The sequence below is a fragment of the Abramis brama genome (assembly GCF_963993115.1).
Source record: "Abramis brama genome assembly, chromosome: 8".
NCBI lineage: Eukaryota > Metazoa > Chordata > Actinopteri > Cypriniformes > Leuciscidae > Abramis > Abramis brama.
The window spans coordinates 39,139,850-39,246,245 of record NC_139970.1 but is presented as its reverse complement, the minus strand read 5'-3'; the positions used below and the strand labels follow the sequence as shown (position 1 = coordinate 39,246,245).

The 106,396-nt window shown below is 37.0% G+C and overlaps 1 protein-coding gene across 1 annotated transcript; it reads right to left on the bottom strand.

The window, feature by feature from the left end:
* Nucleotides 1-6,860: 6,860 nt before the first annotated feature.
* Nucleotides 6,861-77,893, bottom strand: slc4a3 (solute carrier family 4 member 3). Its single transcript, XM_084123422.1, has 23 exons — nucleotides 77,754-77,893; nucleotides 64,753-64,906; nucleotides 46,187-46,343; nucleotides 40,947-41,206; nucleotides 37,980-38,155; nucleotides 35,644-35,864; nucleotides 24,885-25,027; nucleotides 23,008-23,188; nucleotides 22,039-22,174; nucleotides 17,372-17,537; nucleotides 15,153-15,255; nucleotides 14,773-14,957; nucleotides 13,434-13,656; nucleotides 13,133-13,351; nucleotides 12,309-12,457; nucleotides 11,964-12,158; nucleotides 11,204-11,407; nucleotides 10,614-10,703; nucleotides 10,235-10,401; nucleotides 9,851-10,104; nucleotides 8,427-8,596; nucleotides 7,727-7,900; nucleotides 6,861-7,613 (listed from the first exon to the last, which is right to left on the bottom strand). Exons 2-23 carry the CDS (start codon nucleotides 64,804-64,806, stop codon nucleotides 7,536-7,538), a joined length of 3,705 nt encoding a protein of 1,234 aa, XP_083979548.1. The 5' UTR covers nucleotides 64,807-64,906; nucleotides 77,754-77,893; the 3' UTR covers nucleotides 6,861-7,535.
* Nucleotides 77,894-106,396: the final 28,503 nt, after the last annotated feature.

The window sequence follows — 106,396 nt, the reverse complement described above, 5'->3', positions numbered from 1 at the left end:
CTCCAAGTCCTCCAGAGTCGCGGCCAAAGCCGATTCGAAAGACCGTTGTTCTCCATCAGCAGCCGTCATTCTTTGTTTTCAAGTGGCAGCCGGCGCAACTCTGTCGTCATATGTTAAGCCCGCCCCCGCCTACTCTATACACGACGTGATTGGCCTGACCCAATTTAGGTTTTTGCAGCTATAAGGTCTATTGAGAGTTGCTAGACCCACCTGGCTGCGAAATACATTTTGCTGCCGCTAGGGTGCGTCTAGATTTCTAGACTAGGTTCGATCAGTCCGTTTAGTTCAAGTCAGTTGAATTAATATCGTGTCAACTAGTGAATTAGGATAACTATATCTAAAGAGCAGTATATAAGGGTCCGGTGTGAGACTGTACAAGGCTGAACGTGGGAGTTTAAGAGTTCAGAAGTCTGATCACTTGGGGGAAGAAGCTGTCACATAGTCTTCTGGTAAGGGACCTGACGCTGTGATACCCCATGAACAGCCCATGGCTCGGGTGGCTGGAGTCTCTGATGATTCCACAAGCTTTCCTCACACACCGTCTGGTGTAGATGTCCGGGAGGGAGGGAAGCTCACCTCCAACGATGTGTCCAGCTGTTCACAACACCCTTTGCAGGGCTTTCCTGTTAATGGCAGTGCTGTTGCCGGACCAGGTAGTGACATAGCCAGTTAAGATGCTCTCCACGGTGCTGGTGTAGAACGCCTTGGGGATGCGGATGTTCAAGACAAACTTCCTCAGTCGTCTCAGGAAGAAGAGGAGCTACTACTGCCTCTGTGTGGACAGACCATGTGACGTGGACACTGAGGAACTTGAAGCTGCTGACCCTGTCCACTGGTGTCCCGTTGATGCTGATGGGGCTCTGTTCTCTATCTTGTCTCTTGAAGTTCATCACAATCTCCTTGGTCTTGCTGATGTTGAGGGAGAGGTTATGCTCTTGGCACCAGAGCACACACTGTTTCATCGTTCTTCAGTTATCAGTCGTACCACTGTTGTGTCATCAGCAAACGTTATGATGGCGTTGGAGTTGTGTGTTGCCACTCCGTAGAGGGAGTACAGGAGTGGACTAAGAACAGAAACAGAACTTATTATACATAATAAATGTCTTTACTGTCACATTTGATCAATTTAATGCATCCTTGCTGAATAAAAGTATTAAGTTTAAAAAAAAAACAACCTTTACCAACCTGAGACTTTCAAATTCAAACAATAATATATATATATATATATATATATATATATATATATATATATATATACAGATAGATACAGTCATATAAACAGTCAATGCAAAGACATTTGAAACACATAATAAATATTTATTTTGAGACAAAAAAATAACAATTTGTTTTACAGTGCTCTGAAAACAGTGTTTTCTTTTTACAGAATAGCAATTGGAACTGCTATTAAATATACACATAACATCATAGTATTTTCAGTATTGCTAATGCTAAAGTAATACATAATTTTCACCATATGAACTCAAAATGTTTGTCTTATTTTCTGACAGACAAACTACACGTCTTAATTATGACCAGGCAACACTTTTAGAGATCTAATAGAGGTCTTTCTGACATGGTCTAAAATGCTGCAAACTCAAAAACCACTACATAAAATAAAGGATTTGCCATGACTCTTTTTTGTGAGTGTGTGTGTGTGTGTGTGTGTTATCTAGAGGTTGTTTCATCTGGATTTAAAATTAGCACTGTTTGAATAAGCATGTAACAGAGGTAATGAGTCTCAGTATCTTCAGCTTGTAGTCTTTAGTAAATATGTAGTAAAATGCTTTGTTAGAACCAAAACACTGGCTTTTGTGTGGTCTGTGTGAACTGTTAAATGTGTTGGGTGTGAATGAGATTAATATAATCTGACTGCAAATATTTCTGATTGTCATCCATTTCATCACAACGGGAAGAAGAATGGTGTACATTTAAAATTCACAACATGAAACAAAATGCAAGCAAGTGTAAAAGGCATCAGACATGAAGTTAAACACATCTTTCATAGCATCGGGTGGGTGGTCTGCACATACAGGGTGGCACCATCCACCAAAACCGTAGTCATTCAGACACACATTTTGCGGTTGCACAATTCATACTGTTTCCTTTTCATCCTAAAAACCACAAACAGGAAATGGCAGTGCTTTTTATTATTTCACATAATAACCAAATCCACACAAAGTGTTTTTCCTTTTTCAACTTCTCATATGACCCTAAAATAAGTGAGGTACCGACATCGTTGAGCTCCCCGCAAACCCGCACAAGTGTGCACTTCAACTACGGAGAGCTTCTGGACTTCCACATCAGGTGAAAGTCTCCCAGATACTTGGTTAGTTGGGTGAGTGACCTGTCTATTACCACTGTAACAGTTCTGTGGGTGCAAGAAATCTACGCCACTCCATGTACATTCACTGCATAACATCTGTGACTCAAAGAATTCAATATTTAAACACCTTTTTGTGCTTAAAGGGTTAGTTCACCCAAAAATGAAAATTCTGTCAGTAATTACTCACCCTCATGTTGTTCCAACCCCATAGGACTTTCGTTCATCTTCAGAACACAAATTAAGATATTTTTGATGAAATCTGAGAGCTGTCTCACTCCTTCATTGGCTGCTAGGTAATCGATATCTGCCATCCCAGAAAAGTTAGTAAAGACAACCCAGAAATGCTGCGCTGTTACATATGTGAACTCACTCAGAGGCCCACACAGAAGAAAATGAATAGTTGAATAAAGTCGTTATTTTGGGGGGTTTTCACACAAAAAGTATTCTTGTCCCTTGATAAACTTAAGGTTGAGCCACTGTAGTCACTTGGACTATTTTAACAATGTCTTTACTAACTTTTCTGGGCTGGCAGATATCGATTACCTAGCAGCCTATGAAGGAGTGAGACAGCTCTCAGATTTCATAAAAAATATCTTAATTTGTGTTCCGAAGATGAACAAAAGTCTTACAGGGTTGGAACAACATATCAACATATGAGGGTGAGTAATTACTGACAGAATTTTCATTTTTGGGTGAATTAACCCTTTATAGGAATGATCTGCTATTTCCTAACCTGAAGGGGAATTCCATGTCAAACACATTGGTTGCAGCAACTATGAGGCAAAACACTGAAGGAATATGATTCACATTTGCAAAACTAGGTTAGTCATTGAAAACAGTTTGAAACAACACCCTTCTGATCTCGAATAAATCTTTTGCTGCTGAACCAGACAGCCACGACTGATAGTAGAAAGCAGAAAATGCTGTTGCTGCTACAGGAAAGAGGTTTTGAAAACAGAATATTCATTTAATAGCTTTTATCCAACATGTTCTGAAAATAATCAGAGCCAATTTAAGAGAGAACTGAATTCGATGTAAATGAATAGCAGCAAACTTGGTGATCACTGTAGGTTTTGGCCCAAAAATGCTCAGGGTATCAAGTGATGTTTACCATAGTTTAGTTTTCCATTCTTTCATTTTCAAGCTTAAGGTAAGTTTTGTTTTGGTACCATAATGGTAGATAGGCTAACTCCAGGAATCAGGAGGCCAAATGGTTTAACTTTAGGTCAAATTGTTCAAAGGTTATAAGCAAATACATTTTTGACAAGTCACCCATGACCAAACCATTCAGTCTGTTTTCCTTAAAGACATAGTTCACCCAAAATTGAAAAATCATTTAAGCCTAATCAGCCTCATGTGACTTTTTTCTTCTGCAGATCACAAAAGATGATATTTTGAAGAACTTTGTGAACCAAACAACACTGGAGTCCACTGACTTCCACTGTATCTCATTTATGTTTATGGTCAACAGTCATACATGTTTGGAACCACGTGAGGGTGATGAATGATGACAGAATATTATTTTTTGGGTGAACTGTCCCTTTAACTTAATCTGAAGATCATTGGAGAAAAGATTGGAGAAAATTTGTTAGATGAGCAGCACAATTTATTATCAAATATCGAAGATGGAGGCCGATCTGCTAGGTGCTAAATACTCTTAAAAGGCTGCCATAGACAGACAAATAATAGTATGAAAACCAATAAGATGCATCCAAATCTTCACTGCTTACCTTAACTACTCTTAGAGGTGAAAGCACACAAAATTGGGCCTATATGCTCACAATCCATGGATTAAGCCAATCATGTAAATAGTGCAATGGGCAGATCTGTGTAACTTAGCGTTCCTGCTTACAGTGCTAATTCATAGTGGGAGATGAAGATCGAAAAGCCCCTGGAAAACATGTCTCTGTTTCTTTCACTTTCCTTTGTTGCTTGGATCGCACTAACTCAAAAAACCAAAAGCAAGCCTGCAGAGACTGTGACGGCAGTGTGAGCATCAGTGGCAGTGCAATACATTTCAGACTCTCCATAAAGCTTTAAACTTCTTCGAGATTTACAAGAAACTAATAACCCCAAGCAAACATCAGCTCTGAGAGCAACCAAGGAGCTTTGTTTCAACCCAACTGGAAAGAAAAATTACACAGAATATCTCTTGAATATCTCCATGTGGTTTAAGCATAATTGAAAACGAGATTAAATTGCAATTTGTTTTCAAGACCAGAGTATCTGAGCTGCTTTCCACATGAATTTTATAGCAACAACATGCACAATCATCTCATTTTTATTTAACTTCTAAGTAATTTTTGGAAAAATATCCGAGACCAAGTCAACATGGAGACAAAATGTATCCAACTAACTTCATGAATGCATGTTCCTGGCCTCGGTGCACATTATTCCAAAGGAAACAATGTTTGTCCTCATTAAAAGTGTGACAACTCACTCTACCTCTGAAACGACTTTCCTGTTTGCTGACTTCACCAAGCACTCTAATATTTGAGTGTCTCCATGTCTCCATTTTGCCATTTAATGCTCACTTTTCACAATCCAATCAATTCTTAATTTATAAAATTAAGTCCCACCTTATATTTTGGCTAAAAATCCTGTTTCATCAGAGATGTCACATTACAGAACTAAAAAAATAATGTGAATGCCATTTCCCATTTACCTTACATAAAACCTCACTCAGAACTTCAATAAATCTCCTGAGCTACAAAAAGAGCCATTTTTGAGCAATAACATTTGCCTTTGGTCAGCTAACATATGTAGCTAAAACTAAGATCTGTAGCTTACCAACCGATGAGCCTGCCAAAGGCTTCACACACTGGGAATCCGATTCTCAAGCAATTACAGCTGGCTTGTCCTCATCAAATTTCATTACTCAGCTACATCCCTAATAAATGCTAAGGGCAAAAAAATGAAAACCAACATTTTACCATCAGTTTACCCTTTTGGCTTCCGGACAGAGCTATCCGATGGCTCAACTAAGAATACACGGCAAAACACCTCAGATGTGTGGCTTCGTATTAAGTGCTTCAAAGACCTGCCATTCGCAACCACAAATCTCCCCTTACCGCTCTCAGGCTCGAAAGCAGCACTTAGCTTTGTGCTATCCAAGAAACTAAACATCTATTCAGAGAAGCATAGCACTGCATGACAGATATTCCTATATTGCACAATTTCCCCTTGTTTTCACACTAAAAAACTGGGGAAACGACGAGCAAAAAGAAGCACATGTGGAATATGTGTTTGTGATGAAATGAGCTAGTGTACCGTGACTAGACCAAGAAGTCTGTATTACGCACAAACAAATTCAATACACGCATGGACGGCACGCTATTTACAGTCCAAAAGGGCGGCTTTCTCTAAAGGCAATTGTCCGAACTCAAAACATGACTGTAATGGAACGATTCTTCCTGTTTTCAGGTCCGTCTGAGCCTTATGTATGAGACTGTTTTGATCAGAGGAAATTTCTTTATCAAAACACAAAGAAAGAGATGAAGATGTAAAGGTTTAAAAAAAATAAAAAATCCAAATGGAACTGCAAACAGGTGACTCGAACGTCAAACTGCTAGTCCCGCACTGAACTAAACTCGTTGGCTGATTGTGTCGGGCTGGTTGGGATGCTCAAACAAACAGAGCAATGTTTTCAATATGTTTCTGCATATCAAGTTAGGTTGGGAGAAAGTATTTTAACACAGAAAATACACACATCACCTTTAAAGGCTTTATATCAAGGCAAGGGAAACATGGATTTGTTGGCTTAACAAGGATTTTAAAAGGTCATGCACATTGTAGCTATCCTCTGACCTTATCCTATGACCCTGACTAACAATTTGGCAGTACGTTTCATCAAAGCCTCCAGTCTAAACTGTAGCAATAAGTGCATCCATACACACTGGCAGTTGACAGCCTTTGGAATCGTATTGATTCAAAAAGTTAGCATTTATGCAATCAACGAAATCCAGGTTTCTATGGCTTTAACCTATTTCAGCTGAACTGTTCCCGAATACACTGCAGTATAACAGCATAAGGAATGGAATTAGTTCTCTGAAAAGATCTATATTGAAAATACACGGACTTGAATGAACTAATATTTATAATAATAACAGATTTGGGCAATAAAGCCTATAAATTCTAAATGCTAAATTTATATATAGCAAAATAAAGCTGAGTTGCTCAAAGAAAAATAAACTTATCAGTCACTCTGGGAAACTTCAAGACAAATAAATAAATAAAAATAGCATAAATAAATAATACAATATAAAATAAAATACACTTTTAGCAGTGAATCTGTTTGGAAGGGAAATCATGTTCTGAGAGATAATTAATCCCTTGTAAATAAAATAAAATTAATAAAATAAAATAAAATAAAATAAAATAAAATAAAATAAAATAAAATAAAATAAAATAAAATAAAATAAAATAAAATAAAATAAAATAAAAATAAAAATAAAATAAAATAAAATAAAATAAAATAAAATAAAATAAAATAAAATAAAATAAAATAAAATAAAATAAAATAAAATTTTAACAGTGAATCTCTTTGGAAGGGAAATCATGTTCGAAGGTTCATTTCGCTAACTCCAAAAAGCGACTTAATTCAAAATGACTGACAGGCTGAGCGTGATATCTGTCAGGAAGCAGGGACATTTTCTGCATGCTATTCCATATAGCACCTTTACACGTATTGTAACTACTGCATACATCAATCAAAGTAATCTCACTACTGCATAAAGTACGTCTAAAGGGACTGCACTACTGTTTTCAAGCAACGGGACTGCACAGCAAAGGGATTGACCACTCTAAAGGGCACTGAGAGGTCATGCTACTGTAATATTCAGACCCTGTGGTCAATGCCTACAGTACAGTACAAGGCAACAAAGATCTACAGGCGCAACTTATTGGATTTGTCTCACCATCATTGCACTTTTGGAGGTCTAAGGTGCACGGGCCATATCTATATATTATATTATATTCAAAGGTCACTGGGCAGCAGCAGTCAAACATGTAGGCCACGTTTTTGGGAGGAAAAAAAAACAAAGAGAAAAAAGATAAATAATAGTAAGTATGCAAAATATGATTTCAAAGTACACATGAAATAATTCTGAAAGACGGCAGTACATCAGAGTTCTTCAGATTCCGTACACCTTTCCCGTTATGCATAGACCTGCGATCGATCGGTCAGTGACGAGGTGAGCCATGTGACCTGTATCTAGACAAGCATGTGGATCTCGTTGTACTCATCGCATCCATCTTCATCAAAATTGGGCGAATCCTCATCAGCATCCAACTGCAAGAACAAAAAATGTGTTAAAATGAAATCAAAACCAGGTTTTGATTGGATCATCAGGTGTAAAGGAGAGCATGGACAAACATGAATGCAACATGAATTAACGGACTCACCGCTGCAAGCTCTCTCTCCTCAAAGATCCTGGTCAGGATGAGTCTACGCAGAGGTACGGTCATGATTAGGATGAAGGGAAAGGCCAGAGAGGCTATGGTCGACTTCACCACCCACAGCAGGACGATACACAACAACTGAATGATGGTGAACATGTTCATACGCCAAGTCTTCACCTGAATGTCAAACAAGTTATGCCTAGAATTACAACAAGGTCTGAAAACTTGTGAAAATGCTTCTATTTTGCATTTTTCTATTATAATATAATAGATCATATTTTTGCATAAATTATATTTGTCAGACACAAATTTGCTTATTTCATAAGCAACAGAAATAGAGCAGAATATGAAATATTTCTTATTTATTTGTTTGTTTGTTTTTTAAAAATGATTTTCAAGCCTAGATTTCCAATGTGGTCTCAGACTTATGGACCCTTACTGTGCATGTAAACTACATACAGTGTTCATTTTTATTAAAAGTGGTTTGTCATTTTAATTTTGGGGGTTCTGTGAAAAAGTGCAAAATGCAATGGGGATTTGTGCGCCACCTTGTGGGTGCTTAAAAAACTTTCAAACAGAATCCAGATGTCAATTTAGTACAAACTTGTAGCATATTCCAAAATCAAACACAAACACAGATGATCATCATTGCATTTGTAAATAACATCACCACCAGCTCAAGCTCTTGGGAAGAATTGATTACCTTGGTGACATAGATGTGGTCAGGGTGATGTTTAGCAGGCGTGACCATGAGTGTGATTCGCTCATAAAGCTGGATACCAGTAAGAGAAGTGATGCCCATGTACAGAAATATCCCAAACAGCACAGCTAGAGGAATATGACGCAGCACATCTGTCATCACTATAGACAACCCTGCACAGAAGAGATGGGATTGATAACAATATGATAAAGGACACCAGAGTTCAATACATATTTCAATTTAATATACTGATAATCAGATTAAACTATTCTTCTACAGAGTAGGCTCAACAGTTCATTATTCTAAATACAGGATGTTCATGGTTGCCAATCAACACAGCATCTTGGCACATTTCTGGTCTTCATTTTCATTCGTTTTGAAGAAGTAAAAACTTATAATTGCAACTGCAAGCTCTGACTTCTTCCTTTTGGCTGTTGGGATGTCATGTAAGTAAGCAATAAGGAACGAGAGGCTGTGCTGTATCGTGAATAAGTCACGGCTGAAGGGTGTTGTTAGGCACGACGCGAAGCGGAGCTTATTCACGATACAGCACTAGCCTCGAGCAGGTAGTTAATTACTTAAACTTACCATTTGGTGTTATTTTATTATTTTATTGTATTTATCACTTCTTCAACCTAATATATAGGGGAATTAATGTACAGATGAAATATTTCACTGTCATCAATAACATGGCTATGGTCAATAACATGGCTATAGTCATGGCTGAACATGTATGCACCAACACTACTGTTCAAAGGTTTGGGCTCAGAAATTAATATTTTTATTTAGCAAGGATGCATTGAATTGATCAAAAGTTACAGTAAGGCATAATGTTACATAATGTTATAAAATATTTCTATTTAAAATAAATGCTGTTCTTTTGAACTTTCTATTCATCAACGAATACTGAAAATAAATATATAATGGTTTCCACAAAAATATAAAGCAGAACAACTATTTTCAACATTGATAATAATGATGATTTCTGAAGGATCATGTGATACTGAAGACTGGTGTAATGATGCTGAAAATTCAGCTTTGCATCATAAGAATAAATTATTATTTTTTAATGTTTTAAACAAGAAAACAGTTATTTTAAATTGTAATGATGTTTCACAACATTACTGATCAAATAACTGCAGCCTTGGGGAGCAAAAGAGACTTATTTTCACAAACACAATCTTTTGAACAGCAGTTTATATAGAATGTGTGGTCACATGTGTGATAATGAGATGCTCATCCAATCAGAATTTTACGGAGCCCCTAAAGGGACCTTTGCAAAAATAAAAAATATACAGACTTTCTCGTGAGCACGTGAAAGTCTGTATTTTTTTCATTTTTGCAAAGGTCCCTTTAGGGGCTCCGTAGAATTTAGAGTCAGTAATCTATCAATATCTGTTATGCATTTTATTTTTAGTGTTTCTTACCCACTAGGATAGCCACACACATCCCTGTCACCCTCTGCTCTTTAACTTCTTGGATCATGGGCTTCTCTCCAGGGGCAGTGGCTTTGCTCATGACTGTCAGAGCATTCACGTGAGTCACCGAGCGCACAGTGGCGGCAGTCAGCCAGGGCAGGCCGAAGAGTGGGCAGATAGCTCCCAAAGTCACTATCAGAAGCAGGTCCAGATGAAAGCCAGAACCCTTGATCAAACGCCTCTCCTTCTTGCTCACTATCAAGCTGCAGACAGGATGAAATTGTTGGAATGAATACAATGAGCCACAAATATGATTGCATTTCCATCTGAGGTTAAATTTTACATCTCAAGATGTGTTGCAATGGACTGTACATGTAATGTTAGCTTACTCACGTGGTGATTTGAGTCTCCATGAATATGAGGATAAAAACAAGCAGGGCCGGGATCACTGAGGCCCCCATCATCCAAACTGGAAAAGGCTGTTTATCTCCAAATGGACTGATAAACCAGCTCCGTTTGTCCGGAGATGTGACCGAGAAACCAGAGGGGACGTTCAGCTTCTGCAACCACAAAAACACAAGCGCTCGTATCCCAGAGATCCCAGGCTTCATTGGTTACAGCGCTCTGCCAAACCAACCACACTGTAATACAGACTCGGAAGAAACCTGGCTCCAATTACAGGCCAGTACTTAATAAGAAGAGTACGTTGCATGGGAGAAGAGTTTCTTTGCGGTAATGTATAGTGCACGTGAGAGTTTAAGAGTGTGGTTACCTGTGTGTATGTTTCAGGGATGGTGCAGTCCACCAGCACGGAGATTAGTATAGAGATAGGAATCCCGAAATCACCAATGATTCGTCTGGCCTTTGATGATGACAGATGATACACAAACACACACACACAAACAGAGGATGGCAAACTTTTTAGTCAGCGCAAAATGTTTGCTCACAAGGAATCATAACTGGAAAAAATCATGTTTGCAATCAGCATTTTTGTTGCTTTCCAGAAAAAACATCATTAAAATGAAATTCATTTATTTGAAAAGCAAAGTTGTAGAATATATGAAGAATTGCGACAGACAGACAGACAGACAGACAGACAGACAGACAGACAGACAGACAGACAGACAGACAGACAGACAGACAGACAGACAGACAGACAGACAGACAGACAGACAGACAGACAGATAGATAGATAGATAGATAGATAGATAGATAGATAGATAGATAGATAGATAGATAGATAGATAGATAGATAGACACAAGACATATAATGATGAAAAATTAGCTTGCTTCTCTTGATTGATTTGCTTCAGATAAATACTGTATATTCCTTTTAACAATTATATTTTGCTTTATATTTACCTTTCCACCAAGGAATCTGCTGTTACGAAATTTTCGCAGAAAGAAGGCCACAAAAAAGGTTCCTATCATGAGTACTAAGGATAGCAGGGCTGTGTTTGGCTGGTTGAGGATGGGTTCCGCAATCACACCTTTGTCTATGGGTTTGAAGACAGATATTACAGGAGCTGTAGGGTAGCTCTTCATCAGAGGGTGCTCTTGAAACACCTGAGGGAAAATAACACATTTTTTTTTATTTAACCCTCATTTGGATTCTAGCATCTGATAAATGAATAAATGTAAATAAATAAACAGGTTTCTTCACACCTTACAGTGACAGCAAACTACCAATAGCATTCAATAACTTTGTTTCTTGCTGTCTACCACCTTACATAGGTAGCATCCTAAGTTAATTTCAGTCCCGGCGGCAAATTCTGTGCATCATACTACAAAATGTGAACCCTATAAGAGCAGCATGGGAGACTTGATTCGTGATTAAAAAAAAATTGCCATTAACATGTTGCTAAGCTATAAGACACAACACTAACTATTTTTATTGACACTATCTGATCATCAGTTTGTATTCATAATCAACATTTCTCTTATTCACCTTGGAAGAAGTTTTGTTGCAGAGTATTATGGGATTGCCTTCTAAGCACATGCAAAGATGCCCTTGAATTTGGCAAAAAGAAGACACCTTCCTTTTAAAACAGTCTAAACATCTGAAGCTCCTACACCTACGATGGCTTTGCACATGCTGGTATTGGTGGCGTTAAATCTGTACCTTAATTAGCTTAGAGAAGGTTTCAAAGATGAAAATGAGAGAGATGAGAAACGCAAAGATCTCTTGGGTGAAAGGGGAGATGTAGCGCACGAGGAAGCTCCCCTCAGCTGCCACAATCACCAGGACAATGAAGATGAGCCAGAACCCGATCCACACTCGGCCTGTGAGATATTCGAAGCCCTGCGCCTGGCAGAACTGATAATGAGGAAGAACAAAGAAGGAGCAATAGGAAAGATAGCAGAAGAAAAAGAGAGAAACAGGAAGATAGAAAGGCAGACCAATGTTAATGAAATTAAACTTTCTCCTTTTTCTCATAATGTTTGAACCATAAAGACAAAAAAGTACCTTATAAAAAGCCTCCTCAAAGACCAAAAGTGGTCCAGAGAAACCAATTATGAGCAAGGGCTGTCCAGCTAGCAGTGAGAACAGCACACCCACTGTCGCCGTGGAGATGATGAGCTCAGAGACTCCCATCATGCCTTGTGTCTTCTCACCTAAATAAATGAGAATATAAAGTATCAAATCATACTATGGAAACTCATTACCGCCACACTAGAAAAAGAAATCATGCTCTGATAAATCGTAATTATGACATAAATAGTTGATTTTTTTTTAAACTTATTTTACTTATTACGTCATAATTCTGAGATTAAAAATTTAAATTATGACATAAAAAGTCATAGTTATGAGATAAAAAATGGAAATTGACAAATCAAAATGAAGAGAGTCATTATAACATAAAAAGTAAATTATAATGAAATTATAATATAAAAAGGTCAAAATTATGAGATGCTAATCATAACTGAGATGAAGTCAGAATTATGAGAAAAAAAGTAATTGTTGATTTACAAGCTCATAATGATTTTTATCTCAGAATTATGACAAAATGTCAGAATTACGACACACTATGTCATATTTATAAAACAAAGTTACAAAAAGTCAGTCATGAGATAAAAAGTCATATATATGACACAAGTCATATTTATGATATAAAAGTCAAAATTATGACACTCATATCTCATATTCATGACTTTTTCATGTCATCATTATGATTTATCAAAGCGTGATTATTTTGTCTTATGTGGTGGAATGGGCTTCTATATTATACAGACTTCACTATCAAAGATAGAAGGTGAGTTGAGGGACGAGAGCGTCACTGTCTCACTTGCCTAATAAACCTCCAAAGGTGATAGTGGGCGAAAGAGCAGCAAAATAAATGAAAATGACAGCAGCAAAACATTGTGTGTCCATGGCGTCCTTCAGGTCGCTTAGGTAGCGTGGATAACGGCGGCGAATATCATGGATCACACCTCCAAAGGGAATACCAGAGCGCTTGAGAGGGTCAGCATCAAACTGATCTTCCTCCTCCTGTTCATCCGTACTCGCGTCTATAACACAAAGAGTACAGGTCAACATTAACAAAACAGACAAACTGGAAAATGTGAATCTCAAATGTAATAAGTATTTCACCTTTGGTCTCCAGATCAGCTCCTGTAACAGTACTGCCGCATTTTTTGTACTCCCTCTCTTTGCGCTTGCGTAGCATCTGTTTCTGGAAGGAGGCCACAGTCTTCAGCAGGTCTTTTCCCTCGACGTCCGATGGTGGAATTACAATACTGCAGTCTAAGAACTCATTGATTCCATTAAGCAGGTCCTGGCGGTCATCAGCAAAGTATGCTACCTCGTGGAAGTTCTGTGGAAGGTCATGAAAAACAGTGAAACTGAGTGGTTTAAAAGTTACGAGTATCGTTTAGCAACTTTTGACATGTCGGTTGCAGTCCTGAAACTTCTCATCAGGCCAGCAAAGTTTTATGTTAAAAAGAAATGTATTGGCGTGGTTGCTACATTTATTTGCGATTTACTGTAGAAAGGGTTGAAAATTAAACATCTTTATGGTTATTTTGGTGAGGCTTTGTCTAAAAATCATCTGAACCAATGTTTGTCCAATCTTCTCAAAAATATACAGTTTTCAATAAAATTCAATATGGCGGATGGGTCATAATTTAAAACTTGACAAATGGGGTGTCATATAACAGAATGGAGGAATATGAGTTAACCAGAATCAGAATTTTGGCTCAAGGCATTCTGAAGTTACGATTTGATTTATATGCCATAGTTTAACTGATTAAGCACTCTTAGGACATGATGCCAATGATACCCATAAAGTTTTGTTTCAGTTTGCCAAAGTGATGGTGAAATATAAGCACATCTTCTGTTTGAAGGCTTTGTCATAAAACTTGATAGAGATTTATTGGAGAATAGGAAATAATATCGAAAGTCCATTCAGTGATTTTTGTGTGGTTTGATCTGAATATTATCTTACCCAATTTTGGAGAAGATTGGACAAAATTTGCAGAAGAAGAACCACAAAACATAAAATTTAAAATGGCGGCCAAGTAATAAGGTGAAACTTGACAAATGGGGTATATTTTGACTTACTTAAGGAGTATGAGTAAACCAGAAGCGTAATTTTAGGCCAAGGCATTTGTATGCCATTTTAGGCCATTCATTTGTATGCCATGAAACTGTTTAAGCCCTCTTAAGACATGAAGGCATTGATACCGTAGTTTCCCTAGGCAAAAATCTAGCCAGAAATGTATCAGAACTGAACTGACCCAAGAATCATAAAAAAACAAAAATGCTATTTTTATGGCACTATGCAGTCGTTCTCAAACAGGGGGCCGTGGTCTAGTAGGATTTAAAATATTTAAAATGAGACAAAGCAAGCATTAAAATAAGGTAAAACAACTAAAAATCCAGATGTTTCTTATCAAACCATAATTCATATTATATGATTCGGAAGATGAACCTTATCAGACATTAGGGTTGAGAAGGAGCGCCCAATCTCATGATAGTCCATGTTGGTCTGCGTTGGGCCCAGCAGCACAAAGATGAACCGAACAGGGACGGGGACTTCCAGAACGGACTCCAGAAGGACAGCCTCGTTCAGCCGGACAAAGGCCATCGCGGGCTTCTCTAGGAACTCCACACACCCTATAAACACATATATTGCGGTTAAAATCAAAAACCACACAAACAGAGATCCAGAGACAGAAATCAAACACAACAGAAAGCATTAATCTTCGCTTAGCTGACTGAGGCATTATTGGAAAACTCTGGTGCGATGACTCAACATCATCTCTGGACCTGAAAACAACAAACGCTGGAACGAAACGCTCCTTAGCTTACCCACTAAGACCACTGTGGCCTCGGCATCCTTGGGAATCTTTGCCAAAAGTTTCATAGATCTGGCGGCAGCATGTCCCTCAGCTGAGACAGGGTGGAGGTTTTTCTTTTGTTGACAGAAGAAAATAGTTAGTGCCATTTGAACGCCACACATCAGCCTCAAGCTGTGGCAGAAAGGCTTTGGCAGATAGCGCATGCATAGCTGCTCTCACTCTGATTGTTTATTGTTCCATTTCGTTCATGTGTTCGGGTGACAGGGTGAATTTTAATGAACCATTGTGCCTGTTTTGCATCACCGAGCACAAATCTAAACCTACAGATCCAGGTGACAAAGTGGAAAAGCAAATGGTTTACTTTTTATATGGGCTGTTTCGAATGTGCCAACATTTTTAGCCATGGGCAACATTCATAGTTTCACAGCTAATGTATCAAGAGTTTAACTTGAAGCACCTGTAAACTCACTATTACACTTAATCCTGCACATGTGGCAGAGCAACTTACATGATCCAAGCATTAGCAGTGCTGCTAACCAGACCCAGACCGAATGTGCAGATGCATTTTCACTGCAAATATATATATATATATATATATTCTTGCTTAGTATTTTGTCTTGTTTTCCAGTACAAATAACTAAACAATAGCTATGTTTCCATCCAAACTTGCAAATTTAACTTATGTGCAAAATTGGAACATCGCATAAAATATTTGCAAATAAAGCACAGTTTCCATCCATTGAGTCGAAGAGAACAAAATTGTCACTTCATGATAAACTGTCGCTAAATATCACTAAGAAAAATGCAAGTTCCTGCAGTAGGAGAAGCCACTGTATATAATAATTTTGCATACAGTATAATAAATTACTTTAATTTATCTTTAAGTTATCTTTCCTTCAGAGGTGGATGCCTGCTGTTTGGTAACGCAGTCGTATAAGACAGTTCTGGCAGGTAAATATACCGAACCACTTTGATGACAGACATTGCTCAGACATTTCAGAACGACCAAGACAGCATTTCAGATGCTGTGCAATGAGATCGGTCCACTGGTTGGTCCAATTATGCAGTCCCATCGGAAAGTCACATGACTTTTTTGATGTGCATAGAGAAATTTATTCTGTAAATGTGTTTCCATCATTTCACAAGTTTTTTTATGCGCATTTTTAGAATGTATGAGCATTTTGGCATTTCCATCCAGCGTTTTTTCTATGCGAATTATGAAAATGCACATTAAAACAGGTGGGTGGAAACATAGCTATTGTACTTGAGAAGCAGAATTACTTCATATATTATTTCTTGTTTTCTGAAAAATGTATCAAGATTAAGTGAGTTTTTGTCTAAAACAATAAAATATCTGACAATGAAAAGTCTTGTTTTATGACAATGGGGTAAAAAAGATAAAAAGATTTCACCCCAGTGTCATAAAACGAGACTTTTCATTTAAGAATGTTTAAGTATTTGTACTGGAAAACAAGTAAGAAAATATTTTTTTGCAGTGTTCTGCACTGATTTTGGTTAAAAATCTGTGTGATTCTCTGGAGTGTATTTACACTGAGTGATGCAGTGCTACACTTTTATTGGTAGCTGAAAGCATAATTGAATAAGCCAAGATATTAAATAAAGAAACGATGCAATGAGTAGAGTAGAATAGAATAGAATAGAATAGAATCGGGCATTTATATAGCGCTTTCATATGTACTACTGTACACCCAAAGCGCTTTACAATCATATCAGGGGATCTCTCCTCAACCACCACCAGTAGAGTTTTGGAAATTATGGATGTTCCCATTATTTCTGCAGAGTTGGTTGAAGCTAGTTTAGCCGGTTTCTCAAGCTGATGTTTAGATTGATTGCGTTTTGTTGGTCGACCCAGCCTAACCAGCTGACAAGTATCCAAACACGTCTAAAACGAATAAAACAAATCAGCCTGGTCAGATTTGTGGTCAACTAAGACCGGCAAACCACCATAGGCTAGTTTAAGGAATTTTTTCTCAGTAGATCTGGTTCTAACCAACAAAACATGTACATTACATCGCTTGGGTGTAGGCCTTCAGTGCAATGCATACTGAATAGACCAAGCACTACCTCATGGAGGTCAAAGATGGTGTCCTCTGGGTAAACAAATCACTGGCTAAATAAATTTGGTAGCAATTTTCTGGAAGCCTGGATGCTCACTACGTCTATGCACACAAATGGAAGCAAGCAACTCACAAACAATGCCACAAACACCTCTTTGTCATGTTCTGCCGCTTTGCTGTCATGCATCTCCTCGTGGTCCTGGGACACCAGAGGTAAGCTGGTGTCGTGAACGTGATTGTGGTTGTGACGGAAGCTGCCCAGGCTGTTGACAGAGTGGTTCCGATGGAAAAGGCCCTCTTTCTCATCATTGGGGTGACTGGACAAGGGAAAGTAATTTGTGAAGTCTAGAGAGCAATTTTTCATGTGAGAATGTTAAAAGCATCCTGACGTTATAAATAATTTTCTTGATTGTTTTTTTTTATCTGTAAACATTCTTAAAACAAGATAAATGTGAAACAGCATAATATAATATAATATAATATAATATAATATAATATAATATAATATAATATAATATAATATAATATAATATAATATAATACATTTCTTTCTTCTCAAGTACACTTGTCTCAAGTAAACTCTATTCTATAAACATCAGGCATTAAAGGGATAGCTCACACAAAAATGAAAATTCTCACTATTTATTCATCCTCGTGTTTTTTTTTTTTTTTTTTTCCATTTATCTTTATGAAACAAAAAACAGCATCCATGAAAGTATAAGCCATATGGGTCATATGACAAGAGGGTGAATAAATGACAGTATTTTCACTTTCTTTTTGGGTGAAATATGTCTTTAATAGTGGAAATGTTATGACTTCTTTAATCTGTCAAGCTACTCGAGTCCATTTGTTCTCCTCCGTGAGACAAATATCCCTGCTCTTGTGTTTATTTAGCTCACGGGTACAGCAATTTCCTTGCTTATCAATGTCCAAAAAGGCAATTTTCCATCTTCGCTTGCAATATTTGCAAAGCAAACATAAAACCCAACATGTCAGGATATCAGAATCCAAACTGCAAAACCAAACCACATTCCCTGTTCGCTCGAAAAAACACGTGCCAAAGCAATCAGTAAGAAATGCTAAAGACAACAGAAAAGCAACATGCGGCTAGATGATATCAGGGAATATTTAAACAGAATTCGAACTCTAAAAAATTGACTGCAGAGGTAGTCCAATGAATTAATAAATGCCTTTATTATTTTTCACAAAAAGACTAATCTTGTTTTGCTCTTGGTGCTCTATGTGTACTGAAAAAAGTAAAGAGTTAGACTAAAGAGTGGCTGCCAGGCTTTGTTACACACGTCACCGTGACCGCGTCCAGCGGTTGACATCGGTACACTCATTAAGCTTAATTTGAGATCTTGTTACGCTCCAGACAAACTGGCCACCGAAAGGTTCCCAAACACAAGGTGTGACATTGAATTGTGTTTGAAAACATTCCCAAAACTTAAGTAACTAATGACCTAACTTATAGAGTACCTTGATGTATATTTTCCACATTACAAAGACATTTTTTGGAGACTAATTTGACACGTATTCTCATGGAAAGCTGCATCTGAGATGATTGGAAATGCTGTAGAGAGGTTTAATCTAGTTTTTGACTTCATCATGTGTTTGTGTGTTTGTTTTATAGCCTGGCAGAGTGAAATATGCATCTCTGAGTAGTTCCAACATCCCTTAACTGATATAAAAAGACAACAAGAAGAAGCAAGCACAACTGGTATTTAACTTTTCTGGCACTCACTTCAAGTTGCCAAAAGAGATTCCAATTAAAGGAGATGCCAATATTTGTTATCCTTAACATGTATTGGTAACAAATTAAAGTGATGTTTAGTTTTAGCCTAAGAACAAAAATAAATGATTAATCACAAAAACATTATTTTTAAACATATGCAGTCGCCCCAAAAATTATTTGGTCATTCAAGCCACACCTAAAAGATATATAAATGTCTTTGCATTATACACTAACGTTCAAAAGTTTGAGTTAAGGTTTTTTAATGTTTTTGAAAGAAGACATTTAAATGTGGCTTGAGTGCCCAAAACTTTTTGGAGCCACTTTATGAATATCTTTTGTCATATTAATGCAAAGGGGTTTAAAAAGGTACATCTTCAAACCATTAATGCAACCCACATTTCTGGCCATGCAATATTAATTCTGTTAGCAGTAGCACTCAGGTAGAGTACCATTCTGACCTCAGAGTGTGGTCCTGTGGCTGAACAGAGCTTAACAGAGAAAACACACGGCACTTCACAATCCTTCAAGAAATGAGGCCTGTCTGAGCCATACTAAATACTGCATTTAAACAGCACTAACTTAAAGCTGCAGTCCGTAGTTTTTCCTCTTTGTCGCCATCTCTGTTCGAAATCTGCAATTGCAGTTATTCGCAGAATTATCAACTTTACGTGGGTTGTGCTCGGCACGGCACAGCGCGGATGAATCCAATGTTTTGAGGAAAATGTGTGGCTGTCAGTCGCCGTGCCGGTGTGGATACTGTCATTCGGAATCACAGATTCTACTTTTTGGAAGTATGACCAACATAAGAATTTTCACCGGAAAATGTCGTCTGAACAAGTAAGTAACATCCACTTTTGTTCTGACCAACTAAGGGGAAAAAAGCATTGCAGTAAATCGCGCTGATTAAATCTAACGATCGCTTATCATATCACATCAAACCGTGCAAATTATACTTTGTTCTCAAATTGTTAATGTTAACAACATCGGCATTGCATGACTACATTTAATGTGTATTAGGGCTACCTGTAGTTCAGTTTCCATTTCTGTGCAGTCTAATTTCTAATTGTCATACCAACAAATTAATGTTCCTTAGATCTGGTTCTCTTTGAAAAACAAACACTATCTGTAATCAGATGCATGTTTAAAACTGGAATATAATCAAATTTTTACCTTTCAAAAGCCCTTCCGATATTTATCCTTCTTTTCGCATGGGCCCGGTTGCAGTCTCTTTTTTTCTGTAGCAGCTCCGAAGTCCGAAGTCTTTTGCATTTTACAACGGGTAAATCTCCAGTTGTCACTGGTGATTGTCGTTTGAACCTTTCTGGATCCGCCATCAAATTGATAAGTTTAATGATATCAAGTGCTGTGAGAAAAGGCTATAAATCTCCACCTCCAACATCCTCACACACAATATAGCCTACTAGCCGAAACACCTTCTTTATGTGTACAGATGTGACATAATGACGCAAAGACATGCTCGAATTTCCCGCGGAAATCCACCAGTACCACTGGAATTAAAAACATTTTTACAAGCTTACCGTTTTGAATCAAGCTAAGGCAAGCAGATAGTTTTGAACACTGGCTGGTTATATACTTGCTAAAAAAATTATTTGGGATCATTTTTAACCCAAAAAAGTTACGGACAGCAGCTTTAAAATAGTCCAGAAGTAACGTAAGTAAGGTGACAAAAACACAGGGAATGGGTTACATGAATAATTCACCCAAAATCGAAAACTGTCATTCTGACCCTGTATTGGTTTTGAAAATGATGAATGTGTTCACTTCATAATTAAAATTTCCTGATAATTTACTCACCCCCATGTCATCCAAGATGTTTATGTCTTTCTTTCTTCAGTCGAAAAGAAATTAAGGTTTTTGAGGAAAAAACATTCCATGATTTTTCTCCATATAGTGGACTTCAATTGCAACCAATGGGTTGAAGGTCCAAACTGCATTTTCAATGTAGCTTCAAAGGGTTCTACACGATCCCAGCCAAGGAATAAGGGATCTAGAGAAACGATCGGCCATTTTCTAAAAAATATAAAAATGTATATACTTTTTAACCACAAATGCTCGTCTTTGAGTAGCTCTGCGATGCGCCTCACATTACGTAATCACGTTGGAAAGGTCACCCATACCGCGGTACTTCTGCCTACGTCATGCGTGACCATTCCAACATGATTACGCAAAGTGTGACGCATTATTTTTTTTAAATGCCCGATCGTTTTGCTAGATTAAGACCATTATTCGTCGGATGGGATCGTGTAGAGCCCTTTGAAGCTGCACTGAAACTGCAATTTGGACCTTCAACCCATTGATAACCGTTGAAGTCCAATAAATGTTTTCCTCAAAGAAAGACATAAAGATCGTGGATGACACGGGGGTGAGTAAATTATCAGGAAATTTTAATTCTGAAGTGAACTAATCCTTTAAGACTGAAGTTTTTAATCTCTTTCGCACTAGGGTTGAAACTGAAACCATAAAATAGACATTTCTGTTCCTTAAAATAAAATAAATGTCGATTGACATAAATAAAATATAAAGAGCATTTTTTTAAAAATATTTCTCAATTATACTAAAATAACACTGTTTCACGCTCATTTTTAATAAAATAAATTAGATGCAATTGCGGCGTGGCAAGTGCCAGAAAACTTAGAGAGCATATTAGACTTGAGAGATATGGGATATACTGTAGCTATGGACATTTAAATAAGTCATTTGGAGTGGTTTTATGGATTTTTTTTAGAGCTTAAATCACTTTTGCTGCAACAAAGGAAAGACAACAAATAATTCAATGTTGAAATGAGATGAGGATGAGTAAACAATCTATTCCTTTAAACACTCTTTGATGTAATCAATGTCTGATGTCTCTGCAGCTGCAATAGCAAAACGGCATCAAAAACTCGATTGGCCATCGGCCTGGCGCACTGTCATACGAAGTATATTTGTTGTGTAATCACGCCTCTTCATTTAGCAGGAAACCAATAGAGGCAGCTCTGACAAAGGACATTGGCGTCAAGGCCCACCGCAGAGAAGATCAATATGAGCTTTGTTTGGAGTAATGATGTCTGACCTCCACTCACCTGTGTTTGAGCAGAAGCGCTCGCAGCACGTTGGCTCGGTCTTCGGCTCTGATCTGGTCCGAGATGATCATGGTCTCCACCAGCAAGTGGGCGATGCCAGGCAGTGTGGTTTGATCCAGATCTAGCATTATGGCACCTGGGTAACAAAACACAGTGTTTGTAACATCGCTCCATTTATCATACACCTCTGTCAGCTTATATAATGAAATAATGTAAAATTGTGGGATCATTCTAAAGACTAAAGACATATTCTCACTTCTAATGCCACGATTCAAATGATCTCTAATGTGGAAAAATCTCATTCTGTATTACTGTTTTTTAAAATACAATGGGATATTATAAAATAACACCAATACACACACACACACACACATACAAATATATATATGCACATTTTCAAAATAGCTTGTATTTGTAAAGTATTTAATACACTGGATTATCCAAAAATAGCACTGCACCACATTTCAATCAAATGGTCAGCATAAACAAATATATCACGACATATACTGTTACTGTGATATTAAATTTCTCATATTCTGATCACACTGCCTAACTCTACATAACCACAGTATTTTTAGTTGTTTTTGCAAACCCTCATGTCCGTTCATCATTGCCGTCCATTAAAAATGTTTTTTGTCAGGGTTGTCATGTTGGTTCCAAAACCACAAGAACTGAAACTTACCAAAACCTTCTCATTGATAGACATGTGTTTGGATTTGTAGTTTGGAGTCATGCTTTTTCAAAAGCATTTTTCAAAACTAAAGAACTGTTTACCCTTGAATGGAAAATTATCAGTTTTTCATGGTCAAAAAGTGGATATGCCCAAGAGGGTTTAATCCATTTATATCATTTAAGTGTCCATTTGAATTCTGTCAGTCACACGGTTTGTCAACTAGAAACAGCGCATGGATGTTAGGATTGGACCAGGATCGCAGGGTTGAGTGGGCTGGCAGAGCGTTCGACTCTTACCATGTGTGATGGTCCTGCGGAGCTCCAGCAGGCTACGGAAGGACAGCGAGGCCACATGCGGTTTGCCCCAGCGATCCGTCTCCTCCTCCACATCTTCCTCAAACTTGATCCAACGTGCCGTCTCTTTCCAGCGCATCTCCTGGTTCTTATCCACTATCAGCTCGTTGAGCTCCACAAACACCTACGGTGATCACAATGTCAAAGACACGTCATAAAGCATTTTTAAAGAATCATAACCAAAGTTGCTTCAAGGCAATTCCCAGGGCAGCTCATAGGAAACAGGCAAACAAGTACACCTCTCGCTGGAAGGGGAGCAAAACTGAAATATACGACAGCAATATCATAAATCTTCTTTTATTTTAGTATTTTTTATTCAAAAGTAAAAGCACAGGCAATGGATCTATCAAAGATAAATGAAAACCTTTGAACACAGACCTACTATGAGCTTAATCACAGTTTCATAACCAAATTCTCAGTGCTAAGAGCAATGCTACCAACGATCCTAAAAAGATCTCAAACAATTAGAGAAGTTGTTGTTACATGATCTTTCACACTGAATGAAGCATTGCAAATGATGTAATCGAATCATTCTACCTACACAGTCAAACTGATTACATATCTGTATATACTGAACCTTATTAATGCATTCAGAAACATTTGGTATTTTATGCTTATGACTTTAGATAAATCAGTGTTAGTATTGTTATCATGTTTGTTCACTGAAATAAAGTTGAAATAAAATATAAATATTAGAAAACATAGATCAAAAACATAACTTAAAAATAACTTAATAAACATGATGAAAATTAGAAATGTCACCGTGGCAAATAACAGAATTAAAATTTGAAATTGAAATTGAAGTATTACTACATTTTTAAAACTAAAACTGAAATAAACATGAACTAAAGCTAAAAAAAAAAAATAATTAAATCCAAAAACTAATAAAAAAAAAACAAAAGTACATAACTACTAAAATGAATTAACTACTAAAACGAAACCTGAAAAAAAAGAAAGCTAATTCAAAATTTAGTACTATAATAGAATATATATAATAGTAAAATAAGACTATCAGAAGTAAAAATAAGAAGTAAATGACTATAAGTAAATTATTTTAGATTGTACTGTAAATTCAGATTCGATTGGTATTTGCAAAGAGATTAATAGTTTATTTCCTTTAAAAAACACTAAGCACTGTCTTTTTTTTTTCCTTCAGATTTCCAAATTGCTTTTTCTTTGAATCAATGCAATGTAATTTTGATTCATCTCTGATGATTCCTTTGGCTGAAGAACAATTTACTGAATAAACTTTACTGAAAAAGCAAAAATGCTTCTGGAACTGAGGTGCTTAAAAAATGTGAATTCACTGTTGCGTTCTATGGAGGACTTATGCATGTGTTGATGAATCCTGTACTCCAGTGAGACAAATGATACTCCAGTGTTGATTGACTAAGTGCCTTATGTAATTAATCCAACTGATTTAGAGACACAGATCTCGCTCGTTTAGTGAATCCCACAGGATGAAATGGATCAATAGGTATCAGCAGACTAGAGGAAATATCTCTGAATCAAGGGATTGATTATCTCTATTAACACCTCCTCTTTATCAGTATCAATGTCAGACTAGGGAAAATGGAGGCTTTACAGATCTCAAAATCAATATGCATTTTTGGCTAGTTTTTCTAAGTTTACTATATTGTGAGAGCCTGCCATGCTATTATTTTATTTTTTGTCCACGCTGTTCTATTATTGATCAATCTGCTCCTAAACTGTGTTTGGTCACTTTGCATTTTAGTTATAATGTGGAGCAAACTGTCTGGATGAACGAAACTAGGTTTCATTTTTCTTTTCTCCATGCGGTCAGGAAGCTCAGCTCTCACCTCATGAGTTTTCTTGTCCATCCTCTTTCTCCTCTTCAGACTGGACAGAGGAGGTGAGCTATTGCTGGATCGTGGTATTTGACAGCGTGATGATTTCTTGACGAGGTGACGTCTAACCCCAGGATTGTCCTCGAAACGGTGACCTTAAAGTGAAAGAAAAGGGAAGTGGTTAGGCAAATAAAATAAATTAAACTGTCAGTTTTGTAAAGGCAGTTGCAGAAAAAAAAAAGTGAACCAACAATAAACTAACAGTCTGCTTTAACAAATAACACACACACACACACAAAAATATATACATTTTCATGTCTTTATTGAACACACTGTATAAACATTCATAGCAGGTTAATTACAATTAACTAAAATTAGTAATCCTTAGATGAATGATCTGAGTTAATCGGAGTCAGCTAATCTGGAGTCCAAACAACGGGCCTGTCCCAATACCCACCCTTGAGAGCCACTGGAAATAAGAGCACAAGACTGTCCCAGGTCCGATAAGTGTCAAAGTTTTGACTTTGGAACGGTATTTGAGTTTAAGTGTATCCCAGTAACTCATATGTCCCGGAATCGCAAGACTTTGAGGAAAACTTTCTATTGCGAGTTAAATTAATTAGATATTACATGTAATTTGGTAGTAAATGTAAAGTGCTGCATGTTGTATTGGTGCAGAGCATGTTTATTGTTATCACTTAATTGGAAGCATCACACTATAACTAAATTGTTTCGTCTCTTAAATAGGGAATACTGTACAGACATGTAGGAGTTTATTTTAAAGTGCATAGTTTTAAAAATCAAAATATGTAAAAACTTATGACCTGTATAAACTTTACTTGCATTTTTACAACACTATACCCTGGTTTCACAGACAAGGCTTAAGCTAGTCCCAGATTAAAATGCATTATTGAGCTGGTTTAACTGAAAGCAACTTGCATTGATATATCTTAAAATATGTCAGTGCCATTTTTTTGTCTCAAGATGCACACCAGTAATGTTTGTTTCTAAGGCACGTTTATAAAAGCCACTTAAATGCCCCAATTGAACTAAGGCTTAATCCTGGCTTTATCTAAACCCTGTCTGTGAAACCGGGCCTATATGTTGTAAGTGTGTTCCATCAGGTAATTAAATGTTCTACCCACTTGAACACTTAGGCCAAATACAGAAAGAATGTCATGTTTTTAAGGTCAAGACTGCAAATCTTGGTATTGGGACAAGCCAGACTGGAGGTGTTGGTCAGAGTTGTACTGCCCTATAACAAACACTCACAGATTTAGATTTTTTTTCTATTTGCATCAAGCATTGCCTGATCCATGCCTTGAAAAGGAGATCTCAGAAAACATAACATTGAGAATCGTTGACTTGCATAAAGCTGAAAAGGGTTAAAAACACCCACAAGCCTTGATAGTCATGTCCACGGCAAAACAAATTGTCTATATGACCAATTTATACAAAAGTACATGGTAAATCCAAGGGTTCACGTAGCTTTTACTCAACTGTAGCAATGAAATTACATACATTTGTGTGATTGAGAGTAAAAACGGGCCTAGAAAAACAAGAGAATCCCAGGCCTTCTCAGCTGAGTGCAACTAAGAGGCGTACTTTGGATGCTAGGCCTTTCCAAAAAAATTGCTGTGATTTAATATTGTATCATTTTAGCCCACAAACCGAGGTTTTTATTGAATTTGGGATAATTGAAGGGGTGTATTATGAGAAACCCTCTCTCTCCAGCTGTTCCGAGTGCCAAGTAAAAGGCCAGGGCTCTCCAAGGGTTGAGGCCTGCCAGGACGCCCAAGGCCTCAGCTGGTTTGTGTTGTCCTAGTAGCCCGGGGATGTTCATTAAACAAAGTTCATTTTTTACCCTTTCTCTCCTAGCCTCGCACATGACTCTAATCCCCACATCCCCCTTTAAAAACATAAACAAAAAAGTCCACACACTGGTGATGGGCCTTTACCCAGGGGTAGAGTAACAATAAGGTGGCCATGCCTTTTGGCTGTACTCTGGTTGTGCTTTTCATGGCAGCAGAGCAAAAATCCTAGAGGAGACCAAAACAGCCAAGTTTTCATCAAAACACCACAGGACGAAACCAACTCAGGCCGCAAATGTGTGTCTGACGCACAAAAGTGCTGATTTGAATCTCAATTCAAACATTTGAACTGTCCTCTCTTATTTTGTTAGCATTACCTATTTACCACCTTCAGACACAATCTCGAAATGGTTCAATGGCACAGGCACAAGATCTATTAAAAAATGCATTTAAAAAGCATTTCATGCAGACAATAAATTGAATACACCTCTGAAAATCTAGAAGAAAACTATAAAATATTATACATAATTAATGTATGTTATAATACATAATTATAATGTAATACAATTTCATTAATATTTCACAAACTATCCACCGAATAAAACACACACACACACACACACACACACACACACACACACACACACACACACACACACACACAGACACACATACACACATACACACATACACACACACACACACACACACACGTTGGGTTTCTTTCCATAGACATAATTATATTTATACTGTAAAAACTGTATATTCTATCCCCTAAACCCATCACAGAAAACTATTAGCATTTTTATATTTTCAAAAAACATCACTTAGTATGATTTTTTAGCTGTTTTCCTCATGAGGACCAACAAAATGACTCACAAGGACAAGGATACTATAGTACTTAATGGTTATACCAGTTGAGATTTTGTGACTTTTTTTGTGTGTTTTTGTTGCTGAAAAAAATAAAATAAAATAAAAACACATTAAACTAGCATAATTACAATTTCTAAGAACTTGCCTCATTTAAACTAGGTGATTTTTAAAATATTTTTCATTTGCCATTGACCCAAATGCAGGCAAATTGCAGTTATAAAAGTTTTATGACACAGAGTTTGTGTGTATTATTGAAAAGAAACAGCGAGACAGAGAGATAAGATGGATATTTTCACACAGACATTTTCCCGAGGGACTGCAGAGAATCACAGACAGGGAAAGGCCTTGAGGGCAACGCACTAGTAAACAGTCTACACAAAGACAAAAGCAAAAGCCTGAGGGTTTTACTGTTTATCAAAATACAAGTAGGCTGTTAGTGAAAAGCAGTGTTTGAACTCTGATTGATAACTGGAATGTTTCAGACCCATCACTTTTTATATAAGGAACAGTAACATTTGTTATTATTTACTCAGGTTGTTACAAACCAGTATGATGACTGACTTTCTTCCAAAAAAAGAGAATGGAAAATGCACTGGTGGCTTTTTCCATGCAATTATTGTGAATGGGGGGGGCGCATTCAAGCTTGAAAAACAAACGCAAGCCATACACTTAATTTGGATTTTTTTTAACTATGTTGTGTCTAAAATATGAAAGTTAGTCAGTATTAGCTTCTTGATTATTGATTTGGCTTATGGCTGATATAAGAAAGATGACAGATTCATATGCAAATTTAACAAAGACATCTTCTGTTCATTCATCGAACAATCACTGTTCAGTGGCTATACATGCAGGAAAGACAAGAGCATTCACAATTCAGTATCCAAATAGATGTAAGAACGAAGACCAATCATAATTCAGTATGAATATACAGCAATGATGCCACTTTTGTCAATCAGTGTACACTTTGGTAAGACCTTTTAAATGTTTTTGCAAATAAGTTTCATCTGCTCTCCAAGGCTGCATTTATTTGGTCAAAAATACAGTAAAGTATTATTGTGAAATATTAAGATAACTTAAACTAAGTACCACGACTCCAGTCTTCAGTGTCACATGATCCTTCAGAAATCATTCTATGATGCTGATTTGGTGCTCAAGAAACATAACAGTTGGACTGCTTAATATTTTTGTGGAAGTCGTGAAACATTTTTCAGGATTCTTTTATTAATAGAAAGCTGAAAAGAACAGCATTTAGTTGAAACAGAATCTTTTTGGAACAATGTTAAAAACTTGAATGTCACTTCTGATCTATGTAATGCACCCTTGCTGAATAAACCTAATAATTGACTAACTGCCCCAAACTTTTGAGCGGTACTGTAGGTCAAAAAAGGTTCAGTCTGAATAAATTACAGACGAACAAACCTCTAACCATAATGCATGAGGAATATCAATAGAAATCACTATACTTTATGTCTGAATCAAGTTACTGCGTAATATGACTCTGCTCTGAGATGATTTGTGCATGTGGAGACTTGGCTGCACATGTACTATATGTGTCAACAGGAGTGGATATGGAACTTCATAAGCCATTCACTCAAACATGCCACATCACACCGGAGGCCATAAAGTTTCATGTCAGCAAATTGTTTGCATGGACTCAGCTTGACATTCATTATCTTGTATTTCCCTACACGATCAATAAAACAACTCAGTTCGAAATCCCCAGCAATCAATTTCCAATGTGAGCAAGATCTATAGAGAGTGGAGTGCATTTTTACAATGTCACAACCGCAGTCATGTGAACGGAAAATCCTATCGGATTTAATCAAGGGCTCTCTGTTACACATTCAAGTGCAAATGCGTACTTCAAGGCTTTTTGCCATTCATTAACCTAAACTACAATTGTCAAAGACAATGGCAAAATTCTGTCAAAAAATGATGTAAGTGTGAAGCAAAGTGGAGGTCGCTGTGACATTTGCAAAAACTAAGGTGGCTGGAAAATATTACCCTTCATCACGCTTCCAACTTTTTTACAGTAAGCACACTTACGGATCGGTTCGACTGGGGAGCCAAGGTGTGAGTGGATGGATTCCAGAAGGTCATAATCATCAAAATCCAGCACAAACTCCTCAAAGTCCTCAAAGCCAACCAATGCAAAGTTTCCCAGAGGGTTTTCCTGATCCACACAATTTCCAGCATCTGCATCAGGGCATTCCTCCCCTGAGCCGCCACTGCCATCCTTCTCCTTCTCCACGTCTGTCATCTCCAAACCTGGTGCCTCCGGATCATCCAGGATGCCACCCTCTTCCGCGATGCTATTTTGTACCTTCTACAAAGTAGAACTCAAAAAACTCTGTCTAATCCCGAGTATATCCTGGAAGCACAAATTTCTAAAACTATGGATTGACCAGAAATGTGGTTTGCGATCAAATTTTGTCCAAGAATGGCAAGTTAAAGAAGAAAAGAAGATAAAAGGATAATCTCTCAGCTAGGCCCTCATTCCAAAGAGAGTTTGTAAGATCCACCTGGCTGCCTGATAAGAAAATGGTGTCTGGCCTCAGGGTTTCCAAGCAGTAGTTCTGCGAGACGTGTCCGCATGTACGCAAGCGAACAGCAGGGATCACTGGAATTGGCTGATGATCCAGAGGAAATGTTGATACAACTGAACTACTTTTGAGGACTCGCACTAATCTATTGGCTGCCTCTGTGCTTTCCATGACGTTGTCGATTGATCCCGCGGCTGCATGAGGGACAGAGATGCGGTCCTCCGTGCGGATAGCTGGTTACAGCACCCTATCAGAAAGCAGAGGTGAAAACCTCCATCCGAAACAACATCGGTGCAGATGAAGTGCACAACATGGTGCCACACATTACACAGCACTGTCTCCACATGACCGATCTCCATGGAAACCATGGCTGCTTCTAGAGCTCAACCCTGTCTCGTTTTCAAGCGGTTACCTGCACAAGGATTAGCCAATCACAGTTCAGATGCGTTCAATAACCCATATAGCTGGACATTTTCTAAATTTGTCTGCATATCAGAGGGACATTTTATTGCTCAGAGGTTGCTCTTTCATAGCTCATCAAGAGATATAAGGGAGATCTCAGTTATGTTTAATTTAGATGTGAACTTTCTAATTTTAATTCTTTAGAAGAAACAAATACTCAAATGTGTCTATTATGTAGATAAGATAAAAGAGAGCTCAGATCATTTGATTTTTGGGAGAATTTAATGAGCAATATTAGGAAGAAATTGGGTATTTTTTTCTCAGGAGAATGCAAGAAACTTAAGAAAAAGTTTCCATTTGCTCTCCATTTAAATCCTTTTTACAAAATAGATGATATTGTATTTCATGTTCACTGTAATTGCACTGTAATTGCTGACTAGGAAAAAACAATGGGATATTGAGACTTTTTTTGAGGTTATGAACTCGTGTAAAAATAAGATGAATCTTTTTTTTAAATAAATTAAATTAAATAAATTAAATAATAATAAAAAAAAAAAAAAAAAAATATAGATATATATATATATATATATATATAAATAATCACACTATAATCACATTGTTGTGAGATACAATTGGAATAGTGAGACAATATTTGTGGTTATTCAATAAACTTAAATGTATAGAATATATATTCCAAAAAAATGTAAATAAAATAAAATAAAATAAAATCTCCCTGTAATTGTACTGTAATCACATTGCTGTAGGAGAAACAACTGAGATATGAAAAATATGCCATTTGAGATTATTCAACAAGCAATTACAAACTATTCTAAAAATAAAAATCAAACAATGGGGTCATTCAAAAAATAAGTAAAAAAATCAATTATGGGGTTTACACAAGTGAGCATTCGGACATTTATGGTATCTAAATGCCCTATAAAGGTGTCACACATATGAAATCAGTGGCATGGAGTTGGACAGATTTAGACATGGGCAGTTTATAGCAAACTAGTGTGATGCAAGGCTTAAATTCAATGGCCTGTTCCAGTGTGGCGGCCTCATTTGTAATTTGCTGCGGTAGAGCAGTCAATGCTTCCTTTTTTCTAAAAGCAGGAAAGGCTGCGGGCGGGTCTCTGGGAAGGATAATCAATTGGAACAGTGAAGTTAATTATAGCTGGAGGGGACTCATCCACAGAGCCGTTGCAGCCCTCACCTAAAAGCACTCTGCTGGACTCTGGCCTTCATTCACAGGGACTAATTTAGCCATATTAGCTGCACTGTACGTCACGTAGAGTAAACAGCAGTATCATTCATGAAATTAGCATGTATCGGCACGCCAGATGGAAACATCTATGCATCCTTCAAAACCCAACCAGCTGCAGGCATTTTAGCATTTAGTATTTATAAATAAAATGCCAAAAATATTTATAATAAGCAGTACTGAACAATTTAACTAATAATATCAACTTATCAATATAAAAAAAAATATTCACAATGATATAATATATGATATATTAAAATAATATACAATGATGTAAACAATACTGAACAATTGAACTAATAATGATAGCAACTTGTTAAAATTATTCCTGTTTATCCACTATATTGTACACACACACACACATAATGTATATATATATATATATATATATATTATTATTATTATTATTTTGAATATGTATGTATATATATATATATATATATATATATTTTTTTTTTTTTTTTTTAAGGGATAAATTCAGTACATTTCATCTAGTAAGATAGCTGAAAATCACAAGAAACACATTTCATTCATCATGTAACATGTCACAAGGTAAGCACCATTCATGAGCAAACATTATGGATTCAAATATTCTGGATGGGACTTTATATCTCAAATGAACAAGGTACTAAACTTAGGCTCTGTGAAAATCATCTGGCTCAATAAAAGAGAGTGTGTCTAGCCATTCCCATGGCTTGAAAAATCACCACATGACACAGAGGAACAGCTGGGAGGCCAACTGGAGCATGGGAGCCCATTTAAAACAAACCCCTCGCGTCAGGAAGAACTTTACAATGCTGCATCTAAGAAAACATAGTCATGCGCAACACATCTTTAGGGATCCTCCCAGACACTGTACGGGAATGACTTCGGTGATGTTCCCCAGGATAAAAACACTAAAGAAATAAAATACTAATTTGCACTTTCCACAAATAGGGTGCCAAAGAGATCCTTAAACGTATTTTTAAAAGACTAATTAAAAAATGATTTTAGAGAAATGTAAATGTGTAAATGTCTTTCATCAAAGGTTAGTGACATGAGGTGCCTAACCTTCATAAACTGATCCACAGCCCACAGGTCAAACTAAATGTTATCAGTGGTGGACGAAGCACACAAATCAAGTACTAGAGTAAAAGTACAGATACCCCATTAAAATATTACTCCAGTAAAAGTATTAAGTTCTCCTTTTCAGTTTTATGTATTAGAATTAAGATGTATTGACTGACGGATGTATTTTACCGTTTTATATACTGGGGGGTGTAATAGCTTAAATAGGTTGCAGCTCGGTCTGACATTGTTATGAATTATTGGAAATGAAACAGGGTTTTTTTGTTTTTTTTTTACTTTTTTCTCTTTTAATATCTTTGGTAAACAGGTTGAAAAGTTAAGCTTAGCAATTGCGGTCAACACTTCGAAAGACATTTGATATTTTATACCTATTCTTTATATTATATTAATTTTATCTTAAAGTTCCTGAGTGGTGAAAATCAAGTTTTTAATGTTGTTTATATGTCTATGTGGGGTTTTTTTTTAAGACAAACCATGTGCAAATTCACATGTCATCACCATTGATGAGTATTTTCTTAAAATGCAGTGATCTAAAGACAGTCTTAAAAACACGATTTGAAATATCTGGTGTTTCTGACGTCACAACCTACCTGTAACCAACAGGTTAGCATATCATTAACAGCAATCTAGCAGGGGAGTCTCGAGAGAAGCAAGGTTATTCTGGTGTATTTTTCAGTTATGATATGAAAAATTGGGTAGATATAGCAAAATAGCGGGTGTATGATGTATATTACTCCACTGGCGTTCTAAGTTGTTCATAGTGTTTCTGATGATTGTTAGAAGGCAGCTGTCTGACTCTGGAACGGCGAATGGGAACATGGTTTGTGTAACATTAGCAACACATTATTAGCTGTTTGATAACATAGTCAAGCAAAAGGCTAATCATATTAATTGCCATTATGTGTCCATCGTTGCAAAGAGCGATATCATCGTGCAGCCTCAGTAAGCTGAGCGAGTGAATCTCTGATCGTATACTAATCTCTGAATCTCCACGTATACTAAATGAAGCAAGTGTGTAGAGTTACATTCAAGCTATTTTAAGGCATGAAGACATTTTTTTTCACAGGGAAAAACTTTTAAATATATCATTTTGGTGACTAAAGATAAAATTATTGACTACAGGGGGACTTTAAATAACAGTTTATTTAACATTTCGCCCAACCAAAAATAAATAAATAAAAACATGGGATTTGTCTTTATAATACTTTTTTTTTTTTTAAGTAATGGGACATTCTATTTGTGGAAAGTGCCAATTACACTCTTGCAAGGGTTTTTAAAGGAGTAGTAGTATTCTTGGACTGTCATACCCTGTAATCAGTTGAGCTTATTTTATTAAGAATAATCATTAATGTAAAAACAGCGGGAAGCACTCTGGTGAATGGCGTAGATCCAGTGACCCTGACCACATCTGAACATCTCAAAGTCTTGTTTACAACCACGGGAAAGGAAGCAGAGGGCAGGCCAAGTGCTGACCATGGCCAGCCAATGATCCTGCTGCTCTGCTTTCCACCAAAACACATTTATGAGTATGGACACGAATACCCCAGCGCCCCGAAACTTACCAGAAACCTTGCCAATGTGAACGTCTAAGTCCACTATACAAACACTCCCTGTCATCACTCCCCTCCTCTAGAGTGAGATTTTAATGAGCATTTGGAGGGACTACAGGCTTTGGCTTGTCAAGATCAAGTTAAACCATCGGCCCGAGACTCGGTCGTTGGTGTGGTTCCAATGACACATGCAATCAAACACGCCAATCTAATTTTGTTTGAGTTACTGCACTGATTTCAATTAAGATCGAACGACCGCAACAACATGCAAGTTGTCTGCTTTAATCCTTGTTTTAATCATCATGGCTATACACACGCTGAAAACTCAAATCAGTAAGGGCAATGATTCTCGAGACAAAAGGCTACAGTTGCATGTTGTGCTCATAAATTTACACACCCCTTGCAGAATCCAGGAACAAAATTTATAGATGAAACCTTAAATAAGATCATAAAAATGATGTCCTTTCTTAATTAAGCACTGAAGAAGACATTTTTAAGGAATAGTCATATAGTCAGCCTGTCGTTATCAGACCCTGAAATAAAGCTTCCTTGTTTTAACTGGTCATCTATGAAAGATTTATGCCTGAAATAATGCTTTCTTGATTAAACTAGTCATCTACGAAAGATTTATGCTTACTACACTGCAAAAAACTATACGTGAGTTGTTTTCCAGATAAAAAATCCTGAAAGAAATTCAGTTTACTTGAGAAGCAGCACTGCATAATATATTAAGACTTGTTTTTAGAGAGTGTATAATTTATCTGTATTAGGTTTTAGATTTTTATAACTTGAAAAAGTCTCCCAGTGCAGTCAGAAAAATACAGTAATATTAAAGCTATATTCATTCAAAAATCTTCTTAATTTCTTATAAAAAGTCTTAATATCTCATGCAGTGTTGCTTCTCAAGTATCTCAAATATATATTATTTTTACATGAAGACAAAAAAAGACTAAATAATTAATATAAAATGCAAAAAAAAATATGATGAATGATAAATGATTTGCATCCTCCAAATTCTGAAAGGGCAAATGCAAAATAAAGATAATGTATGTACAAATAATTATTTATTGTTAATATTTTGTTGTACTGAGAAAAAAATGAAATTGTGCATTAGAATATTCTATAAGAATTCTATATAGAATAATCTGTAGAAATGTCAAAACTAATAGCAGGTTGATTAGATGATTTGTTCCATGTCTCTAAAATCAATACGTATTAGCGTCCCGCTATTTTCACTACTCCTTCAGAACTGATTTTGCTTACTTTTCATGTCATCCAGGTCAGCGCTGGCAAGCATCTGCGCCTCTGCTTCGTCTGTAGGAACTTTCTGGTAGACCGCAGTCTCCATGGCTGTCATGCTGCCTATGCAGATGCGTTCTCGCAGGTCGTAGCTGTTCCGCTGGGCTCCAGCCAGCCGGTGGACGGGCTTCCTGCGAAACCAGCCTCGTGTTGTCATACTGGCAAGTTCTGGAGAAGGGCTAAACCTGTTAAAAAGAAACCTACAATTGAACACTGCCTTTAAAACTGTTTTTTTGACCTATGGTTATTAGCAGGACTGCACTGGGACTGAAATATGTGCATGATTATAGGTGGCTGGGTTAACCACGTAACACCTATGCTGAAAAGGATTAAAACAAATTAAAAGTAATATTAGCTTTTGATTTAAAGTGCCCATATTATGCTTTTTCGGATATTACCTTTCACGCAGTGTGTAATATAGCTGTTTGTGAATGTAAAAGGTCTGCAAAGTTTTAAGGATTAAAGTGCACGATAAATAAATAAAGTCTCCCAAAAGAAAGAATCGATTCTGAACCGCCGAAACGAGTCGTCAGTATAATTCCAGTGTTACTTCTGTAACTTACATTAGCATAATGCCCACCTGTGGTATTCATGGCTGCCCGCTAACATCTTCTGCTTTGACCCGCGCCCTCAAACACTGTAGCTGGTTGGTGTTGTGTACATGTCGTGAATTCTCTTTGTATGCACTTCCAAAGGATGAGGATGTGAAGAGCCAGTAACTGGCTAACTCATGTTATTACAGTCTTACTGAAATTGTTCTGCTAATCAGCTGTGGGCCACTATTACCTAAAACTGTGTCCATTAATGCAGATTGTCTGTCAGTCATTCACGTTAGTGCTAGGCTAACGGATGCGCTGTTAGTGATGCAGTTAATGATACAGTTCCCACGTATGAACCGCAATAAGTTAGAAATATACACATGTAATGTGTTAATGCTGATGGTGAGGAATTACAGTTGCAACATCTCATAATGTACGTCAAACTGAGTAGCGTATCACTGAGAAACGTCCTGCTTGAGTCGTCCTTGCGATGGAGGTTCGGGTTGAACAACTAGTTCTTCCAATGTTTTATCATCTGACTCGTGCTCGGATTGATATGGTAAAATTTACGCCATCGTTACTGTCTTTACAGTGTGCACAATCGCTGAGGACTGAGGAAGCGTTAGACCAATCACAACAGACTGAGCTGTCTGGCCAATCAGAGCAGAGTAGCTCTCGGATAGGAGGGGTTTAGAGAGAATGAATCTTCGGACGAGTCGTTTGAGAATCTTTAAAAAATGTGATGATTTGCAATGTATATTATGATAAAATGAAAGTGCTGTTTGACCTTTGATGCATGTAAACCTGTTGTACGAGACCTCCATAAAAAAAATTAGGAACATTTAAAATAGCATAATAGGGGCACTTTAAAGGGCAAATACACTCATTAAACAGTTTAAAAAAAAATAAGCTGCATCAGCGACTACAATTTTATCAAACTGAGAATGAAATGCAGCATGATTAATATTTCATTAAATAAAATGCCACTATATCATCAATTTGATTTAATGCTGGCCATATATCCCAATCAGTGTGTTGTTTAGAAATTATACACCGAATTAAATGAGCCAAAAAATGAAAAATATGCATCTAAAAATGACCCTAGTTCAATTAAACTCGCTAAAGTACCATTGCGCATCACTTGGAGCATTTCCATTCATTTAATTAAAGTCAGAGGCCCAGACAAAATATACAATCAAAAGTCTCATTATTCAAAGCAATGGCGCTGCAAATAAAAAAAAAATTAAATAAGGCAGGCAGTGCTATAAATACATGCCTAATGATGTTTTATTTGTACATTTTCCTTAATCAAATATGCATATATAAGCTGCAAGAAGCAGGATAGCCAGCAGAGGGCAATAAAATACAACTTTTCCAGCTCACTCTCAAGCACTCATCTCCTTTTCACAGCAGCACATTGTATAAAAAAGTTGCATGATGCCTTTTCCATTGAAAGCACATCCAAAAGTAACTGCTGTGAATACACCATTCAAATGAATCACTTAAGAAATTACACTAATGTCTTGAATGTATTGTGTATTGTTCATTAGCCTACTCTAATAAAACCTGGAAGCTCTGCATATGATCTAAATAAAATGCACGCAATTGATTGCTTACAATGATTATTTCTGACATAGCGTTGAATAAGTTTGATGGCTACACATCTTGGAATGACATGAGGGTGAGTAAATGAAGATTGTATTTCAACTCATAAGTTGTAGACTCATTCAGGTGTAGATCTATCATTTATTAGTGAAATACCTGTTTGAAATCTCTTCTTCCTCTTCTCCATCCGGTCGTTCTTGTGTTTCCTGCTGCTCCTCCATTCCGGCGGGGATGGGTGGGGTCTCCTCACTGCTCGGGGGTCTCTCGCTCTCCAGATGAAAACTGGTGAGAGAGAGGTCGGCCGCCAAGTCCTCTTCACTTCCCAAACTGAGCTGTAAGATCACAGCATCTGTCAGCATCTCCCTATTATCCTGCAATCTCTCACACATATATCCATACATATCCAGCAGTGCAGAAGGAAACTGTGCTAAAAGTATATTCTGTATACAGCATTTTTTTTTTTTTTTAATAGTATGTGCAACTGAATGCAATGACAAACTCTTCAAGCAATAGTACTCTACATTGTTGTCACATGACCTCATTATAATATATTGCATGCTTAATTTAGCAAGTGCTGTCCAGGTGGTTATTTTCTGTCTTCAAATCAAGATGCATTTACTCAGGGTTCGAAATGACTTAGGACTCTTGGGGGGTCCCCTAAAATTTAATTATTAAATTATTAAAAATTCTGAAGACTACCTTGCTACACTATATACTGTAGGCAAAATTATATGGACCAATGATGAAGGTGGGATAATTGTCTTGGGATGTTTTTCATGGTTTGGGCTAGGCCCAGTATTGTAGTGGTGTCTGGAGAAGTGGCTATAATCTAACAGGTAAACCTCTAACTCTGGAGCAACAAAGTTACAAGTTCTTTTTCTCTCCATGATGCAGGATTCTAAATTAAGAAAAATAATATTAGCTTCCTAGATAGCTTACCAAGCTCTCATGTATACTCATTCATGCTCAAATCACATTAACTTTAATCAACTCACAGACCTGGTTATCTTTCGTAATCACTGACTGGAAAAGTAGGTGGTTATGCTAGCTTTGAATAACTAGTCTAGCTGCTAGGTCTGCTATGGAAGCTTGTTTCCGCCACAGAATAAAACATTTTAAAAGAAAATTGCGACTTTTTATCTCACAATTGCGAGTTTACATCTCGCAATTCTGACTTTATTTCTCAGAATTGCGAGATATATTCAGAATTGCGTGAAATAAAGTCGCAATTGCGTGTTATAAAGTCAGAATTGTGAGATATAAAGTCAGAATTGCGTGAAATAAAGTCGTAATTGCGTCTTATAAAGTAAGAATTCTGACTTTTTTTCTCGCAATTGCGACTTTAGGCTATATCACGCAATTCTGACTTTATTACACATAATTGAGAGTTTAATTCTGACATCTTTTCTCAGAATTGTGAGATATAAACTAACAATTGTGATATATAAAGTCCAATTCTAAGGAAAAAAAGACACTTTTTTTTATTTATTTTTTTTACCACAGAATAGTTTATATCTCACAATTCTGACTTTATAACACGCAATTGCGACTTTATATCATGCAATTCTGACTTTATATCTCCCAATTGCGTATTATAAAGTCAGAATTGTGAGATATAAACTGAAAAAAAGTCAGAATTTCAAGTATATTTCTCGCAATTGCGGGTTTATATCTCATAATTCTGACTTTATATCACGCAATTTTGACTTAACACACAATTGCAACTTTATATCACGCAATTCTGACTTTATAACCTGCAATTGCGACTTTATATCACGTAATTCTGAGATAAAAAGTCAGAATTGTGAGATTAAAAAGTCGCAATTACCTTTTTTATTTTTCACTCTGTGGCGGAAACAAGCTTCCATAGTCTGCTGTTAGCTGGCAGATCATTTGGCTTCATACACATAACGTTACAGATAGCAAGAAACGTTGACAAACGTAGCCTTAGCCTAGCCTACTCTTCTAATCATTACACTGGGTATCTAGTTAATGCAACTTTTGATATAGGAACTCGAACTCCTAATATTTTACTATAAGCAATTATGGAGATATAAATATAATCGAAGCACTTACAGGATTTTCATTCAGGATTTCACTCTTTGTTTCGTTTTGCCGCGTTCAGCTACAGCACGTATCTGCGGGAGCACCACAACAACAATCTGTGACGCTGTATAGGAACTCACTCGGCTAATAGCTGCCCTGATTGCTGCCTCGCGCTAGGAAATAAATTAATTACTGTTATAAATATAAAACGTCACTAAAGACCTAGAATTTTCACAATAATTTTTAATGTTAAAATACATTTGTCGGGGACCCCCCAAAATCCAAAAATAAATTCTTATGGGGGGTCCCTAATGACTTATGGAGGGTCCGGGACCCCCCCAGACCCCCCTCATTTCGAACCCTGCATTTACTAGACAAGTAAAATGGCAAGCTATTATCTAAAAAAAAACACGCAAAATTATCTATTTTTCTTAGACCATTCGTGGATAATTTTGCTTGGTTTAAGCAAAAAATCACTTAATTTTTATTTATTTAATTTTTTCAGAAAACAAGACATAACATCTTATGGCATTTTACTCATCTAGTAAATCTTGAATTAAGAGTTTTTAGATATTTGGACTGGAAACAAGATAAAAATACTACGTAATAAAAAGCATTTTTTGCCATGTTTAATTTTAACCACCTTTTTCACATAATTTTTAATTGCACATAGCCTTCATAGATACATTAACTTTTTCTTTTAATTTCCTTAAAATTAGTTTGGAGGACAACATCAGGCAGAATGTGTAATAAGAATTCTGTAAAAAAAATAAAAAAATAAAAAATTATGAATTATTTTTGGATTATTCAAAGAAATAATCAAAAGATTAATCGATATCAAAATAATCATCAGTTGCCCCCATCAAAAAATGTCTTAACTCCTGATGGTCCAATCACAAGAGTCAAGAAAGAGACATTATTTCCATTTAATTTTTCATATTAAAGGGAAGGTCTAGTCAAGTGCATTGCATTGTTTGATACAGTATACCAGCAGAAGTAGGTCATCCAGGTACATCAGTACTAAAAATGTATGTATACTACATACTTCAATCTACAAATACTGTAAATTGAAGTAACCTGTGGCAGCTCTTCAGATGGCTCAGTGGGCGTGGCTGCTTGGCACTGGCCCTCCATCTCAGACTCCGCCTCCGCCTCTGCCTCCTCCTCATCCACCTCATGAATAGTGGGCGTGACATCTGACGGGGGCATGGACGTCTTCTTTTTCTTCCTCTTTTTCTTTCGCCGGCGGTCCATACTGAGAACCCTCTTGCGGAAACGCTGCGGGGGGAGGTGGGTGGACAGGGGGTGGTGCGTGTGGTGGAAGGTGTGCCGGTGATCTGTCCATAAAGAGAAAGAGAGAGAGAGATTAAGTAAAGGATGATGTTCAGACTGCAAACGGCTGACAGATGCAAAAGAAAGAGACTGCGGAGTGATACGAGAGACTAGCACAGGTCAATGATTCAGTTTATTGACACTATACAAACACATTTGACCAAAGAATGCCACCATTGATCAAACCATGTAATAAGCAATTACAAGGTATTTTAAAAGGTCACAGATAATTAAGCTGCCATTGCAACATCTCCATTAGATGGTTCCTCTTACTCAAATTTCAAATTTAAAAAAAATCATGGTAATCCTTTGAATATGTTAACTGAGTTTTCCCTTGACATTTATTGATTTATAACATGGGACAATAAAATCATTTGAATGGAAAAATCAGTTTTTTATTTTTATTTGGTTGAATGTGCTATTGCAAGTTGAGAATATATGCCAAATTGAGTTTAATGCACATAAATTTTAGTACAGATAACTTGAAAATGTAAGTTATCGTATTTCAACTAAACTTTACAAGTCCAGGTTACTTGAAATAAGTTGTTGGGTCAACTATTTTAACTACTGTATGTCAACTAAACTTTTTAAGTTGAAAATACTTAGAAGATTAAGTAAATAAAACTTAACTGAGTCAAAGCAAAAAGATAACAAAAAAATTTAAGTTGAGTGAACAATTTTTTTTTTTACAGTGTACCAGGTATCTCTTATTTCACAGGCTTAAATCTTGCATGTTACATTTAAAATGTACATAAAATTAACAAGATACCGCAATTAATAAATATTATGTGCAGACTTATTTCAGCATTATACACTACAGTTTAAAAAGATTGGGGCAAGTAATTTTTTTTTAAATAAAGTAATTCGTGTATGTTTAAAAGTGACAGTAACAACATTTACATTGTTACAAAAGATTTCTATTTCAAATAAATGCTGTTAATTTGCTGTTCACAAGAATCCTGAAAAAAAATATATACATTGCGGTTTCCACAAAAATATAAAACAGCACAACTCTTTTCAACATTGATAATAATAATAATAAGAAAAAGTTTCTTGAGCAGCAAATTAGCATATTAGAATGATTTCTGAAGGATCATGTGACACTGAAGACTTGAGTAATGATGCTGAAAAATCAGCTTTGATCACAGGAATAAATTACATTTTAAAATATATTATAATAGAAAAGAGTTATTTTAAATTGTAATAATATTTCATAATATCACAGTTTTTACTCTTTTTTTTGTTAAATAAATGCAGCCTTGGAGAGCATAAGTGACATCAAAAACATGGAAGTGTGAAGCCTCTGTTATACTCCAGTTTGGACGCGTACACGACAGCTGCGCACAGCTCGGACGCGGACTACTTGTATTTATACTTTCTGCTGAGGTCCGCTCGGTGAACGCGTTCAACGTATGCGCAGTATATCGGTCGGGACAGTATAATCGATAATATTTTTCATATTTATAGTTTATATTTGCATTTATGTCAAAACCTAGACACTTTCAAACATCAAAATGCCATTTATTAATATGTATTCGTGTCAAAATTACATATAGGCCTAAACATCTTTTCCTATTCTATTTTGCCTGGAAACGCTTCCAACAGGCTTGCGTGAAAAATAGGCATTGGTTCTATTTCTAGCATGCACGCGTTTTCTGTTTTTTTCAAATTCGGCGTCCATGTTATTTCCATCTCTTTCGCGGTTTTAACCTAATGAATGGGAGGCACGCGGCTGTCCGCAAGGAGCCTCCGCGCGCACTCCCGATGACGATTTTTACGTCACGCGGACCCTCGCGCCCTCGCGGTCGCAGAAAGTATAACAGAGGCTTGAGTGTTCTAGATACCTTTTTTTTTTTTAACTGACCTGTAATTTGAAAATGGGGAATTACATATCAGAATGTGTGGTTGGAGGAGAGGGAGGGGTTGAAAATAATGATGGATTTGTGACATTATTTGTGCTGAAAAGGAAAGTCGCTTCAAAAGCAGAGCATGTTTTTGATGAATGATCACAAAGACACTTTTTTTTTCTTTGGAACAACTGATGAATCGTGCACAATACGATCAGGAACGTGTACTAGTGCAAAAGGAATACAATTTGTATTTTTGTATTTTTTGTCTGCTAAATGAATAAATGTAAATGTAAATTTGTGTTTGTGAATTTCACGTTGACTGTATGAGTAGTTTAAATAACAATGGGCACACTGAGCCCTGAGATAACATGTCTTGTCTGTGCAAAAGAAAATAACGTTTATAAATCAAATATACACTGAACAAAATTATAAATGCAACACTTTTGTTTTTGTCCCCATTTTTCATGAGCTGAACTCATCTAAGACTTTTTCTATGTACACAAAAGGCCTATTTCTCTCAAATATTGTTCACCAAATCTGTGTTGGTGAGCACTTCTCCTTTGCCGAGATAATCCATCCACCTCACAAGTGTGACATATCAAGATGTTGATTAGACAGCGTGATTATTGCACAGGTGTGCCTTAGGCTGGCCACAATAAAAGGCCACTCTAAAATGTGCAGTTTTACTGTATTGGGGGCAAAACAAAAGTGTTGCGTTTATAATTTTGTTCAGTAGCCTATAATTTCATAAATTGCATAAAGAATTATGAACAAAACAGCATCATGTATTTATGCAAAGTTTAATACACAGAGCCGATCACAAAGAGTACTTTTTTGCATTTAAAAACACGAGATGCAGTGGAATGGTGAAAAAAAACCTAAATGTCTCTTGAGAAATGTTTTTTAAAAGTTAAACTCCTTCTAACTTTACATGGCTTCCTAAACGGCTCTCTAAACATGCATCAAAGATGTCCGTCTAGTGCATGTTTACATAGAATACAATAGAAAAGCAGCGCAGAAAATGCGTTTTGTGTGAAAGGCTTGGTGACGGTTTTGACATAACCAAGATCTACGCAATGAGCTTCTTTATTTCTGCAATGTTTTGAATGAACAACGTAGTAGCGATGCATCAAGTGGGTATGGAAGCTTGTTTCCGCCAAAGAATAACAAATAAAAAAGGTAATTGTGACTTTTTTTCTCGAAATTGCAAGTTTATATCACGCAATTCTGAGAAAAGAATTCTGAATTCTTCAGAACTGCGAGTTTATATCTCATAATTCTGACTCTGTAACTCGCAATTCCGAGTTTATATCTTGCAATTCTTATTTTTATTTTATATTCTACAAATGTTCGAAATTCTAATTGTAATTTGACATCCCTTACAAAGCGGTTAACGTGTGATTTGTCCTGTGTTCAGGGTGCCTCTGGGCTCTGTTGTGAATGCATCACAGGCTAGTTTACACCTCCCACTACTGCCGCCACATGTAGAAGGAAATGTAGGCCCTGATTTATCAGGGTCTGGAAAGCGACTGGCACAGACGCAGCTCCACAGGAGTCCAGGGAGTGTGAGAGAGCCATTAAAAAGTCTTCTCTGTACTTCTGAGCTGCCATGTTCTGTATACCTTCTGCAGAATTATGTATCTAAACTTGGAATCTTCTAGCAGTCTGACACTTTCAGCAACAGCAGCAACAATAATGCACTAAAAACGGAAAGGTTTTTCCTTCGCGTTTTTCGCATACAGATGACAACGTTGTCAAATCGATCCCCGTTCACACAGATCCGCGAAAACGACTAAAAACGCTGTATTCTGCTGCCAGGCCAGTAGTTAGCGATGTCACTTTGCGAATAAACACTTCGCGCCTATATACTGAACACATAACACGCATGCGCATGACGTTACCATTTTCACAAATTCACGTTCTTGTAGTTTACAAGGAGATGAAAAATATCGTTTTCAAAAACTTCCACTTTGAATCTGGTTTATGTTCTCAGGCCCCCAAAATTCCGTTGTCATGTAAATGAACAGCCAAAAGGCACACAAAGTTGTTCTTTTTAGTTGAAAATGGTGTTGTGTAAACAGCCCCTAAAGTTTGAAAAAATATATCTTTGACCTTATTCGAACCTTGTATTAACATCCGTCTCTGAGAATCCGGTCACAAGTGGTCAGCACTAAACGCAGCTCTTAACACTGCCATGCAAAAAGGCAAAATGCATCTCGTTGCATGATTGCATGATTGGGACTCTTAGAGAGTGATCTCTCATGTGACAGATGGGTTTTGTAGTGTGTGGTGCTTGTAAAAAATGTAGTGTGAAAATGTATATCAGATCAATAAGAATTCAATCAAAACACTTTGAAGCCAATTTCCCTCAGAGTTTGAAAAATGCATGCATGAAACATAACCATCATTTGAAAAAGGGACTTGAATAACAGTAAGCATTATACTTTAAATGTTTGTAGAGTGTTCTTTTATATTATAGTATTACTATTATAGTATTTATTAATATTTTGAAATAGCTTCTATTTTATATTTTCAGTTTTTTTGGATTTTAGTTATGATACTTTTTTGTAAATTTTGTTGTTCATTTCTTTTTTAAATGTTTTTATTTATTTTTTTTATTTATTTTTTAAATACTTCTATTTAGCTTTTAAAATATTATTCCGGTTTTAGTTTTAGTAATTTCAGTACTTTAACCTAAACTTCTCTGTTTTTAGTTAGTTTGACAAGGCAATTGTTTAATTTTTAAGCATTTTACATTCAAGTTTTTCAACTATTATTTATATATATATATATATATATATATATGTATATATTATATTATATTTAAGTTTATTTCAGGATTATTTCAATTAACAAAATAATTTTTAATAGTTTAAGTTCTAATTGTACAAACAAAATAGATTTTTAATCGTTTTAAATGTTCTTAACAACATTATGGTAACGTTATGGTAATATTAAAATATGTTTGTACACAACAGTGTAAATCTTTCATACTTAAAAAAAAAACAAAAAAAACACCTGATGTAGTCTATTAAATCAAAATCTTTCTCGGCAGACCACTACACTTGTGATCGGATCATCCAAGTCAGATTTCAAACCTTTTCTAAACATGGTTATACGTCATACAATACTTACACTCAAAGTCTTTCTCATTGTAGCTGCGGCCCATTTTGTCTGCGCCATTGATGGCAGACTCAGTAATGATGTCCCCGAACCTCTCCACAGACAAGGCCTTCTCCCATTCCTCATCTTCTTGTCCTGCTGTGGAGTCCTTCTCTTCTTCCAACAAAACCTGCAGATGAGATTATTTGAAACCACACAGTAAGTGCCAGACAGATGTTCCAGATGCTAAAATACATTTGAGGAAGTATGGGAAATAAACTTGAGGCCAAATGATTCCTTCTGGCATGCTCAGAAGAGTTTGAGCAGTTACGGCCAGATGTTTTATGTTCTCCGAGATTGAACCACAACCACACGTCCATTAGCGCTCACCCAGTGCACCGCAATTCTGGATGGGTTATCAGCTATGAAGAACAGGGCATCATGGTGACTGAGAGGCATCATTGGCAACATTTTTCTAGGTGGTTTGTTGTTGTCTCACTAGTTGTGTCATCAGGTTCTGCACTACTATTGGAAAAGTCACAATGCAGGACTGTGCCTCAAATCTTCACTGTCAGAATTTCGTCTGAGGTAAAATTTGATCATAGGGTCATTAATCAGCTGTCACCGAACATGTCAAACTAGCAATACTTCAGATTTTGGCTTAGGATCAGAAGCATTTTTTAGGATTCTCAAAACTTGTCTCAGACGGCAAAATTGTGGCCAAAATCGCACAGTGTGAACCCAGCTTGAACAGAAAAATCTGACCAGAATAGAAACTATGTTCATCTTCATTAATCCAGCGGAGCAAACCAACCCCGTGACGCCACAGGATGTGATGGAAGTAAAATAATGGCAAATGTATTTGAAACAAAAAAAGCTTGTTGAATTGCACTAATTGAAAAAATATGCATTGACCATGCTTGTATTTTAATGCATTGTAGGCTATTTTTAGGGCTTGCATTTTCATGGGCTGAAATTCAACATAGTGGTATATTTAAGCTGTGAATATTTCAATTCAAAACATTTCACACACAATTTCATTATTAAAAATTCAATAATCCATATTCACCTTTTAGATTTCACTTCCAAAATATTTGGTCTGTTTAAAAATACAACCTATTATATTCGACAGGCAATTTTTTGTCAATTTCTTTCGCTTTACAAATTCGCTTATACACAAATTCAGTGGTTCAGATTCGACAGAAAATTCAACACTGCACATCAGGAACTGCAGGAAATGCAGAGTAGAGTGTTGATGCATAATCTTCATCTGCTGTAAGTCTATCTCACCAGCAGGTGGTGCAAGCGTGTGTTGACGAAAACCAGAGCAACAGTTAGAGAGAGTCATTCATTCATAAAAACGGATTTGCTGTTTCACAGCATCGATCATTCGATGTGTCTGTTTCTCCACTGCACTTCAACAGATTCCCCATCTGCACTCACGATAATGAGTTAGGCCCAGTTTACAACTGGTATTAAGATGCATTTTGGTCGATCGGATCACAAGTGGACGGTGTAATCGGAGTCTAAAATGTTTAGCGCTTGTCCACTTTCGACCACTTCCAGAGGTAGTCGAAAACGCATTCGACTGGATTGCTTTCGTAGTGTAAACGCACATGTGGTGGAATGAGTCCGAACAGCCACAAAAGACCGTCTACTTTCCGCCTACTGGCCTAATGCGTGTACTTTATGGGAAGCGCGCTAGCTAGATGGGATTTAAAGACCCACCTTTGGTTTGAAGACGAAAAACGTACCAATCATGATGTTCTCTCACCATACCTGATTTCTAACATTCAGCATGGTCTTGCGGCTGTCAGAACAGAAACGAAAGCTGATGCTCTCTGTATGTTTTTCCATCATCTCCAGGCATGTTCATATATAAATTGTGTGAGCTTATTTCATCCATTAGATCGAAAGATCCTTAAAAAGCCCATACATTTACCCACACATTGACCCTCCCCTCGAAGAAATCAGGACAGAAGTGGTTGAAAGTGGACAAAAGAGACGAATTAAAACACCAGATGTAAATGGGAATGTGTCTCCCTCATTTTGATCCGATCGACGAAAACGCATCTTAATACCAGATGTAAACAGGGCCTTAGAATAGTTCGCAAAAGTGTGATTATAAACACAATCTTCTAAAAACAAAGATAGAGCATTGTTAATATCTTACAGTATCAAGAGTATATCTTCATTAAAATTATCTCATTACCATCATGATCAAAATAAAACAAAAGTCTTCATCAACCCAGCTAGCAAAAGGTCGTCTATTAGACGTTGAATAGACGTAAATCTTCAACGTCTAATTACGATCAACGTCTTGATGGAATATGTAAAACTCTTTAAATTTATTTGAGATAATAGCCGCTTTCCGACCGGAGGAACCTTTTCACAGTTCCTAGAACTATTGGCTAAAGTACCCGGATGTCGGCGTGTTCGCACCGCAGGAACTAGGAACGATTTTAGTTCTAGGAACTCCATTTGGAGGAACTAATTTAGGTCCTACTTCAGAGTAGGGTCTAAACCAGCACTATAGGAACTACCCGTGACGTTAGTGTACACTGATTGACCGAACGCACACGGAACACCAGCACCCGCCATTTTTAAAACAGCTAGAATGTAAACACACAGATTATAGCCTATATATTTACTCCAGAAACTAACTATACACACATGGAAAACAGTGATAGATGGGTCTCTAAACCTTTATACTGAAGAGAAAATCCAACGCAACTTTGAGGGGACCAAGCCAAACATGATTATGTTTATCTGCCCAGCTAGCAACACTGGACATCAACCACACGGCATAGGCTAATAACCTTTTTTTCATATACTGTCTACTTTCTATAACAGTTCTATCTAATAACATATTAAACAGTACTGTTCGCTAACTAATAAACAGATCGCTAACTAATAAACACAGAGAATGCAAGCATTGTTTGCTCTGGCGTTCTCAGCGCCGCCAAAATAAAGGTCCGTCGCGCTGTCAAAATAAAAGTCACCGTGCTTGCGTCACTCCCTTACCCCTCCTACCAGTTCCTATGGCCACTTGGCCAGTGCGAACGCAAACAGCAAAACCGAGTTTGGGGGAGAGTAGTTCTTAGAACTGTTTAGAAGTGGACAGTTCCTAGAACTAAGTTCCTGTAACTACTTGGTCGGAAAGCGGCTAATAATAAACATGGTTTGGTAGTTTGTTTTTCTCCGTTATTTTAGCATGTATAACAGACTTATCCTGTCTTAGATGATCAGTTGAAAACACGTAGTCAAACAGTCCGGCCGAAACAACATTGTTGAAACCACGTCGTAATCCAGGCCAAGGCGGACTGACTTATTTTCAACCATATTTCAACGTTGAAAGACGGTAATTGTTTACTGGGAAGGAATGTTGAATGGGACACTGGAAGGGCCAATCATATTTTAGCTGCCCATATGGCCCCGCCCACAGTTCCATCTATGGGAGGTATCTAACGTTTGGCTCGTGAGAAGAAGGCTTTGAAGAGCGCGGGTGGGATAAAGCATGCTGACAGGCTACAAGGCTCGCAGATCAGTCAGACTAAATGTCACGGTGTCAGCATGAAGTTGACAGCAGCCCTGCAGCGTCCCCATTAACAAATACAACTGCATTCAACAGCACCTCTGTCATGTCCAACAAGCTCCAAGATTCAGAACGGCCAACTCACTCGGCAAGCACAAAAGCCAACAAATCATTTACCCCGAAGCATTAAAACAAACATGAATCTTTTAAAATACATTTTCTTTAAGTCTTCAGGAAAATAAGCATGGGCAAATGGCAGGCCTCTGCATAATTGATCAGAGCAGATGGGGCAAATTCGGCAAAACTGAAATGAGATGAACGAATGAGGCACTAATTAAGGAAACAAAGTCTTCTTTGTTGTCTGTGGCCCTCAGCTTTGCGTAAATTAATGAGGACAACATTTCATTAAGCTCTCAGTTGTCTGCACGCTGTGTGCCACTCTTTTATCATTGCTGAAGTGGTGACTTTAATGAAGACCTGTGAAGTCAAATGATAAATGGCTGGCTTTGATAGTACAGGAGACTTGGAAATGAGCCAGTTTGGGACACTGGAGAAGTCCATTCTGCTGTATCACACTATTTCTGCTCTTTCATGATGCTTTTCCAACCTCTTAAAGGGGTACTTTACTGCTGGCACAATAGGCTTTCAACAAAACTTGGCTGCCTATACAGTAGAAATGTTAAAAAAAAAAAAAAAAAAAAAAAAATTGGTGTTACCTGACTAGAGAAAACAGAAAAAAAAAGGCTGCTGTCTTCCAATTTGCCAAATAGGTAGGAAAACGTCAGCACCCATAATGCACTGGGCATGTTGCTGTCCAAGGGCACTCCCACCAGTCTGCTATTAGGCTTGTTTGTATGGAAGCTTATTTCCGCCACAGAATAAAACATTTTACAAGATAATTGTGACTTTTTATCTCACAATTGCGAGTTTACATCAAGTCGCAATTGCATGTTATAAAGTTAGAATTGCGAGATGTGAACTCACAATTCTGACATCTTTTCTCAGAATTTTGAGATATAAACTTGCAATTGCGAGTTATAAAGTCCAATTGCAAGGGAAAAAAACCTGGCAATTCTTTTTTCACAGAATTGCGAGTTTATGTCACAAATCGGAACTGTTTGAAATTTGTCTTCCTATCCCTATTTGTTTTGACTCCCTTTTTGAGATTTCATCCCAAACCTCACGTCATTCACATCCTTATTATATTACAGTAATGTTTTACTATAAAGTATATACTTTATATATACTACTGTATATTGTTTTATTATTTTAATGTAATACCTTTTTACTACAATAAATATACTGTATTATTTATATAAGCTCAGAAGACACGAGGATGCATTACGAGAATTTGGAGCATTACAAGAAATATGTCCCAATGCAAATGCTCTTAATAACAGGCAAATAGGCTAGGGTGAAATTGGGGTGAAACCTGGTCATGTTTTCATGAGCAGCAATGTAATATTATCCCTTTTCTCTACCTCTCTGTTCAGTCACCTCTCCCTCACTCATTTGGTTTCTCTTCTGTAATTGCCCCTTCTTAATTACCATAATGTATCAAAAGAACAAAACAAACAAACAACAGCAGGGTTTTTAGAATAGTACTTTTTGAACAGCATTTCCCACTGTTTCTCTACTCAATGTAAAACAAAGGACCCAAACAGCATTTGCTCTTGCAGTTTTCTGATTGTGCAAATGTTAATGGCTTGAGCGAGACTGAGTGCATGCGCTCCCAATAAAGGTTATGGGTTATTTCAACTGCAAGGTGAACAGAATGACAATGAGAATTCAGCGAGGACTGGCAGATGTGTTTGCTTGCTGTTAGCAAGTGCTCTGGGTAAACGGTAGATAGAGTTACATACGTCATAGGTGGCTGCCCGCTCTGCCGAGATAGTAAGGGCTTCTCATGATACCAACATTTCAGTAGTCGATTCCAATGCAGTGAAATTTCAGGATTATAAAAGTAAATGAATGGTGTGTATTTTCCTGTCCCACTTTTCAGAGGCACAGCATCCTGTTGCATCTTGTGAATTTGAGTTAAGCACTTAAAAACCTGTGTGAGCTGCAAAAATGAGAAGAAACGTCTTTCTATTAAGTTGTCTCAATAGAATTGCTGCAGGCTGTGAACAAAAATAAACATATGACGTTAGCACTGAAGTATGATTCACAAACAAATGACTTTAGTCAGTTCTTTTTAGTGATTCAAACTATGGTAACTGATTCGATTCATAAGCAAATGACTCTTAAGGGACAGGTTATTTTTTCGTGAATCAAACAGACAGTGCATCCGGTGCAGTCTGATTCCCAAACAAATGACTCTAATGAACTCGTTCTCTGTAGCGAATCAAAATCATATCGTGTGACTAGTAGTTCAATGCACAAAAAAATTACTTTTAGGAACGGGTTCTTTTAAGTGAATTCGAAAACATACAAGCCACAACAATCCAATGGTCCAATCAATACTCCATGGAAAAAATCAAGTCCCGCCCAACATTTGTTTCTTGTTTGAGAAGCCGTTTCACTTTTTAAAAAATAATTGTAATAGTAATTTGGTCAGTTTGTTAAAAAAAAATGTACGTTTTTTTTTTTTTTTTTTTTTTAAACATTAAGTTTAAACATTAAGTAAATGATAATTTACATCCAGACGGTTGTTTTCACAGAATAAACCCTGACAGGGTGATCAAGACACCGACGCGAAACTTATTACATGGCTATATAAGTAAATAATTAGACACAGAATATTGAAACATTCAGTTGAAACATTATATTAGGTCTTTAAACGCTAAGCTTCCGTGAAGAAAGCAGTTGCGAGCAAGCAATAAATGCAAACTAGACAGACATTTAAGGGACACAGACATACGGTACAGTCATACCACTTATTAGGCTATAGGCTACGGCATTTCACCACATAAATAATTATGAGGATAGGAGATACTGATTTGAGATTAAACTGTTTTAAAATATTGCCTGTTTGTTATCTTATAATCCAGTACAGTGTACAAAACAATCGTCGCAATGATCCCTGTGTTTTTTACCGTTTGTTTATCTGGGAATAACATACCACTGGATGGCTCGATTGACCAATCAGAATCAAGTATTCCACATGAGCCGTGTAATAAGTATTAAAGAACACATTGCGTGGTTTTCTCTTTTTCCTCGAGGCCCAAAAGCTCTTCAAAGAGCAAGCACACAAATATGCAGTCAGCCCTCAGGTGTCAAATTGAGTCTGTATTAAGTATTTCTGACACTGCAGAAAATATCAACTTGAAAGATACCCATGCTATTGATATATCATGCATGAAATTTGTGCCTCAGCTGAGAGAGAGTGAACTGCATCTTCTCTAGGCCAGCTAGTGAGAGCTGTGGGAGTAAACCTCACTCCCCTGTCCTCAAGAGGCGCACTAGCGACTGACGCTAGATGCTACGGTCTCCAGGGTCCTTGTTAGTGTGCCCGCCTCCCATGCTGGATATCCCGCTCGGAGCGGTGCGAGTAGAACCGATGGGGTTACACTTATTCTTTGTCTGGAGGCTGCTCAAGGAGCTTCTGGTGCTCGAAGTGCCGTCTAAAGCTGCAGGTGCCTGCTAAGTCTGGCCTGGGTATCAGGTGACTATGGAGGCCCACCTGAGCTCTTTGTGAAAGCACAGGATACTCATTTATTCTCACAGTCCCACTATTTCCCAAAAGTACTGACCTTTTCAGGCAGCCAAGAACAGAGAGACAATCCCTGACTAACACTTACACCAGGGTTATCCGCCATTCAGAACTGAACTGGAATTAAAGTAGCACACACACACACACACACACACACACACACACACACACACACAAAAAAAATGTAATGTAAGGAAGTTGAATTATGAAATTCAGAGAAATTCATTTTTGTTTTTAATATATTAATACATTTAATATTTTAGTATTTTTTATATAATTTTTATTTTGAAATAAATAATCTTTCATTTGTATTATATGAAATAAATAATTCATATATATGGTATTTTCTTTGTGTGTAATAATATATTATATTGATACATATTATTTAGTATTTGATTAAATTATATATATATATGATTATATATATATATACACAGTATATATCTGATGTTTTCATATATACAGTGCTATGCATAAGTTTAGACACCCATGCTAAAGTTGACTAAAAAGATGAATAAAAAATCATCTTTTGGAAATTGATCTTAATGCCATGATTAAAAAAATTAGGAAAAATCCAACCTTTAAGGACACCAATTTTCTTTGTGAATGAATAATGTATCGTAAATAAATAAATGTTCTTCCTTAAAATACAGGGTGCATAAGTTTGGACACCCCTATGTTAAATTCCCATATAGGCAGGCAGATTTTTATTTTTAAAGGCCAGTTACTTCATGGATCCAGGATACTATGCATCCTGATAAAGTTCCCTTGGCCTTTGGAATTAAAATAGCCCCACATCATCACATAGCCTTCACCATACCTAGAGATTGGCATGGTTTTATTTCAGTTAGCCTAATAGCTGGTTTGATTTGCATTGAGAGATGATCTTATGGAAAGTACTCCATGCCATGAAGTAACTGGCCTTTAAAAATAAAAATCTGCCTGCCTCTATGGGAATTTAACATAGGGGTGTACTCACTTATGCACCATGTATTTTAAGGAAGAACATTTATTTATTTACGATACATTATTCATCCACAAAGAAAATTGGTGTCCTTAAAGGTTGGATTTTTCCTAATTTTTTTAATTAAGGCATTAAGTTCAATTTCCAAAAGATGATTTTTTATTCCTCTTTTTAGTCAACTTTAGCATGGGTGTCTAAACTTATGCAAAGCACTGTATACTGTATATAATTCCTATCCAATCGATTAATCGCGATTGATTGCATCTAGCAATCTCGTTTATGTACACACAATCATTTATGTATGCATATGTGTGTGTGTGTGTGTGTGTGTGTGTGTGCGTGTGTGTGTGTGTGTGTGTGTGTGTGTGTGTGTGTGTGTGTGTGTGTGTGTGTGTGTGTGTGTGTGTGTGTGTGTTAACCACAACCTGCATTTTTCAACAGCAAAAAATGCTACCTATCAGATTGTGCTACCAGCATCATATTCATGCGGTTTGAGGCTTTATTAACATCCATTTTTACCCCTACCCTAAACCTACCCTTAAAACAATGCAAATACAGTGTTGGTAGCACAATCTGATAGGTAGCATTATTCAGCAGAACACTGGCTCATACGCACAACATCATTCATCTTGAAATCATATGATTCGATTCGTGTCTTCTGATTGGTTCTCTGAACTTAGAGGCTTTTGCTGGCCAAGGGAAGTGGTGTTTAGAGGTTTCTGGTAACAAACCGGTATTTCTGAATGGGCAGATGCTGGGATTTAGCGGGTTTGAAGTGAAAGTATTTGATGAGCTGATGTATTATATGCTGTAGTTCAGTTTTTTGAGTTTAACGAAGACTACTGAAATTCTAGTGTTGTGACAGCTCTGCAGCCTCAGCCACAATGTCAAATCACCATTCTCCATCAGCTTTGGTGAACAAAACACAACATGTCCCTTGAGCCCCACTGATGCTCTCAGTGATGTGTGTCAGGTCTCACTACAACAACAGTGACATTCACAAATGTTGCCAGAACAAACAACAACTTAATGTACATGTGGCCTGTAGTGATAGAAAGACTATAAGGCCTAGACAACTAAAAAAATGTGAATAAAGAACAATCCCCATAATAAAATATAATCAAATCAAAATTAATAATACAAAGAACTTGTGTATGAAACATGCTATATAAATAACTTGCCTTGCAGCAGAGAGAAGAAGCGAGGGGCTCTACAAATGTGGCTCTTGCACGAGAGCTGGATAAGAGACTGTTGTCAGAAATGAAGCTCACAGATGCTGCCAAGGAGTGATGGGAGACGAGAATGATGTAAATGAGTTGTTTTGTTTAAGCTTGTAATCGTGAGTCATTGGCTTATAAACAACTCAATTTGTGTCATTAAAGAGCTGCAGGCAGAGACACCTTCCTCTGCTTAAAAACACCAGATCAACCAGCTCACAGCTGGCATTTCACTAGCACACTACGACAGGATTCACAGCATCTGCCCTTTCCCACAGTACCAGCGATGACTCACTGTCACTATGGAAAAAAATTCATGGCATGTTTTTGAAAAGAGAGGTAAATACAGGCAAATAAAAAAATGTCTGCTTCGTTCTCTCCAGGATTTCATATATGTGTCAATAGCTAACAAAAATACTATAATAAAAATACTAACATGTTCTGACTGAATATACAATGACAAAGCAAAATAAAGGATGGAAACATAAAAAGTATTTAGTTGTGAACTTCATTTACTGAGACTAAATGGGCTGATAGATAAAGATGAGGTGCTCCAAAATGATATAAATTCAATAAATAGACAACACATTTTTCTTACTACAATGTCCTTACTGGTTGCATGCGGCAACATTGACCAGTATGGTATGATTCACAAACAAATGAGCCAGTACTTTTTAATGAAAAAGTCAAAAAGACTCACTAATTGCAGTGTTGCTGTTGTTAAAAATATTCAAATATTAAAAATAATTTTCTGAATTTGAGATTAAGCTAAAATAAAATTAACTAATGAAATAAAGCAATGAAAAACTTGCTTAAAAAACCTTGCCTTGGCAAGGATGGACAGAGGCAACAATGCTCTTCTCGTCTCAGATTTTAAACAGTGCTTCCCGAATGCACAAGAAATGCAAAGACAAATAAAGCTGTCTAAAACCCGCGTCTGCATTTCAGTCCAAAAGGGTGAGTCAGAAATGCTCCTTCACCCCTATACAGACAAATGTGCGAAGCTTTCCTGTGAATGGAGGAGTGTGAGCCAGTGCGTTTCTTGCTCCAAATTGAACTCTCTTGAAAAACGACAGAACATTTTATAGTGTATTATAGCTGCACAGACACACAACAACACACACGCAATACTGTTTTTGTATAATTTTTCTTTTTTTAATTAGCATTAATAACAACAAGGTAGTTTGCGTATTGATGCCTTAAAAACATCCAGTCAAAAAGTGAGTCAGATTAATTCAGTCATTCATTATGACTCAGACTTTGTGATTTTATCCGACTAATACAATGTGTTGTCTGTTTATTGTCTTCTTATTATTAGCCTGTTTTTCTGCTGTTTTTTGCAATATGGGTAAAATGTAATTTCTTTTGCCATAGCAATGTAGGTTCAGTAGCAGCACAGGGAACATTATAGCAAAATAATGAATCATGCAGCTGTCAGAGTTATGTTCTGTTTTGTCATGTCTCTTTTGTGTATTTACTCTGCCTTCATTGTATGCTAGTTTGACCCAGTTCTCCGTTGTGTTTGATTAGTCATTTAGTTCACCTGGTGTACATCTATTAACTCATTAGTTCCCTCGTTTAGTTCTAGCATAAGTACTCTCTGTTTTGTTTTGTTCATTGTCTTGTCTTGTCAGTGTATACGCGTGGTGTGCATTCTTCTTCTTCTTGCTTTTTTTTTTTACGGTGGATCGCCGTGGTGTGCATTCTCCTGCTTTCTTTGTTATATATCTTGTGGATTATCAAGTAAAGACTGAGTTTGAAGTCTTTTGAAGTTCATTTGCTTTCATTGCATTTATCGCCACCAGACCGTGACAGCAGCACAATGAAAAAAAATAAAATAAATTTGGTGTAGACACAGAAATTGCTTTAAATAGTTTTTGACATATAAACTCATAGTTGTGAGTTATCCGCATTGCAATATATAAACTCACAATTCTGAGGAAAAAAAAAAGCAAAGATAAAGATGTCACAATTACCTTTTTTGTTTGTTTTTAGCTTCCATAAGTAGCATGTTAAATTAAAAATGAAATTAAGTATAAAAGATTGATTTTCCAGTAAAACGTACTCCAATAAGCTTTGTTTTATTGTCAGCTTTGATCTTTTTTTTTCTTTTCTTTTTTTTTTTTACAGTACAGTAGAAGAAACTAGTGTCTGTAAAAGTCTGTCAGTCTATATAGTTATATAAATTATTTTTGTTATAGCAGGTCAATGATGAGATGTTGTTCGTTTATGTTTGCTGAACATACATGCACATTTTTCCAAGCCTTAGTGTGTTTAAGAGTGAAATAAGAGATAGGGTAGACTATCCCTGGAATAGATGTCTGGCCCTAATCGGTCCCTTGAGGACCCCGCTAGACGCTGCTTTATCAGTGTTTGCACTGTACGGGGTCGAGGATAGACGGATCTCTATTCTCAGTGGTCTGAGCTCATGGTTGTCATGGCGACGATGATATCATAGTGCTGTATACAGCTGGGGTAACCGCCCCCCTCTATCCTGATGCCACCTGTTCAGATTGGGTGGGGCAACATTGATCTGCTGCTTAAAAATGTACAGCATGTGGTTTACTGTACAGAAAAAGATGGGTGGTAGTTTGTTGCTCAGTTAGATGACTTGTAAACAGACTCACATGCTCAAACAGACTGATGCATAACAGGATTAGATTCGTACATAATTCCTAATTCTTGATCACTCTCTGTCCATCCTCTCTGTTACGTGTAGTTTATCATTTTGTTTTCTTTCCTTAAAGTCAACATGAAATGATACTTACAACTCATTTTATATCCATATTTGCATTAAACATTGTGTAAAGCAATTATATAATAATGCATGATATAATAATTCAATCCCTCGCTTTACTAAATCATGGCCACATTGTAATATTTCTTTCCTTTGTTTTAGTTAAATCTGCGGTGGCCGAGAGATCTCAATGTGCTGCAACTGAAGAAAATTGAAAAAACACCAGCAAATTAAGAAAACGTCTTCATCAGTTGCACCAGATGCACAATGCACAACCAAATCCAGAAACACGCTGCAAATACTCACAACGCAACTAAATACAGAGATGCGCTGAAAATACTCACAACGCAACTAAATACAGACACGTGCTGTAAATACTCACAACGCAACCAAATATAGGAACGAGCCGCAAATACTCTGCAAATACTCACAACGCAACCAAATACAGAAAAACACTGCAAAAACTCACTACGCAATTAAATACAGAAATGTGCTGCAAATACTCACAAAGCAACCAAATACAGAAACACACTGCAAATACTCACAACGCAACTAAACACAGAAACGTGCTGCAAATACTCACAATGCAACCAAATACAGAGATGCACTGCAAATACTCACAACGCAACTAAATACAGAAACACACTGCAAATACTGACAATGCAACTAAATACAGAAACACACTGCAAATACTCACAATGCAACTAAATACAGAAACACGCTGCAAATACTCACTACGCAACTAAACACAGAAACACACTGCAAATACTCACAATGCAACCAAATACAGAGATGCACTGCAAATACTCACAACGCAACCAAATACAGAAACACACTGCAAATACTCACAACGCAACTAAATAAAGAAACGCGCTGCAAATACTCTGCAAATACTCACAACGCAACCAAATACAGAAACACGCTGCAAATACTCACAACGCAACCAAATACAGAGATGCACTGCAAATTCTCACAACGCAACCAAATACAGAAACACACTGCAAATACTCACAACGCAACTAAATACAGAAACGCGCTGCAAATAGCACAAAGCTCAAAGTGCTGCAACTGAAGAAAACACATGCAAATTAAGAAAACATCCTCATCAGTTTGACAACACATGTGCTACAAAGACTCACAATGCAACCAAATACAGAAAATCGCTGCAAATAGCACAAAGCTCAACGCGCTGAAAATGAAGAAAAAACATGCAAATAGAAAAACCCCTGGCAAATAAAAAAAAAACATCTACAATACAGATACAATACAATAACAAAAAAAATATTAATTGCAATTAATTATTTGTTGTCAATTGATAGCCCTAATATAATAAGAACCATTATTAATAATTGAGCAGCAAATCAGCATATTAGAATGATTTCTGAAGGATCATATGACACTAAAAACTGGAGTAATGATGCTGAAAATGAGCTGCCTTGGTGAGCATAAGATACTTCCTTCAGAAACATTTAAAAAATCGTATTATTGCATATGTTTGTTATCAAGCACGTACTTTGACAAATGTTGAGTTTGATGTAAAAATTACATTAATTCTGTCTGTCCTGTCTGTTCACACTGAAGTCACACAGCAAAAATTGGTTTTACTTTATTTTGATGGTCCCTTTTACACTTTTATATTCTGTTGACTATAAGTAATGCTGCACCTACATGTCTACTATCTCTCATTAGATTTAGATCTCCCAACTATTAGATATATAATATTTCTACTTTTAAAAATGTTCATCACCATCATCAAAAGAACAGCTCTGTTAAATGTTCAAAAACCACATTGCGCTGCAGTATGCAGACGTGTGTGTCCTGCTGCCACTGGATTTTATCGGATGTATAAATATCACTCGGTCAAATATTTGCGTGTGGGAAATCAGTTTGCAATTCTGGGCTAAACTGAAACAGCGCATCAATCTCTGAACACTTTCTGTTTACTCAGACTGGCCAAATCATCTCGCTTACCACTATTGATTTCTTTATTCTGTGTTGATTTTTGTCAATTCAAAGAGGAGGTGTTGCTTGTGGGAAGTCTGCATCAACATACGGAATGCTGATTATTGCTTTAGAAAACAAGAAAGTAACAATGTGCAGCATTAACATGTTTCTTTTGTCTGGGTGGTACTATAATGTCTCCTGCACACTATTTTATTACTAAACATTCAATTCTCTTTGCTGAAACATGATATGGCGATCTTTACAGCCAGGCACAACATACCAAATGGCCATCCGCATGCAGGTCGACACCAGGCAATTAATATGGTATCTGATGCCATGGTGAGCAGATTGCTGCCTAAAACGATCCAACCACACTTACTCACAATATGTCAGCAGAGTTCATGGAAACAGGCCCTAAATTCTGGTGAGGCTCCATGTATTGGTACTAATAGATGTTTCTGAATCCTTTCTAACAACTAATGATGATGTATTTAAAGGGCTCATGTCATTAGTTCATTGTGCTAAGAAAACATGTAACTCTAAACTGTAACTCAAAACCTCAACCCAGTCCAAAAAGAGCATTTATTGAAACTGAGCTGCTAAAATGACTCATTATGAACTTTTGTACAATTCTACAATAAGAAAGATTAATATATTCCAACACAGCAACATCTATAGAGTTTTCAGAAACTTGGCCAATCCAGCCACCATGCGGTAATATGAAGTATATACACATTAGAGTAAAATGATCATTTCATGTGTGAATTATGTGTTTACATCAATGCTTTAAAGGAACATCACATAATGACCAATTTAAAGGTGCAGTAAGTGATTTCTGAGAAACACTGTTCAACCCAAACAAACACCTCTCCCTTAATTGCTTCACCCCCAAATGCATGAACATGCAATGAAAGAGTTGATCTCTCTTTATCATATCATAAAGCGAAGATGACAAATGAACGCCAAAAAATTCAAGCAATAGTTGGCTGTTAGTTGCCAGAAGCACACCAGTTCCAGCCAAACAATGACACTCAAAACTATCCTGTAACTATAGCTACAACAATAGCATATTGGTTCTGTGAAACATAGCAAAACCAATGTTACTCACATATGGAGCACAAACAACGCAACCTTGGCGTCCATTTTCAGACCTTCCCGCTTACGTCTCTCCAGCGCTGGAAAGCTTTTCAGATATTAACACGGGTTCTAAATCTCTTGCCTGAATCCCTTCTTTTTCCAGAGATATTCCTCTGACCTTTTCTCTTTTGTAATGTTTCTCATCCATCTCTGTTTCTACAGTCTTTCTTCAAATCTCCCTCTTGCTCACTCTCTCTCCTCCCCCATCATGAGTGGCCCCTACTGCTGATTGGCTACAAGTTTGTTGTGGTGCTCAGTCCGATCCACTTTCAACAATGCTTCTCAGAAATCACTTACTGCACCTTTAATTCTAAGGGTTAAGTCCCCGTAAATCCTGTTATCCCTAAAAATTCGGTGAAAAAAAATGTATCCATGCCTTAAAATAGCTTGAACGTATAACTCTACACCATTGCCTCATTTAATATACGTGGTTCTATGAATATGCAAATTAGCCCCGCCTCCACTCACTCACACCAGCTCAGAGATCCACTAGTTGATGATCACACGTTGACGCAATTTCAAACCACGATTTTGGGACTGTCTTTGGTTCACTGCAGTTTTAAGGAGAAAATACTCAACAAGGGTGTTGACTTATGAATTTACACAGGGTTTGTCTCAAAGCATATTAAAAACACCACATAGACATATAAACAATATTAAAACCTTGATTTTCACCACAGGAGGACTTTAAATAAGATGGTGGAAAATGGTAATAATTACTAATTTAATATATTTTATTACCAAACTAATTTAAATAAAATAATCATTTTGAAAAAGCATTACTGTGTTTTTTCTCTAATATCGGAGGGCTTTATGCCAGATGTTGTCGTGTGCCTCCCCCTCAGAAAGCCCATTGAAAGACTGACATCAATAAGAGAGGATCCACTGCTCTCTGAGCTGACAGCACCACAGGACGACGGTGAACATCAACCAATTAGCACATCTCAAAACGCCTCTGACGAGACAGTTCTTTTAAAACACCGGCCCTGACTGCATTTGCTAACATCTAAGAACATGTAAACTATCCGTAATGGCTCTAGTTTTACTGCAGGTGGTCTCAAGGTCCAAAAAGGTCTCATTTGCTCTGCTGTTTACGTGGATAGGAATGCCATCACTTAGATTAAATGGAATACTAAATAAATGATGGTACAGTATCAGAATAAATGAATGTGACTGTATAAACCACATGTGTCTGTTTCTTTTACTAATAACAGCAAGAAAGCTTTCAAAAAACTTGTTTTAAAAAACAGTAAAAAATGTCAATATTTTTGAATAATAGTATATTGAAAAATAAACAACATATTACAATGTTGTTGACTAATGTGTTGTTAAAAATAAAATGTGTATTTTCTCTATAATGGGTCAAAATATTGGTGAAATAGTTAAAATTTTGGCGGGGCAAGTACAAATTGAACAAGAATTTCTTTTACACTTCTCTCAACATGACAGATTTTCTCAGTTACAGTCGGCCTTCATTTTTATTTGAATATACTGGGTTGCAAAATTGTAAGCAACAGGTTGACCGTTGTGGTTTGCCTTTTTTTTTTCTGTGCTGCTCCTCTACGTCTGAATATTATATGAAAATTGTGTCACATATGAGAGCAAACAGGCCAAACTGTTTATTTGGCTTAAAAAAACCCTAGTGAAAAAACCCTATTCCAACATATATAAACTGATATAAATATTATAATTATACTTATTTGGAGTGCTTCTTTACTGCACAATGCACATTTCATAATATTAGGCCTAAAATGTGTTTTAATAACACTATTAATAAAGATAGTATAATCTCTGTATAATGTCAGTCTTTAAATGCAAGATATTTCAAGTGTACCTAAAGTATACTTGCAGTAGTTCCACTTCAGCACAATCAAATATACTTAAGTATATCTTTAGTTGGACCTCAGCACTACTTCTGGATAACTAAACTGCATTAAGAACAAAATGAGTTGTCCCAATTTAGCAGACTTAGTGTATACCAATTTAGTATACCAAAAGTACAATTGCAGGGTATTTATATTAAGTACATAAATATGTAATTTGCAGAATACTTAGCATAAAATAAATGCATTTCAAATACATTTATTTTTCACTAAGGTTTGGCTGATTAACTTTTGTTAGTAAAATTAGTTCGCACACAACACAGACACACATTAGATGCAGGCAACCACAAAAAGGGCCATTCAAATATACACACACTGCCTGAGATCCGTGCATCCCAAGTGTCAAACGAGACGGAGGTCAGACTGATGCTATTGTCCTGTGTACGGCCCGTGTGTTTCATCACATGTAACCCAGCACCTGCGTCTCCCTGCTTGGCACTGCGCCACCAGCCCCGAACCTGCCGTTGCTCAGGAAACCAAATAGCAACCATTTGCAAATCCAACCATATACAATTCTTTCTAACATATATTTTCCACACAAAAAATATGAAGCAGCACAACTGTTTTCAACATTGAGAATAATAAGAAATGTTTCTTGAATGATTTCAGTCATGCAAATGCAGCTCCTATCTCTTTGAATGGGAAAACATAAACTTCTCCAAAGCTGTTCACCAAGCTTATGATTCAATTTCATATTTGAAATCGCCAATGAAATCTGACAACAATGGTCTCATAAATGTAGTTTCTAAACACTCACATCATGACAAAAAAATGCATTTTTCAGGCTTCCAATGTGCATGTCTCAGAACACTGACTGTTTCTTTAGCAACCGAGCTTCTAACGTCAGCGCAGTGACGCAATGACATTATCAATTGGCGATTGGCTCTTTTACTTAGAAGGCGGGACTTATTCCGCCATATTGCACGTTGCACTTTCTCCCATTCATAGTAATATGAGTGCACCGTCATTTTATACCTAAAGTCTTTCCTAATGCACTCTATAGTCTAAATAAAAAGAAGTTATCAGGAATGAGAAATTGATAACTATTACAGACTTGTGCATCATGAAATATAGTTTACATGAGGATGGGGGTTACATTTACATCCAAAATGGTAATAAATCTAAACAAAACTCAAATTATAGGTATTTGTTGCTTGAATCATATGGATTCAGTCATATTTACTGAATAGAAAGTGCTTGAGTGTGTCTGCAATTACATGTGGAACATATATGAAAGCCAGCAGAGAGGGTTTTTTTAAACAGTATGTGAGTAGTTTATTCTATATTGCTTCATTAAAGCTTGTACTGCAAAACACTGTAAATAATGATGTTTAGTGTATTTTTCTGCTGAGCATGCAATGCAAAAATAGGCTCAATGCTGAAACTCCACTTGCAGCTGTGCTTCTGCTTCAACATGCACTTCAACAAACCTTTGGGAACTTTTATTTTTAAGAGTGTAACAGGCCTAAAGCAGTATAACTAAAACTCACAAACCCTGAAAACAGCAGGCAGGGTCTTCACATCTCTCACCTGATGCAGGTTGATCAACACATCTGTCTCGGGGGCATGACCTCCTGTCGCCATGGGGACAGGGAGGGGCGCAGCTGCGGGAACACGAGGGGGTCTGGGATCAGCCCTTCTCTTTCACGGCTGGATTTCCAGTCAGCCTGTGGGGTGGCATAACCTGTAAGAGCGAGATCCCTCTTTTAGATTAGATCAGGCCACCAGATCCCAAAACAAACAGAGGAGCAAGGGTACGTGGGAAAGAAATACTCAGTTGCAGGATTTCCAGAATAAATCAAGAAGAAACACACAGATCATTTTCTAGTCCTTAAGTTACAACGCAGGTGTTCATCAATAGCCAATGAACTCAACTGACATAATATTGATTGTGTTAAACTGTTAATCAATGAAACAACCATGTTAATCATGAGAAAGTGTCTGTACCCGGTTGGTAAGATCGATTCATACATGAAACAGTTCAAAATGTTTCAAATGTATAAAAATAAAAAATCAATTAAACTCAATCAATTAATCATCTGCATCATGTTCACAGAAGTCTCTGTGTGGATGTATATATACATACAGTATATATTAGGGTGACCATACGTCCTGTTTAACCAGGACATGTCTGGCCAGGATTTCGAGATCGCCCAAAATGCCCGGGATTCGGCTTTTGCTTTCTACAGTCACCATTCATTATGTTTACATTATTACATTATTTGACACTGACACGTACGTGCCAGCTTTGCAGGTCATGCATTCTGCTTCACACGGATCCCGATCGAGACGAAAACACAGGAATTTTCTTAGCAATGCTAAAACGCACATCAACCGATCACTTGTTTAGCTTTCATGTAAACACTACATTCAGATTCACCAATCGGAATTAATCCAGTCCTACTGAATCAAAAGGTGTGCATGTAAACAAAATGAATGGCGACGAGAAAGCAAAAGCCGTATCCCGGATATTTTGGGCGATCTCGAAATCCCGGCCGGACATGTCCTGGAATATGGTCACCCTAGTATATATGTTACCGGCAAAGTGTGTAATCCGGCATTCTATAGAATGCCTAGGTAATGTATAGAATTAGGTAGCCTAATGTATTTTTTGCAAAAAACATCAGGAATTCTATACATTGCCTAGGCATTCTATACAATACCGGGATTTCACACTTTGCCGGTAACATATATATATATATACACACATCATGCTAATTCACAGTTCATAACAGATACAACTTTTGATCTTAAAAGTGTATTCAGAAATGTTGAGATTAACATTAATTAATGCTGTATAAGTATTGTTCACTGTTAGTTCATGTTAACTGATGTTAACAAATGAAACCTTATTGTAAAGTGTTACCTTTATTTGTTTACCTACATGTCATGTGATCATTAATCGATATCAGAGAACCGTGAACATGAAAATGTGTTGTTAAATAATTGAAATATGAATGTAAAAATTTCAAGGGGTACTTCAAGTAATTATTTTAACTCATAATAGTTCGGCAGATAAAAAAAAAAGTTTAGACATGTCGCACTGTACTATAACAAGTTAGCAAACTAGTCCAGAGAAAACTTAACATGGATGAATGAGCACATTAAATGAGCACTTAAAATGAGCACATTAAAAATATTTATTTTGTATTATTATTATAATAATAAACAGTCTGCTGTGTGGTTGTGCGATCGTGACAGTGTTCGCTCTGCAACTGTAAGTCTAGAGTCTGCTGTATTATATGATAAACAGCTCTTATGGGAATCCAGCGCTGATGATGACTCATGTCTTGAGTTTGCGTCACTGCAGACAGCCCTAACATACGTCTCATTTATGCCGTATTAACCGCACCCAGCTGGATATCATTCTTCAGGAACGCAGCTGCAAAACGACAGAGGCATCTCCATGTACCAGCATCAGAGATTAAAACACCCTCTCTGGCCTGAAACGTCACAGTTCTGCTGTCTTGAATCCACACAAATCTAAGAACATTGATCCCAATCAGACCGAAATGAAAAGAACTAGTTTTTCATCACTGAGCTGGAATCATCTCCCATGGGAACAGTTGCTCCTTCATAGCTCAGGCTGAAACAAATAAATACATTTCATGTGCTTTTATATTAAGCATAAACATTTACATGTAATCATGTAGCAGATTTGACCTTTAAAATTGTGTTAAAACAAGACAAATCTACAGTATGTGCCAATTGGAGTATAAAAAAATAATTATATATACATTTTATGATATATAATAAAGCTAATAAGTCTTAGCCTATTCTGTTACACAGTTTCTCAATTAAATTTACCTTGTTTTAAGGGGGGAAAAAACTCCTTGGTAAAGATGAAAAATGAGACAATATCTGCGTTTATATGGAGCCTAATAATCCATTTGTAATCGGACTAGTTGCACAGTCGGAATAACAAAAGTCACATGTAAGCATGCAATCGGAACGAACTAGCTAAAAGTAGTTGTTGATGTACAGTAATAAATGTGGATAGCATACTTAAGATATCTTGGCAAATCGGAGCACTGTTTGTTGAGATCACTTCTGAAACTCTAGTGCTTCTCAAGCTTTTGGACTCCATAACCAGACAGTCCTTTTTTTCCAACCCCAAAGTAATTCATCATATTTAATGGCAGGATTGAAAAGTTGTCTAAATTAAAAACAACAGTTTATATGAGAAAACATAAAAACGTATCTACAATAAAGATATGACGCTGGTCTTTTGAGTAAAAGCATAAACAGCTGTGTATACTTAGAGTGATGAATAAGTCAAATGTAGGACTCCAGTTATGGATCCTAAATTAAGCAGGACCGTGTGAGAACAGATTCACTGCAAACATGGATCAAGTGTACCTACTCAAAAGTAGAATTCGGCGGTAGTGGGCGGGTGTGGAATGAAACTCGCAGTGGTGGGATGAAAAAATCAATCCACGCAGACCTCTGCGCTGCAGTGAAAAAGTGTCCGAGTGAGAGCTCAGCGCTGCAGAAACATGATGTTTTAGGCTTAGATCTTGAGCGGTTTTAACATTATTCTAATTATTATTTTAAATAGCTTTTCTTTTCTTTTTTTAAGTCATTTTATTGCACTGTTTGAGAAAAACTGCTCTAGAAGAGATGTGAGATTTCTGTGAATTTTTTCTCAAGATACTTAAAGGTTCACTTCACCCATTGGCTTCCATTGTAGGACAACAACAACAAAAAAATACTATGGAAGTCAATGGGTGCCGTCAACTGTCTGGTTACCAACATTCTTTAAAATATATTCTTCTGTTATCGACAACAGAAGAAAGAAATTCATACATGTTTGGAACAACTTGAGGGTGAGTAAATGATGACAAAATTTTCATTTTTGGGTGAACTAACCCTTTAAACTTATTGCTGTCTAGGGAAAAACTGAGATACTAAAGAACTTTTATTTGTGCTTTATTTTATTAAAATCGTTAAAATAAATCTTTAAAAACAACTTTTAAACTCGTACTGTATTACTATCTTAAATGATGCCTTATATAATCTTGTTTGCTTGCAACTCTTCAGGAGCATAACAATGTTTTGGGGTCCTCACCCGCCTCTCTCTCTCTCTCTCTCTCTCTCTCTCTCTCTCTCTCTCTCTCTCTCTCTCTCTCTCTCTCTCTCTCTCTCTCTCCCTCTCCCTCTCTCTCTCTCACACACACACACAAACACACACACACATCAGCAGGAAATGGCCTATCTGACATATTCATGGAGCAGCAGCAGAATATTTCATCAAATCATTCACTTGCCTTCTGCAAATAACCCAAGTGGGAAACTGCTATTAATGTATGAGAGAACACTCAGTCCCCAACGTCGCTCACCTGGGAAAGCAGTTGCTTGTAAACACTTCTAGAATGTCTGATCCATGAAAACCCTGGGCATCCTCCTGACTTGAGGGTCACTTCTCTCTCAGCTGTTTAGTCACTGTTGTCCTGCTGTTGGTCTGAGTCCAGCAAACTCAAGTCAGGTGAACACTCAACCTCATGTGAAGATGAAACTAACAGACGTATGAATCATTTTGATAAGTATCCCTGTCTGCTTCCTGTGTGTCTAACCAGCATTCATCATGCACTTCCTCTTCCCTTCACCGAGCCTCCAAAGCGCCACAAATGATTTATGAGCTGCACTGGCACACAGAGTCGTCCTTTGTAAACAGAGATCAGCAAAAGAAATGGTCACTTGATGTTCACTGCAGTTATGCCTATATTAATATAGCACATAATATTGTAGTGTAACATTCAGGCTGGGTAAAAAAATAAAAAAAATAAAAAAATAAAACTGAGAAACTGTGTCATACTTTAAATAGTTTAAATGTTATATTAAGTATTTTAATAACTGTGTGAAACTGTGTCAGACTTTAAATAGTTTAAATGTTATATTAAGTATTTTAATATTCATGTCATGCATAACTTCGTTATTTTGGTTAATTAAGTGCATCATCTGAGTATTTAAAATGTGCATTTTCAGTGTGAACGCACTAATCACACTATTTATACTACAAAACGGCATAGAATACTGCATATGTACGTAAATTGGACCTTGTGAATTAATAACTTTTCTATAAGATATTTATCTTGTAAAAAGTCATTTATTCAAGGGATTGTTCACCCAAAAATTTGAATTCTGTCATTATTTACTCAACAGTATGTTGTTCCAAACTTGTATGAGTTTCTTTCTTCTGTTGAAATAAACAGAAGATATTTTAAAGACTGTCTGTAACCAGACATTTTACAGTAGCCGTTGACTTGCATAGTAGGGAAAAACAAATACTATGGAAGTCAATGGCTACCGTAAACTGTCTGGTTACCAATAGTCTTTAAAATAACTTATTTTGTGTTCAACAGAAGAAAGAAACTCATACATTTAAGCTTACATTGTAATTGACAAAATAAACATGTTAAAGATAGCCTATATAAATTATTGCAACATTATTAAATCTAAAAATATATATATATATATATATACGAAGGACTAGAAACAAAAACAGTCTTTATTAGAATCCACACAGAAAACTCAACCACATTCAACATAGACGATAATGGACAAATGACCTAAGGAAACTCAGGGCTTATATACAAAGAGAATGTAGGGAATGAGTGGAATTAGGAACGATGGAAACTAATTATTTAAAAAACAGGGATCAGGATCAAATCAGGCAAACAGGAACAGAGCAAACAGAGTGAAAATGAAACTAAAAATGTAACATACACGTTACAACAACATGTCTTGTGGCATCCAGCCTGATTTAAATCAGTGTGCACAAGTGTTCAAATCTGGAGTCTCGTCTTTAAGGGTCCATCACCGTTGATGCATGCACACATTAATGGATTAACAAATGACCACATGCAGCTTTTACACCAGAGAACGTGTGGGTCACATTAAGGTCTGCACAAATGAGCGTACGTCAGGACCAGATGTTTGTTTCTGAGGGAGCTCTAGGTAAATTATTAACGCTAATAGCCTCTTATCGCAAACAATTAGGCACGCAGAGCCCAAGCAGATTTAGCTAATGGCCCCTGGGGCCATGGACTCTATAGAAACAAACTGCTTCTAGCTTCGTAACCACGAATGCCTCCACCTTTAGGCGCCCTTTAAGCACCAGTCTGACTTTGGATGTGAACAGTTAGCTTACGTCCTGAGCAGAGGCTTAGTTGCAGCTTCCAACATTCAGCTCAATGTAGATAAGAGTGGTGAGTTCAGAAGCACTGTATTCAAGGGCGATTCTGGTTGTTAGCTTGTCTTCCAGCTGTCTCCGGGTTCTGGATTTTACTACAGCGTCGTTCCACAGAGAGCTTTGGCTGTCTAAATAGAGCTCATCCAAAGGCTAATCACAGGCATGCTTGATCCCCCAAACCCAACATGCTCTAAATAAAGAAATCCCCAATGCACACAGCTCATAGACTCTGCGGAGCCCTACCTCCACTACTCTAAAACCAGCAGACACAGTAACTATCCACTATCCTCATTCCTTTTCTGTCTGCTTTTAAGATGCATGGGGGAATGATTTTGATTCACCTAAAATGTTTTTTCTCTACACTTGATATATATTCCTGGTTATAATGCTCTTCTCCATCATTTTATCATCATTTGATTAATAACTGCTGCCACGATCAATAGAAAGTGCACACAATGAAATTAAACAAAACAATTAAAATTGCATTACATTTATGCCTAAATTCCTATATTATAAATGTATAATCCATAAAAATGCATTTGGAAGACATTTTTATCCAAAGCAACTTGCATAACGTTACTTGCATAACGAGTCTAATTTACATTTACATACAGAAATTATGTATGTAGATCTGTACATCCATCCATCCATCCATCCATCCATCCATCCATCCATCCATCCATCCATCCATCCATCCATCCATCCATCCATCCATCCATCCATCCATCCATCCATCCATCCATCCATCCATCTATCTATCTATCTATCTATCATCTATCTATCTATCTATCTATCTATCTATCTATCTATCATCTACCTATCATCTATCTATCTATCATCTATCTGTCTGACTGTCTGTCTGTCTGTCTGTCTGTCTGTGTTTTACTCAGGAAAAAAAAATTGTAACGCTGATAAGAATGAGTATTAAAGTATTGTAATAGAAGTCACTGATGCGTTAGTCTCAACCCTAGACTAGTAATGTTTAATTCATGAACGAATCAGTGGTTTTGAACAAATCATTAAAGTCAGGAGTTCAATACATTATGGTTTTGTTGTCATTCATTAAGAAAATATTTAGGATGCTTTAACAGTTTAGACATGCATATTTTAATATTGTATAGAGATCTGCAGTGATGATGTATTTTTGTATTCCAACCCAAAAGTTAGCATCACCCTGGTTCCCTCAAAAAACCAACACAAGTTTATGATTCTTACATGTTTTGTTCATCAAGATAATCGTATTAATCTTGAAGCCTTTATACAATTGTCAGAAGTAAAAAGCTAAAATTAGGCTATAAACGGCATGCATAATCACACGATTCCACGTCACCATCACTGAGCTTCCAACAATTCTTTTAGTCTTAATTTAAAATTTACAGGTTGAAAGTTTGATGAGGTTCAGCCTGATGACTTTAAATGTCCGATAATGTAAATATGCAATCTTTAAAAATAGTTTTTTGGTGAATAGACTAAACTGTCACAATTCCCACCACTAAATAATAAGTCACCAATGCATCAATCTCAGCACTATAGACTGTAATTTAAAATAAAAATGTGTGAATGGAAAGTGGACCAAAAATACATAAATATTATATTAAGTATTTTAATATTTATTATATTATATTAGCGTCATTCCACCCTTTGCAAAAAATGTATTAATAATTCTATTTATTGATTTTATTTATTGATTTATTTTTGTTTCAGTAATGGACAACATTAACATTGAAAAAATCTATATTCATTACAATTACAAAACTAAGCATATATATATATACAGTATATATTAGCTAGCATATATATATATATATTGGTATTTAATTTAGTATTTTCTAAATATTTAACACTTATTTTACAAAATATTTCTATAGTGGTAAAATGAAACCAGAAAAAAACTTATGATTATATCCATACTATATAGTACTAGTGCATCCCAAATCATAAAAAATATATGCTAAATCTACGCAGGTGAATTTTCAGAGTGTGTATTATGAATATTAATTACTATAATCGTTAATTAAATCATTATATTTATGAAATCATTATAGTAATATTACAATTGGATATAATAACTGCCATGCATCTGCCATCTTTTCAAATGTAATGGTCTTCAAACCACAGATGTAGTCGGGTAACTCAATCAAACATTATTTGATATCAGAAATTTAATTTAATGCCACCAATCATAATGCAATAATATATAAAGAGCTATTTACCTCATGGTTCAGCACACCAACTCCACAGTCATAATTAACCGGGTCTGCAAGAGGAGAGTCAATTCACATGCTTAAGCCTATGCGTGCAGACAGTAAGCCAACCTCAGGAATTAAATGAACTTCTCATAAAATGAAATTACATCACGGGGACAGACTTCTATATGTGTGAAGCAACACATAGCCGATGCTAAACCCAAAGCATCCCTCGTGAGAGGCTCAATCAGTTAAAGAGGCCGTTTTATTGAAGTGTCTTGTTCTCAGCCTGTCTGAGCCTCTGCTATTGTGCTAACAGGTGTGATCGCAGCACAGCACCCTCACATCACAGATTACTGCGGCCCGTCTACACTTAATAACACACCTTCCACTGATTCCAGCTAAGACGGAAAGTTCTTGTGACAGAGACGGAAACCATGTGACAAAGACACTTGAAGGCAAGCCTGCAAACTTAGCCGAAAAAATCGTAATGCTAGCTAACGCTGCGGTAAACAGGGAAGGAGACAAGAGGCCGTTTTTTAATGGATGTCAATGGAGGAGAGGCTTCACTACACTGAATAAACAGGAGGAAATAGCTTATCATTTAATGAATGGACCGGCAGGACCGCCCATTGGCTAATCTTCAACACGTTTTTGCTCTTAGACGTTCATTTTAGATTGATATATTTTTTGCGTTTACACCGAAAATAATGGTAAAAAGAGAAGAGATTCAGTTTACAGCCATTCTCATTCGTTTCTATGGTTTCCGCAAACAGTGATTAACTGTCACACAACTCTGAATGAAATTCAATGACGTCACGCTGTAATGTGATTGGTTATCAAGGCACATGTGATCCAAATTAGCTGTAATGCTTTCTCCAATGGTAGAGCCACAGATCCTCGTATCTCCCACTAATAAGACCATGACTGCATCTGAAATCGCATACTTCCCTACTATATAGTGACAAAATACTATATGAGACAAAAGAAGTATGTCCGAAGAGTAGTCCCCGGATGACCTACTATTTCCGGCAAGATTCTGAAGTGTGCATACAATGGACACTTTACTATCCCATGAGGCCATGGGAGAGATTTATGAATGGCAGTGAAGCGATGTAACTGACGCTGGTTGGTCACATGATAATGACAACATGGTGAATGTAGTACGTCCAGATTACACTCATACAACACACAATCATACTATATAGAACATACTTTTTTTAGTGGTCGTGAAGTAATTATTCAAAATAAGTACCTACTCAAGAGAGTATGTGATTTCGGACGTAGCCCAACTCTGCATGTAAGTGTGCATAGTACATAGTACACCTCCCCAAAAAATTGTTTTACTCATTTACTCACCCTTATGTTGCTCCAAACCTGTATGACTTTCTATATTTTGGTGAACATAAAAAAATATTTTTTGAAGAATTATTTTGTCCATACAATGGGAGTAAATGGGGTACAAAACATTAGACAGTTTTTACTTTTATTAATATTATTATTATTATTATTATTATTATTTATCTTTTTGTGTGTTGCAACAACATTAAGGTGAGTAAATAATGGAATTTTAATTTTGGGGTGATCTATCCCTTTAAGTTGCACACCCGCAGTCTTGGCCTCTGCTGAATAACAATACAAACAATCATTCTACTACAATTATTCTAGTTGTGTTTGCATGTTTTTTGTTTGACATAATTAAGGGGGTGATTAAATGTCAAGAAATTGCTTTGACACTGTTAATAAAACAGCTATTGCGTGTTGATTTAGAAAGAAACTAGCTCCAGCAGACATAATTCAGTTTGTTGTCTCAAAATAACAATTAACTTATTAAGCATCAGATGAACAAGCAAACAACAAGCTGAGGAAACACTGTTTACATCACCATCTATACAGATGATAAACACACCACTGACAGCTGAAGAATGACAAACATTAGGCCGAAGAACAACTGAATATATATCTAATGTGTGTATAGCAAAATCAATGCACGGTTGACACGCTTCTAATGTCACACACTAACGTCAGCCCAACTGATAGTGATAGAGATCATAATAACTTCCCTGCATCTTATTTTACTTTACTTCTTCATGTGATTCTTCATTAATGCATTACTTTCTGCTTATTTGAAAACGAGCACATCTGCAGCTATTCCTGGGCATTTATCCGGGTAACAGATGAGACCTAATTATAATTGAAGCTTTGATCATTTAAAGGACTCCAGCAGAAGATGTTGAAGATGTTTCAATGCAATCCTGACAGTATAAATGTACGTGGTCTGCTGCAGCTGTGTTGGAAGTAGACAGCTGGCTCTATGATGCATCGATGAGTCAAGACTCAACACTATTCAACCCTTTTTGGATGTTAAGGATTTGAAAAAACAAAGCAGTTTCTTCTGCATGATTACAGCGTGACTGACTGAATTACATTTATCATTTAGTGGCCGTCAAATCTATCAAACCTAAGGTTCAAAAGGCAAGCATTGTCTATGTTACAGCGGTGCTTCTCAACTGGTTTTGATTCAGGATCCAGATTTTACAATGGAAATCAAGTGGCGACACAATACAACAGATTATTGTAAATAAAGATGAATTAATATTATCATGAACTGCATCCATTCAGCAATATGCAACTACTACTACATTAACTACATAGGCAGAATAGTAAAATGGACAATTTTGTAAATCCATGGACAGAAAAAGTGTGATGTGCCAAATATTGTCTTCAACAACAAAGAATAAGGGTCCTATTTTAATGATCTAAGCGCATGGTCTAAAGTGTACAGCGCAAGTGCACTTAGAGCGTGTCCGAATCCATTTTTGCTAGTTTAACGATGGGAAAAAATGGTTGTCCCTATTCTCTTAATGAGTAATGGGTGTGTTTTGGGCGTAACGTGCAATAAACCAATCAGAGTCTCATCTCTCATTCCCTTTAAAAGTCAGTTGCGCTCACGCCATGGCGGATTCGCTATTTACATGGCGAAATTTGCAAGCGGAAAGATTGAACGCTTCTCCAGAGAGGAAACGGATCTGCTCGTGAACGAGGTTAAAGCGCCCAAGCAGACCATCTACGGGACAAGCCGGATTCCACCATATCTTTACGTACACAATATGTGTGTCCCTGTGTGTGTAATAAGCAGAGTGTACGTGCGTTCTGCACCCGCCTATAGGCAGACCAGCACGCCCATAGGCGCACAAATGGGCGCAAATGCATTTGCTATTTAAACAACGTGGCGCAGGACGTGAAAATGATAACTGCGTCGGGCTGAAACTAGCAAAAAACACTTGCGTCGCGCCTGGCGACGATTTGCGAGGGTTTTCCGATTCAAAAGTTGATCATCATATTTATTAGCTTATGTATAAAGCATTTGGCCTTTTTTCTCTGCTCTCAGCGACCCTATATCAGAACAGATCGGTGACCCATTTTTGTGTCGCAAGGCGCAAACCCACCACTTGAGAACCACTGGTATACATACTGGAGCTTATGAATCTATAATGCCATAGTAGCACAGATCTAGGCAGTTGCAAAGGCTCTGACGGGCACCACCTCTTCTGGGAGTATCTATAATTTTCAGCCTACTTAACATGATCCACAAGGTCCTATCCGTTGATGTATGGATCTATATTTGGATATGTGTGTGGGCAAGAGAAACGATGTCGAGGGCACATCTGCAAAGATCTAACACTTACGTAGGCCTACATGAAGAAAACAAAGTACTTTAGCAACACTGCTAACCTTCATAGTGTTGTTTGAAGGAAGTATAGTACACCATGCTGAAGATAAGGCCAGGTGCAATTTGGTTAACACAAATTTGAATTGTAAAATATCAGGGTTGTGGAATTAAGTAAGTATCTAAGGATGTAAAAATGATGAAAATGCATTTTCAATCCAGTTCTTGCCCTTCAACAAACCAACTATGCAATGCTGTCATTATTTTTTCTTATCATTCATCATCAGTGTATTACATTTGATCATTATGAAGTTTAAAAAGTTGTAAACGTGACGTAGACCAGGGTTATATCCCATATCTCTAACGTGAGTCCAGCTGCACAAATGCTTGATTTCTCTAGCAATGGTTTTAAAACACCTAGTTGAAGATAGATTTTAACCAAATGTTTAAACTGCATTTTTAAAACAAGGCTATTCTGTTAGGCCAATCTGTAATATGCTATTTAATGGTAGATTCTCACAGTGACAACTTACCCCATATACTATTACAACATGCATCATCAGCATGGTATAAATGTAATGTATCCTTCTACATGTGCCAATTCAGAAACTGAATTTCAAAAATAAAACCACCCTGGGGAATACTTAGAAAATAATTGTGACAAGTAGCCCCGATTACAACTAATTAGATCACCAACATCCTAAACTCTACATTTGATCCAGATAACTACACAACTTTTCAAAGAGACATAGGAAGGAAACTTTTTAATAACTATATTGCACAAAATCTGACACATACATTATTATATTCCTTTATTGATATGGGTCAATGGCTAATGCAAGATGAAATCTTCTGAAAATGTATATATATTTGAGTAACTTAAAAAAATCTGAACTCTTCATTTCAACAGTTTCTGCCATAAATCTTTCATTCTATATTTAGTAACCAATGATGGGGTTTCGATAATAACTTCATGCATGCTCAGGATGACTAGCTCAAATAACCTACTTCAGCATCTTTCAAGCATTAACCCTTTCAGGAGCGCAAACGCTCTGCTCTTTGTTACAGGTTTCTCGATACTATGAATTTGAATGTCTTTTCACTATAACATTTTGCATAAAGGACTGAACATTTCTGCACACAACATCGCATTTGAATCATTGTATCCAATCCGTAAAATGCGTCTGCAAACGCTTCACCTCACTATACGACTGCACGAGCATCTTCCTATCCATATGGATGACCTGTCCGCGCATTTTACGCATCCGAACCGAGTGTTTTGTCGGCTTTGTTGTTCAGCACACACCCCTGTCATCATCATATCCATTGGGAGACCCATTTCTGCCATAGGCTCTGGAGGAAGGATCGCATGCACGCACCCGTATCCACGATAGCCAAGATGATCTGCGCTATTCCTCATTGTGCCATCATGAATATGTGTGATGCTGAAGATCTGAACCCGGGGAGTGTTGTGCTCGCCTACCTGTGTGTTTGGAGAGTTGTCCAAGCAAAACGAGAATGTAGACGATGGGTCAGAGAGCGCAGCGGCCGTGCTGGTCCATAGTGAAGCGCTCCAGCTGCTCTATCTCTCTCTCTTTCTATCTCTCTCTCTCATCCGAGTGCGATGCTTGCGTCAGCCACTAGATGATGCTGAGGGGTGCGCGCGTCATGGGTGCTGCGCATCAGGGCCAGACCGTCAAATATGATCATCGTTGTGTGAGGGACCCCCTTCCTAAAATGTAATAATTTTTATTAATAAGTTTTATTTAGATTGTTTTTTCTATTATTAATTCAGTCAAATTGAATGTATAACATAATCAATTAAGGTTGGGAACCGAGAAAAGGGTTCAATTTCTTTACAAAATGGAAACAAATGCCATGATGCCAAGCCCCCTCGTGGAAGTACAACGCCGTCGTGTTTACAACTATGCTTACCAGGATCAACTAAATGCTGGATTTTCAAGTAAGTATGTGAAATTGGTGGCTCCATTGTTGCAGTAAACTTGCACAACGTTCTTGAATGAATAATTTATAGATGCACGTTGGACTATTATTGCACGGACATTTGGCGCGAGATGTACGCAGACCACTGATCTATATAATGTCAATGTCATTCTATATAGATCAGTGACGCAGACGCGAAGTCTTTCTTCAAAGTGACGTCACTAACTACTGGCCTGGCCTGGTATGCATAAATACATGCATAATACAGCGTTGTTAGTCATTTTCGCAGATGAGTGTGAATGGGCATCGTTTTGATATCATTGTTATCTGTACTGAGAAGAAAAAAAACATTTCCGCTTTTAGTGCATCTTTGTCGTGGTAAACATACTCTTAGTAAATTAAAAACATACAGCTCAACCAGTGTAGTCAGATTCCCAAATGAACTACTTGTGTTCTTTTTTTTTAGGGAAACAAAACATAAAATGAATCAGATGTGGCCCGACCAACCCGATCTCACGGCAATTTGTACGAATTTTACGAGGTGGTTAATTCGTATGAATTCATACGACCTCACTCGTACGAATTAGTAAGATTTTTGTTAAATCGTACATATTTTACGAGTTGCCCAATTCGTATGAATTCGTACGAATGACCTACCCCTGACCCCGCCCCTAAACCTAACCATCACGTAGCCTACGTAATGGTTAGGTTTAGGGGCGGGGTCAGGGGTAGGTCATTCGTACGAATTCATACGAATTGGGCAACAATTACGTGACGTAGGTTTAGACAAATGTACGAATTAGCCATCTTTTAATCACTCGTACGAATTCGTACGAATTGGTCATGAGATAGCTTTGGTCCGACTCCCAACTGAAGGACTCTTGTGATTCGGTTCTCATCATGTGTACTAATAATGACTCTTACAGAGTCAGTTCTTTTGAGTGAATAAAACATTTTTCTTAATATGAATGAATGAAAGAGCAGTTTATAGCTTTCAAGCACTGCAAAAAAATAAAAGCACAAAATGTAGCCAACTAGTAATTTTCTGCCAGGACATTATCCAGTAATTTCACGGAAATGTATACGTTAAACTGAAAGCCCAACACAATGCAATGCGTAATTCAAAATACACCTGTAAAATACCAATACAGAAAATTCATATTTATACAGTAGCGGTAGCCTACATTGTGCCATATTTTTACAGACCTTTTTACAGAGTAGGTTTTACTCGAAATACGCCAAGAACAGTTCCTGGTGTTAAATGGGAGTTGATGTACTAAATGAACGAACAGCAAGTATAGATTAGTAGTTAAAATTAAATAACTTGGGCCCATATTGAACTGTCTTGCTTTTCTGCAAATAACCTTACAAATCCTTTTGCTCATTTTGAGATTTGCGAGCCTTTCTTTTCAACCGTACCCTACATTTGCTTGTTTGAAAATAAGAAACTGTGACCTGTCAGATTTGATGAGAGCCTGTAGGCCTACATATCAACTCCTTCCTGCCAGACATAGGCTATAACACTCATTTCCCATTCAGTGCCTTGCAGCGAAATTAAACCAGCATATCAGAGGGTCTGAAATGAATGCAGTGTGTGACTGATCAATTCATGACTTGGACTGTTTCCAAACACACACATTGCTTATTTTCTTGTCCCTAATCACTTGTTTTGTTGTCATTGATTTCTCTCATTCTGTCACTGCAGAGCTCAAAGGCAGGATGCTCTTCTCATGCTGTAACACAACAGCTGGTTTATCAAATAATTGAGAGATGGAAATAGAGTGTTTTCCTTGGATAAACCTGATGTAGTAGTTTTGCTGATAAGGTACAGTCTTGTTTTAGAGTGAGGATGATTATTTATTTAGGTGTTATTCAATAATAAATAAGTCATAAGAGGTTGCTCGCATGTCTTGTGAAAAGTATTTCAAATGGAGATGCTGACCCCGATTTGCTTATTTTATTTTATGATCCCAGAGTCCCACTGTTTTCTATTTGTTCCATTGATGGCTAATTTCACTAAACCGACAAACCTTTTACACTTGAAATGTTTAAACTAGGGTTGAGCTAATCCTTTTTCTTGATATCCAAACTTTAAATAATCATGTGTTTTTGAATATTCACTGTGAGTTGTGTAAATTACTTTAAATTAATTACTCAATTAGTATCAGTATGAAAGATGCACAGCCTACTGTAAGATTCAGTACAGTTTCAGATCACGCTGCCTCCTTGTGGATACAACGTTGTCATTTTCATAGCAGAATCTGAAATGATTTGATTGTGGAATATATATGTGAATGACTGTATATATTGTATACCATGTTTTCAAAGTGTAATGATATGGAATGATAAATATAAGGAGAAGTATCATAAGTATGACTATTAGGCTATTACTCATACTTAGATTTGAACAAACCCCTAACCATTAAAATTGACTTATCACTAATTTATACACAGCACTGTCACAAATGATAGGAGAGAGTTTTGCTAAGCTCTCACTTATATGCAAAATGAAAAAAAAAACTTAGCTGACATTTACTCTCCGAAGATGAATGTCCTGTGTCAGCAGAATCTCTAAAATATTCATGAGCTTTTAAAAGACGAGCAAATTTTGTTAGATGAGGGATGGTAATTTTCTTTGCCATCAGTGCAGAGAATATTTCAGTGTATAAGATGAGCTGGAAAGCCATCTGATACGACCGATAATATATGTTATCAACAAACGTCCAAAAAAACAAAAACATGAATATGCTAATATTATGATGCAGTTCTCAACACTGATCCATCTAAGTTGTGGATTGAACATAATTCAACTTAGTTTTATTTCTAAAGTGCTTTTACATAATTGTTGCCAAGATCCTTTTACAGCAATCTGAGGGCCCAACAGTACATAATCAATGTAAGAGAGACAGGGACACTTGTGACACGAAATAATAAGACCATAAAATGTGTTTGTGTGTGTGTTTGTGCATGTGTGTGTGTGTGTGTGTGTGTGTACTTGTACAACTATCTTTGTGAGGACCGGTTTGAGTTTTAGACCATTGGAGTGAGGACAAAGAGAGTAAAGTGAGGACATTTTGGCCGGTCCTCACTTTCTGAGAGCCCTTTAAAGGCCTGTTTGAGGGTCAAGACTTGGTTTTAGGGATAAGGTTATAATTAGGTTAAGGGTAGGTTTAGGGTAAGGGTTCGGGTTAGGCACTTAGTTGTGATGGGTAAGGTTAGGGTAAGCGGTTAGAGATTGAATTGTGTCAATAAATGTCCTCATAAAGATAGATGTACAAGAATGTGTGTGTGTGTGTGTGTGTGTGTGTGTGTGTGTGTGTGTGTGTGTGTGTGTGTGTGTGTGTGTGTGTGTGTGTGTGTGTGTGTGTGTGTGTCAATCAATATATTTGAGTAAAAAGGATTAAACTAATTTCATTATTTATTAAATATGTTTCATTAAACTGGCATTACATCTCACAATTGTGACTATTTCTTGAGTTTGCGTCTTTGTATCTCACAACTGCAGATCTCATAAACAGGACTAATATTATTTCGAGGTTGAAACAGGTTTTACACTGCCAATCAAAACTTTTACTTGATCAAACTGTCACAATCGGTTGCAATAATGGTAAGGACATATGAGAGGATAGGAGTGGCAGTAAACAGTCCTTTATTCAAACAAATCACTAGACATAAAACACGACCAGAACAACCGGTTAAAACGCAACTTGAACAAACAGTCAACTGAAAGAAACACAGAGCTTAAATACCAAAGCAAACTAATCAAGAGAACAAGACACACCTGAATCAAACTAATCAAATAATGAGAAAACGTAACTAAACAGCAAACAAAACAAAACAAAGACATACACAGAACCAAAACCAGATTAACTGTTACACAAACATACAGTAACATACAATTTTTTTTTAATTCGGCATCATTACTCCAGTCTTGTGTCCCATGATCCTTCAGAAATCATTCTAATATTCTGATTTTCTGCTCAAGAAACATTTATTATTATTATTATTATCATCGTTGAACAGTTATTATTTTGTACAGTTATATTACAGTGGAGGAGCTGCATTTTCCAGACCCATTATTCTAAATTTAAAATCCTTTTCTTTTCTGCTCACAGGTTTTTTTGTTGTTGTTGTTTTTTGTTTGTTTTGTTTTTTTGCTTCCTTTTGTCAAAGCCATCTGTCTCATATCTGGATCTTGTTAGTGACACAGCACTGTTCTCCGAGCTCATTGCCCAGACTGGTCTCTTGCCTGTCAGTGGTGGTGGTGATCTCCTCCTCCCCCGATGTGAATCCCAGAAGGACACGATTCCAACATTCCATCAGAACGCAGCGTCAGCACAGACCTGGAGGAGTAGACGCTCACTATTAGCAGCACCTGCCATTGCTCAGCCACAATAAGGCAGACAGTGCGTCAGTGAGTATGAAGCGCAGACTGTGGGCAGGAGGATGGTTGGTATTACTGCATCCTTCTGCCAAGCCAAGATCCGAGCCCCGAAAAAGCATACAGCCTGTCAATCAAAGCAATGCTTGCATATGTCAGTCAAAGCAAGGGTATTCTGCACACAGCTGGTGCTGTTTACATTGGACTGCAAATGCTGGAGACTGAGCCATTGCAATGCAGCTTTCAAACCGCTTCAGCGCGCATGATTGATGTGTTTGTGTTAATAAAGCCACTGTGTGTTTGAGTCACAGGCCAGACCTTCTACCGTGATGCACTGCAGGTCAAAGTCTGTAGGCACATCGTCGGAGAGGTTTGCATGAAAACTGAGGTGATGTTACTAAGAAAACTTGAACAGAGAAGAGTCATGGCAGACATCCAGGTGATGAAATGTCTTGATGTCTGTGTCTTAGTTTGTTAAGCCACAGATGCTCCAGGTATTTATGGCCTGTAGCATCTGTGTTTGAGGTCTCATTATCAGGAACTTCAGCAAAGGTTGTTTGGCACCAGTACGGTCAAAAAAACGTGAAAAGGTCATGCAGTAGATGGGAGTAGTAAGTAAACTGGACTGGTTTTATAATTACGCACAGTTCAGTAGTGGAAAGCATTATGTATTAATTTCCATTAAGAAAGAGAAAACTACTGTTCTGTACAGAGTTTGACTTCTAATTTTCCACTAGAGGGCAGAATTGTTCTCAGATTAGAATAAGCAATCCTGTTTTGTTTTTTAGCTAGGGCAAACATGACTAACCTTAAGTCATGCGAAGATGAGTCGTCAGTGATATCATCTGTGAGTAAATTTCTACTTAAAACACGTTTTCTTGAGAGCTAGAGTCTGGGTTTTGTTGTTCTGGTTTCTAAAAACAGTCTGTGTTTGCTCAGAAGCCAGAAATGTTTGTATGACATGTCATTTGTTTTCTCTTGTCCAGGATGCTCAACTTGCCAAAAAAAATCTACTTAATTTGTATTTTTGGGCAAGCTTGTTATTTGGAAGGAAAATACCATGTTAAAATTCACAGTATTACAATTAAACTAAGTTTCTAATCTAAAAGTAAAATGATTAGTCTCAGAGAAATTATTAGTGTCAGCTTTGTTTTTGTTTTTTTTTACTGTTAAAAATCTTTTATGTAGCCTGTCTAGGTAGACCTGTATCTTGAAAAAGTACACCTCCAATCTGAACCCGAGCTGCTGGTTGTGGGAGGAAAAATATGTTGTAACCTGTTCAGACTTGAACTCACAAAATACCTCCTTTCTTTTGTAATTTCCTAATCAGGTGAGGTCTCAAACCGGGAGTTTTTGTGCCCACCGTCTGAAACAATGATAGGAATAACATTAATCCTAAAAGATGCAGTTTAATAAGAGTAATTGTCTCACATATAGTTTTTGTAGCATATAATATTAGTGTCATATCTTCTGTTTAAGCATTAAACTGGCTTAAACTGGTTTGGTGGTCTTAGCTGGTTTAAGATGGTCTTTCAGCTTGGTTTAGCTGGGTGGCTAACTGTCCAAAAACCAACCAGGAACCAACCAACCAGACCAGGAGACCAGCAAACAAGTTTATGCTGGTTTAAGATGTTTATTCAGCAGGTTGTGTGTTTCAACCCTTTAGGCAGCTCCCTATTTAAGTTAAAACATTATCAAAGGCAAATAAATTTGTTAAGTTACAAATGTATTGTTTCTGCATGTGAATGTATGGTAAATTTAAAAACATTCCATCACATTTCATTCATTTTTTACACAAAATATTCACAACGTTGAAACATGAAACTACAAAGTAATTCCAAATGAAAACATGCTAACTATCTACAAAAAAAAGGACAGTGTGTCTTGTGCTTAGCTGTCCGAATATGACCTGCAATTTCAAGAACATTAACATTTATAGTGACAGCAAAACCTCAAATGCAGTTTCCGATGATGTGTGAAGAAAGGTTCTTTCAGCTTATTGTTGAAAACACATTTTTGTTTGGGCATTTCTCCAGCTTAGCGAGCTAGCTAAGAGCGGACATCAGAGAGCAGCAGCAAGAGTGTGACGTTTTTTTGTTATGGTAACCAGATACAAACTGATATGATGAAAGACTAGAAGGAAAGTATCGGAAAATCAGCTTGGCAAGCTTAACTGCAAACTCCTGTTTAGAACCAGAAAATGAGGTGGTAGCTTGAACATAATTTAGGATACTTTACATTTTGTAATGAATTGTGGGGACATGCACACTCCTCATGAAACTGGGACTGTGCCTGGATATTTACTAACTCTACATATCCAATGTCTTCCTGGCTTCATCTCTCACTAAATCCACACTCTGGCAAATGTGCACGGTGTGGATCAAGAAGCAACAACAGGAAATTGACTGCTTTACAGTGATTCTTTTGTTTGCAGAGGCCCTTTATTGCTTCTGAACTCCTCTCCAGTAGAGACAGGTTCAGAGGGTTCAACCAAGTATGAAGAGTTTGTGGTGGCTCTTTTTATTTAGTGCAACCCTCTTATATTAAATATATACACAAAGCCGGACAATTCTCTCAGAAAAGCTCTACTTCAGAGTTTTTTTTTATTTTATTTTTTAACTAGAATGTATTTTACTGCTAAATTAATCTTTCCCTCTAGTTCACACAAGTTCACTGAACCATTTTGTACATTTCTGGCACAAAAACATTAATTATGAAAATAAAATAATTTTAAATTATTATTATAGTAATATTTAATATATTTATATTACATAATATATTCATGTAAATAATAATAATAATAATACAGTAAATTAATAAATACAGTTCATATTTCATCTTTACCATTATATGCTACATCAAGTATTTAATATGAATGGCTACTATGTACAAATTATAATTTTATTTTATGTAAATAAATTAAACGCATTTACCTGAAAACACTGTTGTAAGACACACTCTAATGTGAACTAGGAATACAATTTTGCCTTCTTTTCAGGAGCTCATTGCCTCATAAAAATGTAATTAATCTTTGAGCTGTTTGGTTCATGGCTCTTTATTAAAGATATTTTGTAAATGTCTATGGAGAACAATAATAGATACCAGGATGTTAGGACTTAGTACAACTTCACATTTCAGATTGACTAAACTTAACATTTTAAGGGCACGCGAACACTTACTTTTTTTTAAGTTGAAACAACAAAATTTGCTCTGTTAAGTCCAGGTTTTATCATATATGTGCATTTGGCATGGAATGAATCTCTCTAATTCAGACTTAATTTAACACACACCCTGGCTTATTACTGAGACAATAATCTTGGATCACGCCTGCATTTTCATGCTTACAGGGCATATTCAAAGATCTGTTCACGTGACAGAGCAAAAGTTCAAATCATCATTACCAACATTTTTTTCCGAGCAGCTTCCCAAGGCTTTCGAGCGCCTAAAGTCTGATCTCGCTTCAGAACCACTAGAGTAAAATGTGCTATTTTTATTTTTGGCACAAAAAATAAGTATTTTATAATTATTACATTGTATTAATAAAAACATGCATTATTAAAATAAAATAATCATTTTAAATAGCTATTTTAGTTCACTTTTTATGGACTTTTATTATGTTTCTCTATGTTGCAGTCTGCCTATGTTCCTGTTTGCATGTCATTCGTCAGTTGTCATGGTTACTCATTATGTTCCTAATTAGAGCACATCTGTTTTTAGTTTTAGTTCATCACCTAGTGTGTTTAAGTTCCTCTGTTTCTCATGGTCATTGTCCAGTTTTTATATGTGCTTACGTGTGTTTCACTTGTGTTTCATCACTTGAATTAATAAACTATGTTTATATTGGAATTACTTTTTCTACCTTCTTCATCCCTTGGAGTGAATGTGACAGTAGTATTATTATTATCAAATTAAAATTAAATAGTAATATTTATTGATATTTCAATCTTAATTATTTTTAATATTTAAAATGACATAGTTAATAAATCAATTAAATTCATATTTAATCATTAATGCTATATTAAAGGCAGGGTAGGTGATTTGTTCCAGAAACATATTTTGTTATGCTGGTTGAAAGTCAATCACTAAGTTAAGCGCATGGTCTAAATGTATATACTGTATATCATTTGTAGAAGGCGTAGGACCATAGAATGTTCGCCCAATTATTGCATTCGGTCCGAATGATACGATGTCCTACCTGCCTGACAACGTATGAATTCTCATTCCTGCTCGCGCAAACATCACACATCATCAGCGCGTTTCATTCTTTGCAGTGTTAGACAGACGTCAGTCACTGAGCACCGAAACAGCAGCCACCTTTTATAGTTCCTCCTGAACCAAAACAACGAGCTTATGCTGCGTTCACTCCATAAGTACAGTCATTTGGAAGCATAGGCATAATTTGCGGGTGGGACGGGTGGGAGATGTCCCCACCACTTTTTGACAGGGTTGATATTGTCCCCACCACTTTTTTAAACATCTCGTGGCACGGATGTACCTAATTCAAATAAATAAAACATCTCCAGTTAACTAGCAGAGCATTCATTTCATTCGTTTGTCAAATAAGCGGCAATCTAGCGCTGAAATGTGTTGTTTTTTTTAAATCAAGATGAGCTCAAGTGCACTTAGGGAGTGTCCGAATCCACTTTTGCGGGAAAAATGGACGGCGCGCCCGGCACATTGTCTAAAAGGGTTGTCCCTATTCTCTTAGGCCATGTCCACACTAATACGTTTTCATTTGAAAACGTATATTTTTCTCTCCGTTTTGGCCTTCCGTCCACACTGAGACTGCGTTTTTATTAATGAAAACGAAACTTTTTTGAAAACGCTCTCCAAAGTGGATACATTTGAAAACGCCGTTTTCACGTTGTAGTGTGGACTGTGAAACCGGTGGTATTTAAAAACGATGATGTAAATTTAGTCATGTGACGCATATTGTACCAATAGATATTCATGTTTATACCAGTATTGTGCCTGTTATGTGCTATTCACTTTCACACTGTTGCTAAAAATATTCGACATTGCACACTCTACATATCACAGTCCTGCAAAGATGACAGAATTTACTCACATTTGCTGTCCTGTGGCAATACATGAGAACAGTTGCGTTTTAGACCAAACGGTGACTGCGTGCGACCTGGACTGCATCAGTGAATGGTGAGATATTTTACTAAATAAAATTATCCTGTCAGAAAAATTGCGCGATAGCTTCATTATTTATTTTTCCATCTGATTCATATCAGTGATCTTTTGTGGGGTTTTACGCATGCGCAGTAAAGGTGAATTTAGCGTTTTCAGGCGTTTTTCAAAAGTTTCTCATCCACACTGAAAACGCTAGTGTGGACGGAGAGCGTTTATAAACGAAAACGCCGTTTTCAAATGTATCCAGATTAATGTAGACGTAGCCTTAATGAGTAATGGGTGTGTTTTGGGTGTAATATGCAATAAACCAATCAGATTCTTATATCCCATTCCCTTTAAAAGCCAGTTGCGCTCGCGCCATGGCGGATTCGCTGTTTACAGGGTGGAATTGCAAGCGGAAAAACTGAACGCTTCTCTAGCGAGGAAATGGAACTCCTCCTGCACGAGGTTAAAGCGCGCAAGCAGACCATCTACGGGACAAAGTGTACATATACAATGTGCATATTACTAACATGCTCTTTAAATAACAAATATTAAAATAAAGTATACTGCTATGGAAATACTTGTTGGTCAATGGCGCAATCTATTTCAGTTGCCTCAAAATAGTAACGCGCCAACAATATGCCTGAACACACCTCGTTTTCAGACCAGACCATGGGTGCACAAATGGGTGCAAATGCATTCGCTATTTAAACAACGTGGCACAGGATGTGAAAATGATAATTGCGTCGGGCTGAAACTATCAAAAAACACTTGTGTCGCACCTGGCGCAGCATTGCGGCAGATATATGATAGGCCCAAAGTTGTTTATGTTTTTGTTTATTGTCATCTCTCGTGGTGCTTTGCAAATTCTGCTGTGTGCGTTCATGTGTTTTGAAGGAGGTGTGGCTTTGGAGACGCTCTGAAGGGGGGGTGGGATCTTATGCTTGCTATTGCTAGCCTCTCCAAAAATTGCCTACCCTACCTTTAAGCATGAATGGCTACTATGTACAAAGCGTAATTATAATTTATGCAAACAATATAACAATCAAACCAATAATATCAATTATAGATCTTAGAACTTGAGTATTAAACTTCAGTAATTAAATATACTTAAATATTAAATAAAGCTGAAATACAAACTGTATACTGTAAGATAACGATTTAAGATAGCAATATATTACAAGAAAACTAATTCATGAAAAATCATGTAAAGGAATGTCATGATGGCTGGCTTATTACAAAAGATAACCCTAAGAATCTGTAGTTCCTGAGAAACTACAAGTCACCATGACTATACAGATTCACGTATTACATGTAAGCTAACTGTAGAGTATATGAACCAGCTAAACCAGTCTGTATTTACCATGTGCGTTGTCTCTTACTACTTAACTTCCATGTGCATACATTCCTTGGTGCATTAGTAGCACAAAATGTCTTTAAATAAACATTGAATGGGAGACTTGTTTATTCCAGGGCCAGGAATGTAACAGAAAAGCAAAACAGATGCGAAGACATCTTTTCTGTGAAATTTATAAGATAACTTCTTTAAAAGCTGCAGTCTATACGAGCTCAAACACCGTTCAGACAGCTCTTGAATAAAATCTCATTCAATTTGGCAGCAACTCTGAGTTTTCCCCTCTCTGACACGGTCAGAACTGTTTGCTTTGCTTTAGCTCAGTCAATTAGATCAGATAAGCTTGTGGACACGCTTCCTAAAACAGCAATCCAATTGCTGTTCAGGCCGAGGCTGAAAGAAAACCCTGGTCATTAACTAGTTGCATAAGAAAAATGTTCTTTTTTTTTTCTAAACAGTACCAAATTAGGGTTCTTCGGCTTGTAACAATAGCAGAACCCTTTTTGGTGCTTAATAGAACCCTACATTAATAATAACTATTGACATTGAACACGATATAGATGTAATGAAGACCAGTTCCAGTGAAATATCTTCACAATCCCCTATATGATGTCTTTACGTCCTCTATTATGTGTTTAATCTAAATAGCAGTTTCTCTCTGCAGATGATGAGGTTAAGATACGTGACAACATCTGAAATATACAATTGAGTTTAGAGTTTAGAGTTACTCTTCCATTTGATCATGTAAAAATAATTATGTTCATGAAGGCCAAAATGAGCAAAAATGGACAGTATGAGCTCTTTACCGTATTAAAAGGAAAAAGTGATGGGAAAAGTCATGGGATAGCTTTAATGTTTTTTAGGCATAAAGTAATAACTAAAAAAAAAATAATAATAATTATGGATCATAAATTATATCTCTGTTACTTACTTTGTGGAGAAGAGAAGATGTATCCTTAACTGAACAGAGCGGCTCACACTTACATGTTCAGTTAAACTAAACAGAGAAAAGACATTATTGGTAGGAAACCAGTTGCGAGTTCTAATTTATAGACATTTTAAGAAAGAAATAATTTACCTGTTGAGAGTATGTTGACAGTCTGTAGTTGTATAGACCTTATGTAGCCCCGCCCCTTTTCAGCGCTGCGCTCGTTGTCTTTTGTCTTCCGGTCAGTATTTTCACAGCGATCTTGCGTAGGCCTATTTGTGAATGAACGACTCGTTTTAAAATCTTCCCGGTCTACTGACATTTGTTAAGACATCTGCTTGAAACATTACAATCCTCATGATAACTTTCGTTAACTTTACATTAAGTAAATCCACTTCAAAAGTGAATTACTCCAGGACAGCGATGCCATAGAAATATACAGAGCGATTTCTCGTTTCTCTGGCACATAAGGTCAAGTCAAGTCAAGTCAAGTCATCTTCATTTATATAGTGCTTTTAACAATGTAGATTGTTCCAAAGCGACTTTACATTAATGTAAAGCTATTGATAATAGGAAAATAAAGAAACAGAGATTGTTTTGGCTTTATAGCAGCTCTAGAATAAAGTTATTGTCCAGCTAAAGTTAGTTTGAATTGATTCACTTCCGGGTCTATAAAGGTATAGCTGAGCTCCAGAAAACCAGTAATGAGGTGGCTTTGACGGTTACAGATTTGAAAAACAAAAAGGCGGGAATAAAGAACCCTAAACTCTAACACAGAGAATCATTTCAGCATATAAAGGCTTCTTCAGGACGATAAGATTCTAAATAGAACTTTTACTACATGCAAAGATCCATTTTTTTTTTGATTGTACCAAAAACTGAGATTGTCACTCCTTAACTTAAACCATCTATTCAACAGACACACACACACACACACATACACACACACACACACACACACACACACACACACACACACACGACGAACCACTTAAACAAGTTAATAGGAATCTGTCAGTTTTTCTGTTTGTGAAGGTGTGGATAATGATTGTAATGATTGTAATTCAATGATTGTAATTCAACAGACACACACACACACACATACACACACACACACACACACACACGACGAACCACTTAAACAAGTTAATAGGAATCTGTCCGTTTTTCTGTTTGTGAAGGTACTTTAATGTTTAATAATCATGTTTGTTTTCCCAGGGTTGAGTCGCTCGTCTTTGAGCATGTTTATTGTACTAGGCAGAATTCCTGAGTGTGCAAAGATTGAGATTTGTTATTTTGAATCGGATCATGTGAATGAACTGGATCAAAAAGTAACAATTCACTTGCACATACATCCCTCTGTGGCATTATGCAACTTATTGCAATATATTTAGTTAAATGATAAAAAGATGGGTTTAGTGTAAATTTATCTTCAATTTTATACTGTCACCCTAATCCATATTAATTTAGTCATTCAAAAAACATCATTGTTTTAGAGCATGAGAAATAGTGCTCTGATTAAAGTGATTGATAAGGCAATCAATGATCTTCCAGTTCAACAAGTCTGTTAACGTATTGTTAACCTAAATTTTTTAGGTCCTAAAATGTTACTGTTCGGTTCCAGTAATAGTGACAGTGAGTTGCTCAGAAAGAGATATGACTCATAGTATCCATCTAAAAATGAAACTGTTGCAACAGATAAGTCTGTAGGTGAATTCATAGATTAATTTCATAATATTCAAATATGTTTGCCCTTTGTTTCTAGCACTATATACAACAAGATGCACTTAACGTTCAAATCACTATTGATTGATAATTAATTGGGACGTACAGAATAGTTACATAATGTCCTCCATCCCGAACACATGAATTCTCCACCTTATCTAACTCTTGTTATCTATCATCAGCTTTCTCATTCACAAGTCCATGCTGCATTGTTTAGGCTATGCAGAGATTTAGCTCAGCCTAGAGCATTACTGCTGAATCACACATGGTTCGGATGATTTTCTATAAAATGGCATCAGTTATCTTAGATTTGACATGTTACAACTAATCTGTGGTGGCTCAGAGAACACTAATGCAGAATGAGTCACTGCAGCTCTTCCTATCTATACTGATGTTTTACAGTAGATTAGAAACATATGTCTGTCTAACAAGTCAAGACAATTGTAAACACACACACAAAGACCTCAAACATCAAGAAAGGCAGTTTCTGATTCTATTTCAAATAAATGATGTTCTTTTGAACTTGGTTCATCAAATAACCCTGAAAAATCATTTACTATAGTTTTCACAAAAATATTAAGCAGCAAAACTGTTTTCAACATTGAAAATAATTGTAGTAATGGCTGCTGAATATTAAACTTAAAACTTAGAAAAAAAAACATTTTAAAATATATTAAAACAGAATTTTTTTTTTTTAAATTGTAATGGTTATTTACAATATTACTGTTTTGTTTTTTTGATCAAATAAATGCAGCTTTGATGGGCATTAGAGACTTTAAAAAATCCACCCCCAAACTTTTGAACTAATAGTGAACAAATCACTCATACTTTGATTCTTACATACTTTTACTCTGTCTAACAGCAGCTCAAGAAGATTAAAGCTGCTTTTAAACTACCAGCGACAGGCAGCGACAAAGCTTTCAATGGTGAGCTGGCGATTTCCGGCGACACAAGCAATAGTGACCATTGGTGAAATGACAAAGTTGAGATATGTTTAACTTTATGCAAATGAAGAGCAACTTTTAGGAGTGACAACTTATAGGAGTAAAGTCAGTGGAGAGCATGATCGTCACTACATTCTGTAGTGAAGTGTCGAGGCAAGATGGAGAAGTTAATTTTAGCGGTGCAACTTTCCTATAATTTATGATATATCTCTGTGTTCATATATGGTGGCACTCACCATGCTCGCTCCAAGCCTGAATGGTTTGGGAATCCAGATAGACCACCGGTATATGCGCTTTTACCGCAGATAAATAGCCATGATGGCACAGAGCACTCGCTGTTTCTCGTTCATCTTTAATATAAAGTATTGTGGGTTGGGCCCCGAAATGCCACAAGCATTGTATGTACTGATTCCATTTATATTTGTACTTTTTCTTCCAAAATGTTTGTTTGCAGTGGCAAGAAAACTGATTTGTTGTCTACAACAGGGGGAGATAAGGAGGGCCAGACCCGTGTGGCAGAAGTGGGCCAAGGCGAAGCTGGCATTTCATGGAGCCAAGGAAGAGTTAGCAGTGACTAGGGTGAAGCCGGCAGAACAGGAGACCCCCCAAAACTGAGCAGGCGGAGCCGAAGACCTTCAAGGAAGAACGACAGAACTGAAGATCGACATGGCGGAGAAGAAGACCACCACAGCAGAACAGACCAGACTGAAGACCCCCACGGCAGATCAGGCAGAGTAGAAGACCACAGTTGCGGAGAAGACAGGACTGAAGACAACCAAGGCGGAGCAGACGGAGTTGATGACCACCAGGACGGAGCTGAAGGTGCAGGAGACCACTATGAGGAGAGATTATTGACAGCCTCAATGGCCATTACAGGGATCTCAGAGAGTTCAAAATTGGTTTCCGTGACCATGGCAGGAAGCTCAGAGAGTTCATATTTGGCCTCCTTGGCCATGACAGGCCAGAGAGAAAGTTCGTGTCCGGCCTCCTTGGCCATGACAGAGATAAAAGGGAGCACAGGTAAAACAGAGAGTTCACAAGCGGACGCCGCCACCTCAGGAGAACCTTGAACGGTCACCGCTGCATCAGGAGCTGTAGCTGCACCTGTAGAAGTGTGTGCGGCCCAAACACATGGTGGTAGCCACATGCAGCGCAGAGGACAGTGGCATTAACTCTGGGACCACCTGACTCGGATGCACTGAGACCACCGGACATGTAGGCGCCGAGACCACCGGACTTGGTGGAGCTGAGACCACTGGACTTGGTGGAGCTGAGACCACTGGACTTAAGATCACTGGATTCAACCTGATCGCCATATCAGAAATCAAAAATCGTTCACAAAATCCTCTATGGCATGGAAGAAGACTAAAAAGAGAAACTGCTGCTAGATCCATGCTTTTGTGGGCGGTCGTTCTGTCACGGGGTTGGGGATGATGAGAGGTGAGGATCTTAGCAAGCAGTCTTTATTCCAAGAACATACAATCACAAGGGTAATTCAAACAAGAAGCCAAATACTATAATCCAAACATGAATGACGGGAGACATGTTTGTTACATCTTATTTTATCTTCATGTCTTATCTTTTCAAACCATTGCTCATCTGCTGTCTGTTACACTTTTCATGTTTCTACATGTAATGCTGCTGTATGTACTTTTCGGTTTAGTATCTCTCTGAATCAAAGTGGACACATCTGACAACATGAGGAATAGATTCTTACTCAACTGCATAACAAGAAGCCAATTGTGCTTACGTAAGAGTCCATCAAAACCTGCATGTCCATGAACAACTTCCAGACCACGTTCCTCTAAAAAGGAAATCGAGATTGCCAGTCACCGGTAAACACTCCCGAATGTGCTGTTTTTCTTTCTAAAAGAAATTGAGACCATATTTTAAGTAGCCATATAGTAGATGCATTTGCATTGAAGAGCAACCAGTGATTCCCAGTAAACCAATGAAACATGAACAAACATGAAACTGTTAACTGAATACTTTGAATCCACTACAACAGAGCATCACTTTATGGAAGCTTGTTTCCGCCACAGAATGAAAAATTAATAAGGTAATTGCTTTTTATCTCGCAATTAAGACTTTTTTATCTCAGAATTGTGTGATATAAAGTCGCAATTGCGAGTTATAAAGTCCAATTCTAAGGGAAAAAAAGTCAGTAAAGTAAATAAACAGAATTCTGACTTTATTACACACAATTGCGAGTTTATATCTCGCAATTCTGACTTTATAACACGCGATTGCGAGTTTATATCTCGCAATTCTGACTTTATATCACGCAATTCTGAGAAATAAAGTCAGAATTGTGAGATGTAAACTCGCAATTGTGAGATAAAAAAAGTCACAATTATCTTTTAAAATGGTTTATTCTGTGAGGGAGCTTCCATATCACCTGGCATGGAGGTGAGCAATCCTTTTCAAAACATGCTATTGACAGGCTCATGCAGGAGACTGAGAGATCTATCAATCTATGGCCTATAAACCATCATTCTTTTCACTTTGCTATAGTTGCTTTTCAGTTGGATTCAGTTTGCTACCTCAATTCAAATTCAGGAAGAAAAAAAAACAATTATGAATGGTGCACAACCCTGCCAGTATACATTTACTGTAGTCTAAGTGTGACCATTCTGCCCAAAACAATTTAGCATGCATTCATGAGTGGCATTTTCAGAATGCTAGTGGTGTTAAAGTGCAGCTGTTACGATATTTATCTATTAGGACAGTGACAAAACTGTTTGCCTGATTTGTGTGATACTTTGCAGATGTTGCCTGACTGGTTCAAAAGTTTCAGGGCCAAAGGGAAGTGTTATTTCTTTTTTTGGTCTGATTTCAGGAAAATGCCTTGGCTGATAAGGAACTAGGAAGGAATATTTTGCTGTGGTGCAGGGCATGCGGAATTAGCACACAAGCAGAGATTCATGTGTTTAACCTATTTAGCTTGTCCTCCCATGGCTTTTAGTGTCAGTCAAACAGCTGTAGTCAAATGGGATAAATCCAAAGATGGCAGTGTTGGATATCTTCACTGCCAACAACTAAAAAAGATCCAATTCTTTTCAGTGAATCATTCTGAAGGGTCTGTTTGCAGAGGGTTTCTACAAGCCAAAATAAAAATATATTTGTCATTGAGTAATAAAATTCATAATAAATTAAAACAATGTAAAACTCTGGTATCAAATTGAGGCCGTAAATTAGTCTGGTTTGTCCCTGAATGAGGAATCTCTTTCTTTTAGTATATTCCCCACAGTTTATTATGATAGAAGTAAGCTATTTGGCTGAACATGGTGTTTCTGTTAAATCAAAATTTAAAGTCATCATGAACTCATAATAGACCTATTTATTTCCTTAATGCACATCTCTGGTTTATTTTAAACAATGAATTGGTGTACATTATGGCTTCATTGTTTTTAATCAAAATGTAGTCTCTTCCTCTTCCTGACGTCACTTAGGTCACACAGATTGGATGAGACGTAGGCATAGTTTTAGCAAACTCACTATGACTTAATTTTGGTTTGTAATGCCCACTTTTCACAATCCAAACATTTCTTAATGAATAATGGAAAATACATCACATTAAGGAAGTAAAAGTTGCAAATGGAAATTCATGTTGGCTTTAACAGTAAATCTCTCTCTAAAAAAAAAAAAGGTATGTACTGATGAGAATGAATTTCTATTTTCTTTTCTTTCACAGGTGTGTGCTTTTGTATTCCGTTCCTACAAAGCGAAGAAAGAGTTGTTACACACCCTAAACGTGATAAACAAGTCGGCTGACAAATAAAGGTCTTGGAGGCTATAAAAAAATCCTTGATAGTAAAGTCGACAGTGGTTGGATCTGCCTATTTGGTACATTTTGCAGTAAACACCAAATGCTAGAAAACTCTAAAGGAGATAAATCCTTCCTGTTTTAAATATATTCACAACTTTAATTGGGACCTGGATTTGTTAAGAACCATTTGAGGTGGTTTGGAGGTATTTTGAGGATCTGGGCTTACTATTTGGCACCAGTGAGCTTGAAATGGTACATCTTAAAAAGAAATTAAATTGGATCAGTTATGCCTGGCTAGATACTTTTCCCTCTCTCACGCTCAGCTGCTTTCCTCTGGTCCAGCTTCAGTTTCCTCCTGTAAAAGTAGACCTGGATGTAATCATACCTGGTTAGAATAATATCACCCACGATGCACTTCTCATGAGAAGCTCTTCAGGGAATCACTTTTTATTATTTTACTCCCATTCCTGGACTCCAGGGCGTATCGGTTTTCATCAAGAAAGAATAGACTTGGCTAGGGTTGACTGCAATCTCTTTATTTTCTACCTTGTGTCTTCAGCCAGCAGAGAAAATCCTTTTGAAAATAGTATTCTCATCTTCAAAAAAAAGTTAATATAAATGTAATATGTACGAGCCTTGCGGGCAGAAGATCTTGTTGCTCATTTTTTTACTTTTTACCTCAACCATATCTAAAAGAAATAGTTTGATCATTTACTGTCCCTCATAGCTTTCCACACTCATATTCTGCTGTATTTTCTGTGGAACACAAAATGAAATATTTTGAAGGAACATTGCATGGGTCTTTTAGCAATGATCAGAGCTGTCAAACACTAAAAAAGACAAAAGCAACAATAAAGCACAGGAGAAATTGAAAATCTGCATATCCACCTGCAACTATCAGGTAGCATTTTATGAATCAAATTGATTTGGCTCTTAAATTGAACTCACAAACTTAATGATCTGGTCACATCAGTTATCAGAAAAAGGGAAAGGGGAATATTATCAGTGAATAATGTCTGTTTGTCACAAATTTATATAACTTCTGAAGACTTGGAAGACTGTGGACAACTTTTATGTTTTTGCATCCTTTTTTAAGCTTGACAGCCCTATTTCACTTTTATTATAATAAAAAGTGTCATTAAAATACTACCTTTTATGTTCCACAGAAGAAGACATACAGGTTTAGAGCAACATGAAGATGAATAGATGACAAAATTTTCATTTTGGGGAGATTATTTCTTGAAACATTTGTACAAGTCTTCGTGTCGGTTTCAGTGACCTGGAACACAGCAAAGAAGAAGAAAGGAGAGGGTGGGTTTTCAGTCAAGAGCATTGTGTTATGTGTTGGTAATATTTCACTGGCAAGGTCAGTGGATGTGGATTTTACATCTTTATTTACCAGTACTCAGATGAAGTGCTTCAGGGAATTTTAGCTCACCTATGTCACTAATGTCCCTACATAACAAAGCCTTTATTACAGCTGCATTGTCACTCGTGGTAACTTCAGATCCATGATAAAGTGAATATGAGCCCTTGCATTCAACACCATTTATTCATCACCAGCCCTTGAAACTGATGAAGCAAGCATTTATTGTCTAGCATTTGCTGTTTCCCATGAGCAAGTGCAGTTTTGCATCATCTTGTCAACTTAGTAGCTGTGTTTGTGCTGATTACAATTTAAACACCATCCTATACAATGAAGTAGACTTTAATCTGAATTAGCCATCAATCTATATAGTTTAGACAGTGTCAGAGCGTTTGCACAAAAGTCAAACATTGCAGGATCTATAGCAGAAATGTGTGTACACTTTTTTATTTTAATTTCTGTCCATCCAAAAGTCATATGTACAGATTATAATTCAGACAACTGATTTAATACAGATATACTACCTGTCATGATTCCTGTCTTGTGTGGACTTATGTTATTTCCTGTTCTGTGCCATGTTTTGTAGTCCTCTGTAGTTTTTCTTGTTGATTAGTTCATGATTGTTCCCAGGTGTGTCTTGTTCGCCTATTTCCCTTGAGTGTATATATAAGTGTTTCTCTTGTTCTTGGTCTGGCTTAGTCTTATGTGTGTGCTTGTTGTCAGTTTGGTTTGCCGCCCTTGGCCGCGCCCTTGGCTGTTGCCCTTGCCCGTTGCCCTTGCCCGCACCCTTGGCCGCGCCCTTGGCTGTTGCCCGCGCCCGCGCCCTTGCCCGCACCCTTGGCCGCGCCCTTGGCTGTTGCCCGCGCCCGCGCCCTTGCCCGCATTTATCAGTTTTGCCTGGATTTACTTTTATTATGTTTGGTTGAATAAATGTTTGCTGCATCCCGCTCTCATTCCTCCGAAACAGCCAACGTTACACTACCATTCAAATGTTTAGGTTTGGTAAGAATGTTTTTTGAAAGAAGTTAATACCTTTATTTAGCCATTTTTTGTGCAATATGCAGGCAGTCAGCAAACAGCAAATTGACATGCAGTCAACCTTTATTTATCTAGCACTTTATACAATTCAGATGGTTTCAAAGCAGCTTTGCAGTGATGATAGGAAAATGATGCATTTTGGCTGTTGTTCAGCTGAAGTCATCTTAATTTGTGCATCTTAATTTGTGCATCTTAATTTGAGCATCTTAATTTGCACTGAAGGGCTGAGGAGACATTCAGCATTTGGTAAGATACAGCCAAGGCAAATAGATCAGCTGTTTCTCCAGACTTGGGCTAAAGTTCCATCATGCCTGGGAGAAGACTGTTAGAGTAATCTGGAACAGTTTAAAATAAATGGCAAAAAAACATATGATTTGAAATACAGTCATAATATAGAACATGGAATGTTTAAAATAGACAATAGTGGAAAAAATTTGCAATTTTGTAAATAATATTAATTATACCAGAAGTCACTAGTGAAGGGCTTGAACAATGCAATACAATACACTAACAATATTTTCTAAGAAATAATATATTATGATATATATATAATAATAATATAATAATATATTTTTTAAATAATTCAATCAAAGTCAAATGTCTGGAATTGACCCGATTGAGCTGTGTGATCTGTAATTGAACAGTGAATGAGTTCATGGACCCCTCCTCTTCTCCATTTACACCACATCACTGGGGCACATCATACAGGCACATGGTTTCTCTTACCATTGCTATGCTGATGAGACACAGCTCTTCCTCTCATTTCAATCAGATGATCCCACAGTAGTTGCACGTATCTCAAGCTGTCTGGCGGACATCCCGGCATGGATGAAGGAACATCACCTGCAGCTCAACCTGGCAAAGACTGAGCTTCTCTGCCTCCCTGCCAATCCGTCTCTACAGCACGACTTCACTATCCAGCTAGATTCATCATCAATCACCCCATCAAGGTCGGTCAGAAATCTTAGAGTGATATTTGATGACCAGCTGACTTTCACAGACCAAATTACAAAGACAGCTCGATGCAGGTTTGCACTGCACAACATCAGGAAGATCAGGTCTTTCCTAACTGAGCATGCAACACAACTTCTCGTTCAGGCCCTGGTCATTTCTAGGCTTGATTACTGCAATGCTCTTCTGGCTGGACTTCCATCATGTGCAACTAAACCTTTACAAATGATCCAGAATGCTGCAGCTCGTCTTGTCTTCAACGAGCCCAAAAGGGCCCACGCCACTCCTCTGTTCATTTCTCTGCACTGGCTACCTCTCGCTGCTCGCATCAAGTTCAAGGCATTGACGCTTGCTTACAGAACTACCACAGGCTCAGCTCCCTCCTACTTTCACTCGCTCCTACGAGTCTACATCCCTACCAGAAGCCTATGAGCGACGGCTCGTGGTACCATCACAGAGAGCCACAAAATCACTCTCCAGAACATTCTCATTCACAGTTCCATGCTGGTGGAATGATCTCCCCACCCTCATCCGGAATACAGAATCCCTGACAACATTCAAAAGACAACTGAAAACTCAGCTCTTCTGTGAGCACTTAACCTCATAAAAAAAAAAAAAAAAAATCTTTCCTTTTCCTTTAATCCTCCCTTGTCTGGCTTATGCTACTCTGAGCAATGCCTGAACTTTGTATTTTGAGCACTCCTTGCATTGTTTTTGCCTCTTCACGATGACTAGCTTAATTTAGTCCTCACTTGTAAGTTGCTTTGGAAAAAGGCGTCTGCTAAATGACTAAATGTAAATGTAAATGAACACTGGTAAAATGCTACTCACACAAATTGTAAACAGAATATTTGTACTAAAGACAAAAAACTGAGCAGGGATTGAGGAAATACATTTTACATTTACATTTATGCATTTGGCAGATGCTTTTATCCAAAGCGACTTACATTGCATTTCAAGGTACACATTTACATTCTTATCAGTTCTTAATAGCCTTTGATAAGAAGCTTTGACTATTTACACTGCAAAAAGATGCCACCTAAAAAATTCATACATTTTCACATGATATTTGTTTGTTAAATTATGATACATCTGTTTAATATTTCAAAATTTAGAATAATTTGTCTAAATTTAAAGTATATTCATCAAAACACAATAGACAAAACAAAAAACTAATTTAAAAAGGAACACCTACTTTTGCACATACCCAAAGTAGGTGTTCCTTTTCGCACAGAAATCGCTGTGTGTAGACTAAAGGCTGGTTTACACTGCCTCCGCTTTTTGTTGGATTAAGACACTAATCCAACAAAACCTAACAACCACTGGAATTTGTTGGGACAGTGGGAACTTAAGCCTTAGGAGCTGAAAGTCTTTAGTTAAAATGAAGAAGACCTGTGGAGAGCAATAATCATCTAGATGCTTGCAGACTGGTCATTAAACTTTATTGCATGAATTTTGGAAGGAAGTTCAGCAGATTGGCTTTAGAGGGGACCCAAATTTCAGACAATGCAAAGTAAGAATGCAATAAACATTGGTATGTGTTTGTGAGCACTGAACTTTAACTTTTATCACTTAAAATGACAAGGTTAATGGTGTTGATTGATATGAGTAATGCCCATAGTTTAAGACAAACTTGAGACATTATTTGAAAATCAAACATCAATGAACAGTAGCTATGATTTCGTTGATATAAACTTCTTCCACCTCGACACAAGTAACAGAGCAATTCGCTTCTAGAGGCTATTGTTGCAAGTTCCAGTCTGGTGCTAAAATTCGAAGGTATTTCTTTTCATGGTGCAAAGTTATGGAGCCACATGGCTTTCAACCCTCTGGTTGAGGAGTGGGGGTAAAAGGTGCGAAGTCTCAACCCAAAGTGACCTCTTCAATTGAACAGGGGTCCTCAACATTTGTCAAGATTCTTTGTGTTGTTAAAACGTCAACCCTTCCTCCTCCATATTCAGTGTATTCAAAAGCAGGTCACGTCACTGAATGCTGTGCTAACATTGTCCTTTCATGAGTTCAAGTTTGCTAAGTGTGGCATCTGCACCATGTGGCTTTCTGTTATGCGTATGTGATTGCACAGCCTTTCAACTGCGAAAGCATAAAATAGGGCCGTTGTCTGCCAAAGCAGGTGTGAACGATGAGCACTGAGGTGTAAATACTTTAACCCAATTACATGCTTCCCGTCATTATGGCTGCTTAGTTGGACAACATGATTGTTTCAGACATTTCTCTGACAAGGTTCATTCAGCTCTTATAATACTAATGAACTTTAGGCTTGGTTACGTAAAACACTGTAGAGAAGACAGTGGTCGTGTTCCTAGCACTTTGGCATGAAAACACATCTTCTTTCACACTTTAGACATGACCAGACATTTTTTACAAAAAATACATTTGTGCATACCTTCTTGGCCAAAGCAAATATCTTGTAATAATATTATTTATTTATTTAATAATAATAGTCTTTGGGGGAAAAAAAATGCAGGGTCTCTTAAATATTTAAGACAACTAACTCATATCAAAATTGGTTGACATTCAATTTTAAGCAACATGACAAAACAACCAGTCAACCCCAAAACTCACACCCACCCTCTCGGCACATTGTGTACCAGATGGAAGTCATCAACTTTTCCATTCCTGCATGCACAGTCACTTTCTCTGTCCAAGTATTTTTGAGATGCATAATTTTAAACTGCAAATAATGTGCCACTACACTGTTGTCTTGTTGTCCATAAGATGCAACCATTTCTCTAGAAATTCCAAATACCTTTGGAAATTGAGACTGTTTCCTAAAACAGAGGTGCTTTGTGTGTGTGAATGTTTTCCTTAGGATGTGCTTTCTCCAGTCAAAGCTGACCTATAAACCACGGTGTAACTAAAGGCTTCTGTGAGGCCCCTCGCTGCCCACTCACTGACAGAAGCCTGAACCTGACATCATCACGAAAAAATGAGTTACATATAGTCTGGTTCTCAAAACTTTTTATCGAGTTGATGCTATTTTTATGTATACTTGGCACTTAAATGGATAATTCTCACAAAAAATGAAAATTCTGTCACTTTTTATTTGTTCCAATCCTGAATGATGTTTTTCCGCTGTGGAACACAAAAGATATTTTGAAGATCGATGGGGTTCAAATAATACTGGATCCCAATGACTTTCACTACATGATAAAAAAGAAAGATAATTTTTTTCAAAATATCTTCTTTTGTGTTCCACAGAAGAATGAAAGTGAGTAAATAATGGCAATTTTTTAATTATTTGGGGGAACTATCCCTTTAATTTATGAACATACACTATTTTACCCTATAGCCTACATCATATCTCTGACCATTATTCGACATGATGTGTGTTATTCTTACCTTAACGCACAGCCACAATCTAAGACACTTCTCACAAATACGTTATATTAATTCATTTCACCAAAAAAAAAAAAGCCTTCTCTAGCCTTCTCTTGAAACTTGTGGAATTCACAATATTGTCGTCCATTGTCTTTTACATAAGTAAATTCATTGCACACTTCCACTCTTGATCTGTAAATCTCACAACGATTGTGCAACTGTTTCACTGAGATGTGAATAACACTGGGCCGGGACAATCTGAAGAATCCCTTACAATTTCAGGACTTTGTGATGGTGCTCATATAATTTACTTACAGATTAAACAAAGCTGTTTGACGTCCAAAATACATTATTCGCGACTATTGGTGGATTATCCCACAATACATCCATGTTGTGTACAATTTTGGCAGGGTTAAGCATTACTAAATTTCAAAAGCAGTGTTAAAGTTCCCCTGGCCTGCAGTCAATAATTTTATCCCTGAAAACTAATCTTTGATCACCAAAATTACATATTTAAAAGTTTTTTCCTTGAAAAACATTCTTCATGCCTTAAAATAGCTTAAATGTGACTCTCCAGTATACGCGGTTCTATGAATATGCAAGCCCCGCCTCCACTCACTCACACCAGCTCAGAGATCGTTGACGATCACACGTTGACATGATTGGTTACAGGTAGTTTGTGACGTCAGAAACACCAGCGATTTGAAACATTAAAAGCTTGCTTTTCACCACAGGGGGACTTTAAAAGGAAGAAGGAAATAAAGATTATTGTCAACACTATTGTGCTCTAAGTGATAAGATTTGTTCTATATCACAAACAAGATTCAGGAAATTGAAGATAGAGATAGATTCCATGTAGGCTATTGTTAGGTGTTTCCAGGTTAATAGCATGGTTACCGAAATTGGGTAGATCATGCAAATAAATAGTTGAATTACTGTTTACAAAAATGTCCTGGTTTTGAAATGTCCCATTTGTTTCATACTAATTCTTTCTAGTTTGTTCCTCCCTTTTTTTTTTACAGGTAACTGGACTCAATGGCAGAAGAGCTGTACAAGAAGGAAACTTTTAATGGGGATCTTTGAGAAATTGCTGGTTTAACCCAACCTCCCAAACGACTCTACCTCCAACCATCTGTTACAATATCGGGGGAGTTTGACACCAGATCTGTCTGTTTCTATGGCTTTTACTTAGGGGTTTGAGGGCTTTCAAGTCTTGTTTTTTTCACCTTGTATCCAAGAAGTACTTGTATTACTACACTATCCTCCCTTTACCTTTATTGAAATAGGAGATTCACCCCCCACCTCTTCCATCATCTAACACAAGGGTGAAACAGCACAAGTGCCCAACCCCCATCCACTGGTTTGTACCCCAACCCCCAAATGGCTAAGCAGTCACATTGAAAATCCCTGCCAGAGGGGAACTATACCATTTGCTTGGCCAACCTTCTTATCTGTTTTAGAGCTCAATGAGTATGTTAACATTCTTTTGTTCGGTTAAAGGAATGTTTGCTCAAAAATACAATTATTTACTCACCCCCATTCCAAAATCATGTTATTTTTTCCATCTAACACACAAGGTAGGACAGTTCATTGACCTGTCAAGCTCTGAAAAGGACAGAAAAAAAAGAAAAACATTAAAAAACATTCATCCCATGCACTTCAAAGTTTTCTAAAGAAAAACAATCTAGAACTTTTAGGTTGGCATTCATTTAAATCTTCACCTCTCAAACCAATGCAATCTTACATCAAAGACCCCAACCCTGGTGAATCCATGTGCATTTTATAAACTTGAATTTAAACACAATCGAAATTGTGGCAGAATGGAAGATCATTAGTGAATAAATACTTACATAGTTTGATCCCCACACAAAGGGTTCTTCAAAATGTATCCTTGTGTTCCACTGAAAAAAATAAAAGCAACTTCAATTACAATCACATTGTCAAAGTGAACAGCACTAAAAACACAACATAAAACACTCAATAATTCAGGAGTGGATTACTTAAAAAAAAAAAAAAAATTCTTATTTTAAGAAGAAAATACGAAATTTTCAAATCAGAAAAAATACAGGTGTAAGACTGAGGGACCTGTAAAAGTATTTTATGTTACAGTAAAGTAAGCAGTAGTTGGTGAAGCACAAATTAGGCTTAACAACACAGGTGGTAAACATTACGGCAGTTGGCACCTATTTCACTTCCCTGCAGAACTGTAAATTAAGCTCTAACAACTGTGTGTATGTTTATGGCATAAGTTAATTACTAGCATTGAATGGCGACTGCAACTTAAGGTGTTTTAGGCCATTTGTGTTTATTAAATAATAACCAACCTCTGGGAAAAACTGCAGTGGAGGTTCACTTTAGGATGCAAGTGATTAGATCCGCACATGTTTCGAATATGGAAGTTTGTTTTATTGTCAAAAGTGCTGTGGTTAGCAGTAAAAAATACCATGAAACAAACCACATTAGACAGTTGCATTTATCTGACTGGCAGGCTATCAGATTCTTCTATGACCCAGCACTATAAGAGACTTATTTGAAATAGATTTCTAAATTGCTCTGGCAAAAGAAAAAAGGACCCTGAGCCAAAGAATCTTCTATGAAATTACTGCTGGTCTATAGTTAACAGAAACGGATGCATATAGCGTAGAGAGTATTATGACAAAGGCTCAATAAAAGGCTTGACATTTTGTTTAGGGATAATTATTTCTTGAATGTTGTTAGTTTGTGATGAGCAATTAGCTCAGTCTCAGTCATTCTGTTGGTATGGCACTGGGATAAAAAGTATTAAGTCTGAGTTTTTATGTGTTTTAAATATATTTCTGTAGTTTTTCTGCAAAGATAAAGATGAAAAAATGCATTAAACAAACATTCACATTGCCTTACAAATGTAAATTGTCTGTATTTGTTCATCTGATTGGTGGTGGTTAATGCTGCCAGAAGCCACAGCTGGTTTATCCAAAGTCTTCGAAAGTTGGGTGCACTGTTTAAAGTTTTAGTTGAAGATTACAGGCAACTATAAGTCTATCAAATCACACTTGGTAGTATTGAATATGTGTTGATATGTTAAAAACATACCCAGAACTCAGAAAGGGAAGCCCCCCTTAAAGCCTTATCCTGTGGAAAATGCAATGGAGGAAAGATCTTCAATAACAACAACTTCCGAGCACTATCCTCGGCAGGAAAAGGGAAAGCTGTTGGTTACATACAATGACACGTTGCATTCAGGCAATGCTTTTAAAGATATTTCTTTTCATCCTTCCTTTTTATAA

Bases quoted from the DNA above. Each gene is read 5' to 3' on its own strand.
- slc4a3 (XM_084123422.1), bottom strand. From the start codon at position 64,806: ATGGCGACAGGAGGTCATGCCCCCGAGACAGATGTGTTGATCAACCTG. The intron at 17,538-22,038 runs GTGAGTGGAGGT...TCCCTTGTCCAG, and splicing joins GCGCTTCTGCTCAAACACAG to TCACCCCAATGATGAGAAAG. The intron at 8,597-9,850 runs GTAAGAAACACT...TCTTCTGTGCAG, and splicing joins GTGTGTGGCTATCCTAGTGG to GGTTGTCTATAGTGATGACA.